At 41.0% G+C, this 144179-nt stretch overlaps 1 protein-coding gene and 1 long non-coding RNA gene across 2 annotated transcripts; one reads left to right on the forward strand and one right to left on the reverse strand.

Annotated features, from left to right (window-relative positions):
* Positions 1 to 53804: 53804 nt before the first annotated feature.
* Positions 53805 to 69625, reverse strand: LOC142161444 (uncharacterized). The gene is made up of 3 exons (XR_012693400.1): positions 69521 to 69625; positions 59040 to 59825; positions 53805 to 57861 (listed from the first exon to the last, which is right to left on the reverse strand). It is a non-coding gene; the product is annotated as an uncharacterized LOC142161444 (long non-coding RNA).
* A 77-nt stretch (positions 69626 to 69702) lies between these two features.
* CHUK (component of inhibitor of nuclear factor kappa B kinase complex) lies at positions 69703 to 112287 on the forward strand. The gene is made up of 21 exons (XM_075217054.1): positions 69703 to 69910; positions 70980 to 71074; positions 78899 to 79013; positions 80410 to 80479; positions 80697 to 80785; positions 82750 to 82839; positions 88122 to 88246; positions 89048 to 89155; positions 96446 to 96581; positions 96688 to 96882; positions 97131 to 97233; positions 97463 to 97586; positions 97697 to 97848; positions 102650 to 102711; positions 103016 to 103125; positions 103904 to 103953; positions 104029 to 104125; positions 104321 to 104468; positions 104868 to 104992; positions 105256 to 105355; positions 111576 to 112287. The coding sequence occupies exons 1-21, from the start codon at positions 69806 to 69808 to the stop codon at positions 111603 to 111605; spliced, it is 2229 nt and encodes a 742-aa protein (XP_075073155.1). The 5' UTR covers positions 69703 to 69805; the 3' UTR covers positions 111606 to 112287.
* The last annotated feature ends 31892 nt before the right edge of the window (positions 112288 to 144179 follow it).

Below are 144179 nucleotides of genomic sequence, written 5' to 3' on the forward strand. Positions count from 1 at the left end.
CGTTTTAAATCTGTTGCCTTGCATAGCGTATGTGTACTTTCTGCATTGCGTATGTGTACTTCCGGTATTGTTGCCACGTGTTTAAACAGTCGTTTTGATAGTCAGTTATATATGTATAGTATAATAACTTGTTAAAGCCTCTGAAAAGTTATTACTATTGTTTGGGAAATTGATTTTCTGTGCAGAAAACAAAGGTATATATTGTGTGGTTTTGTGATTGTAAAGAGAAGAGTTGATTTATTGTCGTAAAGAGACAGAGAGTACAGGCCCGGCGCTCCCATTAGGCAACCTTAGGCAGTTGCCTAGGGCGCCGGGATCTGCAGGGCGCCGCTGACTAGATTTTCTAATCTAGTCAGCGGTTCAGCGGCTCGGGAACGTAGTGCAGCGCCGCTGTTTTTCAATGTCCGCGGCGCATCTGACGTCAGTGATCATGTGATAGTCTGTCCGGCGGCGCCTCTGAAGTATCACACTGTCTGTCACTGTTTTGCCTAGGGCGCCGCGAACCCTAGCACCCGCCCTGAGAGAGTATCAGGTGCTGTTTGACGAAACAGGGTATAGAGATGACCTGAGAGACAAAGGTTGTGTTTGAAAAGAGCACAGTGTTAAGAAATCTTTGTGGCGCTTTGTTCTAAAAGAGAACAGTGAATAAATAGACGCCAGAGTATACATGGCAGGTATACTCGAAGTGAAAACAAGAGGTTTTCGTCACATTCCCACTAGTAATCGCAAAGCTTACTGATAGTTAGTATCTGTAAGTGGTGCGATCGGAACGCATGGTTGATAGTGCAACCGTGATTGTGACTTGGGAGTTGTGGAGGGAAATAAGTTGCAACCGCTGATATTATGATAAATATCGAGTGCTAACAGTTATAAAGTACCCAAACTGGAAAGGCAGGATATTGCGGAGTTGGTACTTTTCTGATCCCAGTTGTTGTTAGGTATTCCTCGGTGAGTACGGTGACAATCGCGTGTTATTGCTCAGGTGTACTTGGTCGATAAGAAGCGTGTGGACGCGGCTTGTGTAATTCGTCCACAGCCAATAAAATCTCGAGTGGTAGTGGTGTGTTATGGAAACGCTAGAGATGGTCAGAGAAGTGCTGCCTATGGATTGGCCAGTTGATTCGGCAAGGTATATTATGCAAAAGAAATATGGTGCGTACACAACGGCGTACTGTGACAAATGGGTCAAGATGACTCAGGACCGTGTGAGACCTTTCCCAAGGATGGTAGTTTAATTCAGAGGCACTAAGTACTGTTGATGATAAAATATGGTGATCGAACCAACGAAAAAGGGAATAAAACACTATGACTGCTTAAAACTGTGGCAACAGGAAGATAACACGTGGGTAATATATGCGTACCTGAAGTAAGCGTTACAAAGCGAAGAAAAATGAGCGCAGGCGTGCCCCCGCCGCAAAATCCGGTTGGGGTGGTAAGGACATCCGATACCAAAAATGTTAAAAATGTAACTAGTAACTTGTATCCTGTAATAAGTCATGCTAAGGGTAACGTTTCAGAAGAAGAAGATGAACCCACCGTCATTTCAGCCATTGCCCATGCTAGTAACATGCAAGAGGCACCACACGGAAAAGGAAAAGGAATGGTCCCACCAGCAGGAGCAGCGGCTGAAATTGGTAAGAATAATGTAGAAATTAATAGGGGGAACATTCATTGTGCTGCAAGAGTAATTCCAGCAAATAGTCCAGAATGTGGTGATTTGGTAGGTTTACATCCTGTCCGCACAATAGCAGTTCTCAATGGGAAAGCGGACAAAGATGGTGTAGTTCCCATAAAATATGTAGTAATGCATTGTCCATGGACTAGGTCTGAGCTGTTTTCAATTATGTCTGATTTCCCTGATCCCAGAAAAGATTTGCCAAGTGTCAGAAATTTATTAGACATTTAGGTAATGCACATGAGCCAACTAATAAAGATTGGCAAGTGGTGTTGAGGGTCTGTTTTCCTCTCGATACTGATATACACATGTTTATTAAGGATTGTATGTTGGAGGAGGATAGATCCTTTATTGGCATACTGCGATGGATGATACCATAGGTGTGCAGCAGGAGGTCTCATAGATAAAGAGTCACCTCAGGAGTTACCTTATATTCAGACAGAACGAGTCTTGAGATGTATATCTTCTTTATATAGTACTAAGTACCAGGATCAGTATAACAACAGCTTTCAGTAATAGCTTCTTAACATAACATATCAGTAACATGAGCTGCTCAGCTCACCTCCTTTTCCCGGAGAGTCTCTTCTAGAACACAGAGAGTTGAGACAGGAAAAATACAAACAAGTACATGCATATACAGCAGACAAACAATACACCTCTGTATGAATACAGCGCCATCTGCTGACCCTCCATGGTAACTACATGCATATAAACAAACCCATAGTCTGTTGTACATATTTCAACATCCCTTCTCAACAGACTGGGTTTCTTCAGTTAGACCCATCTTTGACGTAAGTCTCCAATGTCTCTCTCTGACAAGAGGCTTAGTCAGGATATCAGCTGTCATATCTTCTGTTGGGCAATAGTTCAACTCTGTAAGACCTTGTTCCTGTAGATCCCTCAGGAAGTGATGCTTGACATCAATGTGCTTGGTTCTTGGGTTCACTCTTTTTGTTTGCGCTAATGCAAGGAATCCTTGATTATCCTCATATATCTTGATAGGTTCTTCTTGAGGCATTCCTAGGTCTGATAGTAGTTGCATTAACCATACCACTTCTTGACTGGCGTGAGCTGCCGCGATATATTCAGCCTCTGTAGAAGATAGTGCCACGGAAGACTGCTTCTTGCTTGTCCAGCTGATTAATCCTTCTCTGATAGAGAATAGATATCCACTTGTGGATTTTCTGTCACTTGTGTCTCCAGCCCAATCTGTGTCAACATATCCTGTTAACTTGTGACTTGTGCTTGCTGAGAGCTTAAGCTTCTTGTTAATCGTTCCCTTTAAGTAACGAATTACCCTCTTAACTGCATTCCAATCCATCTTGGTTGGTTTAGAAACTTTTCTGCTTAAAATCCCGACTGCTGTGGAGATATCTGGTCTAGTGACGGTTGCAACATATAGCAATTTTCCTATGGCCTTTCTGTATAGATGGTTATCCTGTAACAGGTTGCTCTGATCATTTGGTTCCTTTACATAACTTGTCTCCATAGGAGTGCTTGCTGTCTTTGCTTCCTGTATACCAAATTCCTCAATGGTTTCCTGAATCTTGTATTTCTGACTTAGTGTGAATGTTCCATCATCTTCTCTTGAGATTTGCATTCCCAAGTAATGTGTTATGTGGCCAAGGTCTTTTGTTTCAAACTGACGGTTTAGTTCTTGTAGCAATTTAATTTCATCCCCTTCTTGTTCGAAACAAACTAGCAAATCGTCCACATAGATCAATACATAGAACCATCTTTCCTCTGCCAACTTTGTATAGAGACATGGGTCTGCTTTACTTCTGACGAATCCCTTCTCTGTCAGAACTCCATTTATCTTTGTATTCCATGCTCTTGCTGCTTGTTTAAGACCATATATACTCTTGTTAAGCTTACATACATGATCTGGGTTTTGAGAATTCACAAAGCCTGGTGGTTGTTCCATGTATATATCTTCCTTTAGTTCACCATGTAGGAAAGCCGTCTTTACATCGAAATGTTTCACTTGCATACCTTTTATGGCTGCTGTTAGGAGTAAGGTTCTAATGGTAGTGTGCTTCACAACTGGAGAAAACGTTTCATCATAATCTTCTCCAAATTTCTGTGAATATCCTTTAGCGACCAGTCTTGCCTTGTATCTTTCTATTTTTCCTTCAGAATCATACTTGACCTTAAAAGTCCATTTACATCCTATGGCCTTTTTGTCTACTGGTAGTCTGGTCAATGTCCATGTCTGGTTGTCTTCCATTGATTCCATTTCTTCCTTTGCGGCTCTTAACCATTTCTGTGCTTCTCTTTCTGAAAAATTGGCAATTTCTTCCCATGATGTAGGTTCTTGTATGTTAATAGCTTTTGCTTTGTAAGATAAACGTGCAGGTGGTTTTCCCTTATTTTCTCTTGAAGAGCATCTCACCCCCTCGGATGTACTCTCCCGAGTGTCGCTGGTATCTGTCTTGTGTTGTACTTCAACTTCTTGAGTGATCTCTACTTCATCTGTTTCTTTGGATTCTGTACTTTCTTCTTCAGTAGAGTCTACTGGAATTATGACATCATTTCGTGTTTCTTCTATGAATATCACACTGTTGCTTATAATTACTTTTCCAGTTTTTGGATTTAAGATTCTGTAGCCTTTTGAATGTTCACTGTAGCCAACTAGAACGCCCTCTACTGCTCGGTTCTGCAACTTGCTTTGTTTTTCAGCGGGAATGTAGGCGAAGGCTCTGCATCCAAAAACTCTAATGTGCTTTAAGCTGGGTTTCTTACCATGCCACAGCTCGTATGGTGTCTTCCTTACTGCCTTGGAAAGTAGTCTATTTTGAAGATAGGTGGCTGTCGCTGCTGCTTCACCCCAATATTTGTCAGGTAGTACTGAATCTGTAAGCATGCACCTTATTATTTCTGTTAGTGATCTGTTTTTCCTCTCAGATACACCATTTTGCTCTGGTGTATATGGTACTGTCTTCTGATGCTCAATACCGAGTCCTCTTAAGTACTGTTCTATTTTCTGGCCTGTGAACTCGCCTCCATTGTCACTGCGAAGAGTTAGCATATTCCTCTTGAACCTGTTTCCGGTCATGGTCACATAGTTTTGCAGCTTTTCTAAGACTTCATTTTTACTTTGTATTAGATAAGTGACTGTGAACCTGGAATAGTCGTTAATGAATGTCAGCATATATCTTTTGTCTCCTACGGTTCGCGTTTTCATAGGTCCACATACATCACTATGTACCAGGTCTAGTGGTCTGGAAGCTCTGTTTTCACTTTTCTTAGGAATTGTCATCCTTGTTGCTTTTGCTTTTATGCAGCATTGGCATTTCATCATTTCCGAACAGTCTGACACTGTGAGATCCCTGGCTAGGTCTCTCCTCTGCATTTCCTTTATGCAATCTGGGTGTCTATGTCCTAATCTTCTATGCCACTTGTGAATACAGTCAGTGTGTTTCTGTGCGCTCAGCTTTGCCTGCTGTTCTGCGATATCCAGACAGTATAAATGTTCTCTTATTCTGGTTGTAGCTAGCGTTTCTCTTCCATTTTGGATAAAACACTTATTATTCTGAAACTTTACAGTAAGTCCTTTTTCTACTAGATTCTTTACTGACAGCAGTGCTCCTTCAAGCTTGGGAACATATAGCACATCTGTTACGGGTATCTCTGCATAGCTGCCATTACCTTTGGAGCATAGGAATTGACCATTCCCTTTCCCTTCTGCAATGATATTTGTTCCATCTGCCAGGTAGATTGTTTCTTTATGGTTCAAATCAAGTTCAGTAAAGAAGTCCTTGTTGTTTGTCATATGACTAGTCGCTCCTGAGTATACATACCACTTTTCCGACAATTGGGTTACTGTCACTTTAAATGTTCCATTCCAATTATGTGCTCCTGTATCTGTAAGTGTGGCTTTGGCTCTTTGTTTGTGTAATCTTTCTGGTGGTTTGTGCTGCCCTGTCTTCCATATGGTGCTATCTTTTTTCAGGTGACCCACTTTCTTGCATCTGAAACATGCTCTCGTTTCCCTGGTGTGTGGCTTAGTGTCCACCATTTTAAGTGCTTTCTCTATGTCACTCTCAGTATTGCACTCTGCAAGCTCCTTTCTGTGTTAATACTCCTCTATAAGCCTGTTCTTCACAAAGTCTAGTGTGATTTCTGCTTCAGGTCTCATTTCTAGTGCATTTATTAGTGCACTGTATGTATCTGGTAAGCTGCACAGGAGGATAGCTACTATGTGGTTGCTTTTGATTTCTTCTCCCATTGACCTGAGCTGTATGGTTATCTCTAGTAGTGCACTGATGTGTTCTTGCATTGTCTTGCCTTTGTTAAATCTCATTTGGTATAGTTTTCTTAATAGGAATAGTTTGCTGTTCAAACTTGATCCTTCATGCACCCTCTGTAATGCAATCCACATGTCTTTAGCTGTACTCTCTTGTCTTATGTGTATAAGCTGATCATCTTCCACCAGTAAACTTATGGTGGCTCTTGCCTGTTTGTCCTTCTTAATCCACTGCTGATCCTCTCCTTCAGGTCTGTCTGCACTTATGACTTCCCATAAATCATCTCTGGTTAATAGCATTTCTACTTTAAACTTCCATGTCTGATAGTTCTCATTAGAAAGCTTGCTAGCAGCTAGTCTGAGATCTGTGTAATTGGCCATAACCCTTCCTTGTATGAATCTCTCTATTCTTCTGTGGTAATAAACTTGTTTTACTCACAGTTTTCTCTCCAAGGTTCTCCTGGGTGTTTCTTGTGTACGTTACACAGTCTGCTGTCTGTGCCTGCTGGGGCTTGCAGTGCAGCTCGTGATCTGGATGCTGCTTAGGATGCACTCCTGATAACTTTATCTTGTATAGACTCCAGTCTGGGCCCATAACCTATTGGCATACTGCGATGGATGATACCATAGGTGTGCAGCAGGAGGTCTCATAGATAGTCACCTCAGGAGTTACCTTATATTCAGACAGAACGAGTCTTGAGATGTATATCTTCTTTGTATAGTACTAAGTATCAGGATCAGTATAACAACAGCTTTCAGTAATAGCTTCTTAACATAACATATCAGTAACATGAGCTGCTCAGCTCACCTCCTTTTCCCGGAGAGTCTCTTCTAGAACACAGAGAGTTGAGACAGGAAAAATACAAACAAGTACATGCATATACAGCAGACAAACAATACACCTCTGTATGAATACAGCGCCATCTGCTGACCCGCCATGGTAACTACATGCATACAAACAATAAGAGTGAAAGCAAGGAAATTTGGACCACCTAAGAGTAACTATTAATCTGAGGCAAGTGTCATTGTTCAGGTTTAGAGAGAAATTAACTTAAATGTATACTTTCTTGATGTTGCTTGTTTGTTTATGTTTTTCTTGTGTTTACTTTCGGTCAGGCGCCGTCCCCGCTGATCCTCTGTCAGACGGGGACGGGCGCCTGACTTCCGCCGAGCGCTCTGTTGCTTAGCAACAGACGTGCTGCGGCTTCCTGTTAGCCTGTCTGTCGGGTGCATGCGCCCTGCCGCCGTCCCCTTGCCTAGCAACGGGACACTACTTTCTCCCCAGCATGCTACCCCCTGGTTCCGCCAATCAGCTGTTGTCTGCCTCTATTTAATCCTGGCTCTGGCACCATTAGGGTGCCAGAGTAACAGGTTCTAGTTCCTAGTATTTGTATCCAGGGTTCTCCCTGCTATTTCCAGCCTCCCTGATCATTCATCCTGTGTTCCTGCTCTCCCGTTGTGACCCGGCTTGGTGACCATTCCTGTTTCTGTGTGACCCATATTGGTCCTGCGACCTTGGCTTTGTTGACTACTCCTCTGGATTCTCCCTGGTACCTTGCATTCCCGATTGGCTTGACCCGGACCGTCGAAACCCTTCTACACTACACCAGCAACTGGCTAGTAGGACCGCGACCTGCATGTCATGTGCAGCGAAGTCCAAACCTCCTTGCGGGGGTACCTGGCGAATACCAGGGGTACGTTAGACTCCGCACCTGCTAGTTCAGTAGCGCTAATACCGGTTAGTGTTTGCTTCTTTGTAGTCCTCAGTAGGCCAACGGCCTGACAGTTTACTCTGGCTCAGGACGCATGCGCCACAGTTCGATTGGCTTCATGCTCAGGTATCCTCCTGTGGTGCTTCTTGTTTCCAGAAATGTCTCTCTAAGGTGCACCCACCTACCTTGTCTTTCTCTTCCCTTACAAATCAAGCTTCCGGAACCGTACTTAGAGTTCCTTGATGTATTCAGCAAGACTGCCGCTGAGAGTCTACCTCCACATTGTGCGTGGGATTGTCCCATCGTACTCATGCCCGGTAAAACTATTCCCAAGGGTAGAGTTTACCCGCTATCTTTACCTGAGACAAAGGCAATGTCGCTGTATGTCTCTGACAATCTTTGGCGAGGATTCATGAGGAAGTCCTCCTCACCCGAAGGGGCTGTATTCTTTTTTGTGAAGAAAGATGGCTCCTTAAGACCCTGTATAGACTACCGTCGTCTGAATGCAATCACTATCAAAAACCGCTACCCTCTTCCCCTTATTACAGAAGTATTCGACCGGATCCGGGGTGCCAAGATCTTCTCCAAATTGGACCTCAGAGGAGCTTACAATCTAATACGCATTCGGAAGGGCGATGAGTGGAAGACGGCATTTAACACCCGCGACGGGCACTACGAGTACCTAGTGATGCCCTTCGGGCTCTGTAATGCTCCGGCTGTTTTTCAGGATTTCGTCAACGAGATCTTCAGGGATCTTCTGTACCAATCCGTAATTGTCTACCTGGACGATATCCTGGTATTCTCACCTGATCTACGCTCCCATCGTCTTCATGTCAAGACGGTTCTCTCTCGTCTCCGAGAACATTCCTTGTATTGCAAACTTGACAAATGCCTCTTTGAATGTCCCCAGGTTCCCTTCCTTAGCTACCTGGTTTCCGATACTGGCCTCCAGATGGACCCGGAGAAAGTCGAGGCAATTCTCAACTGGCCACTTCCTACTGGTCTTAAAGCCACTCAGCGCTTTATCGGGTTTTCCAACTACTATCGACAGTTCATTAGAGACTTCTCATCCATCATCAGTCCCATTACGGCCTTGACTCGCAAGGGAACCTACTGTAAACCATGGCCCCTGGACGCAGTAACGCCTTTCAAGACTCTTAAAGAGGCGTTCATCTCCGCTCCCATTCTTAAACAACCGGACCAAAGGAGACTGTCACCCGCCAAGGTATCGGGCAGCTCACCCGACCCCCGGCAAACCTACCTGCCTCCGTCCCGGGCACCGCCATCTTGGATTCGGATCTGCGCATCTATTCTACTAGTCTGCAAAGCTGACACTCTACTCACGTACCTGCTTCTATACTCGTCTGCAGAGCTGACACTCCGTTCAGGTACCAACCATCTATTCTACTAGTCTGCAAAGCTGACACTCTACTCACGTACCTGCTACTATACTCGTCTGCAAAGCTGACACTCCGTTCAGGTACCAACCATCTATTCTACTAGTCTGCAAAGCTGACACTCTACTCACGTACCTGCTACTATACTCGTCTGCAAAGCTGACACTCCGTTTAGGTACCAACTATCTATTCTACTAGTCTGCAAAGCTGACACTCTACTCACGTACCTGCTACTATACTCATCTGCAAAGCTGACACTCCGTTCAGGTACCAACCATCTATTCTCCTAGACTGCAAAGCTGACACTCTACTCACGTACCTGCTACTATACTCGTCTGCAAAGCTGACACTCCGTTCAGGTACCAACCATCTATTCCACTAGTCTGCAAAGCTGACACTCTACTCTCGTACCTGCTACTACTCGTCTGCAAGGCTGACATTCTATTCTAATACCTGCTATTCTACCTGCTGGGTTCCAAACTTCCCAAGAGGGCCTCGCGCAGTACTCTAGCAGGGGCCGCGACCTGCAAACAAGACGCAGCTAAGACCATACTGCCTTGCGGAAGTTCCTGGCAAACACCGTCTGCTCGTTAGACTCCGCGCCCTGTTGGTGTAGCGCTAAACTGTGCAGACCCTAGGATTCCCATTGTAAAGACCTGCTATCGCTTGAGACCGTGACAGTAGGAACAGGCCAGACTTTTCTTTACCATGACGGATCCCAACGTAGAACCCTCGGCAAAAGATATGTTGCAGCATTTACTTAACCGAGTGGAGCAACAGGATTCGATTCAGCGACAGCTCCTACAAGGATTCCAAAGCCTTGCTGCTCGCCTCGATGCTGTTCAAGGACCTCCAGTTGTCCAAGCGGCAAATCCTCCAGAACCTGTGGCCCCTCTTCCCGTTAATTCTACTTTGCGCCTCCCAACTCCCTCTAAGTTTGACGGGGACCCCAAATTATGCTGGGGTTTCCTGAACCAGTGTTCAATACAGTTTGAACTCCAGCCACAGAACTTTCCCACTCAGCGGTCCAAGGTGGCTTATCTCATATCACTCCTGTCAGGCCAGGCTTTAGCCTGGGCTTCAGCCCTTTGGGAACGTGATGATCCTCTACTGGCGGACAGTGCTGCTTTCACAGCAGCGTTTCGTAGAATATTTGATGAACCCGGAAGAGTCACCTCAGCAGCATCTAGCATCCTCCGCCTTCGTCAAGGTTCCCGCTCAGTGGCTCCGTATGTCATTCAGTTTCAAACATTGTCTTCTGAACTGCGCTGGAACAATGATGCTTTAGTGGCCACCTTCTGGCAGGGTCTATCCGATAAAATCAAAGACGCCTTGGCTTCACAGGAGTTACCCCCCACACTTGAAGCTATGATTTCGCTTTGCAACAGGGTGGACCTTCATTTTCGCGAGAGGTCTTCTGAGAAGGATGCCTCCCGGCGTGTACCGACCAGACCTGCACCTCACTTTTCCTGTCCGGTGTCGGAGGATGAGCCCATGCAAATTGGGCGCTCTCGTCTGACCCCAGAGGAACGTGACAGGAGGCTCAAGAACAAGCTGTGCCTATACTGCGCTGATCCTGGACATCTCTTGAACTCCTGCTCAAAGAGGCCGGGAAATGCCAGACCCTAACCTGCTCCGGAGAGGTCAGATTAGGGCTTTCCAAAACCTCTCCTTCCAGTAAAACTCCCAATATCTGTTCTTTCCCTGTTATCCTCTACGGGCCCTCAGGTCCCATTCATACATCTGCCCTCTTGGATTCAGGAGCAGCTGGGAATTTTATTTCTTTTTCTTTGGTTTCACAGGTTTCCATACCAACAGTGCCATTGGAGATTCCTCTTTCCATCACCGCCATAGACGGCTCCCGAATTGCTAATGGTACTGTGGATCTTCGCACCAAACCTATCGTCTTGCAAGCTGGAGCACTTCATCGTGAAGAAATCACTTTCCATGTGCTTCCCTCTACTACAACTCCCATTATCCTGGGCCTACCCTGGCTTCAGCAACACTCTCCACAGATAAATTGGTCCACCTCTCAACTTCTCTCTTGGGGTTCGGTGTGCTTCCAGAAGTGTCTCACTCGAGTTCGACCTCTCCGAGCCATTTCTACTTCACCTCGATCCACAACTCTACCCGAGCACTATCATTCCTTCCTGGATGTGTTTGATAAAGTTCGCTCCGAACATCTACCACCTCATCGCGCATGGGACTGTCCCATTGAACTCCTGCCCGGGAAGATTCCTCCACGAGGGCGAGTATACCCGTTATCTTTACCTGAGACCCCCTTTATGTCAGAGTATGTTAAGGAGAATCTTCTACGTGGGTTTATCAGACCTTCTTCATCCCCTGCAGGAGCAGGGTTTTTCTTTGTGAAAAAAAAGGACGGCTCGTTGAGACCATGCATTGACTATCGTGGATTGAATGCTATAACAATAAAGAATCGTTATCCCATCCCACTCATCACTGAGCTCTTCGATCGGATCAAGGGGGCTCGTGTCTTCACCAAACTAGACCTAAGAGGCGCTTACAATCTTATTCGGATCAGAGCCGGAGACGAGTGAAAGACGGCATTTAATACACGTGATGGTCATTACGAATATCTAGTAATGCCATTTGGTCTTTGCAACGCACCTGCTGTATTCCAAAGTTTCGTTAATGAAATATTCAGAGATCTGCTCTATGTTTGTGTCGTTGTATACTTAGACGATATTCTAATATTCTCTTCTAACCTCACATCTCATCGTCTCCACGTGTCAGAAGTCCTTTCCAGGCTACGTCAAAACCATTTGTTCTGTAAACTGGAGAAGTGCTCCTTCGAACTCGACCAGATACCATTCTTGGGTTACATTGTATCCGGTTCTAAACTACAAATGGACCCGGACAAGGTGAAGGCAATCTTGGAGTGGCCCCTTCCATTGGGCTTGAAACCTATCCAGCGATTCCTTGGTTTCGCCAATTATTACAGGCGTTTCATCCTGGGCTATTCCTCCATTGTAGCACCCATTGTGGCTCTTACCCGGAAGGGTTCCAACCCTAAATCCTGGCCATCGACCGCGGAAGAAGCTTTCGACTTCCTTAAAAAGTCTTTTACTTCAGCACCTATTCTCAGGCAACCCAACTCCTTGTCTCCATTTTTTCTAGAGGTCGATGCATCTAACGTGGGCATTGGAGCAGTACTCTCGCAAAAATCTCCCCAAGGTCAATTCCACCCTTGTGCCTTCTATTCAAGAAAATTCCTTCCAGCGGAGAAGAATTACGCCATAGGGGATAAGGAGTTGTTGGCAATCAAAGTGGCCCTGACGGAATGGTGGTATCTTCTTGAAGGGGCAAGACACCCGGTTACAATCTTCACCGACCATAAAAATCTTCTATACCTCCAAACTGCACAATGCTTAAACCCCAGACAGGCACGTTGGTTCTTGTTCTTTTCCCGCTTTGAGCTCCGGATTACCTTCAAGCCTGGGAGTAGGAATAAAAGGGCTGACGCTCTCTCCCGTGCGTTTTCTGCACATGTACTTTCTGAAGATACCCATCTCATCCTATCCTGATCCCTAAATGTCTGGTGTCTGCTACGCAGCTCAAATCCTCTGTTCCTCCTGCTGGGAAAACCTTTGTACCTCCTAGACTCCGCCATAAGCTCTTGAAACACTTCCATTCTACCATTTTCTCTGGTCACTCAGGCATCCGCAAGACCACAGAATTAGTGTCCAGGAATTATTGGTGGCCCAGTCTAAACTCTGATATCAAGGACTTCGTCTCTTCCTGTAGTACCTGCACACGAAGCAAATCTTCTCATCAACGTCCTGCCGGTCAACTTTTACCTCTGCCACTTCCTCAGGTACCCTGGACCCATATAAGTATGGACTTCATAACCGATCTTCCATCTAGCAAGAATTGTACAGTCATTTGGGTCGTGGTCGATCGCTTCTCCAAAATGGCCCACTTCATCCCACTTCCTGGTCTGCCCTCCTCACCCATCCTAGTTTCTCACTTTGTCAAGTAGATATTCTGTCTGCACGGCTGCCCTCTCGAAATAGTATCAGACCGAGGTGTTCAGTTTGTTTCCAGATTCTGGAGGTCTCTCTGCAAACTATTGGGACTCAAGTTGAATCTATGGTCAGCTTACCACCCACAATCTAACGGGCAGACTGAACGAGTGAACCAGGATTTAGAGACTTATCTCAGAATGTTCTCCTCTGCTAACCAGGACAACTGGGTAGACCTCTTACCATGGGCGGAATTCTTTCACAACAATGCCTTCCATGAGTCCAACTCCAAGTCTCCCTTTCTGGTGGTTTATGGGCATCACCCTTCTCTCCCTAAATTCACACCTCTCCCACCCACCCAGGTGCCTGCTGCAGACCTACTTTACCGCAACTTTCTCTCTATTTGGACTCAAGTAAGATCTTGTCTCAAAAAGTCCTCTACACGATACAAATTGGCTGCTGATAAGAGACGTCGGGTACTCCCTGTCTTCAAAGTTGGAGATTGGGTGTGGCTCTCCACCAAAAATATACGCCTCAGAGTTCCTTGTATGAAGCTGGCTCCGCGGTTTATTGGTCCATATACCATTTCTCAAGTCATTAATCCAGTTTGCTTCAGATTACGCCTTCCAACTTCTCTCCGTATTGTTAATTCTTTTCATGTCTCTCTGTTGAAACCACTGAAGATCAATCGATTCTCTTCAACGACCTCTTCAATCATCCCTACTGCACATCAGGAGGAGGAGTTCGAACTTAAACAAATTCTAGACTCCAAGTATTGTAAAGGCGGTCTAAAATATCTGGTGGACTGGAAGGGCTTCGGTCCTGAGGAACGCTCCTGGGTTCGTGCCTCCGATGTTCACGCTCCTCGCCTGGTGGACAAATTTCATAAAAAGTTTCCTACTAAACCCTGCAGTAGACGTGCGGTGCCCGTCTTTAAAGGGGGGGGTACTGTCACCCGCCGGGGTATCGGGCAGCTCACCTGACCCCCGGCAAACTTACCTGCCTCCGGCGGTCCGCTCCGTCCCGGGCACCGCCATCTTGGATTCGGGTCTGCGCATGCGCAGACCCGCAAATTATAAAATCTATGCCTGATCCCCTATTGGCCAGGCAATCCTGGCGCCAAATACAAAAGGCACTTCCTCCAAACCCTCAGTGCCTGTTCCTCAGTTGCCTTTTGGGTACCTAAGACTTGGCTAACCTACTACTATACTCGTCTGCAAAGCTGACACTCCGTTCAGGTACCAACTATTTATTCTACTAGTCTGCAAAGCTGACACTCTACTCACGTACCTGCTTCTATACTCGTCTGCAGAGCTGACACTCCGTTCAGGTACCAACCATCTATTCTACTAGTCTGCAAAGCTGACACTATACTCACGTACCTGCTTCTATACTCGTCTGCAGAGCTGACACTCCATTCAGGTACCAACCATCTATTCTACTAGTCTGCAAAGCTGACACTCTACTCACATACCTGCTACTATACTCGTCTGCAAAGCTGACACTCCGTTCAGGTACCAACTATCTATTTTACTAGTCTGCAAAGCTGACACTCTACTCACGTACCTGCTACTATACTCGTCTGCAAAGCTGACACTCCGTTCAGGTACCAACCATCTATTCTACTAGACTGCAAAGCTGACACTCTACTCACGTACCTGCTACTATACTCGTCTGCAAAGCTGACACTCCGTTCAGGTACCAACTATCTATTCTACTAGTCTGCAAAGCTGACACTCTACTCTCGTACCTGCTACTACTCGTCTGCAAGGCTGACATTCTATTCTAATACCTGCTATTCTACCTGCTGGGTTCCAAACTTCCCAAGAGGGCCTCGCGCAGTACTCTAGCAGGGGCCGCGACCTGAGAGCAAGACGCAGTTAAGACCATACTGCCTTGCGGCAGTTCCTGGCGAACACCGTCTGCTCGTTAGACTCCGCGCCCTGTTGGTGTAGCGCTAAACTGTGCAGACCCTAGGATTCGCATTGTAAAGACCTGCTATCGCTTGAGACCGTGACAGAGACCTTTCTTTCTTGAGGTTGATGCCTTCTCTGTAGGAATAGGGGCAGTCTTGTCTCAAAAGTCTTTGTCTGGTTCCTGGGAGACATATGGATTTCTCTCCCAAAAAATTCCGGCTGTGAGTTGAACTATGGGATGGGAGATAAGGAGCTCCTAGCGGTAAAAATGGCATTAGAAGAATGGCGTTACCTCCTTGAGGGAGCATTATACCCCGTGAAAGTAATGACCGACCACAAAAATCTTACTTACCTTCAGGAGGCACAATGTCTTAATCCGCGCCAGGCTCGCTGGTCTCTTTTTTTTTTTTCTCGGTTCCAACTCATCCTCACCTTTCGGCCTGGCTCTAAGAATTGCAAAGCCAGCGCATTATCCAGATCTTTTGATAATGCTGATTCTCTGGTTTCCTTGGACAATAAGATCATTCTTAACCCTATTCAAGTAGTGGCAATTACTAACTCCTCCTCCGTCTCTCCTCCTCCTGGACGCTCCTTCGTAAATCCACATCTCCGTCCGAAATTACTGTGCTGGGCACACAAATCTAAATTTGCATGCCGGCTACAAGAGGACTAAGGAATTCCTTTACAGATACTACTGGTGGCCTTCACTGGGTTCTGATGTTCGCAAGTTCGTGTCAGCATGTTGTATATGTGCACGCCACAAGACTCCTAGACAAAGTCCTTCTGGTCTTTTACTTCCTCTTCCCATTCCCGATTCTCCCTGGATCAGTGTCACAATGAATTTCATCACAGATCTTCCTCTGAGTCACGACTACAATACCATCTGGGTCGTGGTAGATCGCTTCTCCAAGATGTCCCACTTCATCCCATGTAAAGGTCTTCCCTCAGGTCCTGAGCTCGCAAATCTATTTTTAAAGAATATATTCTGTCTTCACGGGTGTCCCCAAGAAATCATCTCTGATCGGGAAATACAGTTTGTGGCTAAGTTCTGGAGAGCCTTCTGCACCAAGATTGGGGTCAAACTTAAATTCTCTTCCGGCTACCACCCTCAGACTAATGGACAGATGGAACGAGTGAATCAGGACCTGGAGTGTTTCTTGGAATGCTTCTCTTCTGAATATCAGGTTTCCTGGAGTGACCTCCTTTACTTGGCCGAATTTGCTCACAATAACCTCGTACACTCGTCCTCAGGCTATTCTCCTTTTATCATTATCTATGGGAGACATCCTACTCCTCCCCTCTATCAGAGGCTCCAGCTTCTCCTGTGCCTGCTGCCGACTCCCTCATCCACGACTTTTCACAAATCTGGACCAAGACTAAAGCAACCTTTTCCACTTCAATACAACGACATAAGATAGCGGCTGACTGTCGTCGAAGAAACCTTCCAGTATTGAAGGTGGGAGACCGTGTGTGGCTGGCGACTCGCAACCTCCGACTCCAGGTTCCGTCTATGAAATTGGCTCCCCGGTTTATCGGTCCTTTCGCTATATCTCAAGTCATTAACCATGTTTCCTACAAGCTCTCATTACCTCCTTCCCTCAGAATCTACGACATCTTCCACATCTCCCTGATGAAACCTCTAGTTCTCAACAAATTTTTCAAAGAACCTATCCCTCCTCCACCCATCAAGACCTCTCTGGGGGACGAATTCAAAGTAGAGAGAATTCTGAAGATCCGCTTTGTTCGAGGCAACCCTCAGTATCTAGTACATTGGAAAGGCTATCGCCCTGAGGAGAGATCCTGGGTACCGGAGGCCGATCTTCATGCTCCTCCTCTCCTTGCTAAATTCCTGGAGAGGACTAATCCTTCTTTAAGAGGGAGGAAGGTAGGGGGACTGTCAGGCGCCGTCCCCGCTGATCTTCTGTCAGACGGGGACGGACGCCTGACTTCCGCCGAACACTCTGTTGCTTAGCAACAGACGCGCTGCGGCTTCCTGTTAGTCTGCCTGTCGGGCGCATGCGCCCTGCCGCAACAGGACGCTACTTTCTCGGCAGCGTGCCGCACCCTGGTTCTGCCAATCAGCTGCTGTCTGCCCCTATTTAAACCTGGCTCTGTCGCCATTAGGGTGCCAGAGTAACGGTTCTAGTTCCTAGTATTTGTATCCTGGTTCTCCCTTCTATTTCCAGCCTCCCTTATCATTCCTCCTGTGTTCCTGCTCTCCCGTTGTGACCCGGCTTGGTGACCATTCCTGTTTCTGTGTGACCCATATTGGTCCTTCGACCTTGGCTTTGTTGACTACTCCTCTGGATTCTCCCTGGTACCTTGCATTCCCGATTGGCTTGACCCAGAGCGTCTGACCCTTTTACACTACACCGGCAACTGGCTAGTAGGACCGCGACCTGCGTGCCCTGTGCAGCGAAGTCCAAACCTCCTTGTGGGAGTCCCTGGCGTATAACAGGGGTACGTTAGACTCCGCACCTACTAGTTCAGTAGCGCTAATACCGGTTAGTGTTTGCTTCTTTGTAGTCCTCAGTAGGCCTACGGCCTGACACTTTCCTGTCGCTGGTCGATGATGAGGAATGAAAATGTTTGTTTTTCTTTATTTGAAACTGACTTTGTTTGCTCCCTTTTTCCGTAGATAAGGACAAACAAAGAAATATATATACTTAGTAATTAAGGGGATTGCTGAAGACGTACAAAAATTTCTCTTGAAAGACAAAATTAACAATGGGTCATTGTAGCATTCTGTCTTCTAGGTGCAGTGGCCTATGATAACCTATTTTGGCTGAGATTTAAAATGAAGTGTGCACATACTTCGCTCTAATATTGTTTTATGTATTTCAGGAGGACACACATGGGAGATATAGAGTATGTGTCACAAAGTGTTAATTTTTCACTTCTCCATTATAGTCATGAAAGTCTATCGCAAAGGTATATAGTTAGTGTGATCAGAAGATACCGAGTTCCATATGAGCCAACGATGGACGACACTGGATTGGATGGGTTACGTAACTCCCAGTTAAACTTGAGAAGAATGGGGAAGGGTCGTAGTTTAGTGAATAGCTAAGGGGATTAGTGGAATAGTAGAACCATTTTCCCATAGTGTCCAATCCAGCTGTCAATTTGTTGTAAAATCTCCTGCACTGCTTTTCTACTTTTCTGTGTGTCTGCAAATCCTTTTTGTTTTATTATTCTTTGCCTTCTCTCATCCTTTACATCTCCGTCAGTATCTCACTCTTTTCTTATAAAGAGATACAAAAACATGTAGACATGGCCTCACTCCTGGGGCTAAGACATTTGTGACATCTGACAAAATCAGTGTTACACAAACTACACTGACATGTCACGGAAGTAGCTAAGGGTTTGTTTTTATGTATATAGAATCTGCTGATTTTTAAACAGAGGTTTTGTTGTGGAAATATGATTTATGTCTAATAGATTGCATGTGGTATCTGTTTTTTTGTCTCCTGTGTAAGGTGTACCTCTATATGCACAAAGGGTGGAGACAGGAGACTCGCTGAAGGTAAATTAGGTAGTCATACAGATATGCATCTCTGTGTAGAACATTTGAGTAAGATTTTTGCCACAAGACTTGATATAAGTGAAACCCTAGAAAATTTAAAATGTTCATATTATATATTTTTCACGGTTAGACAGACATCATCATCATCATTTATTTATATAGCACCAACATATTCTGTAGGGCTTTACAATTGGACATGTACTGGATATTGTTATAATTAACAAAGAATGTTATAGAAATTGACCCTTTTGCCCTCCTCACTTAGCCTAATAGTTGAACGTGTGGGATTGAAAATGGCATGTGAATTGGCAGAGGGTAAGTCAATTGATATCCATTGGTCTTCAGTATTTTTCTAGTATAGGGGGCGACGTTGAGGCGACTGAAGAACTTTTTATGACAATGGCAGTACATAAGTAGAACACTCACATTACATGTATGACTTGTGACAGTGACACAGTTACCAACTGAAGTATCTGTTATTTAAGTTAACACTTACACACAACTGTACATGACTTTCACAACTGGGCGGACATAGCTGTCGAATGGGCAGCAGGGTTTTATGGGACAACTGACAAATCAATGTTTTGTTTTTCTTTGTATTGTTTTAAATTGTACACACATATAAATTAGTTAATATATATGAGATTTGTGTTACCTGAAGAATAAGTAGTCTGGAAGGTGAGGGGATGTGGTCAGGAGTCTGCTGGACCCTGGAAAGATGGACAAGGTACGCCTGTGGCTCCCAGAGTGTATCTTCCAGGCCTAGTTGAAGCAGCACATGGTCTTACTCAGCTGGGTAAAGAAGGTATGTGCAAGCTGGTGAGAGCATATTGGTGTGCATCAGACATTTCTTCTCAAGCTGGTAGAAAGGCAATGTCCTGTCTTACTTGGTTGAGAGAAAATGTCAGGAAGAAAATACCAATAGAGGCATCCCATACCCCTCCTACAGGTGGACTTTCTTCAGGTAAAACAAATCCACTTTATCCAAATACTTGCAGGATCCTCAAGTATGAACTGATGTATCGATGAAATATATTTGGGTAAAGGTTTATTGAAATGTTTCTAATATATTGCTGTGTTATACTCAGGGTTTTTGTTAGTAGATGTGGTATCCCTAGGGTTATAGAAAGTGATAGGGCTATTCATTTTATTGGTAATAACTTTATAATGTATGAGCAGTGATAGTAAGTTACATACTTTTGATCAGCCACAAACCATTGTGTAACGGTACTAGCTAAAACGAATTGAATGGAATGAGGGTTGAAACTTGATTGTAGTGGCTGGTAGATTTGGCCACTAGTCCTCCCCACTATCAAAATCATTCCTAAACTGCCTCTTAACCTGTCATCTTTTTAAATATTTTTGACTTTTCTTGTGATTAGTTTGTGTTCTAGATCTTGAAAAGCAAAGCAAATAGTGAGACAGCAACAAAGAACGTTCGAAACACTGTCTCCTGAGTTGTTATGTTGGACTGGGAGAGTATGTTGTGGAACTGTATTTTCCTACGCTCAGGTTGTTTGACAGACAGGTACCAAGTGTTGACCAGCATCATGTCCTTAGGGGTAGCAGAGAGACACTGGTACCCATTCCATCCACTCCAGAGGAGTCAACACCCGGAGAAGGTTCCCATTACATTCGTGAATCTGTTCTGGGAGGCCCCGATTACAGTTAACAACACCTGAGCCAAGGACTTTGCAAAGGCTGTTGTCCAGCATGAAGTAGTAGTTTTTCCTGTTTTTCCCTGTTCTGTGTTTTTCTCATCTCATTCTCTTTTCAGGACAGTCAATCCTTTCAATTGTGAACAAGTGACAGAGGCTGGTTCAGGTAGTGATATTGAGGAGTTGGGGATGAAGGAGAAGTTGTTAGCACAATCAGTCAAGCCAATTACTGTATTCAATTCAGGGGTAAAGGAAAATTTGCTAAGCTTGGAGACAGTGTGAGGGGCTATTCTCTGAGGAGTATTGCGCCCGTAAGTACTTTGACCCCATAGTTGAAGAAAGGTGCATCCAGCGATGCCAGTCCAGTAATATTCGGACTTAAGCAGGCATCCTTGAGAATGATTATCAATCTTGGGTAAGGTTTTAGATCAAACTGAGTGCTGGGTGTGCTCTCACGTGCCTCAGAGATTATATCAAGTAGGACTAGTTCTCTTTCCACTAAATATCACTGAGGTACCGAATTATGGGGTGGAAGGTCACTAAGGGAAAGGTAACACAGCTAGGTCCTTTAGTTTGGAGTCTCCCAATATTCGGCAGGCCGATCACTGTTTCACGTACAAAGAAACTTGAGTATTGGAAAACTGGGAAGAACGAACAAATAATATCCCGCCACACAAGTGCAGAAGAAAAGAACTGTTATGTCACACGGCGCTCATTCGGCTTCCATAAACAAAGACTAAGACATTCACCTGTGCCTCATTAAGCAGACCTCAAACCCTTAGTCATGATCTGCACATGTGCAGACTGAGTACCTGTCTGCTTCTGGCAAGATTCCTATTGGTTCCTGGTTCTGGCTCTAAACTTGAAAAGGCACTTCCTCCCTTTCCTCTGGGCTTGTTGATCAAGTTACCTGTCTGATTAGGTTCCTACCTATTCCATGAGCTTTCACCTGGATCGTCAGCGCCTCCGCTGTGTTGCTGTTCCACGAGCTATACAGCTCAAGCTGCACCTGTCTCCGCTGTGTTGCTGTTCCACGAGCTATACCGCTCAAGCTGCACCTGTCTCCGCTGTGTTGCTGTTCCACGGGCTATACCGCTCAAGCTGCACCTGTCTTCGCTGTGTTGCTGTTCCATGAGCTATACCGCTCAAGCTGCACCTGTCTCCGCTGTGTTGCTGTTCCACGGGCTATACCACTCAAGCTGCACCTGTCTTAGCTGTGTTGCTGTTCCACGGGCTATACTGCTCAAGCTGCACCTGACTCCATTGTATTGCTGTTTCACGGGCTGGATCACTTAAGCGACATTTGTCTACATTGTGTTGCTGTTACATGGGCCGTGCTGCTCAACTTACATCTGACCGTATCGTGTTACCACATCGGACTGCATTACTCAAGCTTCATGTACTCCGCACTTGCCTGTGTGGTTTAGTGGCATTACAGGTCATATCATCTAAGCTGCTTGCTCTTATCTACTCCTGCTGGCTGAACTGTTCCTATTTCATCTAAGCACATTATGGCATTACAGGGTATCTGTCACTCACCGGACCGTGAGTGCCTCTATCTCCCTAAGACTGTGTTATTACTCCACATATTTGCTGGGAAGTTTACCTCCTTGTTCAGTCGTGAGATACATATGCTAATTGACCTTCTACTATTAGCCTGGATTCCAGTAGTGAATTCGTCTCTGTCAAGCAGTGCCTGCCACACCAACATAGACTTGTGCATATTGTTTGGGATCAAGTTCCTTGTGCTCTCAGTGTCTACATTCTATGTTTCTCACCATAAGCAGTGGTACAACTTGCTATACGCAGACCACTGACTTCCCCGCTACCTACCTGCACCTGGACAAGTCTCTTCACCATAAGCAGTGGTACAACTTGCTGTACGCAGACCACTGACTTCCCTGTTACCTTCCTGCACTTCTTCACGTCCATCAAGATCCTCGTGTTCATATCTACCTAATCATTAACCAGATTACTGCTAGTCATTGACTTTTCTATTTGCATCCTCTCACCATCTGCTGAGTCATATGTTCCGCTAGTCACCCTGCTACCAGAGGACCACTGTGTAACCCACACTACTCTGGTAAGATCATCATCTGGTGATATCCTGGGCAAAGACTCCTAGTGCCCGTGACAGGAAGATCAGGCCATGACAGACCCAGGATCGGAACCAACAGCTAAAGAGATGCTGCAGTATCTGGTCACCCGAATCGAACAACAAGATGTTCGCCAACAACAGTTGTTGCAATTTTGTCAGGCTTTAGCCTCCCAAGGAACCCCTGTGCAAAATGTAGCAGCAACCGTTGAGCTTCCAGTATCTGCATCTCCTTCCCCAGTGCCATCCCAGGTGTCCATCGCTTCCACGCTACACCTGCCTACTCCTTCTAAATATGATGGAGATCCCAAAACCTGTAGGGGCTTTCTTAATCAATGCTCCGTTCATTTTGAACTTCAACCTCATAACTTCTCTACTCATCGTTCCAGAGTGGCCTATCTCATCTCTTTGTTTTCCGGACAGGCTCTCGCATGGGCTTCCCCTCTGTGGGAGAGAAATGACCCTTTGTTGCAAGATAGTGCCAAGTTTATTTCCACATTTCGAAGTGTGTTTGACGAACCTGGTTGTGTTATCTCTGCAGCTTCCAGCATCCTCCAACTACGCCAAGGATCTCGCACCGTAGCTCAGTATGTCATTCAATTTCGGATACTTGCCTCTGAACTTCAGTGGAACACTGAAGCCTTGATTGCCGCCTTCTGGCAGGGGCTTTCTGATAAGATTAAAGACGCACTGACCTCACAAGAACTACCCTCCTCCTTAGATGAGTTGATTTCTCTTTGCCATCGTGTAGACATGAGATTTCGTGAGAGAGATTCCGAGAAAGTAACTTCCTATAAAGCACCTCTTCGCTCAGTACCTCAAGTTCGTCATGCTCCATCTCCAGTAGTACCTATGGAGGTAGGTCGCTCCAAATTAACATCAGAGGAGAAGGAACGAAGAGCAAAAAATAGACTCTGTATCTATTGTGCTGATTCTACTCACATGCTCAACTCATGTTCTAGGAAGTCGGGAAATGCCAGGCCCTAACCAGTTCTGGAGAGGTAAAGTTAGGGTCCTTTGAGTCCTCTCCATGTTCCACGAAAGTGAAAGTTTGTGCTTTTGATGTTACCGTTTCCTTTGCTACCAAATCCTTTCACACTCAAGCACTTATAGATTCTGGAGCTGCAGGAAATTTTATCTCTAGTTCCCTAGTGAATCAATGGTCCCTACCAGTGATTTCTTTAAAGGTACCCATTACCGTTACTGCTATCGATGGATCACGTATAATTAATGGTCTCATTACTCAGAGTACGTCTCCATTGACTCTTCAAATTGGAGCCTTACACCAGGAAAAAATGTAATTTCTAATTCTTCCTGTTACTACCAGTCCTATCGTACTAGGCCTTCCATGCTTCAACTTCATTCCCCTCAGATTGACTGGAACACTCCTCAAGTCACGTCCTGGGGGTCTGAATGTCATCATCGTTGCCTTTCTCAAGTTGTTCCACTCAAGATACAGCAATCCTCCATTTCATCGTGTCCACTGGATCTTCCTCCACAGTATGCTTCCTTTGCCGATGTATTCGATAAGCTTCAGTCTGAACGCCTCCCTCCTCATCGTTCTTGGGACTGTCCGATTGATCTACAACCAGGCAAGACTCCTCCTAGGGGCAGTGTGTATCCACTTTCTTTACCTGAGACTGAAGCTACATCTGAGTACATTAAGGAGAACCTCCAGCGAGGATTTATTCGACCTTCTTCCTCTCCCACAGGAGCGGGACTCTTTTCGTGAAAAAGAAGGATGGGTCATTACGTCCCTGTATAGATTTTCGTGGACTCAATGCCATTACCATCAAAAATTGGTATCCCATTCCGTTAATTACTGAGCTCTTCTATCGTATCAAGGGAGCCCGGATGTTTACCAAGCTGGATCTTCGAGGTGCCTATAATTTAATTCGGATCAGGTCCGGAGACTAATGGAAGACAGCTTTCAACACCAGAGATGGGCATTATGAGTACTTAGTTATGCCCTTCGGGTTGTGTAACGCTCCCGCTGTCTTCCAGGGTTTCGTGAATGAGATCTTCCGGGACCTGTTATATGTTTGTGTCGTCGTCTATCTGGACGACATATTAATTTTTTCTCAGGATCTGCCCTCTCATCATCAACACATGGCAGAGGTCCTTTCCAGACTCCGAAGAAATTCTTTATTTTGCAAATTAGAAAAATGTTCATTCGAGTTGCCCCAGATTCCATTTCTGGGATATATTGTCTCCGGAGTTGGCCTTCAGATGGATCCAGAAATGGTGAATGCTGTTTTACATTGGCCCCAGCCAACTACTCTTCGTGCAATCCAACGTTTTTTAGGTTTTGCTAATTATTACAGACGCTTCATTCAAGATTTTTTGTCTATTGCATCACCTATAGTGGCCCTAACTCACAAGGGGGCCAACACTAAACAATGGTCCTCTGAGGCCCTTCAAGCTTTCCAGTGTCTCAAAGAGTCCTTCTCCTCCACTCCTGTTCTTCGACAGCCTGATGTGACGCTTCCCTTCTTCCTAGAGGTAGACGCCTCTAATGTTGGCTTAGGAGCCATTTTATCCCAAAGATCGGAGCAACAAAAATTCCATCCTTGTGCCTTTTATTCCCGGGGTCTTCTACCCGCGGAGAAGAATTATACCATCGGGGACAAGGAGTTGCTGGCCATAAAAGCAGCATTAGAGGAGTGGAGATATTTGCTGGAGGGAGCTCGTCATCCTGTAACAATTTTTACAGACCATAAAAATTTGTCATATCTACAGTCAGCTCAATGTTTGAATCCTCGTCAAGCAAGATGGTCTCTTTTCTTTTCTCGGTTTGAACTTATTATAACCTTCAAACCAGCTGCAAAAAATAAAAAAGCAGACGCCCTATCCCGGGCATTCGTGACGTCCTCAGACGTTGAAGATGGTCCTAACCATTCTATATTAGATCCCAAATGTGTTTCTCTGGCCGCTTCATCCACCAAGGTGCTACCATTTGGGAGAACTCTCGTGCCTCCATCTCTTAGGAAGAGAATTTTGTCTTGGTTTCATTCTTCACGTTTTTCTGGACATTCTGGTGAACGCAAGACTTTCGAAATCCTTTCTCGAAGCTACTGGTGGCCCTCTATGAGGAGAGATGTCAAAGACTTCGTGGCTGCCTGTGAGTTATGTTCCCAGTTTAAAACCCCCCGCAGAACACCAGCGGGATTACTTCAACCACTACCCATTCCTTCCAAGCCTTGGACCCATATAAGTATGGACTTTGTTACAGATCTTCCTCCTCGTTTTATTGGTCCATATAGGATCACTCAAGTGATAAATCCAGTTTGTTTCAAACTTCTACTACCTTAGAACCTTCGTATTTCCAATGCCTTCCATGTGTCATTACTCAAACCTCTTATCATCAACCGTTTCTCTGTTCCTCCTTCAGCACCTCGGCCAGTTTAAGTTCATCAAGAATAGGAGTTTGAGATCACTCATATATTAGATGCAAAAATTTTGCGAGGGTTTTCTTCGTTTCCTCGTTCATTGGAAGGGCTTTGGTCCCGAAGAACGTTCGTGGATTCGGGCATAAGATCTCAACGCCCCAGCTCTTCTAAGAAAATTTTATTCTAAGTATCCGGGCAAACCCGGCTCCATGTGTTCTGTGCCCACCTTTAAAAGGGGGGGTACTGTCCCTCACCGGACCGTGAGTGCCTCTTCACTGGTGCGTGGCTCTCCAGTATTCCTGCCAGCACCTATCCTGAACTGTGGCCGCCCGCCATCCTGATGGTCTGCGCATGCGCAGTTCCTAAGAACTCTTCTGACCTTTGCTTTTAGTTAATTGGTTGATCAGGCAACGCTCCCTATTTAAAGCACCTGTGTTCATTACCTCGTTGCCTGATCTTGGAGTCTCATTCCCTGTGAGTCTCTGAAGGTGTTCCTGTGTACTTCTCCGTGTCTTCAGCTTCCTGCTGATTCCTGCTCAACTCATTGCCGGTTTCCAGACCGCTTCAAGTCTCCTGTGTTCTACTATGTCTTCAGCTTCCTGCTGATTCCTGCTCAACTCATTGCCGGTTTCCAGACCGCTTCAAGTCTCCTGTGTTCTACTATGTCTTCAGTTCCCTGCTGATTCCTGCCGGTTTCCAGACCGCTACAAGTCTCCCGTGTTCTACTCCTGTTCGCTATCTCCAGTGATTCCTGCATTGCTCGTCGTTATTCTACCCGTGTCAAGTTCTCTGCCTGTGTGCTGACCCGGACCCTGATTACCGCTACCACTCACCTGTGGTTTCTTTACTCGTGCTGGCGTGCAGCCGCTCAGCTGTTCCTGTATCCTCTCGTGGACAGCCTGCTCAACTGAACCGCGGTATGCTTACTTTCTATTGACTGTATTAGTTTACTGCATATCCGCTTGGACTGTTCTCCACTTACCCACGGAATCCTCTATCTCCCTGAGACTGTGTTATTACTCCGCATATCTGCTGGGAAGTTTACCTCCTTGTTCAGTCGTGAGATACATATGCTAATTGACCTTCTACTATTAGCCTGGATTCCATTAGTGAATTCGTCTCTGTCAAGCAGTGCCTGCCACACCAACATAGACTTGTGCATATTGTTTGGGATCAAGTTCTTTGTGCTCTCAGTGTCTACATTCTATGTTTCCACTCATCAACACTTGTACACCTCCTCACCTATTAAGCAGTGGTACAACTTGCTATACGCAGACCACTGACTTCCCCGCTACCTACCTGCACCTGGACAAGTCTTCTCACCATAAGCAGTGATACAACTTGCTATACACAGACCACTGACTTCCCCGCTACCTACCTGCACCTGGACAAGTCCTCTCACCATAAGCAGTGGTACAACTTGCTATACGCAGACCACTGACTTCCCCGCTACCTACCTGCACCTGGACAAGTCCTCTCACCATAAGCAGTGGTACAACTTGCTATACGCAGACCACTGACTTCCCCGCTACCTACCTGCACCTGGACAAGTCTCTTCACCATAAGCAGTGGTACAACTTGCTGTACGCAGACCACTGACTTCCCTGTTACCTTCCTGCACTTCTTCACGTCCATCAAGATCCTCGTGTTCATATCTACCTAATCATAAACCAGATTACTGCTAGTCATTGACTTTTCTATTTGCATCCTCTCACCATCTGCTGAGTCATATGTTCCGCTAGTCACCCTGCTACCAGAGGACCTCTGTGTAACCCACACTACTCTGGTAAGATCATCTGGTGATATCCTGGGCAAAGACTCCTAGTGCCCGTGACAGTATCTCAACCTTGCTGCATCTACTGTGACCACATTGCTGCCTGGACTGTTACTTGTACCTCCGATGTTGTGCTGCCTTATTGTGGTTCCATATACCTGCTGCATTACCATCTTTACTCTGTTGCTGGACTGTTCATGCTATTGCTATATTTGAATATATCGATTATATCTCTATTGTATTCATTCATACTATATTGGCGGTGGCACTGCTCACCCTGTTACTACATTCCTTGAATTGAGACTGTCATGTTGATCATCCAGTCATCATTAAATCGCTGATTGTACTTTTATCCTGCATCTGTTGTCTATCTGCCCTCTGGGTGTAGAACTTACAACATTACCAGTATGCCTACGTTACACCAGTCACTATCACTCCCTTGGGACCCTGCTTAACACCCCTGGTAGGGACCGTGACCGGCGGGCGAACGCCGCTGAGTCTAAGTCACCTTGTGGTGACCGCTGGTGAAAACCATTCACCCATTAGACTCCGCGCCCTGCTAGGGGTAACATCTGTTGAACGGATTCAAGAGTCCAGAATACCAAACCGTTACACTTGTACTTCACTGAGTATAAGACCTGGGGGCATCCGAGTACCTGTGAGCATAACCAGTCTCTACGGGAAGACGGCTGCTATAGGTGAAAACTTCTACCGCTAGTTCTACAAGTTTATAACGCACTGGTTGCCATAACATTATAACCGGCCAGTGAAGATTGGAGGTAAATTCTGTCATGGAGGACAGCGAGACTAACCATTCTCCAGCCCAGATTCTGGCGAATCAGATCCAGACCTTGTCACAGGTAGTACAGAGTTTATCTCATCGCTTTTCATTACAAGAGGAATACTCCAGGAATCCGCAGGGTCAACAGGCCTCTCCTGGCGTTGTTATTGAGCCAAAACTGAACTTGCCCGATCGGTTTTCTGAGAGCAGATCTTCCTTCAGCAACTTCAAGGAAAGTTGCAAACTATATTTTCGACTGAGACCACGCTCCTCTGGCTCTGAGCAGCAGAGAGTTGGCATCGTAATTTCCTCACTCCAGGGCGATCCCCAGTCCTGGGCCTTCACTCTTCTGCCAGCGAGTCCCTCCTTACAATCCGTGGATGCCTTCTTCCAGGCCTTAGGTCTGCTATATGATGGCTCAGACAGAGTGGCCTCAGCTGAGTCTCATCTTTGGGCATTGAGGCAAGGACGTCGCACTGATGAAGAGTATTGTGCAGAATTCAGACGGTGGTCAACCGATAGTGAGTGGAACGATCCGGCGCTTCGGAGTTAGTTCCGCTTAGGCCTTACGGAACAAATCAAGGACTCCTTAGTACAGTATCCTACGCCATCCTCACTTGAAAGTTTGATGCAACTTGTTATCAAAATTGATTGCAGAATCAAGGAGAGGAAAACTGAGAGGGAGACAGCTATACCTCCTTGCTCACCACCAAAGTCTTATTCTACTTTGCTGGACACCCCTGAGCCCATACAGTTGGGCACTTACCATCTGCCTCCTGAAGAACGTTCCAGACGGAGCTCCCTTGGTCTCTGCATGTATTGTGGTCAATCGGGCCACCTAGTTCGTTCCTGCCCTATCAAGTCGGGAAACGCCTAAACCTAAGCGCTGGTGAAGAGGTGCGCTTAGGTCTCCAAATAATCTCTTCAGAAAATTCCTTGTTAGTCCCTGCACGCCTAATCTTCAGAGATCATTCTACAGTTGTGTCAGCCTTCCTCGACAGTGGTGCAGCAGGTAACTTTCTGGATACCCACTTGGCTCAGACACTTGGTATTCCTAATATCAAATTGGGTTCGAGCATTACCGCCTGCGGCTTGGATGGTAACCCCTTGGTTGGGGGTAGAATACTTGCTAAGACTCCATTGGTACGCTTATCTGTAGGAGTCCTCCATATGGAGGAGCTCTCATTCTTCCTGATCGCCTGTCTCTCTGCTCCATTGATTCTGGGGTATCCTTGGCTTCAGAGTCATAATCCCCTCATTGATTGGAAAAAGGGGGAGATCATCCGTTGGAGTCCAGAGTGCTCTTCTACATGCTTGACCCTACCTCTCAGAGTTCTACAGCTTAGTCCGGAATTGTTACCTGTGCCCTACCAGGACTTTGGTGATGTGTTCTGTAAGAACAAATCTGACTCTCTCCCACCTCATCGGGACTATGACTGTGCTATTGATCTTGTATCTAAATTGCCCAAAGGGCGTCTGTATTCTTTATCTATCCCTGAGACCCAAGCAATGGAGCAGTACGTGGAGGTGAACCTAAAAAAGGATTCATCTGTCCTTCCAAATCTCCAGTAGGAGCTGGATGTTTCTTTGTGGCCAAAATAAATGGCAGCCTAAGACCCTGCATAGATTATCGTGGCCTGAATAAAATCACGGTCAAGAATACGTACCCCTTGCCTTTAATTTCCATTCTATTTGACCAGCTTAAATCGGCCACCATTTTCTCAAAGATTAACCTCCGAGATGCCTATAATCTTATACGTATAAGAAAAGGAGACGAGTGGAAGACGGCCTTTAATACTCACTCTGGACATTATGATTATCCGGTGATGCTATCTGTTTGTGCAACGCCCCGGGAGTCTTCCAAGACCTCATCAACGACGTCTTACGTGAATTCCTTGGAAAAACAGTTGTGGTTTATCTGGATGACATTTTAATTTACTCTCAATCCTTGTCTCAGCACCGCCAACAAGTCTGTGAGGTTCTGGAAAAATTACGTCAACATCATCTCTATGCAAAATTGGAAAAGTGTGATTTGTAGGTCTCCAGGGTGGACTTCCTAGGATACATTATCTCGTCATCTGGTTTCTCCATGGACCCCAGTAAAGTTCAGGCAATTCAGGACTGTGTCCTCCCTACTAACTTGAAGGCAATTCAAAGATTCCTTGGCTTTGCCAATTACTATCAAAGGTTTATACGCTCATTCTCTTCCCTGGTGGCTCCTATCACTGCCATCATCCAGAAAGGTGCTAACATGGCTAATTGGTCTCCAGAAGCGTTGGCGAGTTTTTCAGCCCTTAAAGCCACTGTCACTTCTGCACCTGTTCTTAGGCACCCAGACCCGAGACTCCCATTTATTGTAGAAGTGGATGCCTCGGATGTTGGGGGAGATGTCATTCTTCCCTCAGAGTAAAAAATTGCATCCCTGTGCATACCTGTCCAGGAAATTCTCGCCCGCTGAGATCAAATCCCAAAGAGCTTTTAAACAAATTTGTATATCCAAATAGGGGTAGTGAATGTGGTTTTGTGCATTGCCTCCTTTGCCATCTTGATCTGCCATTACTACTATCTGAGGTCCAGATTGGAAATATACTGGTCAGATTTGGAACAGTGGAGAAGCTCGTCCACCCATGCTATGGGATAGGCAAATGATGAAACATTGTACACCTTGCTAAAGACCACGCACAGCTGGTACTTCCCAGCACAATGGGACACCTCAATGACACAGGAGTGGGCATTATGATTACACAACCACTCTTGAGTCTGTTACACATTTTGGAGATTTTTCCAGTTACCTGTCCCACAGAATCCACGAGATGCACATATTCAAAACATATGGTGAAACATTCTCTTCCTTAAAAGTTTACTCCTGCCATTCTTACCTTAAAAGATCAAGAATACCCACCCAAGGCTTCCTACCATGCCTTGAGTATGTCCCAGACAGCAAATGGGGAAAAGGGATGGAATTCATCCTAGTGTTACTCAGCTTCAATTAGTTCTCTCATTACCTTTAATGTATGATTAAACCACTAGACAATCAGTCTGTGAATAGTATACTGATGTTTAACCAAGCAAACATTCAGCAGCCTCGGTACAATTTGTAGTTAACAAGACTTCATTTTCTGCATATCAGCTCTAAAAAAAAAAAGTTCTACTAGTTGGTTGGCCATTGGTCTTGTTGTAGTAGGTAATAGCAGAAACAAGTCTACATATCTGATGGAGCAATCTACCCCCACTGATATGAATTTGTGCCTCCCCTTAGAATAGAGTTGTAGTGAGACCACTAAGTCTACCCCTATTTTTTTCCAAGAGGAACCCCGACTATATGACGTACAATAGTAGGGGCAGGTCCCTGGGTGCTGTCACCTGACAGTCATAACTTGTAGCACAAAAACTAGCTACCTTGGGACAGTGTATCCCTATGAATATTGGAACTGGCAAGTAAGAATATACACCCATCTAATGCCAATTAACCTGTCAATATATTTTTGGACTGTGGAAGAAAAGCAGAACACCACTATTGTAACACATTCTGGAGTGAGATATGCTGTTGGACAAGGGCCTCAGGGGAAGATTTGGAACTTGAAGTGGCCCTGTAAATAATTATGAAAGTGGCCTTGCGTAGGCAGGACCACATCAACTGTAGGTGAGACCAACACAAAAGTAGGTGGGGTTATCCCTAGCCACATTAGTGGTAGGTGAGGCCAGTGGAACACGCAATGTTAGACGGATCTAACACATATGTAGGCTAAGCATTGAACTGGTAGGCATAGAAATCACAAGTAGGCAAAATTAGCACACCAGTGGGTAGCACTGGTTATCCGAATGGTGCAGATCAATCCAGCAACAGTTAGTTCCCAGTGCTATCATTAATGTGATAGTAGTTGATTAAAAACAAATATTCACTACGCTAATCTAAAGTTTATAGTCCTCTGGACTTAGTCCATAAAACTTCCACTGCACCCCTTCCTTTTAACTCTTCCTTACTGAGCAGACTCTGAACAAAAAAAGCAAGGCAGGGGAGGCTGAGCCTGGAAATTCGTTGCATGAAGCCCATTCACTGTAAGACAGATCATTATAACTGGTGTGTCATCCAATGTCAATCTCTGATTGGTTCTAAAGTCTCCCCATTAGTTGGAAAAAAAAATCACAATGATTTTGCCTACCTGTACAAATACTTTTTAGAGTGCCCCAAACATTATGGTGGATATGCCCTCATCCATAATAAGAAATTACATTCTCTCAATGCCCTCTGCACCTCTTATTGGGGGCAGAGGTGGCTTTCATAGATAAAAATCACATTTTCTGTTCAAATTAAATTAAAATACCTTCATGAATGTACATTGCAAAATGTATTGCAAGATAAAGCAGTATTACAGTATTATAATTTGGCCATAATTAGTGATAGATATACAATACAGATAGCCTCCTAGTAACTGATATACAATACAGAGTGCATTTTAGTGACCAATATACAATAAAGCATCCAATTGACCACCATACAATAAAGAGAGCAACCTAGTGACTGCCATAAACATCCTAGGGACCTTCATGTGATACATAGAGCATTCTTATGACCGCTATACAATACAGAGTGTATTCTTATAACCGCTATACAACACAGGGAGCATTCTTCTGACCTTCATAAAATACAGAGAGCAACCTAGTGATCACAATACAATACAGAGAGCACTGTAGTGACTGCCATACAATATACAGAGCATCTTTGTAACCACCATGTACTACAGCATGCAGTTCTGTGACTGCCACACAATATCATCCACCTCATCATTAATTAACCCATCCTCAAATGATAATAATATATTTTTTACTCCCTCCACCCCTGCTCCTGTTTCTCCTTCCACCCACTCACCTGCTGCTGATCCGATTTTTCTCCTTGTTTCTGATACACAGTGCGGCCATGGAGCAGAGCAACTGTGTTTCTGATGCAGCATATTTGAAGGAGGGGCTACCAGAAAGGGGGTAGGGGCTGTGCACTGTAGCAATAGACTGAACGGAGGGATTAAAGCTCAGCTCAGGTTTTGGTTTTGGTTTTTAAATCAGGAATATATTTTCAGGAGGACAGCAGTATGGTTGGGACCGACCCTTTATGTCATGGCTGGCCCTGATAGTTCAGTCAGCCGAGGAGGAACCCCTGCTGCCAGCTGAAAAAAAAAGTTACAAATCTATTGTATAACAAAAAAGTCCTTTGACTCAATACTATTTATGACAGCAACTTTTGTACGGCAGTGGTCAAGTCCGTACTTTTGTGACAGGCATACAGTTCAACAGCAGTTTTATTATACCCAAGTGTATGAACACTAAGCACAGCAACACAAGAACAGAAGTGATGAGGGTGAAGGATAGAAGTTAAAACACTATATACAGGGCCGGTTCTAGACCATGTGGAGCCCAGGGCGAAAATAATTTGTACAAGACAGTGCTTTCAGTGTCCCAGTTATTATGTGTATTATATATTGTAATCCCAAATCTTTATAGTGATATCAAAAAGTGGCTGGGAGCTTGATAAATTGTATTTCTGTTAAAAACAATAGAGATCCTGCTCAAATATATCAGGGCCTATTTATTATGAACAGCCCCTTAGGGACGATATGTGATAAACAGCGATAGAAAATACCATATTGTCACAAAATATCAGCTGCCCCAGCGACAATGGCCTGGAATGGTAAGGGTTGATTTACTGCTTTGCCAGGCCTCTCTGCAGATATGTGCATGCATGAGCCAGCTTAACAGATTTGGGCGTTCGGCTCCACTAATGTGGGGGAAAAAAAGAAAAGTTTAAAAATAGATACACTTGAGCCAAGCTCAAAAATCTGCCCCTGCTCCTGGCCAGGGCCCACCCCAAGTCCCAGAACATTTGCAGAGCAGGTGCATTTAAGAATGAAACATAAAACAAAGAAAGTACATCTGGCTCTGAAGGGATTGCTTTGCTTTATCCATGATGTATTGCTATGCTATCTTCTTTGCTGGCGCCATATTTACACCCTCTGTTTGGAGGCAGTCAGGCCAGTCTCCTTACTGCCCGACAAACAGAGCACAGAAAATAAATTTTGTAAAAAATACATGCAAGTAATGGTGACCACCGCCTAGCCTGAGGAAGGCGCATCGTTAATTCAGAAGTATTTAAAAGTTAACCCCTCCCTCTCATGTGGCAGACTCCCACTCTGCCGCAGTATGTGTAATGTCAGGACCTAAAAAGAAAAAGGAAGTGCAGCGCAGCTCAACTCACCAATACTTAGCATACCACACATCCCATTTTGTTTAAACATATGTATTAATTAATACCCACTCTTGAAATAGTCCACTTAATAGACAATAATAATTAATAATCAATTATTGAGTATTAGTGTTGGGTTCTTCCTTTTCTTTTAATTACTGTATTTATTTATCTAATACGCAATAATTGATTAGATAATTCCGATAATGCACATCCCGGAATTCCATACTCTCATGTAAATATCCATGGAATTCTATAGTATAGTATAGATATAGGCACTTGAAGATGCAGTTATACATAATTCTTAGATTAATCCTCAACACGCCAATAACCTAACTTTAAAGAGGAAGGCACAGATCACTGTCAAATCAGTTGTTGTTTTAGATTATTGAATATTAGTGCTAGGTTGTTCTTTTTCCTTTAGTCACTGTATTTATTTATCTGTCTATTAAATAAAAAGCAAACTTTTTTTTCCAATTGTTTTATCATTAATGCCTTTATTATTAACAGGTGACATTAATTCAATAATTTTTTTTCCTGTGCGGACTTGTATCTCTGCATATGATTGAAAACAACGGCTGACTTGACGGTTGACTGTGCCTTCTGCATTAAATGGAGGTTATTGGCGTGTTGAGGATTGGTCTGAGAATTGTGTATAACTCCATCTTGAAGTGCCTATATCTATACTTATAGAAATCTGTGAATGTTTATATGAGAGTATGGAATTACGGGATGTGCATTATTTGAATTATTTAATCAATTATTGAGTATTAGTGTTGGGTTCTTCCTTTTTTTAAATTATTGTATTCATGTATCTGTCTATTAAGAGGACTATTTTTAAGAGTGGATATTAATTAATAAATAAATATTTTGAAACAAAATGGGATGTGTGGTATAATAAGTTTTGGTGAGTTGAGCTGCGATTCCTTTTTCTTCTTGTTTTTTGGTAATAACTGTTGGTAAATGATCACACAATAATTTTCAGTTCAAACAGCAGCCTCTTCCAAAACATATTTAAATAGATAAACGAGTATTATCAGTATAAGCTTTACTAACATAAGTTACATAATCGTTGTAAGGTGATATTGTGCACTGTGTTATTGTGCCATTATCTTTAGAGGTTAAAATAGTAGTTAGAAATAAGGCTTTAAGTCAGCATCTTATCAATATCCCCTTTTTGGGGGGATATTACACTTATTGTAATTTCAGGATATATATAATAGTCCATTTAAATAGGTCAAGTGTTTTCCCACATATTATATATTCCTATTTAATTTAGACACTTACAAAGAAAATTCCTAGCAGAGTTCCTTAGCTATTTCTCCATCTTCACAAGTTTTACGGTTAACGGTCTGATTTTTCAGCATGTGTCTGGGGATAAGTTTCAGAAAGTGGCCAAAGCCAATTCTCACAGTCCCCCTGAGTGAGGAACAGATGTACTTTTGAGTATTATTGAGGAATAATATGTAGAATGAGAAGAATGAAGTTTGTCAAATAACTTCTCGTTAGAATATTAGACACCTTTTACTGTACTATCAATCAGTTTTCAAAAAAACAAGAAGAGATGAAGACAGTCTTAAAGTCTGGAGCTACACACTACTTGAATTTTCATGGCTATGTTTTAATGCCAAGACAAAAAAGTTAATACATTACCTCTACATTATATTACGAAGGGGTTTAAATATTGAATAAATATGTGTGTAGTTGGCTAAATAACTGTGCTTCTGAAAAGAACTTTGCAATCCTTATGTATGTTTCTTTCAATTAAGTATTAGAATGCCTGATTAATGTGTCCTCTATCTTATTTGCATATGATACATATGGCATAAGGAAGTAATAATAATTAAAGAGGACACAGATAAAATATGTTAAAAAGCAATCTAAAACTAATACTTAACATGGCATACAATTTCTAAAGTACAGTTAGTTAAATTATAAAATGTTAACTGATAGGGCCTGATTCATCAAGGCATCTATCTTGCGATTTTGAGCATATCGTCCGCAAAATCACTCTGCGCGTGCCCAGTACCAGGAGATACATCCGTGAACACAGTCCTGTTTGCTGCATGTTCATACGCAAAGTGACACTTACTAGAGCCTACAATTTCAGGGAGTGAACTGGGTGGGGCAGGGGCGTTTCGCTGTAGTCAATGTACAGTAGGGGCGTGCTAAACTCAAGCACACGCAGCCACATCGAAATCCAGCTCTGAGCGTCTCAAACTTAATTGTTTTTCTGCCGTATGTCTTGCTCCAGCTAATGGGCCAGTCTAAGGGCTAGATTTACTATCAGGCGTGATGCATGGCGGCTTCAAACCGCCATGCATCGCGGCGGTTTTCCGGCGTGTTTGCATTGCAAACAGCCGGATTTACTAATGGGCGCATTTCAGCTTCAATTTGAAGCCGCCGGCGATGTAACGGCGGGATGTAATGCTCAAAGCCGCCGGCGGCTTTGAATAGAACATGGCGCTTTTGCTTTAAATGACGGCGCTTTTGTGTAAAGGCGGTTTTTTTGAAAATTACACCTGTCTCCTGGCCTGTTACTATTGGCTATTTTCAAACTCAGGAGATTTGACATCACAAGCCCTATATAAACCACTGGCCTGACACTTTTTTCTCTGATAGGGTTTAGAGGAGTTTTGTGAGAGGAGTTTGGAGGATAGTGGTTTGCTGAGAGTTGGTGTTTGGTGGATTGGTGGAGCGATATCTGATTGAAGTGTGAGTAGTCCTGTGGTTTTTTCCTGTTTTGTACATTTATTTTCTCATTTATTTTCTGTCTTGTATTTTTTGTATTTGACTTGTCCTCTGTCTGTGTTACTTGTGTGTGACTGTGTGGAGAGTGTGTCTGTAGGTAGTGTAGTTTGTTCTTTGTGTTTGTAAGTCCTTCAGTGTTTTGTGTTTTTCTGTCTTCTGGGTAAAAATGTCCAGAGATAGGAGGGGAGCAGAGGCTGAGGAGAGGGAGATGGAGGTTGAGGGGTCAGAGGAGGGAGAGGGAGAGGTTGAGGAGACAGGACAGAGCAGGAAGACCAAGACAGGGAGGAATGTGCGCTTCTCACATGATGAGAATTGTGTGTTGGTGCACAATATCATTCCCTGCTACGAGGTGATCTTGGGGAACCTGGCAGCCCGGACTCCGCTAAGGCGGCGCCACCAATTGTGGGGGAGAGTGTGCGACGCTGTTAACGCGGTGGGCCCACTAAAGAGGACAGTGGCGCACTGCCGCAAGAGATTTTCGGACATTAAGAGGAGGTTGAAGGAAAAAATGGCCCAGGAAAGGAGGTCCACAAGGCGCACGGGTGGTGGCCCCCCACTTCGTATGGAGTACACCACGTACGAGGAGGAGCTGCGCCAGATAATGCCGGCAGAAATTGTAGAGGGCATAAATGTCCAGGACACCGACTCGCCCTCTTTTGGCCAAGTAGTTGGTGAGTTATTTGTTTTTTTTACCCTAACAGTATTTTAACTGCTTTTCTCTTTTTAAAACTGCTTTTCTCTTTTTAAAACTGCTTTTCTCTTTTTAAAACTGCTTTTCTCTTTTTAAAACTGCTTTTCTCTTTGCAAACGTTTTTTTTTTTATTTTTTGTTTTCTTTTTCAAAGTGTATATTTGCCTCTAATAGTTTGTAAAGGTTTTTTTTTCTCATAGAAAAAAAAAAAATTGTAAACACATTTGTGCAATAAACAGTATATTTTGATTATTTTTTTTTTCTGGAAATACATTGTATGCTTTTTCTAATATATCCAGAATCGCCAGGACCGCAGTTCAGTCCCAGTGCCAGACCTACACCTCCACCTTCAGCGAGAGATTCGGGCACAGACGAGCAAGCAGGTGCGTGATTTCTGTTTAGGAGAGAAATAATGGAGTTACTTGATTTTCTGTGCAAATGTTGCTGTCAATGTTGTTTTTTTTTTTCTTTTTATTGTTTGCAATGAGAAGTTAGGGCTACATTTTACTCAACTGATATGTTGCCTATAGAAACCCATCAGAATATACCTTTACTTTATTTATTGCATTCAACAAAATGACAGCTAAAATCTGATTGGTTGCTATAGGCAACATCTCCACTTTTGATAGCATGCACTTTAGTCAAAATAACCCAGCATGTACTACACAGTCCTAATGATAATGGGTATTAAAAGGATAATAAGTGCATCCGTAAGCAGGTAGCATAGGACTAGAAATCAGGAATGCAAACATTGTGAAAGAATCTGTAGTTGCTAAAGATTATTCTTTCCTATCCAGTGTTCAGAATGCAATATACAAACATATTATATACTATATACTTACCGTCATTTTTCATACACAGGGCCCTCTTCATACCAGCCACCTCAGGCGGAGTCCCTGGAAATGTCCCCTGAGCCAGAGGATCTAACAACCATCACCCTGGTAACAGTGGATGCCCCTGTGTCTGGCCTCCAGGAAGTTTCACCTGGCCCTGCTGAACCATCACACCAGCAACCTGCACCTGCACCTATGGACCCAGCCAGAGAAATGGCGCTGTCTATTGGCGCATTCCAGCAGCAACAGACATTATTCATGGACAGGCAAACTGGGCACATGTCACAAATTGCGGCCCAGTTGAGGCGAATACACCGCTCCACGAGCCAAATCCCTGCTGCAATAAACCGGCTGGCGAGCGCTTTGGAGCAGACAAATGTGCAGCTGGCCCAAATGTCTGGGTCTGTGGACGCCATGCATTCCTCCATTCGCGAGGGGAATGCCAACGTTATCCGGCTGGCAGGCCAACTCCAGCAGGAACTGATTGCCCGCTTGCCGGCCCCTTTTTCATCGGCCTCCACCAGTGCCGCTAGCACGCCTACCACATCTCTACAGAGTACTCCTCCAAGGAGAGGTGCTCGCACCAGGGGTGGGCGAGGGAGGGGAGAGAGTGGCACCAAGCATAGCGATATGCCTGCAAAAAGACATCGCTAGCACAATGTTTGTTATTTATTAATGTTTTGTCAAGTTTCTATAACGATTATACGTTTTTATTTATTGTGTTCTGCAATAAATGCAGTTAAATTTCTATTGTGTCAGTCTTTCTTTTCTGCACATTAAACAAGAGTATTCTGATTTTTTAACAACTATGCACTAATTTCATGTAAACATTGACCTCTGACTGTCACATTCCAGGGATGTTCATATTTACCACATGAGGAGTACACACTATCCTGTTTTTAAAGGTTCCAATGTACAAAAAATTTACAATAAAATACTAAAATTGCACTCACATAAAACACATTTTTGAGCAAAAAATGTTTTACATACTATGTACTTACACGTAAAGTAGTTTGTAATTAGACGGTCTCTAATCTCCCTTCCGCCCTCTGTGCTCTGCACATCACCATGTGACACGTACCCCTTCTTCTTCACTGTCTACTGCAATAATCGGTGGGGTAAGTTGATGTAAAGCCAGGTTATGCAGCAGACAGCAAGCCAGGACAATCTCAGATACCTTTTCAGGTGCATACATAAGCACCCCACCAGATTTATCAAGGCACCTGAACCTGGTTTTCAAGAGTCCAAACGTACGTTCTATGATACCTCTAGTGGTTATGTGTGCCTCATTGTATTGGTGCTGTGCAGGAGTCTGAGGATGCAGCAGAGGAGTCATGAGCCAGGAGCGACACCCATATCCTGAATCTCCTGCAATAAAAGTAAAATGTTAGCTCCCATTTACTTTGAGCATGTTGTACAGCAGTTAGCATATGTGAGTCCATTTGAGCAAGGATAAGGGATATATAAAACATGCAAAGTACATACCCAAAAGCCATCCCTCCGGCATTTCACCACTTTCAAATTTGGCATAAAGGGTAGACTGTCTCAGGATAAAGGCATCATGACATGACCCAGGATAGCCTGCAACAACACTCAATATACGCTGGTTAGCATCGCAGACAACCTGCACATTCAGGGAGTGGTAATGATGGCGATTAACAAAAACCTCTGCCCTGTGGTGAGGTGGTCTCAGGGCAATATGAGTGCAATCTATTGCACCCATTACATTAGGGATACCTGCGACCCTATAGAAAGCTCCCTTGAGCTCATGCCACTGTGACTCCTGGCTGGGGAAGCTGATATAGCTAGGGCACACTCTTTTAAGGGCACCTAAAACCTGTCCAAAATGCCTTGAAAATGTCGGCTGCGTTATGCCAATCACTCTGGAGGACACAGATTGAAAGGAACCTGTTGCCAAAAAGTGAACTGCACACAGTAGTTTGTGTAGTCCTGACACTGCATTAGAGCGGCTGGTTGTAGGCTCCAAATCATCCTTCACTTGCTCATACAGTGCCATGAGGTTAGTACGATTGAGGCGAAACATTTGTACTACCTCCACATCAGCCAAAGACTCCAGATTCAAACGCACTGAAAATGCACGTGGAGTGCGGGGTCTTTGCAGGCTCCGCGGAACAGATGCCAACTGCTGTTCATCCTCCTCCTCCTGGCGCCTTTCTGCCTCCATCAGGTAAAAAGCTGCAAACATACACTGGCAAGAATGCACCACATTACCTGCAAAAGCCATTCTCCAACAAACCCACACCTGCCAAATAATGAGGGGCCCTTTTTGTAAGCATCATGATTAACTGCTGGGCAATAGACGGTGATTGTCTGTGATTGCTTCAGGCAGAAAAAACATTTTTCACATGTGGATTGCATTAGCATTAAAATAAGGGTTAACTATGTAATGCAACAATTCCCATCCTAGTTTCTTTGAGGCAACAGTATTCTAGTGGTTTTTTGGAAAGTACAAAACAACTAGAAAAGGAAAGGTGAAATGAGATTTTACTATGCAATCATACTGGGTGAAAAAATAATGGAAAAAAAAAAAAACAGTAGCCTGAAATTTCATGACACTTTGCCCATTTTCTATACACAGTCCTAATGGAGCAATCATTGGACATGAAATAGGCCTTTCTCTTATGGTCTGATTGCCCAAATATCAGAAACAGCACACTGTTTGAACCATCACGCCGCTCACAAGCAGCGCTTTCATTTTGGTCTTTTGAATGGCGGTTTTCCGGCGGCTTTATAAACCCCCTAATAGTAAATCCGGCTGTTTGTATGTTGAACATTGTTGAAACCGTCATGGCGATGTATACAGAGGCGGGTTTGGAAACATCATTTTTGCCCGTTTGGACGGCGGGTTTAGCCTTAGTAAATCCGGCGATGGCTAAACCGCCGCCAAATCCGCCGAAAGTCGGCGGATTTACAAACACGCCTGATAGTAAATCTAGCCCTAAGTCTGGATCAATATTATTAATAGTCTCATATGCATGCTATAACATGTGTTTGCAATCACAAGCAACTGTAAAAATGTATTTTATGCTCAGTGGACATTAACATCCTAATAAATGTATTTCATGGAAAAAAATGTATAAAAAAACAAACAAACTATTTTTCCAACTGTTTTTATCATTAATGCCTTTGGGCCTGATTCATTAAGGATCTTAACTTGAAAAACTTCTTATTTCAGTCTCCTGGACAAAACCATGGCACAATGCAAGGGGTGCAAATTAGTATTCTGTTTTGCACATAAGTTAAATACTGACTGTTTTCCATTTAGCACATAAATACTTGACAGCTTATTTGTACACTGAAATTTAAAGTTGATATTTGTGTTGTACATGAAACAACAGTCAGTATTTAACTTATGTGCAAAACAGAATGCTAATTTGCACTCCTTGCATTGTAACATGGTTTTGTCCAGGAGACTGAAATAAGAAGTTTCTCAAGTTAAGATCCTTAATGAATCAGGCCCTTTTTTATTAACAGGTGACATTAATTCAATAATTTTTTTACCTGTGCGGACTTGGATCTCTGCATATGATTGAAAACAACGGCTGACTTGACTGTGATCTGTGCCTTCTGCATTAAATGGAGGTTATTGGCATGTTGAGGATTGGTCTGAGAATTGTGTATAACTGCATCTTGAAGTGCCTATATCTATACTTATAGAAATCTGTGGATGTTTATATGAGAGTATGGAATTACGGGATGTGCATTATTTGAATTATTTAATCAATTATTGAGTATTAGTATTGGGTTCTTCCTTTTTTTAATTATTGTATTTATTTATCTGTCTATTAAAAGGACTATTTTTAAGAGTGGATATTAATTAATAAATAAATATTTTGAAACAAAATGGGATGTGTTTTATAATAAGTTTTGGTGAGTTGAGCTGCGATTCCTTTTTCTTCTTGTTTTTTGGTAATAACTGTTGGTAAATTATCACACAATAATTTTCAGTTGAAGCAGCAGCCTCTTCCAAAACATATTTAAATAGATATACGAGTATTATCAGTATAAGCTTTAATAACATAAGTTACATAATCGTTGTAAGGTGATATTGTGCCATTATCTTTAGAGGTTAAAATAGTAGTTAGAAATAAGGCTTTAAGTCAGCACCTTATCAATATCCCCTTTTTGGGGGGGATATTACACTTATTGTAATTTCAGGACATATACAATAGTCCATTTAAATATGTCAAGTGTTTTCCCAAATATTATATATTCCTATTTAATTTAGACACTTACAAAGACAATTCCAAGCAGAGTTCCTTAGCTGTTTCTCCATCTTCACAAGTTTTACGGTTAATCGCCTGATTTTTCAGCATGTGTCTGGGGATAAGTTTCAGAAAGTGGCCAAAACCAATTCTCACAGTCCCCCTGAGTAAAGAACAGATGTACTTTTGAGAAGGGTAGGAATAATACGTACGATGAGAAGAATGAAGTTTGTCTAATAACTTCTCGTTAGAATATTAGACACTTTTTACTGGACTATTAATCAGCTTTAAAAAAAAAACCCAAGAAGAGATGAAGATAATCTTAAAGTCTGGAGCTATATACGACTTGAATTTTCATGGCTATGTTTTAATGACAAGACAAAAAAGTTAATACATTACCTCTACATTATATTACGAAGGGGTTTAAATATTGAATAAATATGTGTGTAGTTGGCTAAATAACTGTGCTTCTGAAAAGAACTTTGCCATTTATTACGTGTTTCTTTCTATTAAGTATTAGATTGCCTGATTAATGTGACCTCTATCTCATTTGTATATGATGCATATCATATACAAATGAGGAAGTAATCACTAAAGGAGGACACAGACAAAGTAGTCTAAAACTAATACTTCACATGGCATACAGTTTTTAAAGTACAGTTAAATTATAAAATGTTAACTCATAAGGCCTGATTCATCGAGGCATGTATCTGCTAATTTTGTAAGTGTTGTCCGAGAAAATCACTCTGCGTGTTTCCTGAATGGGTTGATACATCTGTGAACGTAGCCTTGTCTGCTGCATGTTCATACGTAAAGGACACTTACTAGAGCGTACAATTTCGTGGAGTGAACTGGGTGGGAAAGGGGCGTTTCGCTGTAATCAATGTATAGCAGGGGCATGCCAAACTCAAGCACACACAGCCACCTCTGAATCCAGCTTTCAGCATCTCAAAGTTACTTGTTTTTCTGCTGTATCTCTTGCTCCAGCTAAGGGGTTAGTCTAAGTCCTGATCCATAGTGTTAACAGTCTTGTATGCATGCTATAACATGTGTTTGCAATCACAAGCAACTGCAATAATTTATTTTATGTTCAGTGGACATTAACATCCTAATAAATGTATTCCATGGAAAAATTATAATAAAAAACACTTTTTTTAACTGTTTTATTAGTAATGCCTTTATTATTAACAAGTGACAGTAATGCAATATGTTTTAAAAATTTTCTTTTGTAAATTTATAATCCAGGTATTGGATGTATCCAGTAGTAGATTGGGAACTTAAATTGGCCCCGGAAAAAATTCTTAAAGTAGCCTCATGTGGGTGGGACCAAGTCAACTGGAGGTGGGGCCAACACAAAAGTAGGTGGGATTTAGAACTACTGGAATTTGGTTGTAGTAACATTTAGGAAAACCTGGATGTGGACTTAAGACACATTTGGTCATTTCTAAATCAATGCAGGGAAAAAGCTGCCAATCCTGTGCTATAAAAATCCATAAATCATTTTGGATTATTTGCGACTGGTTTATATCTCTGAGCTTAAACTTGTTGCCTACTAACTCATCCTTCCAAAATTCCTTTCATAGAAACATATCTGACTTTGTTTAATAAGTTTAACTATTACGAAACATGTTGGCACAATGGTATTTAATCAGTCTGCCAGAGCAGCATATGAGCACGTTATCCCATTGTTGCATGTTTCCCTGACATCCTGAGATGCAAACTACAAGTCAAATCTCTCTACATATAATATATGAAATGTTTACTGTGTTTAAAAAAAAGGCATTTAAAATAATCCTTACAATAAATAGCTATCCAGTGCGATCAATCAAGCATCTGTAACAATTGTGTATGAGCCTTAAATGTGATTGTTGGTGGTTTGAATTAACAACAGTGCAGGGAGGGTTGGCAGACAATGGCATAAGTGAAGGGAATAGCTATTCAAAGGGTTTGCTGGTGATATACTAAGTACAAAGGAGGAAAGATTAATAATATTGTCAGTGCAATGGGGGTGGTCATATGTTCTACTAAGTGATCTGAGAATGGGACCAGTGCAAGGTAGAAGGCAGGCAATGGAATCAATGCAAGAACCACTAAAGTATCACCAAAGCTCAAAATAAGGCTCTGGGGGGGCCTGTGGTACTTAAGAGGAGGGGTTATCATTTTAGATATTTTAGTCAAATACACAGGCAAAACTGTGTGCACTACTGTTAGCTGCACGCAGCTCTGCCTTCACGAGCACTACAGTGTGAAGCGGGACATACCTCCCAACTGTCACATGATCAGTCCAGTGTTCAATATGACTGCTCATGCTTACTGTAGGCATCTTTCATATAGGGATCAATTATCCATATTCTATGTGTGAGTTATTTTGCATCCACAATTTGTTTAATGAAGATCAGGTAGAATGTAGCACTAGCGCATGAAAAGTAACAAACAATGTGGATTATTTACTAACAAAGTGCAAATGTGCAGAAGCCAATTGGCAATTAACTTTGGTGATCAAAGTTAGTAATCAATTTGATATTTTTACAAGCCTTAAAACCAGATCCATAAAAAAAGTTTATTTAAATCATGACATTGGACCATATGCCACATCAATCCAAATAAAATAATAATTATATGGAAAGATCAGCCTTTAATAGATCAGGTTTTTTTTCCTCCTGCAACATTCGAAGCTTGTTTGCACTGTCTTAGGCTAGTGTTCATAATGCTCAACTCACTCTGTGATGACATATTGAAGTCAACGTTGAAAGGTTCTCGCATGTCACATGGAAATGATTACGTTCTGACAACGCTAAATGCAAGTTTTTTTGGGTGCTATCAATTTAATGGAAGGGCTTTATGGGGGAAAATAGGCATACTTATTAAATTAGAATGCTATCAATTAGCTTCTGTTGCTGATTGGGTGGAAGGAGGCCTATTTATTAAATAAAACAAAAGTTACTAATTTAATGTCCGGCTGATTGAGGGGAGGGAAGCCTAGATTGTTCACTCACTACTCAACTTTCCAGGAGATGAATAATAACTATCTCTTTTCCAAACAGGACTCCAACATTCCAGGATCTGGCAAAGCAGCAACAAACCTTAAGACACCAAAATTAAAACTACAAGAACAGGTAGGAGAGCGATGCACAGTCTTAGAAAAAAGTCTTGTGCTTTTAGGTGGCTAGGCATATCCCCACCTTAGGATGGCTATGCCTCCCTGGTGGTGCGCCACCACTAACAGGCAGCATCTACGTCCACCAAGATGGAAGAGGGCACCAGTGTTCTCTCTTTCCCAAGGCACTAAAATATCTAGTTACGGCTCTGCTGATACACATATAAACATTAGCTGGTAGAGTATATGGCCTAGGAAATCATGATGACACATGGTTGCTTAGGATGCAGAACAAACCACAGGTCTGCATGGCCCACTAGAGAAATACTTTAAAAGCATTTTTTTTTAGGCTTTACTAGAAATAACATTTTCAGCTCCAGAAATGTGTTAATAAACCATTCCATGGTTGTACCATCATATATAAAATGTTACTTTTCTTATTCCAGTTTGGCCAATACATTACTTTGTTGGCCTGTCATTTCTATGTTATATCTATATATGCACTTGTCATCCTTGCAGGACACACATGTGCTTATTACTATTTTCCATCCAACAATGTACATCAAGTGATCTTGTTCATCCCACTGACAGCTACACATTCGTAAAAATGTAAACATGTGCATATTGCTGACTATCACATTAAGAACTCTCAATCCATTTTTCTGCATGCCTCTTTGTTGCGCAAGGGAAAAAAAGAGTTAAGATTTTTGTAAAAACTCTGACACGATTTGTCTCTGCGATTGTTTTGGAGACGCATCGTATCACCTCACACTGAGTTGAATCTACGCCTTAGTTAATGAGTATCATTGCAGGCGGCTGCAATAATAGAATGGATGGTGTACATCAATATGGACCAAAGCATAAAAAGAATATATATATACAGATATGTTGGTTGTAGTCGTTTATGAACAGCTCTCTTACCTTTGTCAGAACAGCTGTTTATTCAGTAAATGTGTTATTGATAAAAGTATGCTGTCAAATTTCTTAGGCAACCTTTGTTCAGTAAATTCTACATTTTTGCTAGTACAAATATTTTGTACAACAGACTTGTTTTACTGTTTTTATATTTCAAACTTAAAAAGAATAGAACAGCACTGGAGCCACGATTCAGTCCAAGACTTTTTTTCCTTGAAAAAAAGACAATAATAGCAAGGCATTTTATATTTTGTTTATGCTCTCAGCAATGATGTAAGAGTGAACTTTTAGTCATAATTTGTGATTGTACAAAAAAGACCTATTTAACAGTTTGAAATGTAGCAGTAGATATTTTTTCATAGAGTTTGAATATATGTTTTGCTGTTGCTTATTGAAACTAGACTTCACATCCAATCCCCACTGAATATAGCTTGGATAATGCAGTAGGTGGTATAGGGGTTGTTGGTAAGATGTAATCAGATATTCAGTACTATATATGTTTTTTTTTACCAATAACCTAGAAAATATATATATTTATCTGCATTACACTTAGCAAATATAAAAAAATAACATAGGAAGTTCAACTTTTATCTATAGCTGAAATTTTTCAGGTCCTTATTGTTTGCCCGAGGTGTCTTTCATAAAGTTGATATCTTGTGTTTACATATTTATCTTCCATTCCCCCATATACCACTTTGCAGAACATATTGGTATTTTATGGATTAAAAGCAATGATGACAATTAACATTACAGTGAAAAATAAAGATGTAACAAACACTGGGGATTATTTACTAACAAAGTGCAAATGTGCAGAAACCAATCAACAACTAGCCTTAGTGTCAAATTTAGTAAACAATTTGACATTTACTTTCATAGTCCATGAGGTTTTGCAGTTTATTAGTTAAGATCCTTCAATAGCTTGTTTATTTATTAACATCGCATTTAGATGCAACATTTGTGCTGAACCACAGAAGCTAATCGGCAATTGGCTTTAATCTCTCTAGTGCAAGTTAGACAAATAGAAGCCAATTCAATTCCCTCCGTTGTTCTTTAGAACAACGCGGGCCGCGCACTATTACCGCGACTATGGTAAGTTTAACTTGGATTTTTGCTCGCGGCTCATAGAGCTCCCAGCAAAAATCAGTGCTGAATAATACACAGCTATTACCGTAGTCACGGTATTCGTGCGCAGCCCCTTTAGAGTGTCTGGTTACTAACTTGTAGCGCAAATTTGTGAACTAAATGCAATTATAGTAAATGAGCTCTATGATCTCACGTGCAGCTGTTGCCCCAAAAGGTTAAAAAAGCTTAGAGGAAGTTTAGATATACAGTTTCTGGTGAGTTCTAATCACCACTGCTTACTCAACAAGATTTCATATTGTTTTTATCACATCAAGGAACTATTACAAATTCTCACTATGTGGTCTCTGCCCATAATTAATTACTGTAAGCATGATTTGGTCATGTTTGTTCCGTGTGCACTGTTATTACACTGACTCACATTACAAGATGGCATATGGTTGGTAAGTTAACACATACATGTGATGGTAGTCAAACTTACAAGGCTCTTTAGAAGCATTTTAGAAGCATTTAAATCTCCTTAGTGCTGTAGAATTAATCCAAATTATAAAGAAATTTATATAGCTGAACCTGTATTATTATCTGAATTTTTTGTTCAGCAACACAAAATTTGTTGTTTAAATATACATTAAAGGTATAGACTTATGATGCTGCGGATACACTGCAAAATTGCCTAAAACAGAAAAATCCTCAAACATTTAAATTTTTGCACACAGTGTGAAAGCAAATAGGTAAATGGCTTTTTTAAAAACAGAAATTAAATGTCAGCCTGGATGTACTCTTAAAGGCATCAAAGTGCATCTTGATATGATTATTAGGTTCCATTTAGTTTGACATGATCCAAAGGATTTCTATTTTATCAATAATCATAACAAATTGTCAATTTTCAACTATGACCACAATAGCCAATGTGAACCTGGCTTAATTGAATCATACATGTTAGTGAAATTACATTGCAATTAAATGTGGAGTACTTAGTATAAATCTACACAATAAATTAAGCTTAAATTTAACACATTAGAGAGTTCTGAGCAAATAGTTAAAGGGTATATACAGTAGAAATAAAAATTGAGAAAGAAACCCCTCAGCTAGTGGCTACATTTTTGCACCTTTTAAGCATACATATGTGTGCAGACTTGTTGTGCTGCTTTGTGTTTGCCCCTCATAATCTACCATTAAAAACATCATGGTCTGATGTAGTAGGTTAGATCAAAACCTAGTAGATGGGTGGTCTTAGCAATTCTGCTGCCAGAGGTTGCAAATAAGATGATGTCCTTATTGTTCACTACACAAATAAACATAAGCATTTATTTTAGTGTATTACAATACTAGATTTTCCAAAGAATAGAAACCACAAATATATACTTTTGGATCAAGAAAAGTAAACTTTTGCTGTCACCATAAACCACCTGTAAGAGGCAGATGTCCCCAGAAACCAAATGACTTGGTGCCACCAAACCCACCTAATTTTTACAGTATGGGTAATAAACGTATTAACTAAAATTGCACATTTTGGAAGTCTTCTTTTTTTATGTCTTGCACTGTTGAATGTACCCTACTGAGAAACACACAAATATAAAGCAATGAGGCACTTGCAAAACTGACAACAGAAGCACATTTATTGAGACAAGAGACAGACAATAATAGCAGAAACAATTCCACCAAGACAAACAGCTGCACAATAAAAGTTAATTCTTACAACATTTATGGTGTCCCAATAGATGTAGCATGTGTGGTTGAACTGATGCTAAGGTCAAAATCATGTCTCTGCTAAACCCTTACCCTTCAACTGTACTTATGCAATGGGAAGAACGCTGTGCCTTTGTTTGTAGTAGACCTTACTGACAAACAGCAAATAACAAGTATGAAAGCCTTACATTATTGATTGAGCACATTAGTGGGTTTTTGTGTAACATTATTTCAGTTAAAATATGAATTCATGCTCTATGGATAACGCCACATGGAAGCTTTGAGCACCTGCATATTTCCATTTGAATTTATTTTCTTAACATAATTGGCTGTGTAAGCACATAGTTCCTGTCACAGAACCACTTTAAGTACACTACTGAAAATGCTAAATTATGCAGAGACACTAAACGCCCATGTGGCATTAATGTTGTAGTAATATTATAGGAGTGATTGAAAATTACAGTTAAAGTACAGTGATTTAAATATAGCTACAATGTATGCACTGCTCATGTGAGTAGTGCAAAAAATACTATTGAAACATATGATCAAGGCTGAAGAGGAAGCAAAGCCACTATTTGACAGTGCTAAAAAATATACATGAAATAATTGGAGTGTTTATACTTAACACAATCGGCCTGATTCAGAGACCAATGCCTATTTATGCAGCTCATCTTTGTGATTTTTATTTGCCCTGAGCATGCTCAAAATGAATGTATGCAACTGTAGCAATTCAGATCTGCAACTTTTTGTCACTTTCTACTCATTATGCCTAAAAAGGTGTGATAGGAAGGGAATGATTGTTCAAACATAGGCAATGTACAATAACGGCATGTTCAAACAATTGTGTATGGATTCAGGCTGGGACGTAATCACAGATACGGCTGAAAAGGTGGTCTAGAGTAAGTAGCCGATGATAAACACCCGAAGTAGTGAATTGCTTGCAATTAGAGGTTTGCAAATTATTCACTGACGCTCATTGAGACTTTAGTCGTTGCTCAGCCATAGATTAGGATTTGTCTACCGTTTTTTGAGGAAAGATTTTTTTTTTTGTACGCATGTTGCGAAGTTGTTCCTGCTGTATTAGCTAGGTTATTCAAGTTCAAATTATCCTCTCATCCTCTGCTAATCTGAACCTCATCTCATTCATTTTTATTTCTCAGCCATGCAACTATGTGTTTAAAAATATGTAACCAGGAATTTGTTATCTATTGCTTTAACCTATTCTGGCCAAGTGTTCATTGATGCACAATTTATGATGGGTGCCTTCCCTCTTCTAGCCTAATAGTACAAACATTTTTTTTTGTCCCTCTTTCTTCTGATTAGCTGACCAATTAGCACAGATGTAGTTAATTTGTATTCATCCCAACAATATCTTACCATTCAGCCTAAGGGGAAACATGTTTGGGGTGTGACGTGTTGGGCTTTCCTACAGTAAATGGGTTTTCTCAAAAAGTGTTTGGAAATGCAGTTAAACAACACAGGTGAACAAACAATGAACAACATCTGAAGAAATCCAGAAATACTCTACATCTGTTGCAGCCTAAGGCTAGGTACAAGCTACAGGGTTTTTAGCCGATTATCAGTCCAAACACTCAATAAACGACTGATATTGCATTAGTGTGTACACTGCAATGATGAGCGATAATCGTTCCAAAGCTCATTGTATCGTTTCATTTGATTTTTTAAATCGGACTAAAAATGTTGTTCAACGATGGAACAATGATGATCCATTTCTGCAGTGTGTATGCAGTCACGATCAGGGTCTCCACAGAGTTTAGAGAGTCATGATCTTTTCAGCCAATGGTTATGGCAGATTAAGAGCACAGATCTGAAGGTAAATCTTGTAAGACGTGTATAGTGCTATGGTAGTCTCTAATGCAACTACCACAACACCGACAATGGCTTACCCGACTTGACAAGTGTAAAGCTCTGAATGACGAAAGAATGGTTAGCCCGAAGGTTTTAAATGACTACCTGCCACAATCGCAAGGCGCCTCCTGGCATTACTCCCTTAACACCGCTAATAATAGTATAGTCCCAGAAAGTCACGTGACTTTCTGTGTGCAAGCTTCTTAATTCCTCACGATTGTGGCAGGTAGTCATTTCAAACCTTCGAGCTTACCAGTCTTTCGTCATTTAGAGCTTCGCACTTGTCAAGTCGGGAAAGCCGTTGTCTGTGTTGTGGTAGCCAGGGTCACGTACCCAACCTGTATAGTGTGTACACAAAAATCAGCATGCAGATTGGGACTTTATCAATCATTATAGATAACACATCTGGAGAAAAATTCTGTAGTGTGTACCTAGACCAACTCTGCACTACTTTTCTAAAGGCATTGGACATTGCAACTAGGTATTTCTTCAAATTCCCTCACATTTGTTGCCTTTTACTCTTACATCCAAATGTTTCACATATTGCTTTTATTACTCTCTTTTCATGGCATTATTTTTCGGACTATATCATTCGTCACCCTTCCTGTAACACACACACCATTGTCCACCTTGCCCCTCGATTACTCCACTCACCTCTAGTTAACACTCATGAACATTTGTCCTATTTATATTCACTAACTGGAACAGCCTCATTCTGCCACCAGAAAATAAAAGGTCACACTTACTATCATCTTTCCTATATTTCTGACTTTCTGCTTCTATTAGCTGCTGATATATCACCTAATCCAGGTTCCCTCTAAATCCCCCATACACATATATCTGAACACTACCGAAATCCAACAAACCTCAAACACATCACCTGTCTCCCATCTCTTCCAAAGTCCTTTAAATGTGCCCTATGGAATCATCATCATTTATTTATATAGCGCCAGCAAATTCTGTACCGCTTTATACAATTGGGCACAAACAGTAATAAAACAATACTGGGTAATACATACAGACAGAGAGTTAAGAGGGCCCTGCTCGTAAGCTTACAATCTATGGGACAATGGGAGTTTGATACACAAGGAAAAGTGCTATGTCATATTGCATATTGGTCCAACTAGAATGCAAAGGTAAAAAGTATTGAGTGGGCTGTATGATCAGTCACACAGCAATGTTGGTCAGAGGGTGGTTGTCTTGTGTTAGCTGTGTAGAGGGTGGTAATATTGTAACGTAGGGAGGTTGAAATGGTAGTTGAGGGAATATTATAAGCTTGTCTGTAGAGGTGGGTTTTCAGAGAATGCTTGAAGGTTTAAAGAATAGAGAAAAGTCTTGTGGTGCGAGGGAGTGAATTCCATAAAGTAGGTGCAGCCCGAAAAAAGTCCTGTAACCGAGAATGGGAGGAAGTGATGAGAGTGGAAGAGAGACGCAGATCTTGTGCAGAAGGGAGGTGCAGAGTTGGGAGATATTTTGAGACAAGTGAGGAGATGTATGTCAGTTCAATTTGTTGATGACCTTGTGTGTTAGTATTAGAATTTTATATTGGATTTGTTGAAAAACAGGCAACCAATGTAGAAAGTGTCAGAGTGGCTCAGCAGAGGAAGAATGATTTGCAAGGAAAATCAATCTTGCCGCTGCATGCAAAATAGATTGTAGGGGTTTGAGTCTGATTTTAGGAAGACCAGGAAGGAGGGAGTTACAATAGTCAATGCAGGAGATGATGAGTACATGTTTTAAAGTTTTTACAGTGTCTTAAGTGAGATATGTGCGTATTTTGGAAATGTTTTTTAGATGTATGTAACATGATTTAGATATAGAGTCGATGTGGGGAACAAAGGATAGTTGTGAGTCGAATATTACACCTAGGCAGCGAGCTTGCGAGGTGGGATTTATGGTCATGTTATCAACAGAAATAGAAATGTCAATTAGAAAGCTTCTGTTTCTGGGTGGGAATATTATTAATTCTGTTTTTGAAAGGTTGAGTTTGAGTTGGCAAGAGGGCACCCAAGATGAAATGGCAGGAAGATAGTCAGTAACGCGAGACAACACAGATGGTGAGAGATCAGGAGAGGATAAATTTGTGTATCAACCGAATAGAGATGATACTGCAATCCAAAGAAGCTTATTAGTTTTCCAAGAGAAGTGGTGTAGATAGAGAAAACAGAGGACCTAGGACTGAGCCTTGTGGTACTCCAACTGCTAAAGGAAGCGGAGTGGAGGTTGTTCCAGAGAATTAACACTGAAAGAGCAACTAGATAGGTAGGATAGGACAGTGTCTGGAAGACTTAGGAATTGTAGCGTCTGTATGAGAGAGTGCTCAACAGCGTCAAATGCAGCAGAAAGATCCAGGAGAATTAGAAGAGAGTAAATGCATTTAATTTTTGCTGTGACCAAATCATTGACAAATTTGGTCAACCCAGTCTCTGTGGAGTGTTGACAGTGAAAGCCTGACTGAGAAGAATCTAGTAGATGTTTGCTGTAACAAAGTGTGTGAGCCGAGTGTAGGCAATTCTCTCGAGAAGCTTGGAGGGGCATGGGAGCTGAAAGATGGGATGGTAATTTGAGAGAGAGTTTGGGTCAGAATTTTGTTTTTCAGAACTGGAGAAATCACTGCGTACTTGAATAGTGATGGAAAGATACTAGTAGTGTGAGAGAGATTACAGATTTTAGTTAGAAGTGGAATGAGCACAGGAGACAGGGATCTACCAATTTGTGAGGGTATGGAATTAAAGGGACAGGAAGTAGAGTATGAAGATAAGAAGAGAGTAGAGACTTCCTCTTCATTTGTGGGATCAAATGAAGTGAGGGTGCTACAAAGGAATTTAGCTGATTGCTTGTTGAGGGAGATGATACCATTTTATGTTAGATCTTATCAATCTTGTCCTTGAAATAGGAAGCAAGATACTGGGCACTGATGGTAGTTGGAGGGTTTGGGGTGGGAGGGTTTAGAAGAGATTTAAATGTGTTAAAAAGGCGTTTGGGGTTAGAAGCCTGAGCATAGATGAGAGAGTGGAAGTATGTTTGTTTTGCTGTGTCCTGAGCTTTTTGATAGGAGTGGTGGATAGCAGTGTATGTGATAAAATCATTAGCGGTACAAGATTTACGCCTATGATGTTCTGCTTTACGAGAAAGTTTTTGTAGATTCCGTGTTTACTTTGGTGTGCTATGGTTGACAACAAAGTCTATGAGGCGTATGAAGAGTTGCTGGAGCCACTTGATCAAGTGCAGTTACTAGGGTTTGATGAAAATGAGGTACTGCCCTATCAGCGGAGGAGAAAGTAGAAACTGGGGAGCAAAAGTGTTAAAGAGAGAGGGGGAAAACTGTTGAAAATCAATAAAGTTTATATTCCTGTGGATATGAGGAGGCTTGGAAGAGTTTGATAGCAGGAAGGTTAAAAAACTGGGGTGAGCGATTAGCTAATAAGGTGATGACCCATGAGAGGGAAAGGAGTGGTAAAGAAATCAGAAACTGGGCATAGTCTAGAGAAATCAAGATCAAGACAGTGACCATCCCAATGACTAGCGGATTCAATCCACCGGGAAAGGTCAAGTGAGGAGGTTAGAGATTAGTCTTGAAGCAGCATTGGAATGTGGATTAGCAATTGGGATGTTGAAATCACCGATGATGGTGGGGATGTCAGAAGATATAAAGTGAGGGAGCCATGCAGAGATGTGTTCAAGAAATTGTTGGTGTGATCCAGACGGGCGATAGAGCACAGCAACACATATAGAAAATGGGTTAAAAAACAATATGTACTTCAAAAGATATGAACATTTGGGACATATGGGACATTTGGTAGAACTGTGAAAGTGCACTGTGGGGAGAGATGTAGTCCAACCCCACCTCCTTGTCTGCCTCCAGGTCTGGGGGTGTGGGTGAAACAGAGGTCACCATGTTAAAGGGCTGCAGGTGAGGCAGTATCTGATTGAGTGAGCCATGCTTCTCTTATTGCCAGAAGGTTGAGATTGTTTGAGAGGAAGAGGTCATGTAATTTTTTTCTCTCCACTGGTAACTTCCCATCATTATACAAGTACGCAGTGACTACTCCTATTCTGAATCACATCTCTCAACTCTAATGCCCCCCCCCCAAGCTTCTAGAGAGACTTGCCTACACTCGCCTCACATGCTTCCTTTTCGCAAGCAACTTATTGGATCTGCTTCAGTCAGGCTTTTGGTAGCAACACTCCAGAGACTGAATTGACTAATGCTGTCAATGATTTCATCATGGCTAAAAGCAAAGGCCATTACTCTCTTCCAATTCTCTTGGATCTCTCTGCTGCATTTGACACTGTTGTCCAATCTTTTCTCATACAAATGCTACAATCCCTGGATCCACCTCTGCTACACTTCCTTTATCAGTTGGAGTTCCACAAGGCTCAGTACTCGATCATCTATATCATCTCTATCTATACTACTTCTCTAGGAAAACTAATAAGTTTCTTTGGATTTCAGTATCACCTCTATGCAGATAATACACAAATTTATCTATCCTCTTATCTCTCATCATCTGTGTTGTCCTGCGTTACCGATTGTCTTTCTGCCATTTCATTTTGGAAAAACAGAGGTAATAATATTCTCACCCACCAACAGAAGTTGCTTACCTGAAATTTCTATTTCTGTTGACAACAAGACCATAAATCAAACATCGCAAACTCGCTGCCTTGGTGTGATCCTTAACTCAGAACGATTCTGTGTTCTCCACATTAATCATGTTGCATACATTTAAAAAACATTTCCAGAATACGCACATACTGTATCTTACAAAAGACAATGCAAAAAACTTTAATTCATGTACTCATCTTCCGTACTGACTATTGCAATTCTCTCTTTACCGGTCTTCCCCAAAACAGACTCTCACCCCTACAATCTATTTTGCAACCGCTAAATTGATTTGCCTTGCAAATTATTCTTCCTCAGACTCTACATTGGTTGCCTGTTTTTTACTGGATCCAATATAAAATACTTCTACTAACCTACAAGGCCATCAACAAAACTGCACCAACATACATCTCCTCACTTGTCTCAAAATATCTCCCAAATCGACAACTCCGTTCTGCACAAGATCTCAGTCTCTCATCCATATTCATTACGTGCTCCAATTCCTGGTTATAAGACTTTTATTGAGCTGCACCAACTCTGTGGAATTCCTTTCCTTCCACAATAAGACTTTCCGCTGGTCTACAAACCTTCAAGCGCTCTCTGAAAATCCACCTCTTCAGACAAGCTTATAATATTCCTTAACCACCCTCTTAACTTCAACATTTACACAATTCACCCAAGACAACAACACTGACCCCCTGTTCAACTTTGCTGTATGACTGGATCATATAGCATAGAAATCATTTTACCTTTGCAACCTGGTTGAACTGAAATGCAATATGTAGACTTAACCTCATGTATCTAACTCCCATTGCCCCATAGATAGTAAGCTTGAGAGCAGGGCCTTCTTACCTCTTTGCTGTATTACCCAGTATTGTTTGTTACTGTGTTTGTCCCCAATTGTAAAGTACTACGGCAATTGCTGGCGCTGTATAAATAAATGTTGATGATGATGCTACATAGCAATCGTGTTGGTAACAAATAAAAGTTTTTGGTACATGTTTGCAAGTTGGACCTAAGTGTCTGAGGGGTGGGTCTGTTGTCAAGCGGATGCATCTGCTACTCATTCAGACTTAGATGTATCTTAAGCTCTCACTCTAAATAAGGTCCAATATATCTACTGTGCTATCTTTCAGTCATCTACCAGTTTTCCATGTGAGAGGGAAGGTGCTTCTCTAACAGGGACACGGGGTGAGTGACAAGATTGTAGACTTGCTTTGCAGAAATGCACTGTGTGGGATTGGAAAATGTTTAAAAGGCACAGGTCCAGTGATACTAAGGTAGCCCAAAAGACTGCATTCTGAGTTTTTTGACCTTTATAAAATCCAGTTAGAAACACTGTCCTAAAAATGTTAAATGAGTTTCAAATGTTTGTAATGGCATAGTAGGTAATAGTTTATTTAAAGCAGCAATCCCACATAAAAGATACAATTTTCTTCTTTAAATAGCAAGTTAAGTAACCTTTTTAAACATGCATCTGACATTTTTCTCAGCTATCCTCCTACAAATCATTTCTTTTCAAATGATCTCTGACTGGCAAACAAATGGCTGGCGGACACAGACAGTCAGTCTCAGCATGTCATGTGAGGGCAAAGGGGGAGAAGGAGGATGTCACAGTGCAGACAGAGCTCAGAGGGGCGTTCCAAAGCCTCTCTGCTCTCTGCATGATGTGCAATGTAACTATGGTTGTCATGGTAGTCCAAAATCAATTCATTAATACCAGCCTGAAGAAAAAAAACAAGAGAAAATGGTAAATACCAACATTCTTCTTATAGCTTGCCAAAGCGATTTATGTTAAAAAAAGAACCACCTGATTATTTTCATGGGATTGCTGCTTAATCAGAGCTGCAGTTTATAGTCAGGCTAATTATTAACTGAGTACATGGTTCATCTCAGAAAATGAAAATTTTTGTTTTTTTGCAGTCCTTTAAAATCATACAGCAGTGTCTTGTTTCACAATGCTTTACATTATTTATTATTTATTTAATTTTACATAAATAGTAACCCATGATTTCATTATCTCAAAAGAGCACCTTTCAGGTCATGCCTGGCATGAAATTAGGCTATCAAAAAAATTACAATATTTATTATTAAGATCTATTTAAGAGGCATTAAGTGAAACATTTCAACATGATAAATATGTATTTTGATTGATTATATTTAAATAACTTTTATAATCTCAGCTTTTGCAGGCCGAAAGCTGCCATGATAAGCTTCTCAAAGTGAGTAGTATTGTGCTATAAAAATTGAGATCAGAAATGCTGTGCACTGATTGTCAATTTAAATGAAAGAAGATATATAAAAACATGTTTAAAATAAGTCTGATGTAGCAAACATTGCTGATTAGAAAGCAGTTATTCTATTGATTAGCGGTGAGTTATAAACATCTAGAGAAATAAGGCAGCAAATTGTAAGCAAGCATCTTCTGGATGTTTTCTGAATAAACGGTTGTTCTGATACTTACCATTGAAAAACAATGCTAGATAAAAGCACAGACAGAACCTTCTACTTTGCTCTCTCTTTAAACAGAGGATTAGAGTATTAAAGCCTCTGCACACTGCATGCAACATCAAAATTGACATAAAGTAAAAAACAAACACTATTTGCTTACATTCTTTTTTGGACTATTAAGAGTGTTTAATAGGCTTTAAAAATGCTTAATTAATGCTAAAATGAATGCATGTGAGTTTAAAACCTAAAGAAATTTAGGTTGTAGAGTTCAACCTTGCCTTCAAAAGAATCTGTACTTTCACTCTCACTTGCATGCACTGTACGGCAAGGCACTTCTCCTGTTTTGTGACCTGGAATGCTCTGTCAAAATACTAGGGAACAAGCAATCTCTCTGCCATGCAATGTGTTTTTTACTATAATAGTGGTTTACAAGGATAAGTGAGCAACAAACCAGTTGTTGGCATTGATGCGATGCGTGTTTTGCTCCTCTATGTTAGTCTCCACCGCTGGTAGTGTATCCTCAAGGTGGTACAGTTGTATAGATGTCTTTCGTTCTGATTCTGGTTCCATGGGCGTGCTCTCATCCTTGTTCTCATTAGTTTCATCTATGATGCTGGATGTATCACTGCAGTCTGTCCCAACTAAAGTCTTCTTGCTGTATGTGATGACACTGAGTGGGTCCTCAATTGACATAACTAAGGTACACATGACTGCTCTAAGTCCAGCAAGTTTACAGGAGAAATAATCAACTGCTACAGAATAGGCTGAACAAATACCTGTGAAAACTACTAAACAGATTTATGCAGTTATATAATTTATTAATAAAAGTACCGGTAAACCCTAAATGGGAAAGGTCTTTTTACTTGAGGTCAGTAAAGATCTCATCATGAAGCAGTGTCTACAGCGGTAGTGAGAAAACCAAGTGTCCTTGTGTTTAGAGATCAAAGAGTAGAGAAACATGAATAGCTATACCTATTAATAATAAATGTTCACTATAGTAATTTAAATACATAAATTTACTTAGTAGGGTTGATTGCTTCCTGTCTGCTATTACTACATCCCAACTATTATAGAGTAAGACTAAATGGATAATTTATGCTATGTTTACTGTTACAGATTTTTCCTTCCTATGCTATGACATTTGGTTAGGTAAATTGCAGTTCCAGGCATTACGCAGAGATGTCAGAAAATCCACTCTGTGAAGGTCTGAACTTGGATCCAATGAATGTTGTTTTCACTATGAGTAAGAAGAAAAAAAAGTCACAAAAACAAAGGACTCTAGCTGAACAACAACATCTTTCAATATAACTTTTCATTTTATTAAACAGCTTTGCATTATGTACTTGTGATTAAAAATGCAATCAATATTGATTAAACAGGGGGGACATAAGCAACTAGGATAAATTTCCCATAAGAATCTTCACACCACTTCTACTAGCATAGCCATATAGACCTCAGACACAGTAGCCAACACAAATTGTATCTTCTGGTGTTACATGGGGAAAATTAAATGTAATCTACACTCGATGCAGGGGGGGGATCAATTGCAGTTGATTGGACAATGTGGTTCTCTGAAAGAAGAGATGTCTAAAGGCTTTATGTACTTTTTTTTCTTTTTTTTTTATAAAATATTAAGAGACTCTTAGTGGAAAGGCGAGTAGGATGTAAAACCAAGCAATGAGATGCTATGACAGATAATGAAGAACAGCATGAGAGGAGAAGATTGTCCAATGTAAAATCTTTTATTTTCATGGAATTTTAATTTTATACTTGAAAGATGGAAAAAATAGTTCATGGTCCTTACATATTTTGAACATACTTTTACCATGTTGCAAGTCTTATAAAATGTTTAAAAAAAAAAAGAAAAAAGAACAGGAGGTGGCGGTGCACAGCTGTTTATATGAGTGCATGGTGGTGTGGGTGGACAGAAAAGCTGAGCTGCAGGTGGATAAGGGATGTGGTTTAAAAGGGCCTCCTGAATCATAAGCAGCTTCAGCTATCACTCACCAAATGACTGGAAAATATGAACAGTCAGGAAAAGCAAGAATAGCACTTCTACACCATCATTTATTAGCCTCCCATGTACGCAAGGTCAGTTCTGGTTTAAAAACACTGTCAATCTTTAATGCTGGCCACTAACAAAATCTGCTCATTCAAGATTTCTAATTTACAGTCAAGAGTAAATCTAGCTAGAATGTGAAACATGACCTTCGCATAAGCAAGCTGAGCTGCAGGTCAGGGAGTGGGACAAAATTAAAAACACAGATTTAGAGTTGGGAGTGAGGCTAACTCAAATCTAAAGCATGGTGTTAGAGTAAACCTGCCCAGTATTTGTGTGCTATATGTAAAAACAGGCTCTACTTTACCGGCAAGCAAATAAAGATTATACCCTTTGCACTGTAACACGATATAGCCGGGTGCAAATTTGCACGTATTAGCTGGATCAATGAGTAAATAACATGCACAAACAATAAATTACAAAGGACAACCAAAGCACTCTGAATCATTTACAAACATGTTGGTAATTTGTGTAGATCTTCAACAATCAAATCTCTGTGCATATGGTAATCTGTCAATTCTAGGTAAAACATTCTTATCACTTTGCAAACTCCTCTTCATACTAAACAGGAAGGTCTTCACTGCCGCAAAACAAATACAGTATTGCAGTTTATGTATTTTAGGTTATATTGCTGATTCCAAAAAAAATCCCCCACAACTTCAAACTGTTTTTATTATGTGTGAAAACAATTTTGCATTATAACAACAAGGCTTGGAATCGCCGAAAAGCTACTGCACTCTGCATTAGCATTTTTAGTTTGCTATAAACACACACACACATTATATATATATATATATATATATATATATATATATATATATATATATATATATATATATATATGTATATGTATATCCAATTATAATTTAGCATGGATATTGTAAGTCACATCAGAGTTCATTGACCTGTAATTGGCTTGTGTTCTCATGGTCAAGGAAATCCAAGATGATTTGCAATATCCATAATAATTTCTTAATACACCGTCTTGCTACATTGGATGTTCTTTAAATGCATAGGAAAAGTTCCCTTATACTTTTGATGTATTTCAATATCGGTGGGATAAATACGCTGTGACAGGATGGACCGCCTATGCCACCCTGTCTGTTGTTGCTGGGAACCGGCTGGGCTTACTCTGCCACAGTCCTCTTTCGTTATTCCGAATACGCCGCAGTGGGAGGGGCCTGCTGCCACCACTGAGCTCCTTCTATGACACTCAGAACCACGTTCCTTCTGGGTAACTGACGCTGCTAGCGTACCTCGTTGCTGGTGTACCTGGGCTGGTACTCCTGACCTTTTACTATGAATCAGGGTTGCTGTGGATTCATCCCCCCTGACCTATCACATTGACCAGGGCTGCATGGGTAACAGGCAGAGCGGTGGTACTGGAAAAGCTTGGGTCCAACCTCAGATTCAGCCGGAGAACAGATTAGAGGTTGGGTCTAATCTGTAGGTCACAGAATTTTCAGCAGTGAAGATATTTGAAGCAAGCTGTTTATTTGCTCTCACTGGTTAGAGGTACCAATGATCAGGTCAGATGTTGAAATTAGAAGAATACATTACATGCTCAAACAGCTCACCTTTTATATAGTTCTGACATAACTCCTAGCAGGGGTAAGCCAGCCCCTTGGACCTATCTGGCTCCAACCCATCTAGAATATTTCCTCAGATCTCAGGATGTAATCTAATTTTGCATCTAACAATTGAACTTCCATATCAACTTGATTTCCATCAGATCTCAGGATGTAATCTAGTTTTGCATCAAACACAATTTAACTTCCACTTCACCCTGATTTCTTCAGATGTTCTGTCTCCATTGTTTAGAGTTCCTGTCTATCTAACACAAGCTGCATTCAAGGTAACGGCCCTTTGTTGTGCATTCAAGTGTTGGTCACTCACATTGAATAGACGTAATTAGCCTTAATGAGGACATCCTCTAGACTGCACAACAGACTTACAAATGCTTATCAGAAATCAAACATATACCTCAGATATGAATGCATTCCCTCTAGCAAGGTTACAAACAAAAGCAAATCCCTTTTCTGGTCAATACATTTCCTACTAAAAAAAGTGCAATACAATATCAAACATAAGTACATTTGCAATTATATAAATAAGCACCCTGCGCTATCTCCTTTAAACAAATTTATACCATAAGTTATTTATACGTGATCCAGTCACATACGCCCAGTGTTTATTTCTAAAATGACTTCCGTTTCCAAATGGGTTTTGCTTTTACGATATAATGGAATTCAGCTTCCCCTTTATATAACCTGATCTTCAGTCGATCACAGCTTTTTGTAGATGGATGCACATTTCTTTTATAAAGACTAAATCTTGGAAAAGAGTAAGAAGACAAGGACAGTGCTTTATCCTTTATTCTAAAGGACTGAGAAGACAAATTACTGTTAACTTGCACAGAGATAGTAAAAAACAAATCCGTTAACTATGTGGCAAGTCCAATTACCACTTTTTAAAGATGCAGCTCTTTTAAGCAGTCAGCAAAATATGTAATGCGGTACCCATGTTGTACTGCAAATTGAAGCTGGAATAGTGTGTTAAAGAAAGAGGACACCTCTAAAGTCAACGCGTTTCAACCCAGTGCAGGTCTTTTTTCCTTAAATCGTGGCCACTGTAATTAAAAAAGTTTTACATGTGTGCAAGAGATCACACAATATAAAACTAAAGGAAAACAGTATTATTACTTTAAAATCCTATATGTTCAGGGAAATACTAAAAAAAATAACTAATGATCGCTAAATCACAATGAGAAAATAAAATGTTTGTAGTATGAAAAACAATCAATCACATATAAATGATAACAGGTAAAAAACACACTGATAAGAAACCCCGACCAACCGGATGGTATCTTAATGTTTGTCAGCCTTGGAGGTAGTGAGCTAGATAGATAAACCTGGAAAGGTTTATTAGATAAACTGGAAAGGTTTATTATCCAACTCACTACCTCCAAGGCTGACAAACATTAAAATACCATCCGGTCGGAGTTTCTTATCAGTGAGGAACGATTATGCTGTAGTTGAACCACCTACATACGAATTCTCAGTTAGGATAATCCTTATTGAATACCATACATTATATTATTACCAGTTATGGATGGTGATAAGATCTATTCATGAACGGAAATTATTTATAAGAACACTACTTTGGCTGCCTTGATTTAAAGTTAATTATATCACTCAGCATGACAACGATGTAATACATTGAAACAGAGGCATTCATTTCATTATATTTCGAGTAAAATTGACTTGTATTTGAGGGGTTTATAAAAAGTACCAGATGAACTCAAAATAACCAGCATGATATTTAGTAACACTAACATCGGCACAGTCTAGCATTCAGTTGCTAGTTTTAACAGTATATGACTTATTGGTTCAACAATTATTTCATTTTGTGGTTTTTACTATTTCGCTAATTAACTTGATACCTAATAAAGATTTAAGAATATAAATATTTTTATATGCCTTTTGTCCTCAGAGTGCAGTTAGCAAATATGTTTGATGTTGAACTGGGGGCACAACTGTGTGGCATAACATGAACGTTTATTTGTTGGTCCCATTATTATTAATATCATTATTATATTAGCAGTTGTACATGTACATAAACATATATACACAGTGGTCAAAGTGGAAACTTAGAAGTGGCGATATGGAAAGTGTAAGAGAATAGTTTTACAATCAAAGCAGTAAAAGCAGTGGCTGTATGGCATACCCCCTTATACCAGCTCACGTCCACCACTGTAAGTAAATGTCTATATTATATATATTTATTTATTTATATTATATGTATACAACTGGCACACCTGGTCTTGACTAGATTTTAGCCGGCACACTGATAAATAAAAGTTGCTGACCCCTGCTCTAAATGTTATCTATCTGTTAAAATGCCAATGTGGCAGCCAGTATGTTGGTAAAACCATTTGTCCATTAAAAACAAGACTGGATGAGCACATACTCTAAAAAAGGGGTTCACTAAGCACTCCGTTTCTGAAAATTGTAGAACAAAACACGACTGCTCAGTTAACTCTTTAGCATATTTTATGGGTATAGATTAGTGGATAAGAATTGGCGTATTTTTAATACCACTACTGATCTAGCCAAAAAGAAATGGGTTGGACTTCTAAATTAAAAACCTTACAACTAAACGGCTTAAATGCCGACTTTGAATTTAATGTGGTTTATGTAAAATGTATTTCATTAGTGTGCTATGATATCATTGTTATTTAACTTATTGTCTATATTTAATTTGATATTTCAAATATTGTTTTATGACATGTCATCATTTATGTGATCATTTATTTTCCATACTACAAACATTATATTTTTACATTGTGATTAAGTGATCATTAGTTATTTTTTAGTATTTCCCAAAACATATAGGATTTTATAAGCGGTGGTAGTCAGCATATCGATGCCGACTACCACGACAATACTTACCCCGACGTGGTGAACCCGAACAGCTCCTTCCCGACCTGGCTCCAGGACGACTGCTGTGACTGGTGATTGCAAGGGATCGCGACCTATGAAGAATGCGAACAGTCTTGATGACGTCACTGCCGACCGTGATGCTCTTTTCCTTACTGTTAAGGTGGAAATGTAAGTATGCGGGCATACACAATGTACAACGCTAAGCAAAGTACATTGTGTATGCCCACATACTTATGTTTCCACCTTAACAAGCAAGGAAAAGAGCATCACGGTCGGCAGTGACGTCATCAAGACTGTTCGCATTCTTCATAGGTCGCGATCCTTTGCAGTCGCACGTCACAGCAGTCGCCCTGGAGCCAAGTTGTTAAAGAGCAGTTCGGGGTCACCACGTCAGGGCAAGTATTGTCGGAATAATGGCAACCATTATTCCGTACCCCACCCTTTAAAAGTAATAGTACTGTTCCCCTTTAGTTTTTATATTGTGTGATCTCTTGCATACAAGTAGAACATGTTTTAATTAAAGTGAATACGAATTAAGGAAAAAAGACTCACACTAGGTTGAAACGCGTGGTTTTAGAGATGGTCTCCTTTTAACGTACTAATCCAGCTATAATTATCCATTATCAATGTTTTCAACTTGAATTTGCAGTACAGCAAGGGTCCCGCATTGTATCTTTTGCGGACTGCTTAAAGCCAATGCATCTTTAAAAACGGTAATAAGACTTGCAACATTGTTAACAAATTTGTTACTAACTGTCTCTGTGCAGGTTGCCTGTAGTTTGTCTGATCATTTTCCTTTTACGATAAAAGATAAAACACTAGACGAGCTGTCCTTGTCTTCTTTCAGATATGTACTCTTATAGAAGAAGTGCGCATTCATCTACAAAAAGTTCAAATTGACTGAAGATCAGGTTATATAAAGGGGAAGCTGAATTCCATTACATCATACAAGCAGAACTCTTTTGGAAAAAACACTGGGCATATTTATCCCACCGCTATTGAAATACATCACAAATGTAAGTACACTGCATGAGGGGGATGTCATAATCTTGTTGTTTAATTGGAACTTTTTCTATGAATTTAAAAGACATTCAATATAGCAAAATTAACTATTAAGAAAATGATACTTTATTTTTTTTTTCTCAGTCTGTTTTGTTTCATTATATTTTGTTTGTATTGCACTATATGTTAGTTTTAAGGTCTTAGTGCTTGCGCCACTAATTATCCTATTTTTGTCAAGTACTTAAACCTGTATTGTGCTAGTGCGCAATCAAACCCAATCAAATTATACAATCAGATTGTATAACATTCAGATTGGAATTAAATATAAAATTATATTTTGTAATGCAATTAAATTGTTCAGTTCTGTAATTATTCAATTATTCACTTTATGAATGTTTTTCTAAAGTAACAATATTTGCATGTATTGTTTAATATTTTAATTTACTTAGATGCAATACAATTTATTTCTGATTGGACTTGTAAAAAAAATCTGTGCATTTATTACTTCTCATAAATTATGTGCTCAATCTTTAAATATATCATGTGGCTATTAGAGCTTGGATTGTTGCCAGACAGAAACAACTGTACTATGAAGCAATGCAATGGAACTTTATATTTACAATGTGATCTATTCTGTATGTGTAGACCAATGTTTGCCCCCCCTTACTCTTTGCATTTTTTCTGTTTTCTCTTTTAACTAGTAAAATAGTAGTTTTCACCTGAAAAAATATTCCATATAACATGTAGATTATTTTATCATGTTTGGGTGCTGGAGAACCGAATACGTCTGGTCCTCTACAAAAGAGCTTAATGTAACCTTTTTAACCTGATTGGATCACAGTTTTATTTTTGTTCTATACAGTAATGTACTAAATGTATGATCACAGAAAAGAATGAGCAGAATGATTACCTGCAGTTAATTTTTCTGCCATAAGATGGCACTAACTTTTTTTTCACCAAATGTTTTCAACAGGAGAATCAACACACATATTACAACAGCTGTATTTAAAATAAAGCAATGTTTAATGCCTACAGTATGTTTCATGTTTTAAAAATGCACAATGAGTAAATTACACTTTAATATACATACCTGTAGATAAAAAAATAATAATAAAATGTAATCATTACATTAAGCATAGATATGTATACTGTGGAGTGTTTATTGTGTGTTTCCAGTGGGAAGATGGCTAAATATATTTGTTTTAATATTTAATCCTATTTAGTTTTTAAACTGTGAAATATATAATTTTGGTAGTTCTATTCTATATTAACTTAATTTAATATATTTATAATCAATTTAATTTCATATATTCTTTTTTGAGTTTTGTACAATGTTTTTCTTTAAATCATTGTTTATTTTAACTTTATTTATATATCACTTGTATTTTTTATACTATCCCTTACCCCTTTGCTTTTTCTGTATCCACAATTTTCATTTTTATAAAATCAAGAAATAAGTTTAAAAAGAAAAAAAAAGTAAATAAATACAAGTGTACCCAAAAACATATAAGGCGTCTTTTAAAAAATTTTCCCCACAAAAAGTGTAAGACATAATAAAATCAATACTTTATATTCATATACAACATACAAACTGTATATGTTTGAATACTGTATCTTTATAACACAATTGTATAAGATTCACCAAGTTAAGTTATGTTTTGTAGAGTTGCATTTCACTAAGCCATCTTCGCCTCTTGCTGTATCCTCTGGAAATCCATCTGTACTAATCCCTTGAATAATCACTCTTATGCAGACTGTCCAGAGCCACAAAAATATAGACCGCTCCTTCTTTTGGAGCCACGGGTGGGTGATGCATTACACGTTCTCCAGATATATAATTTTTAAATAATCTTTCAATTATTTCACTAATGTATTCATATGTGAGCTCTTCTTGAATATGTTGTAAAAATGGTTTGATAGCCATCTTACTAAATTTAAAGACCTCACAAAATATTTCAAGAACCACTTTGCAATAGCAGTATTAAACCAGGTCCAATTATGTTAAAATAAAAGGAGTGCTCCAATAGTTGGTAAAATATTTTTAAGGATCACACATGGTATTGTGCTTCCAATGAAATAAACTAAGACAATGCTTCTTTCTACCTCAAATAAATATAGGACATGTGAACGGATGGTTGCACATGAATAGAGGGACATAGAGAAAATAAACAGGTCAGAGCCCTAAACACTTGACATGATTAAGAGGTAAATAAAAATAATAATGTAGAGGGATAGAGAATGTCCCAGACAGGGCTTGGTAGATATTCTTTACATCTAGGAGACAACCCAAAAATGTAAGATCCAGAAATATTTTTCAAAATTTTAACAACTATAAACTAAAAAGTCACATGCCGCCAATGAATATGAATGGTGTATATAAAAATGTTATACACAGTATTTTTATTTATAATTGCTTGGGTTCTTCAAATACTGTGTACATATCAATGCTTTGAATGCATTCATCCCATGGGGAAAAAAGGATCTAGTCATGTTCCCAGTGGAAACACAAAAACACTCTACAATGTACTTTCTATGCTTAAAACAAGATCATTCTACGTCAATAAAAAAAAAAGGTATAGCCATCTTCAGACTGGAAACACATATAAACAGTCCCAAGGGTACACATCCATGTTTAAAACATGATCATCCCATGTAATTTTTATGTTATACAATTTACCATAAATAATATATTACCACAGAATAATATTACACCCTAAGGCAGTGGATTCCAAACTTTCTCAGTTCGAGGCACTCTTAGTGTCTCCATAATTTTTTCAAGGCACCCCTAAGCCAAAATATTTACCAAGAAGACCCTGCCTTGCTTACAAACAGCCCTATCCGAGGCACTCCTGTAAGATTGTCGCTGCACCCCAGGGAGCCACGGCACAAAGTTTGGGAACCACTGCCCTAAGGAATGTTATATATACAGGTTCAATATACTCCTTTATTATAATATGCTTCCAACAGACTCGGACTCTCTTTCTCTCTAGGATACTGCATTTCATATTGTTTATAATATTAGAAGTCACTTAGGAGTCTTACTCAGTTTTTTTTAGTTTATTCGTATCTATATTTAAAAGCTATATGTTTGTTGCAGCTTGTAATATCTGAAATTAAGATGAAAAGCTAAGCTACTACCATCAAGTGCTTTGGAGGTGAACTGCAGGCAATCATCCCAAGAATCCCTTTCTGTGATCATCCCTTTTACATAAATACACTACAAATTAGAAACTATTAGAAGAAGGCTCTTCTCAGTAATGATAGAGACATCTCGTATCGGCATAACAACCCACCACCCCCATTTTCAACAGAACCCACTAACCCTAATGTCCTCACACAGCCCCTACCTTCGCCTACACAAAGAGCAGACATGTACATGTACACGTACACAGGAATAACAGCACACAATCTAAACAGCTAACACACCACCTGAATCGCCGTTCTTTTCTTGACAGTGATAACACAACACTTCTAACGTCACTCGCAGCAGTCTTTCCCCATTGGCTGGATTTCTGAAGTAGGAAAAGGAGAAGGAATTCGATTGAAAACGAGACGTGACACGCTGTCACAGGCCACGTGATAAATTATATCCAATAGGGTGTAAAGAAGCTTGGTAGGCCGAGCTCATTGGGTTGAAGCGGAAATAATCGGTGCAGGTGCGGTGCAGGTGACCGGAAGCGACGGCGAGTGGTGGATTGTTAACTTTAGGTCATCATGGAGAAGCCGCCGGTCCAGCAAGGAGTTGTGTGTGGACCATGGGATATGAAAGATCGTCTCGGTACCGGGGGATTTGGAAACGTGTGTCTCTATCATAACCGGGTGTGTGTATATTCTAGAGGGTTGAAATTCATTGGAGTCCCTGGAGGAGGGGTCAGATTTGACCAGCAAGCATTTTTATTTGCAATCACAATCTTAGTCCTTTGCACCTTGTGTCTACCCTAGTGCGATAACCTTAAACCTAATCTAAGGGGTCTATTTATGAACAATCGCAAATTGCTCACATTTATATTCATTATTTTTATTGCAATGGACGTGAAAATAACTGATTAGCTGGGACAGCGGATCTGGTAGGAGCCTGTCCCAGCTAATAATCAATAGTGAAGTGATTGTTAGCACAGTAAGGTTGGGTACACACTACAGAAAAATTCTGCTGATGCAATATTGTAAGGTTTTACCAGCGACTACAAAAAATGTCCCGATCAGTAAGCTGATTTATGTGTACACACTAAATATGTTTTACAAGATTTATCTTCAGATCTGTGCTCTTTATCTGTCATAACCAGAGTTATTGTGATTCTGTACAATCCATAGAGATCTATAGACCCTGCCGGTCCTGAGTGCATACACACTGCAGAATTCTAACAATATTGTTCCATCGTTGAATGAGTTTTTTTAGTTCTGTTTACAAATGGAATCAAAGGATACGATGTGCTTTGGAATGGTCATCTATATTTGTATAGCGCCTACAAATTCTGTAGAACTTTACAATAGGGAACAAACAGTAATAAAATAATACTGGGTAATGCATACAGACATAGAGGTAAGAGGAGGACCCTGCTCCCAAGCTTACAATCTTTGGGATAATCGTTCATTGTTGGAGCGTACACACTAATGTGATGTGGCGTTGCACAGCTGATCATTGTGTGATTGGCCTGATAATCAGCTCAAAACCCTATAGTGTATACCCAGCCTAACTCCTGCTCCCCAACAAGCACAAAGGAATATGCCTGTTTTATTGTATAACACAGTGTAATATGTTGATACGTAAAAACTCTGGAATAACTTCTAGAAGTTAGGGGATGCTTTCCACATTTTCCAATCAGTTGTGTCATACTAGATGACTTTTCATACACTATTATATCTTTGATATTTGAGTTTCTGTTTATAGGAGACTGGAGATTTAATAGCTATCAAGTCATGTCGTCTGGAGCTGAGTGTAAAAAACAAGGATAGATGGTGTCAGGAAATTCAGATAATGAAAAGGTTAGTCACCTGACTTTAGTCTATTGTTGCTCAGTGTTGATTGTTTCCCTGATGTTCCCTTTTTGTGATGGAAATAACATCTGTCTTTGTTGATGATCAACTTCTATATGCTATCCTTGACACTTCTGATAGTGTTGATTTTCCTCTTTGTATTTATTTTTACTTATTCTTCTGTTCTTGAAATTCTGTTTTAACGTGCTATCACTTTCTAATGTCTCACTGTTTATGCTGTACCCACAGGGAGGCTTTTTGTCTCCTGTCTTTCTCATACATGGGGCATTTTGATACTTTATTGATATAATATTACTGTCATATAAGAATATTATTTATTTTCAAACCTGATATCCTGGCTCCACCTAAGGGTTGAAAAAATATTTTAATTTGACACAAATTTCTATCTATTACACGTATTTACTATCTATTGAAATAATATTTCACCACTATGAAATAGGGTCATGTGTAATTACTTGGCATAGTTTTTTTTTGTATAGTTTTTGTTTTTAGTTGAGAATCAATATACAAATTTTAGAAAATTATATTTCTGTTTTGGGACTGGAGTGCCTCCTTATATTGCCCACCTTGCTTGTTGTCTCCTTAATGTCTGTTAGTTTGATAAACACCCTCTCACCTTAATCCATAATGTGGATACTATTATAGGAATGAGATGAGTCCTGACCCTGCGGATCTATTTTTCTTTGTTTTGGGATTCTCAATCTTCCCAAGTCCTCCTTGATCCCAGCACAACAGATGAGTTTTCCCGGCCTCAACTTCAACACTGTGTATCAGAAGGTGTTCTTCGTGGAGGGCAAGTTGTTCACCCTGACCAAGATCACGGCAATTTGTCAGTCCCTCATGTGGTTGTTAAGAACAAATGTTTCAAAGGGTCAGTCTTTCCAAGTTTTGGTGTGGATCTTGGTCACCAGGGAGCTATGATCGTTCTTCAGAACGTTCGTACAGGGTCAGGGTGATCTGTCCGGAAAGTTCAATCAGACAATGCCACAGCGGTAGCCTACCTTTATCATCAGATGGTAACAAACAGTGCCATGGCCATGCAGGAGATCATGCCCTGGCTGGGTGGAACGCAATGTTCCAGTGATATCGGCTACATCCCGGTGGTGGAGCACTTGGGAGGCTGATTACCTCAGCCAGACCAGGCTCTATCCAGGAGTATGGTCCCTTCACATAGAGGTGTTTGCTCAACTGGTTGGAGTTGGTATGAAATATATTTCATGGTGTCACGTCTGAACTTCAAGGTCCCTCACTTCTGACACCAAGGCAAAGTACACGAATGCCATGACAATCCTTTGGAAGTTTCTTCTGTTGTACTACAAATTCCCATGCTTATGCGGGTGAAACTAAAAAGGGAACGGTGACTGCGATTCTGGTGTGTTCGGCTTGGCCACACAAGTCATGGTACTTTGAGATCCTAGAGATGGCGGTAGGTCCACCTTACCAGTTGCCTCTTCTTCGTCCGGATCTTCTGGTCCAAGTTCCTCTTCGGTGCCACTCTTAAATCGTCTGTGTTTGACGGCGTGGTTGCTAAAACTGATCCTTCGGGCCAGAGGTTTTACGCACATGCTTGTGCAGACTATGATTAAGGCAAGAAAACAATCATCGTCTGCAAATTTCTACCAGATATGGAAAGCTTTTGTACAGTGGTGTGAAGGTCACAATTTTTACATTTCTCTGTTTAGTCTTTCATGCTTGCTATCATTTCTACAGGAGAGTTTTGACAAGGAAACACAAATATCAGCGCTGGAACGTTGGATATCATCTAATACATACTGAATCCGTGATATTGAAATATAAAATCATAATATTTATTGTTTATATAAATAAATTAGTATTATTTCTGGTATCAGTGCACTGATATTGAATACCACACAAAAATACAAAAAATAATTAAAAAATATTAATAAAAATCCTCTTGTAATAGATGATTTTGAGAATCAAATCCTTAATAAGGGCAGTAACATATATTTGTGCCAGCAATTAGCGGAAAGAGATTGTTCTTATCATGCAGTACTTGATTGTTGAAAAAGAACGTGTAATTAAGCCAGCAATGCCGTAATAAATGTAGATTAGTAAGATAATAAAAAAAACCTTGGTATCCAAAGTTATTAACATATAGTGCAATCCAGAATAGATGTCCAGTATAATAAATGAACCGAGGAAACTAACGGCATAGATAATACTGTCTCCAGACTCCATGGTATTGAAAATACAAAGTACTGATCTTTTTTGTCACACATACAACTATACACCTTAATGTATCCAGTGGATTAGCAAATAGTTACAAATGCAATGTTTTAAATGAGAAGTTTCCTGGTCCGTTTGTTGAATCCAGGTGGTGTACGTCTGGGAGAAACAATGAGTGGTTTATTTTTCCTCTGTAGTCTTACAACGCTCGGCTTATTCCTCTGAAGCCGTGAAACTTATCAAAGGATCCGATCGTGTTCTAATAGATAGGATAAAGTGTTGAAAACTCAGCAATCATGCTAAGCTGTTGCACAACGTGTGGTAAACTGGTCGTGTCTGATACCTGCAGACGCGTTTTCTTCACACACAGGTGATTTCATCAGAGGACGTGAAAAGTCACATTGGAAGTTGGTCTGCTTTTATAACTAGACATAATACTCCGCTGTTACGCAAAAGGCTAGGAGTCTACACACCATTAGTTTAATTGCATGCTAATTATTTATTCTCCAATAAATTTATAATAGATATCAGATATCCAAAGACACTAACATTATATATAAATTTATGAAAAAAATATGTATATTATCTATTTTATCAATTATGTCATACTAGCAATCAATATATGCTGATTCAGATAAAATACATATGTTAAAATATTTGTATAACTACATATAATACGTGGATTACATCAGTAATTGATATTAATATCCTCCATAATATTTTATTCTATCCTAATAAATTTATCTCCAAAAAGAGCTAAATAATATTTTTTTATTTTTAAACTGAATAAATAATATAAATTAAACCAATACCAAATTCTAAGAACAATTAACCTGTATAAGACAAGTGGTTGTTATTATTTTGAGGAGCTAAAGATTCCCAAACTGAAACCTATAAGAATAAGGGTGTCACTCTTTTCTAAATTATATCTTTAAACGTATATGTGTGTGTGAATAATTATATCCACACACATACATAATAACAATTATGTTTCAAATGAAGCCTATAACAACAATTGTGACCAAACACACTTATGGCCATAATGTACTATGAATTATTTGTAGATTAAAATTATGTCCCTTATAAAAAGACATTTAATTCTACCACTTCATTTACCGGTAATTGTGTTGTGTTCAATGTATTTAACTGTCGAATCCAAAGCACCTCTTGTGTATATAATTTTTTATACCTCTTAGAGTGTTTTAAATATGTTCAACTCCACACACAGACAGATCTTTCGTATCTCCATTATGAACCAGATTACAGTGTCTAGAAACACCGTGGTTCATTTTCTTATTCAGAATATTTCTCCTGTGTTCTAAAAATCCAATATTCAAGGGTCTTGTAGTTCTCCCTACATAAATCATATTGGAACTATATCTCAGTATGCGTAATAGATATATATATATATATATATATATATATATATATATATATATATATATATATATATATATATATATATATATATATATATATATATATATATAAATGCTATATCTAATATATAAATGCTTAGTGGCGTCTGTCTGTCTGTGTGTGTGTGTGAAAAAAAAAAAAACACCAAGTTGCAGCGCCACCTGCTGGGCAGAGTTATACACTGACCTACTAAATTCTTAGTGTGTGTGGGAAAAAGAATTCAAAAAGGGCTGAAATTTGGTAGGGCTCAAACTCATTTTCGTGAGGTAATTTTACCTCATGAACACACATGTGTAGAGGCGTGCGTTAGTGTGTGTGTGGAAAAAACTATTTTCTCAGAAAGGGCTCATCCAATTGACCTGAAATTTGGTATACTGACATTATTTGACAAAAAAATTAGAATAGTCAAGTCAGTTAACTTCCATCATTCCCCCTGTGGGAGGGGTAGTAAAGGCTAAATTTACGAGTTGAGGGGTCAAACTCATTTTCGTGAGGTAATTTTACCTCATGAACACACATTAAAAAGGCCGCTTACGTCGGGAACTAACGCTCTTCCCCTGGGGAGGCCTGGGCTAGGTCCAAATGCATGACAAGAACCTTTTTAAGACCTTAAGTATCTTTTGTCCATATATACAAACTCTGTCAATCTATTGGCCAAATGTGTGCATGTAGTACATCTATTTTTTCCACATTTGTAGCAAATTTCTGTTTTCTTGGGAATTGGTCATCAACAAGGTATGTTTAGGGGTTTCTGATGAACCATTTCTTAGATGAGGGACTAAAATATTCTTTATGTTGATATTTCTTTTAAATATCACCCTTGGATTATCGGGTAGTATTTTCCTTAGCATATTATCCTGTCGTAATTTTGAATAGTTCTTTTTAATTATATTACTTATCACCATAGATTTTTGTTATACTTTGAAATGAAAGCAATTGAAGATGGGGCTTCTTTATAATCTTTTTCTATAGATTTTTGTACCAAAGATGTTTTCCCTTTCATCATGGTATCTCTATCCATATCATTAACCTCCTTCAGAGAATTCATAAGTAAATCCTCAGGGTAACCTCTCCCTGAAATCATCCAACATATCCATCATTTGTATATCAAAACAGTCTTTGAAGTGCAGTTCCTTTTTAGGTGCATTAATTGCCATCTGGGTATATTGTTCTTCCACCTATTATAATGTGCAATTTTATAATGGAGGTTGTTGGCCACGTCCACCCTCTTCCTGAAGGTGGAGGTTTCCAACCTGCCCTCTCGAACCACAAACATTAGACAAGGGTATCCGTTTTTATTGCGCTCTATTGTCTTTCAACGCAAGTTCTTTTTAATGAAGGGTGTGCAGACATTTCTACAGGGGGTTCTACATCTTCAGCCCCCTTTTGTACATCTTGTAGAGCCTTGGCACATTAATTTTGTGCTCTGGGCTCTTACTAGAGAGCCTGTTGAGCCTTTCAATTGATCTGTAGGTAGGGTCTTTACTCGCTGTCTCTATAGCTCAACATGTGTCTGAGTTGGGGGCATTGTGCTATAAACCCCCCTTTTCTGGATTTTCATTCTGACAGGCCAGTGCTTCGCACAAAGCCCTCTTTTGTGGCAAAGGGGTCATTAGTTATTTGAACCAGGAGATTGTCCTTCCAGCATTTTGTCCTTCGACTTCTGATATCAAGTGTAATGTGGACCATACTGCTTCAGTTTGTAAGTCTAACTACTTCATTCAGTATGATGCATACAAACGTATTTGTCAGGCATCTAGCAATCTCTTGCTTGTTGGTTAATGTGTACTATTCGAAAAGCTTACATTGAGACGGCTAGACCGGTGCTGGTTGGTTTGAGGACTCATATGACCAGGGCAGTTGGTGCTTCCTGGGAGGCACGTTATGGTGCTTTGGCTGAACAGATGTGCTGGGCAGCTACATGGTCGTCTGTCCACACATTTGTAAAATTATATAAGTTGCAGGGCTTTGCATCTTGGGATAACCCCGTAAAACCTTGCACCCCAACTTTGTGCACAAGTTTTATATGCAGCTGTTTTAGAGCAAACTCACCCTTAGGGGGTAGGTTTGGGATATCCCCATAGAGATAGAAACACACACTCAAGTGAGCTAATATAAATGATGGTTAATTAATTAAATATAATCAAGTGTGTCGCAACCTATGTTAGGGGGTGCCAATCCCCAAAAAACATGGGTAATGGTGAGCAATAGAAAGGTGCGCCAACAGAAAAACTAACAAAATATCATGGATTTCCTGCTTTGCTGCATAGATCTCATGAGAGGGGAGTTTCTCCATAACAGCCACCACGCTCCCTCGGGTGAGATTGCACCTGTTTCATACCTCCAGAGCCCATGCATCATTGCACCATCTGGACTGTTGCTATCAACTGAGGCTGTGTAAACATCCAACAGCCACCACATTCTACTGGAGGAAATTGAATTATACTACTTTAATGTAATGAGGTAACTCCACATCTGAAAACTGCTTTTTAAACTCTCCTATATTGAATACAAATTTAAATTTTTTTTTTATGCTACGCAGCACTTTGTGACTCTGGATTATTGAGTAGGCTGACCACCCATTCTAAGTTTAATTTACATCACAATGTATGATTATCCAGGAGATATATTGCATATTTGGAATTTTATTCATTATGACTTTTCAGCCATTCTTAAATCTAGTTTTTATTTCATAGCATCCGTTTGGATACTATTTCTGCTTAACCCAGTCTAGGCACTTTTTGATTGTTATACATCTCCGAATATTTGAATTTTTTTTTTTTTTTTTTTTTTTACATTTCTGCATTGTATCTAATGCTTTTAAATAAGTACTCTTGTATCCATACATGCTCTCCGCCATATATTTTGCAACTGTTTGGCTAGTTTTTCTGTTGGCGTACCTTTCTATTTCTCGCCATTATTGGGATATCCCCATGGTCACAGTGTCTCCCAGTGGTCGTAAAGAGAAAAGAGGAATTTTTTTTTTTTTTTTCATTCGCCGTAAATCAATTTCTCTGCTTTCATTGGACACTGCACTCCCTCCCTTTGCTCTGACTGTTTGGTTAAGTTCTAGGTATTTCTTTTATGCCCAGTTAGGCCCTCTTTTGGTCTTTGTTATAAAACCGAGGTTAGCTCCAGATGGGACAGGCCTAGTAGGGGAGGAGCTATCCACTGAGCAGTTGAAGAATTAAAGTGCCCTAGCTCCAAGTCGACTATACCCCATGGTTGCAGTTTCCAGACTTGTTTTACGGTGAGTACTAATCTCCTCACAGATGTGACTGAAGTGTGAGTATATGACTCCGTACAGGTACTGTAAAGCCCATACATAGAAACACAGCACTGGGGTTATGAGTTTGATTCCCGACCATGGCCTTAACTGTGTGGAGTTTGTATGTTCTCCCCGTGTGTGCGTGGGTTTCCTCCGTGTGCTACAGTTTCCTCCCACACTCCAAAAACATACTAGTAGGTTAATTGGTTGCTATTAAATTGCCCTTAGTCTGTCTGTGTGTGTGTGTATGTGTGTGTTAGGGGATTTAGATTGTAAGCTCCAATGGGGCAGGGACTGATGTGAATGAGTTCCCTGTACAGTGCTGTGGCGCTATATAAATTAATAGATGATGACGGTGAGTAAAAAAAAAACCTCATAATTTTATTGCTGATTATAGTGATAAGGAAATTAAAGTTTTGAATCACTGTAAGTCTCTCTGCGACATCCCACTGCTTCCACCAAAATGATAAGGAAATTAAATGTCCAGATATCAATTGCAGCATAGTTAATTTATTGCAATAGAGCCAGCCATCATTATAGATAGCACAGCTCACGAGACAGAGGTAGAAGACAGATATACCATGTGTTCATGTGCCATATAAGGAACAAACAATTCACTAACCAATGTTCACACAGTTGAAGAAAGAGTTTTGCAATGCTAAAAACAGATGTCTCTCTTAGAGTTACGTTGCATAAAGGCAGCAGAATAGTAGATTCCACAACTACTGCATACTTATTAAGCCAGTTAACCCTTAATCTGCCTCCTCAGTAGATTTTTCTATCGCTGACTTACTCTCATGGTGACTAATTGGCATATGGCTATAATGTTTATTTCTACCCTGTCAAATGACATGGAAGTCAGTCATAACTGGGAATTGAGGCATTTGCCTTCTTAGTTATATAGCTTTTCAGAACAATTTGCACTCTGTTGTATGCAGGTTAAATCATCCTAATGTTGTGAAGGCATATCAGGTGCCACCTGAAATGGATTTTATGGTGAATGCTGTTCCACACTTGGCAATGGAGTATTGTTCTGGAGGAGACCTACGTAAGGTGAGTCACACATTCTAGATATTTCAAAATCGTTATCTTTATTAATGTTTAAGACACTGAAAAATATGTCTGGTTAATTCTGGAGACATTTGTATAATAATTTGGGGAAGTGGATGACTGCAAGATATAATACCAGTTGATGTACTAGAGAGAGTCTTAAGTCCTAAAATGTTATTTAGCTTATGTATAATATGTAGTGTATGAAGCCCCACTGGAATTATCCTCAATAAGTGTCCAAGGAAAATGTCAAACAGTAGTGTGGTTAAAAAAATAAATAAAAAAAATTAATACTTAATATGAAACAAACATTTTATATGTTTTGCAAAACCAGAAAAACAGTGCAGCTTGGTTAATAAACTTTTTCTCCACCAATCTTTTTTTTTCTACTTATTAGTGTGGCTTTCCTGGTTTTGTGTTTTGGTTTATTTGTGTAGTTTTTTTTGTTTTTTTTGTCTTGTCTTTATTTATTTTTTTTATGCAACTTTTTTAAACTTGTAGACAATGCATGAAAAAGTTAATTATAGCACAAATGCTCATTTACATATATAGTTTTCATTATCTAAGAGTTATGCTTAAATCTATGCCTCTTTTTTGTTACACTTTTTAAACTGCAGTGTTAGGTGAGCATTTTATCCACCATACATTATATAAGTATTTATTTGTATTTATAATTGGTACTACAACAATTTAAAACTGGTACCATAAAGCTTGGTTAGCTCTAAGTTAAGTGTGTAAAAATATTTTATACATTTTTAACAATCATCAATCCGTCTACAACACCTTCTGAAAACACCTGTTGCTTGTCAACATACAATCTGTTTAAGAACAAAATATAGAAGTTCCCATATGGAGAAATATGTATCAATAGTGTTTTCACTGTTTACTAAACACAACTGGCACTGGTGACCATGAACCTTATTTTGAAAGCCGATGAGGGGGCTATAATCCCCACAAACATTTGAAAGATGTACGGTTTTGAATTTAACGTTTTATGTGCATGGTTTTTCATTTATGTATGGTGGATCAAAATGTTTTAATGTTATAACACTATTGCTATTCTCAATTTTTTTTTCCTTTCCTAATGCACTCCATTTGCCTATGTTGAACCTATATTGTACATCTTTTGAAACCCACAATGCGCATGGATATTTCACCATGTGTGTACCTCTATATTTTGCTAATATACAAGTAGTATAGTTCTTTTAAATGGTTTCACATCTGATGGAATGGTGAAGGAAAAGCAAATCAAAAGCATTCTACCCTGCTGGTGAATATTAATCCTGTATGGCTTTGCTAAAACCAATCCATACCTTTTGAATTACAATTGATTGCTATTAAAGTTGAGATGTTTCTGTTTGAAATCATATCTGAACTTTTTATTTCTGTTTCATTTCAGCTTTTGAACAAGCCAGAAAACTGCTGTGGGTTGAAGGAAAGTCAAGTGCTGAATATTATAAGTGATATAGGTATTCATTATTGCTCAGTTATTACCATCTAGCAGCTGGTTAGATTACATTCATGATTATTTGTATATACTATATCTCCATTTCAATAAAGTCATGCTTTAATAGTGCCTGCTTTTAATGTTTTTTTTATAGGCGTTTTAGTACTGGAAAGTATTGTATTTTTAGCTTCAACATTGTCATGCAGATTGCCCTGATTCTTGATATTTCTGCTATTTAGGTTCTGGAATTCAGTATCTCCATGAGAATCGAATTATACACAGAGACTTGAAGCCTGAAAATATTGTGCTGCAGGACTGTAATGGCAAGGTGAATAGACTTTTATTTACTGATCAGAAAATGTATCCCTGTTTATTGAACTAGAGAACACAAAGCATCCATCTTATATTTTTTATTTTTTAAAAAAAACGATTTTATTTCTCCTTTAATTAACAAATAACTAAATCTGATGTTGTGTTACATACATTCCAGTGTACTACAGACAAACAATGGCATAGTCCTGAACCTATATAGTCTGATATGCTTAGGTAGTTCATTGTCCTATATTACTGATTTGTTTGTATTTAGTAACCCTCTAGTCCGGCGGTTCCCAAACTGTGCGCCGCGGCTCCCAGGGGTGCCGCGGGCCAAGCATTGAAAAAAAGAAATAACACAGAAACTTACCAATCTGTCGTGCGCCGGGACCCAGCAGACTCCTCTCTCCCGCTGTCACTGAATATCGACGTCAGTAACAAGCTGCTGCGGGAGAGAGGAGACTGCTGGGCCCCGGCGCCCGACAGATTGGTAAGTTTCTGTGTTCTTTCTTTTTATTCTATGGCTGGCGCGCGGCAGAGGAGTGAGAGAGAGGGTGACAGCTGGGGCAGAGAGGGTGACAGCTGGGGCAGAGAGGGTGACAGCTGGGGCAGAGAGGGTGACAGCTGGGGCAGAGAGGGTGACAGCTGGGGCACAGCAGGACAGAGGAGGGTGACAGCGGGGCACAGCGGGGCAGAGGAGGGTGACAGCGGGGCACAGCAGTGGCAGAGAGGGTGACAGCGGGGCACAGCAGGACAGAGGAGGGTGACAGCGGGGCACAACAGGACAGAGGAGTGTAACAGGGGACAGAAGAGGGTGACAGCGGGGCACAACAGGACAGAGGAGTGTAACAGGGGACAGAAGAGGGTGACAGCGGGGCACAACAGGGCAGAGGAGTGTAACAGGGGACAGAGGAGTGTAACGGCCAGAGGAGGGTGACAGGTGGGGCAGAGAGGGTGACAGCGGGGCACAACAGGACAGAGGAGTGTAACGGGCAGAGGAGGGTGACAGCGGGGCACAACAGGGCAGAGGAGTGCGACAGCGGGGCAGAGGAGTGCGACAGCGGGGCAGAGGAGTGCGACAGCTGGGCAGAGGAGTGCGACAGCGGGGCAGAGGATCGGCTCAGCGGGGCAGAGGATCGGCTCAGCGGGGCAGAGGATCGGCTCAGCGGGGCAGAGGATCGGCTCAGCGGGGCAGAGGAGGGGCACAGCGTGAGAGGGACAGTGGAGGGGCACAGCGTGAGAGGGACAGTGGAGGGGGACACAGCGTGAGAGGGACAGTGGAGGGGGACACAGCGTGAGAGGGGACAGCGTGAGAGAGGGCAGAGGAGGAGGACAGTGAGAGAGGGCAGAGGAGGGGGACAGCGTGACAGAGGGCAAAGGAGGTTGACAGAGGGCAGAGGAGGGGGGGCATCGTGAGAGAGGGCAGAGGAGGGTGGACATCGTGAGAAAGGGCAGAGGAGGGGGGGCATCGTGAGAGAGGGCAGAGGAGGGGGACAGCGTGACAGAGGGCAGAGGGGGCAGTGTGAGAGAGGGCAGTGTGTCTGGATGCAGAGGGGGTAGAGTGTCTGGATGCAGAGGGGGCATTTTTGCATACAACTAAATAAGTATTTCTGTCCTGACCTAAATACTTATTACAATTTTTTGACCCAACTACTTCTAAAACAGGACTGCTCAATAATTATTTTGAAAGGGTTCCTTGAAAAAATTTGGAGACTCTAAGGGTGCCGCGAACTGCAAAAGTTTGGGAACCACTGCTCTAGTCTATGATATTTAGTACAACAATGACAACCGGCTACTTCACAACTACTGCATTTGGGCCATGTTGTTCCTTTTCCCTAATATTACAGAATATCATGGGACATTTCCTTTGTTCATATACCATCCTTGCAATTCTACTAATCCAGGATCCTGTTATAATTAACGGAAATATGAAAGTATTTTTGAAAATTGTCATCTGATGGGTTTTTGTTTTCTTTGTAGACTGTACACAAAATTATAGACTTGGGATATGCCAAAGACCTTGATCAGGGAAGCCTTTGTACATCATTTGTAGGAACCCTGCAATATCTGGTTTGTATAATGATTTGCTGTTACGTTATATTATTCAGCTATGCTTGTTTTCAAATTGCTTTTAAAAACAAAGCTGAGATTAGTATTCTGAACAGTATTTATTTTCCAAATGTAGAAACAATGTCTGCTGAAAATAAACACATTCCGAAAACCCTCCATCTACAAAATTAATTATATGAATATTGTTTTTGTGACTAAAGTGGTTCAAAAAAATTTTAAAGGAGAAAAGTTTTTAAGATGGAAATAATAAAGGTAAAAGGTTTAACTTACAGGTAGGATATCCTTTTCAGCAGTAGTGACACATTTGGGTTATGTTTCATCAGATAGGAAGTAGGACCCTGAAAAACAAGAATGGCCATCGCTTCTCTTTCACTCAACAATAATTTGCATCTTGATTGGGTGGCAAAAGCATTCTTCCCTTGGACAGAACCACTCCTATGGTACAGGGCCAAGCTGATGCAGCTTGATAATATCTGGCTCTTAATTCTGCCGGAATAACAGCCATATCTCTGATAATTCGGTGATGGCATGTAGAATACGGCCTTGGACCATGTCTCGTAAGCCCTAAGTTTACTCCACAGAGGCAGCCCAAACCTAAAAGAAGCCCTCCTATACTTCTAAATCTGAAAAATCCAATGTTGGAGAATGCAGAAATCCCACCTTACAATCCAGGAGTATAGACATTTTGGGACTTATCCCCTCCAGCCCCAGAGTAGTTGGTCATCCGTCTGGGATAACCTTTTTCATAACTCCTTCCAATCTGTTCATCTTTCGGGTTACCAAAGCTCTGAAGCTTTTCAGTGGACCATTCAATAGCTACTGAATGATTCCCTGTCCTGGATCATTGGAGAAGTTGATTTTTTTTTTTTTCTTGGGGTGCAAGTCTCTGACTTGTGGTAGCTATAAAAGTCCTTGTCAGATTTCTTCCATGAGAGCAATCCAAGATGATTCATTTTAGTCTGTGGCTCAGATTGTTAAAAGAGAAAATCTCAGTTTCACATAAACTGAGGTTTGGCTGTACAGTCATAAAATATTGACACCGATAAGGAATGATAACAAAATACAGTGGTATAATGATTAAGAGTAAGAGTTTTTACTTGGCTTCTTGGATCGTCAAACTGGTAGTCAAGAACCAGTGCTGGAAATCCAGGACTAATGTACATTTCAAGGACTTTTACACTAAAGAGCAACAGGTCACTGATGGCCAGTCCACTGGAGAAATTTTAAAAGTACTTCCGTTGAGATAATTTTCATCAGACCCAAATAAGATTACACTACTCAAGAACAATATATGATCATTACATACAGCAGTAGATGGCAGCAGCATTACCTGCTATAGGCTATACTAATGTTTGCATCCTTCAAATGCACAGGCAGTTTCAAAATTAATTTTGCTCCAATCATATACTATGCATTATCATATTGTGTCTTGACATGCACCCCCACCCTATGAGACTGAAAAGAGGCATTGATTTGTTTTATTTTTCTAACCATGTTTTTTTCCCCAACCTAACAAACTTCATGAATATTATTTTTTTTTCTACAATTTACCTTTTGGGTCAGTCTTCATGAATTTATGTTGTGTAAAAGAACATGGTTAGGGAAGGGGTGGGAGGTTAATACCTGTGTCTAAGCTTAAGCGAAAGGGGACTTGGCCTAACCCGTCTCATATAAATCGGGTAGTAAGACAGAAAGCATGTAAATTTCCAGTCCACTCCCAAGAATCCATGTCAAAATAGAGTTTAAGCACTATTTGTTTAATGACTTTGCTGAACTTGTTACCTCTAATGCCCTGTGTCTTTTATCTGACAATTGGATCAAACGGCCTCATACCGAAATGCCTTCTGCAGTGCTAGCCATCTGACCCAAGAGTCTTAGAAATATTCTGCACTGAGATGTCATTCATATTAAAGTTCGAGGCCTGGTGGAAATCAAGAGTTCGCCACAAAAGACGACAGAGCGAACACCAACAAAGAGATGCTTTTCTGGTCTCTGAGATTCTTCAGATATATTAGAGGGGGTGGAATTGTAGGGTGAGTAATTTAATGGCAGATTGGGATGGTGCCATCCTTGCTGCTATTTGCAAAGCGTTCTCCTCTATTGCAATCCAATGTTTGGATTCTACACTCCTGGTCCTCTGAAGTGTTCTATTTAGCATGTGTAATGAGGTTGGTATTTACACAACACTTCATTCCAGGATAGCTGAATAAAGTGTCCAATTTTATTGTCCGGATTGTAAGGACTGCAGTTTGTTCAGCATATGATACCTGTAGCCATTCAAAATCCCTACACCCTCTCTGTCTAGATATACCTCTTCTGCCTAATCACTTGGCTGTGAATGCACCCCTCACAACAAAGTCTTTTATGCTGCTCCCAAGCACTAAATAATCAGTAAACAAAATAGGAAAAACTGGAGACCTCTTAGATGTATACATCCACATTGTACTTTTAGTTTCAAACGGGGACTCCTAGCACCCCAAATTAAGTCTTTTTTATTTTCTTAATGTCCATGAACCACCTGTTAGGAATGTGTATAGGCTAAAAAAGGTATAAGATTTAAGGTAGGGAGTTCACTTTAAGGATGCTAATCCTTGCCATCCAGGTTAAGTTTAGATTTGTAACTAGTAAATACTGAGCGCAGTTTAATCTGTAATTATTTGAAAATTTGGGGAAGGTCTTTTGTGCTATAAACTCCCAAATATGAGATGAGTTGGGCCAAATCAAAGAAAAAGCACCCTTAACTGCACGAGGAGTCGTTGTGAGGTTTAAGACTATTGATTCTGAATTGTTTACTTTTGAAGTTGGATAACTTGCAGAATTCACACAACTCTGCTATAAGATTTGAGGCTGAAACAATTGGGTTTGTAAGTTGTTTGCAAAAAGCACAAGTTTTCTATTCTTTGTCTCTCACATTGAACCCTGAAATGGAAAAAAACAGAACCCTATGTATGCATGTCTGATACAATACCATGTGTCTCAGCAACCCTGACATAAATCTCCAAATCACCCTGTCGAATGCTTTTTCAGTGTCTGTTGACAGGAGGAAGCTCTGGAAATAGATCTTAAGATATGATTAATGAGGAATAATACTTTTGACGTGTTTTCTTAAGCCTCACAACCTGGGACCAAATCCTCATTTATCATGTACTTTTGCAATAAAATGTGCAACCTATTTGCTACTAGTTTGGCAAATAACTTCACATCAATATTCAGCAGGTATTCAGAAATAGGCCAGTAGCTGGGTCAAAGGGAAGGGGTCCTTCGCCTGTTTAGAAATAATAGGGATATGCACCCTATTAGTTTTGTTTGGAAAGCACTCTTGATCTGAAACAGAAGGGCAAGTATTTATTTTAAGGTTTTGTAGTAACTCCTGGTGAAACCATCCTAACCTGGGTGGAGTGTGTTGCTGTGGGTATCTAGTGGTGACAGCTAACATGAGAGAGAAGAATCTATAAATGGTTTCAAAACTGTGAAATAAGACATGCATATTTAAGTCTGAAAACTTGTGACTGATAACTCTTCTAGTTTGTGGTACATGTAATACTTTTAACTGTAAACTAGGATACAGTTGGCATTGAATGTTCGGGTCTGAGGCCAGTATTACTAGCAGAACAGACAGTGTAAACTAGTGTCTGGGGATGGCCAGGGACAGAATAAACAACGGTTATAATCAAAAGAAGTTTTTACAATTTAAATTAGTCTAATGTTAAACAGCATGGAAATAGTCACACTTTTTGAGGAGACAAGGGAGAACTGGAGGGCGTAGTCAAGTGTTATCTAAGCCTGAACTCTTAGGCTCTTGGCACTCTGATCTTTGCGTAAATACTTCTGGTGAGGAAAAAGAGGGGGCTCCAGATAAGTTGATTACTAGTAAGGGAGAGCAAATATGATGGAGATCCCAAAATTCTGAAAAGGTGGCCAAATTAGCGGCCCTCTGAGGAGATGCTTGTGTACTGTTTAGCAGCAATTGGAGGGGAAGCTCCAACGTTACTTGATGTCTCTTTTTGCGCAACCCATCTAACAATGGCTTAAACATTGCTACAATTTGGCCACAAGAAGTCCTGGAATATATGGCTTTTATTTCCATCAAAGTCAATTCCATTTAAGCATCAGACTTCATATCACCTCCTTTTGTGTATAATACTGTAGGTGACAAATAATGTCCCTAGGCTTCTTGAAGACCCCTCAGGCAGAGAGCATTGCGTGCTCTATCAAAGATAATTTTGTAATTGGGGTCTTTGAGCATACATCATGTATTAGTAAATCTAGCTATATGTGATCTGTATGGTATTGTTGACAGGCAGACATGAACACTTTCAATGTGAGGAGTAGATTGGTGGAGTTGTGAACCTCCCCTGTATGGTGTACGCTGTTGGCAGGAAACAGTGTTTTGGACACCTCAATGGACTTACAGTGCTTTAAGGTTTTATGGCCCAGAGGGTACAGTGACTCACTCCCCTATGAAGTTAGAGATCGTTCCTGGAAGCTCTATCATTAAGTGTTTGTGATGCTGGATTCTTCATTTGATGAGATACAGGTCTCCAGTCGAGGTTTGCAGTAAGAGTGTCTTTGGCTGGATTGCCAGCAACTCACCACAAGGGTTGGCAGCAAGTAAAAGTAGCACAGTGTGCCATCAGGAGCAACCTAATTGCAGTTGGGGGGATAAGTATTCCACTAGAGGTATAGAGATGGACTTAGCCCAGTAGGTGCAGGTTAATAAAGTCGTCAATTAGCTTGCATTATAGGCTTAACGGCCAATATGGACCCATCTGGAAACTTGGATTCCACGTTAGGCTAGAATCTCCAGATGTTAAAGGATATGGGACCCCAAGTTTCGAGCAACGGGCGTCCTTCACCTATAGGGCACCCTGGTTTGGGTGAATGAACACCAGGGATTGTAAACAGACGTTGAGTCTCTTTTAACTTAATGAGAACCAGGTATAGCAAGCAATCTTGGGTCCAGACAGTTGTATTCGATGGAGCACACTTGTGTACGTTTGAGGCTTGATCCTCTGGGGGGGAAAGAGGTAGTCCACAGATATGAAGCAGCCTAACTCATATTCTCTCTTCAGGCTAGAGACTCTACAGTTACCAAACTTTGGCTCCAAAATACGAGTGTAAGTGGTACGTCTGATGTTTTGTAGCCCTCGGGTACTCTGAGCAAAAGTAATTAAGAATTAACAGTCCATAGGCAGGGCATGTGGTAATTCTTTGTAATCAATTGTTTAATTTGAAATCGTTTCAATTATTTTGTATGTTTTATGTTTCTGGTTCAACTAAAGGCTCCAGAGCTATTCGAAAACAAGCCGTACACTGCTACTGTGGATTACTGGAGTTTTGGTACCATGGTTTTCGAGTGCATAGCTGGTTTCAGACCATTCCTACATAACATGCAGCCTTTCACCTGGTAAGAAATCTGCCATATTCTGATGTAGATGTGTCTATAGTTCAAAAGTATTTGAGAGCTCACACTTTCTAAGTGTGAGCTCTACTGGCCTTAAATATGTTGCTGCCTCTGGCGGAAGCTAAAGGTATGCCACTCATTTCTTGCAAAGGCCAACATATTTCTTTTAGTACATCAACAGATATGTATTTATTTTTGAAAGGTCTTATAGGGAGAATCCACTTAACACAATGGCATTAAGATACAAAGTTATTGGATAAATGAAATGGCACATTTTATATCCCTAAACATAGTCGGGGATAAAAGAAATGATGAAAGAAATAGTAAACATTAGAATCAATACATTTTGGCATCATTTTTATCTGCGAGGTAAATTTTATGTCTTCTAACCCACCTGATATTTGTACAGTAAAGCTGTTTAACCTATTATTGAATTTGATCAATGTTTCCTTTAATATTACTTTTGGTGGACCCCTACCATGTGTGTACTTTTCAGAGTCCTGGCACGGATCCATGATCAGGACTTTGGCTAATCACCTTTAACGCTGCTCTTTTCAGCAGGAAAGATCTAAATCAGTGGTGTTTGCTACCGATGAATGCCTTTCTTTGGGGCAACCCAAGCAGTATTTAAGGTGATTAGCAGAGGTCTTGGCTATAGGTCAGTGCTGGAAACCATTAAATAGTGGGCATTACAGTAGAGACATCCCCACCAATATACTCTTCTAGGGAAGGTGGGTTGGTTAGATATGGTATAATGTAAGACCCCTTTAATCTTGTTGATTTTTTTCTTCTCTCCTATAATAGGCATGAGAAAATTAAAAAGAAGGATGCTAAGCACATATATGCTTATGAAGAGATGTCAGGGGAAATAAGATTCAGCATGCATTTGCCACAGCCCAATAATTTGTGCAGGTTTGTTACAGCTAAATACAGATATTTCTTTAGTGTAAATGTGCCAGTTAGGAAGTGCTCACCTGAACACTTATTCTTTTTAGTAAGATTCCATCTTGGCTGTTACATTAGGATTTGGCTAATCCATTTTTAATTTTGATTTTATTATACAGTATAACAGATATAATTACTAGTATTTCTCTTTCATCCAGTCTGGGGGACACTGCATACCATGGGTTGTGGAGGGAGCTTGGGGGAGTTGGCACCTAACTAGTTAACTTTAGTATTGCCGACAGACCCCTCCCCTCTACAATCCCCCTGCCCCCTCTTGTTCAGTTTTTTTTTTAGGTGCCCGCGGAGTTGCGCAGTGTTTTTTAGTGCTTAGTATAAATTTAAACTTTTATTTCTTTTATTTAATCTTTAGAAACTTTTTTTGCAGGTGACAGCGCTGGAGTGTGTTCTACTATAGAGCACACTCTCACAGCAGTAGCAGCGCTGGCACTCCCCTGTCAGATGGGAGCCAGCGGCTCTCACTGACAGGGACAGGAAGAATGGGTGCCTGAATTAGGAGTGACAAGCGCTCTCACGGACCGCTGTCACTCCTGGAGCCTCCCCGATAACCGGCGCTGCCACTGCAGGCATAGAGCGCCGGTTATCAGATGTTTAATATGGCGGCGGCCATCTTGGATTTTCAGAAGGGCACAGAAAAAGGGGCTATACCTGGATCCCCCCTCATGCATAGCAGGGGGCATCGGGTATCTTCCGCTGCGGAGACCTCCCACGGAGGTCTCCACTACTCTGCCACAGAATTATTTTTATTTTTATTTTTGGCCACAGAGTCGCTGCAGAGGCAGCATTACTAAAGGGGGGGGAGCTAAGAAATAGAGCTCCCCCTCCTTCCACAGAGAGAGATGGTCTGGTCCAGTATTCTGGCGCCAAGGAGAAGCCCGGGAAGAGAGAACAGAGCTGAGGGAGCAGACACCAGGATACTGCTGCTGGACTTCTCCCCTGTTTGGCCTATGGGCTAAGTATTTGATTTATTTAAACACACATTCTGTACTGCTGTGTACAAGTGGGCTAGTAGGGGTTATTTTATAGTTCTCCTACTTGCTTAGGTATTATTATGTGTTTAAATTTTTACAAGTACAACTTTATATCTAGATTAGTTGATTACTTGTAGCTTACACCTCTCTCTCCACACATTTATATCTCTCTCTCTCTCTACTCAGCTAAATTTTTCAATTTTAGTCTGTGTTTGGTGTGCCTTCCTTTATTAAGAAATGTCAGATAAGGGAAAGGGCCCTATTGCAAAATATTTTACATGTTCTAAATGTCATGTTAAATTACATAATGGCCAGAAGGACCCGTTGGCGCTATGCTCTGTCTGCGAAGCAGAGGTCCCACCTGCGCAAACCCAGCAAATGTCAGCCCCACCGACGGAGGAACCGGCCTGGGTGGCCCCCCTATCACAGTCTGTTTCCTCTTTAGCTCAGATGGTTTGCCAATCCAATCAGTTGTGGTCTAGTGTTGTAACCTCGGTGGCTAATAATCCTAGTACACAGCTGGGCCTCCCTACTGCCACAGGTTCTATTGGAACCTCTATGCCAGGGTCTTCCTCTTTACAGACGGACCAGGCCCCTGTTCCCACAGAACCGCCATGGTCCACAGCATTTATAAAGGGCTTGGATAAGCTAAACCAGTTACTTGAATCCCCTAACATCCCGCCTTCTAAAAGAAAGCATCCTAGGTCTGATAATACCCTTACGGTCCTTTCAGACTCTGAGGAGTTTTCAGAGGAAGAAGGGGAAATTAATTCTGATCCTGACCAGGTTCAACCTTTGAGTCAGGAAGAAAGTTCTAAAAGCCAATTTATTAATGATTTGGTTTTAGCAGGAAGACAAGCTTTGGACCTACCAGAACCGGAGGATCCTACTCCTAGAGACAGAAGTCTCTTTAAGAAGGCCAAAAGAAAGGCTAGCCGTTTTCCACCTTCAGTAGAGCTTAAGGATATTGCTGAACGAGCCTGGAAACAGCCTGATAAAAGGTTCTCTGTACTCAAAAGATTCTCCTCCCTGTATCCGTTACAGGAGGAAGATGTGGCCTGCTGGGAGACTATTCCGAAGGTCGATATTCCAATAGCCCGATTGGCCAAACACACTTTACTCCCAACCCCGGGTTCAGCATCTCTGCAGGATGTCAATGATCGTAGGGTAGAATCTCAGCTGAAATCTATATTTGCAGCTGCGGGTTCTTCCTTTAGACCCACTTTTGCTTCAGCTTGGGTGGCTAAAGCCATGGAAACATGGGCAGACCAGTTAGCAGAGGCACTACAGGGCTCTGACTTGCTTCCCCTGGCTTTGCATTTAAAGGAGGCATCGGGGTACCTTTATGAGGCGGCCCAGAACACAGCAGCCATTTCATCTTCTATTCAGGCTGCATCTATTTCTGCAAGAAGGACGTTATGGCTGAAATCCTGGGAAGGAGATGCGGAATCAAAAAAGTCTGTGGAAACCATTCCTTTTTTGCAGCATGTTTGTTAGGCCCGGAATTGGATACCCTGATCTCACAGGCAACGGGGGGCAAAAGCACTTCCTTGCCGGTATTCCCTAGTAGGAGCCGTAACCCTCGGGTCAGCTCCTTTCGCCAGCCGTTTCGGGGGGCTTCCTTGCCTAGGGGGTCAGTCCTTTAGAGGCAGGCAGCCCAATTCTCGAGGCTCCTCTGCCAGGGGGAGATCCTCGTTTGCAGGTAGCCGTCATACCTTCAAGACCCAGGAGAAGCCTACATCCTGACGACCACCCTGTTCTTTTGGAGGGGGCCCCAGTGGGGGGACGTCTGTCTTTGTTTCAAGTACAATGGGCAGCGTCCTCTCAAGATCCTTGGATTCAGGGCATTCTATCAGAGGGGTACAGGATAGACCTGCTGGGCACGGCTCCACATCGTTTCTTCTTAACTCCGTTACCTCGAGATCCATCAAGACGCCAGGCAATACAAGATTGTGTCGCCTCTCTTCTTTCTCAAAGAGTTATCTGCAGGGTCCCAAACTACCAGAAAGGACAGGGCTTCTATTCAAACCTGTTTCTAGTCAAGAAGCCGGACGGCTCCTTCCGGCCCATCTTAAACTTAAAGGGCCTCAATGTGCACTTAAGGGTGGACAAGTTTCGGATGGAATCCCTGAGGTCAGTGATAAACAGCTTAGAGAAGGATCAATTTTTGGCGTCGATAGATATAAAGGACGCTTACCTCCATGTTCCCATTTGGATCCACCATCAATCTCTCCTAAGATTCAAGATGGGATCCTCACACTATCAGTTTCGGGCCCTCCCATTCGGCCTCTCCACAGCGCCGAGGGTTTTTACAAAGATCATGTCATTTATGGCAGCATGTCTTCACCTACAGGGAGTTCAGGTAGTACCTTATTTGGACGACTTGCTCATCAAATCTTCCTCGGAGACTGGCTTACGTCATCACTTACCCCTCTCCTTGGCAGTTCTCGAGGGCCATGGATGGCTAATAAACCTAAAGAAATCTCAGATGGTCCCGTGTCAATGCATGGTTTTCCTAGGGCTCATTATGGACACCAGTCAGCAAAAGGTATTCCTGCCCGTCGAGAAGATCAGTTCTATTCAGAGTGTAACAACTCGGGTCTTGACTTCTCCCAGCCCCTCAATGCACTTGTGCATGCGGCTGCTGGGAAAGATGGTGTCCTCCTTCGAGACCCTTCCATTCAGTCGAGCTCATTCCCGATGTTTTCAGTGGGATCTATTGAAGAAATGGTCAGGATCCCACCTACGCTTGGATCTCCAGAAAATATCTCTATCTCCAAGGACGATAGAATCGCTAGTCCTGGATCACTTGAGGGTGGGCAGGTCCTTCGCTCCATGCTCATGGATCATAGCCACGACGAACGCCAGCCTAAAAGGTTGGGGGCGGTAATCCTGCACCTCCGACTCCAGGGACTTTGGTCCGTTTAGGAAGCAGCCTTATCTATAAATGTGCTGTAGTTGAAGGCTATTCTTTTAGCCCTCCGGGGGGCCCAGTCCCTCCTCCAAAACCATCCTATCAGAGTCCAGTCCGACAATGCTACAGCCGTGGCATATGTCAACAGGCAGGGAGGAACCAGGAGTGTAGCTGCAATGAAGATTGCTGCTCAAATTTTGGTTTGGGCAGAAAAATATGTCCCTGCAATCTCCGCAGTTTACATTCCAGGAATAAGAAATTGGGAGGCCGACTACTTAAGTCGAAACCAAATGATGCCGGGGGAGTGGTCACTCCATCCGGAAGTTTTCCAGTCTCTGATTCAGAGGTGGGGTCTTCCGGACATAGATCTCATGGCCTCCAGATACAACAGAAGGGTTCACAGGTTCTGCACAAGGACAAGAGACCCCTTAGCGGTGGCAGTGGACGTCCTGACGATGTCATGGGAATTCAGGTTGGGATACCTATTTCCTCCGATTCCCATGCTTTCTCACGTACTCAGACGAGTAAGGCAGGGGGGTCTGCCAGTAATTCTGATAGCTCCCTCATGGCCGCGCCGAGTCTGGTACGCGGACATAATCTCTATGGCGGAAGGACAGGGAATTCCTCTTCCGTCACGAGACGACCTGCTTCTGCAAGGCCCCTTCCGTCACCGGAATTTACCTCAGCTCAGTTTAACAGCATGGCTGTTGAAGCCAGCCTCTGGAGGGCTAGAGGTTTTTCCCCCAGAGTAGTAGACACCTTAATGCGAGCCAGAAAGCCAGTTTCAGCTCGCATATATCACCAGATTTGGAGAGCCTACATCAAATGGTGCGAAAATAGGACATGTCCCTCGTCCTCCTTTTGTCTCCCTCGCTTGTTGGCTTTCCTTCAGGATGGCCTGGAGGCAGGGCTTCGGTTAGGTTCCCTAAAAGTTCAGGTATCGGCTCTTTCAGTGTTTTTTCATCTGAAAATAGCGGATTTACCAGATATTAGGACTTTCCTTCAGGGAGGCTTGCATATTCAACCTCCCTATGTTCCGCCTACAGCACCATGGGATCTCAACCTGCTGCTGGATATGCTTAAAGGGCCTCCCTTTGAGCCATTACTTGGTGCAAATTTAAAGTGGTTGACCTGGAAGGTCCTCTTTCTTTTGGCTATCGCATCTGCGCGTAGGGTTTCGGAAATAGGAGCTCTGTCTTGTCGGGAACCATATTTGGTTTTCCACGAGGACAGAGCAGTGTTAAGAACCCTTCCTTCCTTCGTTCCAAAGGTAGTTTTGGCTTTTCATCTGAACCAAGAAATTGTAGTTCCGGTCTTTTCATCTACTTCCCATTCTGATCAACAGTCTATGGAAAAGTTATATGTGGTTAGGGCTCTCCGCATTTATGTCAAAAGAACTTCTCAGATTAGACGTACCGATTCTCTATTTGTTCTTTATGATGCCAATAAGAGAGGCTGGCCAGCCTCAAAACAGTCCGTTGCAAGATGGATTACGGCAACCATTAAACAGGCTTACATAAAGGCTAACCGTCCTGTGCCGGAGAGACTTACCGCCCATTCCACCAGATCGGTAGGGGCGTTGTGGGCAGCAAGAAATGGGGCTTCTGCAGACCAGCTTTGCAGGGCAGCCACCTGGTCTTCTGTCCATACATTTACAAAATTTTACCAGTTTAATGTATTTGCATCCACTGATGCAAATTTCACTCGTAGTGCTTTACGAGCGGGATTTTCAGAGTAGTCCCACCCTTAGGGGACTGCTTTAGAACGTCCCCATGGTAAGCAGTGTCCCCCAGACTGGATGAAAGAGAAAAGAGGATTTATGTACTTACGTTAAATCCGTTTCTCTGATTCCATCTGGGGGACACTGCGATCCCTCCCTTCTGCTTTTCTTCTGTGTGCTCTTGTTTGACTGGCCTTTCCTCCTTGGGCTTTTTAATTAACTGAACAAGAGGGGGCAAGGGGATTGTAGAGGGGAGGGGTCTGTCGGCAGTACTAAAGTTAACTAGTTAGGTGCCAACTCCCCCAAGCTCCCTCCATAACCCATGGTAAGCAGTGTCCCCCAGACGGAATCAGAGAAACGGATTTAACGTAAGTACATAAATCCTCTTTTTTTTTTTTTTTTTAATGTGCTGCCCTCGTTCTTAAATGTAATATGCATGTTAGGGTTTGGTTAGCTATTCTGTAGAATATTTTGTAACCAACTAGATTTGGTCATATAAAATGTGAATTTAGTGATTTCTTGGCTAAAACATTGTTTTTATGTAATGTGTTGTGTATGCTACATCATGCAACAAACTTATATTGTCAACCAGTGTTGACTTATAGTATAGAGCATGCATACAGGATATGAGTTAGATTTTATTTATTTTTTGTTCAGATTTTAATGTCCCTTATCTGCTCAGTTCGAGGACCTGCTTAGCATATGTGGGCAGCACCTGACTGTAGGTTTCGGGTCTCTTGCAGATTGCAATCCCTTTACTCTCTCCCTAGCAAAGATATAGGAAAGGTGGATGATCCCATAGATCACTTTTCTAAAAGGACCACTTTTCAGATTCCTAAAGACTTCCTTTCTTTTAATGCTCCTAGACACGATGGCCCTAGGTTTATGCTCCTTTTGTCTCTGTGAAGGCATGAGCTCAGTTCTCCACTCCCTGGGGAGGGATGCAGAGAGATAAACAGGTGTTGACGACAAGACGTTCAGTGTTCGCTTGTAGGCAAGTGTCTGTTCACCTGTACATTGAAGTTTATACCTTCGAGGCAGTGCAGACTGCACAGTTTCATTTGAGGGCGTTCCAACAAGGGTCGTCGGTTTAATATCTGGAGACATTGGTGACTGCTAATGCCAGTCTCTGAGGATGGGAGCAGTTGTGCTTCAGCACAGGTTCCATGGTCTTTGGACTTGGGAAGAGCCCATGCTCCTGATCATTGTGCATTTTCAACGCTCTACCCGGGCACTCCTATGACATCACCACCACTCTGTGCGTATTCACAACCCATCAGTAACGGCTGCATGATGTGTGATAATTGAGGACATCCCTTCTGCACGTTACCTGCATGTATGGTTAGAAGGGATGAGGGTAAGAAGAATGCTTTTAGGGAAGTGGGAGAATGAATTGAATGAGAGCTCTGTGGAGGAGAAATAGCTGTGTTCCTGACACCAGCAGAAATGTACTATAACACAAGTATATGTATATAGAGAAATAAATAGTGCTAAATATGAAATGTACATTCTGGAAGAAAAAAATTGTTTGGTAGGCAAGAAATTTAACCTGCTTGATATCACTGGTAGTCCAACCGGGAAAAAAAACATTTTTTTACCATCAGTCTGTGTTTTTAATCTTTTTGTTTACTTAGCATCATGGTAGATCAGTTGGAGACATGGTTACAGTTGGTGTTGAACTGGGATCCTCAGCAGCGTGGTGGAGGGGTAGATCACCACACTGGTCGTCCACGGTGTTTTGTGTTGATGGATCACGTTCTGAACCTAAAGGTAATAATGTCTGCTTACCTTTCCCAATGGCTTCTCCTTATATATTTTACACATGCCTGACTAATGAGATAGCTTTTTCATCAGAGTATTGTATCCAATACTACAGATTGTGCACATTCTGAACATGACTTCTGCTAAGATCCTGTCCTTCCTCCTACAACCTGAGGAAAGCTTACATTCCCTGCAATCTCGTGTTGAAAGAGATACTGGAATCAGTACCTGCAACCAAGAACTGCTGCTTGAAATGGGGGTTTCTCTTGATCCCAGAAAGCCTGCTTCCCAATGTGTAATCGATGGAGTGGTGAGATTAGAATTTCTGATCTATATTGTATTAAATATTCTCTGGCAGACAAAATGCAGACAATACTCTAGGCCTCATTTGACCACACATGTTTATGATTTTAATGTCTGTATTTACATAAATGTACATTTTGTGTACCTGTTTAAAGGCAGGGGACATTTGTATGTCTGTCATTTACTTGAACAAGCAGAAAACTCACAATTTAATGAAATAATAAATGCCTTTCCCTGTTTTTTGTGCTTGCACAGAGAGGTTGGGACAGCTACATGGTATATTTGTTTGATAAAAGCAAAACTGCATATGAAGGACCCTTTCAACCAAGAAACCTTTCAGAATGTGTAAATTACATTGGTAAGTCAGTTAATATTTGGTTTATAGCAATCTTTTTGAAGATTCCTTCAGTGTCTCATTTTGCAAAGCATAAAACTATAGGAAGTTTAATATTTCTTTTATAGATGTTGGGGTTTGTGTGTGTGTGTTTGTTTGTTTTTTGTTCCTGTGTCCTGCTTCTAATACATGAGAAATGTAAATAGGGAGAACACAAACTCTTTTTTTTTTGTTTTTGTTTTAACCAATATAGTGCAGGATAGCAAAGCCCAGCTTCCCATACTACAGCTTCGTAAGGTGTGGGCAGAAGCTGTACATTATGTCTCTGGCCTGAAGGAGGACTACAGCCGCCTTTTCCAGGGCCAAAGAGCAGCTATGTAAGTATGCTGCATGAGTGCGCAGCATCAATTCTGTTAAAATATATATATATAAAATATGACATATTCTTCATTAGTTGACACTACTGCTGTTTAAAACTATTTTTTAGGCTTAGTCTACTACGTTACAATACCAATCTCACGAAGATGAAAAATACAATGGTATCTGCCTCTCAGCAACTTGAAGCAAAGCTGCAATTCTTCAAAAAAAGCATCGAGATCGACCTGGAACGATACAGTGACCAAATGGCCTATGGAATCTGTGAGTGCAAACAGAAACTTTTTTTTTTTTTTTTTTGAATTCTAAGTTGCATGACACAATATCACTAAAAGTAAGAGGGAAAACATCTTCAAACATTTAAATTATGTCAATATACAAATAGCCACCTTCTCCACATCACATTTTACAATTCTAAGATATTATCTAAACAGTAGAGCCAGTTGACATCATAGATCTTGATTTTCTAATCATAATGAGTCATATTTACAGTAACTTATAAATACTACAAGATATTCATAATAGTTTCAATTACACCTAGATGTAAACTGAAAGGCAGATTAAATTGTCTTATTTGTGGAGACAATGTATGAATATAAGGTGTCCACATCTCAAAAAAAACGTTTCTGCCAAATTTTTTTTTTATTTTTTTTTAGAAATAGTTTTCACCCAGTCCATATGAAAAATTCTGACAGACTCGACAAACCCTAAAAAAAAGTCCTTGAAAGTCCATCTGCAGGTGGACACATTCAAAATGGAGTCGTCTGAGATCTAGAATCGGCAGTATGGAGTAGGGGGAGTGCATGGTGACCATAGACATGAAGGACTCCTACATGCACATACCTATCTTGGAGGGACACCAGTGTCTACACTGTTTTGCTGCACAGTCTCAGAACTTCCAGTTCAGGGCCTTGCCTTTCAGATTGTCTACAGCCCCAAGGGTCTTTACCAAGGTCATGGCCTTTGTGGTGGCCTTGCTGTGAACCAGGTGGATAACTTTGATCCCATACCTGGTTAACCTTATGATAAAGACAAATTTCCTGGCATTATTTCTCAGCCATGTAACAGAGCAGGGCAGGACTCTGGAGTAACATGAGTGGATGTTGAACTTTAAAAAAGGTACCATCACAAAGGATAGTGGTGATACTCTTAGTCCACCGCCCCCTCAACCCCACCTTCCTTCAACAAGTGTTTCTTCCGGAGTGCAAGATAGTCTCCCTTCCCGATATGGTGAAGTCCTTCTTGATCAAGAAGCCTGTCCAATTTTGCATGAGTCCTATGCAAAATGGTCTCTTTCAAGGCAGTTAAGTTCACCACATTTTACTCGAGGGAGATGCAAGATGATCTCATCTCAAAGTGGAACAGGTTCCACTTAAAGCTGACGTCTCAATGCATTGTTCTGTGTACCAGAGTGTGCCAGTGCCTGTTGTGGTGGCTAAACAGAGGCAACCTTAGCAATTCATCATCTGAAATTGGATCCTTCTCCCTATGAATGCCTGTTTGCGAGGTTAGGAAGCAGTTGTTTCCAGGGTCGGTAGACATTGGAGGAATTCCACCTCCTGCTCAATGTACTGGAGTTGGGGCTGTACTGAAGGCACTGGCCAGGGCCCGACCAATTCTTCTTGGAAGAGCTTTAAGGGTGGAATTGGACGGCTGTGGCATATTTTAATCAACAGAGGCACCTGGAGCCCCCAGGCTATGAGGGAGACAACTTGCATCATGCGATTGGCCGAAAGACATCTTAAGACCATCCTGTCTGTGTTCATTCCCAGGGTGGACAACTGGTGGACTTACCTCCACCATCAGGTTGTTCATCCAAGGGAGTGGTGACTCCACCCAGACGTTTTCCACCAACCAATGAATCGGTGAGTACAGCTGGATGTCGACCTGATGATGTTGCAGCTTAACCACAAGGTGAAGGACAACGTGCCAGGTCCAGAGACTCGGGGGCGTTCATAGACGCAATGATTGCTTTTTGGGACTTGACGCTAGTCTACCTTTTCCCTCCCATGGCCGTGCTGCTTAAAGAAAATCAAAAGCGCACTCTGCAATACTCATGGCCCCCGAACTGGCCCAGGAATTCTTGTTACTCCAATCTCATCTGCGCATGCTCCTTCATGGAAACTTCCATTGCAACCAGACCACTTCTCTCAAGGTCCTTTCCGGCATCAACATTTAGTACGGCTAACTATATTAATGCAGCCATTATCCTACAAGCTACAGATCTCTCAGAAAGCATTGTGCAGACAATGCTATGGGCCTGTAAACCAGTTTTCACTAAGAGCTACCCGAATCTGAAAGGCTTGCATTTTCTGGTGCTGCGTGTACAGCTTCCCTACATCCATTGGTGTTGGTTCCTTGGACTTCAACCTGGTGCTCAGGGCATTACCAAAGCCAACCTTTGAGCCCCAACTATCTGTGTATTTAAAACATTTATCCTTAAAGACTGCTTTCATCCTGGTGATCTCTACAGCTCGCAGCGTATCAGAATTGGGGCCCTTGTCTTGAAGATCTCCCTTTATGGTGTTTCACGAGGATAGGGTGGTTCTGAAACCTTTTGTGCAAACTGACATTTCTGAGTTCCATCTAAACCAGAAATTTGTGGTTCCTGCTTTTCGTCAGTATAACTCTGAGGCTGGGGATACCTCATCAGATAAGTATTTGCAAGGACCCAGTACGCTCCTTACAGATTTGCATTCCAAGAAGAAAAGAGAGATGCTGTACTGTCTTGTTGGTGTTTTTATTAGTAAAAATTTGTGGTACACAGCTGCACAGATGTAGACCTTCCTGGGAGAAACCAAACAGTACTGCGCCCATTCGGAGTGCAGTGGGAGCCTCTCATTCATAGAACTGTTCCTGGTGGTTTTGGTGCCCCTAGTGGCATCAGCCCTATTGAAGGGGTGCCACCTGGCCAAATTATCCTGGTAATTATGCCAGGGAAATTAGATTTCAAATGACCTTCCCTGCAGTGCAGATGGCGGTAGCCATGTTTAAAACAAGTGCTATTCAGCTAGACAGGGTTCTCAGTGAGTGCTGAAACACACTGAATTAAGAAATCCCTCCATAGGAGGGCAATTTTCAAGCTCGGGGGACTGAGGTCAGAGATCAGTAGCTGATTGACACTACCTCTACATTATTGTCAAGTTAGCTCCCACTTGGAAATGAAAAGAATGAACTAATGCTTTGATAACAGCATCATTCATTCTGCGCAGCAGACAGGCGTGAAACACTCCTGTCAAACCTAAGGGAATAAAACCTTAATGAAGAAAGAATAAGTTCTCACAGGCTACCTGCAGCAAAGCTGCTTTTAAGCGCGGGACTGCTTCTTAACAGTGTGTAGTTGTGACCAAAAGAGGCATCTCTAGATGCAAAAGTGTCAAACCTATAGAATTTGATAAGTGTGCACTGATGACTGTGTGCCAGCCGTGGATCCAGACTTCTGCGCCGGTGGTGGCAGTGGGTGACACACCTAACATGGTAGAACCAGCTTGGGCAAGAACCCCAATTCAGTCCATTGCTGAGCGGACTTAACTGTCTGCACCTTCTGGAGAGGTCAGTATTGCTTTGCCTCTTTCTGTGGCTCCGCTTGGAGCAGACACACTCCCACAAGAAACGGTCTTTCAGGCAGTAATTGATTATGTGGCTATGAGCCAGGCTGAACCAGCATGGATCAAGATGCTGGAAAAGTGTATGTTATGGGGTTAGGAAGCGTGCCTTTAGAGAGACTCCTAAGTCTCAGACTCCAAAACATTTTCTCAGGTTCTCTTGGGTAAGCATTTGGATTCTGAATTCTCTGGGTTCTCACAGCCAGCCTCTCTATGCCTCTCCTAAAGCATCATGGGATTTTAACCTGGTTCTTTCGTCTCTTCAGCTTCCTCCGTTGGAACCTTTGGAGACTATTGACTTGAAATACTTGACTTGGAAAATTACTTCCCTTGTAACAATTTCTTAAGCTAGACTGGTTTCTGAATTTGGGGTCCTGTCTTGCTTGTACCCCTGCTCGTTTTGTTTTTTTTCATGATATCAGGGCAGTTTTACTCACATCTCCAATTCAATCTAAGATGGTGTCGTGTTTTCACTTTAATCAGTTGATCTTCTGTGAACAAGAACAGCTGATGCTCCTGGATGTAGTCAGAGCGCTTAAGATTTGCTTCAGAGGCTCAAAATATATATATATAATATATATATTTTGTACCTACCTCCCCTCTGTAAGCTTTATTTGGGTTTGAGCTATCATGATGATGTCTAGCAAAGTATAATTCTACAGATTGTTAATACATAACTATATGTCGAAGTACTGAAACTAACTGCATGACAATATATTAGCCATTTTTTTTACCCTAAGGCTTGAAAATAAATTGGCCTTAAAATACCGTAGTGTGTGTATGTATATATGTATATGTATATATATATATATATATATATATATATATATATATATATATATATATATATATATATCTATCTATCTCTATCTAATATAAATGTCTAGTGGCGTGTGTTAGTGTGTGTGGAAAAAATAAAACCAAGCTGCAGCGCCACCTGCTGGGCGGAGTTATACACTGACCTACTAAATTCTTAGTGTGTGTGGGGAAAAAAAATTCAGAAAGGGCTGAAATTTGGTATACTAAGATGTTTTTAATTTGTTAATTGTTAAGTGTTTATAAAGATTTGAAAAATATATATATATTTCTTGAAGGAGAAGTGACAGTTGAGGATGACAGTGGGGAGTGGTTGGTGGTTGAGGCCTGGGCTATCGGCCAAATGCATGACAAGAAACTTTTTAACACCTTAAGTAGCTTGATTTGACTAGAATGCATGAGTATCATGCATGGGTTAACATGTATGTGTATGTGTATATGTATGTGTGTATATATATATATATATAATCTCTGTATATATAATTTTTTGCTAGTGTGTATGTGGGAGATATTCTGTTTTCAGTTTTTACAGATCCATCAAATACTGTAATCTGACATTATATAATTAGTTTAGTCACCTTATCCCACAGGCTGTTATGTCAGAATCTGTTTAGTTTCACAATAATGTTTTCTTTGCCTTTTAGCTTCGGAGAAGATGCTGAGAGCCTGGAAAGAGAAGGAGGATCGAGCAGTAGGCTGTGCCAAGGTATCATAAATAAGCTTAGTGAGTTTTTTGTTTTTTTTTTTGTTTAGTGATTACATTGTTTTAATGATTCTACATTGACACCACAACTTCTTCAAAACAATTTTGTCTAAGAGTATGTGGGTATTTTCAGTATCAAAATTCTTAATTTAAAACAAGCACATCTATCTCACTATGTTTCTCTCCCTCTTTGTACTTGTGTGATTTAATCTTTTCACAATAGCCTGCATGCATATGTTGCATACATTTGGAAGCTTAATTTTTTTTGCCAGCTAACTTACTGTTATGCATTTCCCTGTTTTCTTAGGCTGGGGAAATTTCCTTTCTGGATGACCAGATTATGGGACTACACAGTGAAATAGTTGAACTGCAGAGGAGTCCATTTGCTCGTAGACAAGGAGATGTCATGGAGCACCTGTAAGCTGATTCAGCTTTGAAATGATTTTTTTGTTTTGGTTGAATTTTTTTTTTTCCCCTAAGGGCAAGTTTTAATTAGTCGCAATGGTCAACATGGCCGCACATTATTACCCTTACTATAATCCTTTTTCCACTGGTTTTTGCTTGCAGCTCTATTAGCTGCGAGAAAACATCAGCGAAGATTTTCTGTCAGAATCCGCGGCCTTGTTGTTCTGAAGAACAACGCGGCTATTTGAATCTGCACCTTAATGTTTATCAAACCATTTCTGCAGAAAATAACTTCCTGGATGCCCATCTTTTAGTTCTCCTAATGAAGTGTTGGCTAATCTGTGACACTCCAGGTGTTGTGAAACTACTAGTCCCAGCATACCTTTCCAGCAATAAGCTGCTATATATTGTAAAACTACAAGCCCCAGCATGCTTTGCCAACACCTGGAGTGTCGCAGGTTAGCCAACACTGTCACACGTCTCAATGTTTTACTTGAGACAAAATATGCTACACCTCTAGATCTTTGCTTGGGAAACTTATTTTATTATTATTCTGCAACTATAGTTTTATTTTGATTTGTTTACCTATGCTGTTGGTAGTTTGGCTTATTTTAACTCTCCCAACAGCATATTTTGGTTTTCTATATTAACATTAATGTTGTGTCTCATATGTTGGAGATCTGCTGGTTTGACTGCTTTTATTACAGCAATGCCTAACCTGTCTATAGCTATTGTGCCCAACATTGTGTAAATGTTTGTTTGGTTTGTTTTTTTTGTTTATGTTCATTAGGGAACAGAAGGCCATAGAACTATACAAGCAGTTGAAGCCACGCACTCCAGGTATCTATATTTTTTTGGCTATGGAGACCACTTCTATTTTTCAGGGAGAAAAACTAATCAGCAATTTTGTTGCAGATAATGCTTACAGTGATAGTACCGAGATGGTGAAAACAATTGTACTGACTGTGCAGGGGCAGGATAAAGTTCTTAGGGAGCTGTTTGGACACTTGAGGTATTCATATTGATAAAATTTAATTTTAAGATGCTTATATTGAAGTTTAATCCTTTTATATTCCATTACTGTGGATAGAGAAGGCTGTGCGCTGTATATGATGTTGAAAAGCATTCATTATTAGTGACTCTTAACTGTTTTTCTTTTTGTTTGTTTTCCATTGCTTTTAATAATATACATATGTTGATCCTACAGTCGGCTCCTGGGCTGTAAGCAGAAAATTATTGATCTACTGCCCCAAATTGAGATGACTGTGAATAATATAAAGGAAGCAGACAACACACTAATGCAGATGCAGGCCAAACGGCAGAGAGAAATCTGGCACCTTCTGAAAATTGCATGTGTAAGTGTTTTGTATATGTCCACTGATATTTTTTGACTTGGCCAACAAAGATTATGATAAAATTATACCCTATTAGGGGCACCCTTGTTTCCAAGAAAGGATTCCCTTATTTTAAATGATGTGCTCACTTAATAGTTATATTGTAATATTTGAAATTAGAGGTCCGGTGATTGAGGAGGATATAGATCTCCCCTCATCCTGGCTTCAAAACAAAAAATCAGGGGTACCCTTATTTGAAAGAGGGTGTCCCCCTAGTTTTCCAGCTTACTGTTTGTTGGAACTTAGGTGTGATATAGATATCTGTGAATGTCTCCATACCAGTTATGTAGTATTGTGTTTTTGGTTTAAGAAATGACGTATTGTATTTTGTCTAGCACTTTCTTTCCTGTTCAATTGCAGAGCTCTGCACGCTCATTAGGACCTGCCAATTTAGAAAACCCAAATAGTCCTCATTTGCCAGGCTGGTCAGATCCAAATTCTCCACAGGCTCTCTCCTCCATGCTGATACCAAAAGACAAGAGCAGGTATGATGCATTATGTACTCCATGACATGCAGTAACTTGTGTTGCCCAGCATATGCTCTACAATTGAAAGTCCTTTTATATTCATCTGACATTGTAGTCAATTACATAATTATATGGTATGTTTTCAGAAGAGGATAAGACATACATCCGTATTTTTCACACAATCTTTTACATGAAGTGTGAAATTTAAAAATGCATGGCAGATATTTTAATACAATAAAAATTGCAACAAATTAAAATGTGTGTTTTTTTTTTTAAACCAGGGAGACATTTAAGCTTACTATAGAAGAGAACCTGTTTTATCAAAAGCAGCTCAGTACTGTGATTATGGAGAGCACAATGGAACAAGAACGAAGTATAGTGGTGAGTATGTATATGATTTTTACATGTGTTTGACGTTTCATTCCTTAGTAGATTGGAGGGTTTTTTCTGTCTACGGTTTTCTGCAGTAAACTATATAAATCTTATATTTTAAGAGGTTTACATCTGCAGTTAGAGCAAGGTTCTTTAAGTCAAAATTCACAATTTTCTTAAACAAAGGCTATAAGGTTGCATCACTAGGTTAAATACTTTCTGAGACCTTCTGCCTTTCTGCATAATGTTCTTCTGGAAATCACACTTTCTTGAAAACGGAAGATGGCACCGTGTTTCAAGAGGGGAAATTACAGTGAGGTGATCTCTGGAAGTAAAATGGGTGTGAGCTCTGGGAAGAAGAGCGCAGATCACAGCCTAGTGTTGAAAAAGGTCCCAAAAGCAAGGTTGAAACCGTTCCGTGCACCCAGGAAAAGGGATTTCTGGGAGGAAGGACTGTGGCAGTGTCTGCAGGATGGGGATATAGATGTGTTGCACCACCCCATCACAATGCAGCACATTTTGGATTATTGGGATGAGGAGTACCCAAAGATGATTATATGGAAAAGAGCCAGCCTAGAGGAGAAATTGGAGAACTTATTGGATGTGTTCCTAATGTTGAAAGATGAAGCAAGTGCCTGGAATTTTCGGGATGCACCAGAATGGGATGAGTTTACAAATGAAGTTATTTGTACTATGCAGAATTTGGCCAAGGGAAAATCCAGTAACAAAAATAATTAACCGTACCCGTGTGAAATGTTGTTCATAACCAAGATAGAGGAAAGCAGAGAGAAAAAAGGACTGTTGCAGCACAGAGACATGCCTGATGAATACCCTGCTGATGTACAAATAGGATCTGCCTCATTAGCATATTCTACAGATCCACAAGAGACAATGAGTATGGAGGAGTTGATAGTGGAATGCCAGGTTTAGGGTGTACCGTACCTGTACTGCATGCCCAGGGATATCCTCAAACGTCTTAAAAGATCAGGAGAATCCCATCAATGCCTTTAGTGACTAGAGGAAATGGATGCTCACTTTAGGTTCCCACATACCTCTCTGGAAGCAAATGCAATGTCTGCAACAGAATTTTGTAGAAGCAGAGGGCGAGGTATGGCCACAAGGACTAAAATGTGGCAGGATCAGTGTTATCGAATGAATACTGAAAAATGTCAATTATAATATCTTTTGTCACATTGTAAAAAGGGCTGCTCAGTCTGTTAATTAAGGGGATGTCCATTCCAGTGGATTATACACAGCTGCCCAAGCTATCTTGGGGGAAGCTGGAGAAGAACTACTTGGTGAGGTGGTTGTTGTACCTCTGACTACTCAGAAAGGATTAGGAGAAATTCTCCCATTTGGTGACTTGGATGGAAAAGAGCTGCCATGTAGCAGCATCTTCTGATCATTTTATATAACACAGGTTAAGCGCTCATTGGCTAGTGAGAAGACTTACCAATATAATAAATGATTCTAAAGGTCTCTAAATGTTTGTTAATACACTAAACTAAAACCATATGACCTGATATAAACATGGAGGACCTCTAAAAGAAAACTGATTTAAATGAATACATGCTAATCAAGCATGTATGGCCGAGTTTGAGACTGAGAGGGGGGCACCAGCACAGCAAGATTCATCAGCCCCACAAGCTTTGGAGCACCACAATCCAGCTCCAAATCTGGCGACCCAGCACCTCTTACCAGAAGCCTGCACTGGACCATCCACTCTGGTTTGTTGCCAGGAGGACAAGTCTGGGTCCAATGAGGATTCTCACTACCCCGATGTGCCAGAGGCGTGGGAAGTAGTGCAACAGTTGGATGTTGTAGCAAGGGAGGGCAGATGCACTCCAACATACATACAGGGGCACCCACAAGTGTTTTGGGAGGGGACAGAGGATTCCCTAGCAGTAAAGAATGAATGGAGCCCCCACGTTTGCCTGCCACTGGGCAGTTGTTCCTTGAGTGTTTGAGGGAGAGAGATTGGGTCTTTGGAAGAAAGAACCGGACAAGTAGCCCCAAAATTTTCCTGCCCTGGGCAGTTTTCACTCAAGTATGTGAGGCAGGGGAAAACACTGGAAATTTGACCCCAGTTATAAGGAGCCACTCCAGGAGGGGAGATGTGGTTAATTCTGGGAATTGGTGGCTGGAAGCTGCAGGGTGACTGGAAGCTGCAGGGTGACTGGTGGCTCTACCAGTGAAATACATTGGCAGATCGATGGGTCGTCAAGTCTGACTGGTGACTGTAGCTCCTTAAGCTAGTGGGTTAAGGGACAGATGATGCGGTAAACCTGACTGACATTTATTTACGGTGTTTACAAATTCTAGAGATTGTTTTTGTTACAATAAATGTACTGTTGTGCTCTTCTAACTGCATTTGCCTGAGTGACTAATACGAACCTTAGAAGGTACTGGGTAGGCTTCCCAGGCTTAGGAAGTCACCCATGGGTGGCCAGCCAGAGTGAAGTCAGAAAACCCGGTTTCTTCACAGTAGCACTTGCCCAGAGTGGATTCTCACGTTGGCAGGTTAGCCTGGTATAATACCTTGCAGGGGCGAAGCTCGGCAGTCCTTTAGGACCCGATGGACCTCTAGATAGAGGGGTTTCTTAAGAATATGTTTCTTGCGGCTGGTACATCTTTTATACCCTTGTTCAGAGCTATGGAGTCTTGGGCCTACCAATTGGCAGCTATGCTGCAGGATTCCAAGCTCCTTCCTTTGGCTCTTTACCATAAGGAGACTTCGGGTTACATTTATGAGGTGGCTCAGAATGCAGCTTCCGTTTCCTCTTCTGTATTCACGTCTGCAGTGACGGCTAGGAGAACGCTTTGGCTTCACTCGTGGGTTGCTGAAGGGGAATCCAAGAAATCTTTAGAGGCCTTACCTTTTTTCGGCTCGGTAATTTTTGGGCCTGAATTGGATAATATGATCAGTCAGTCGACTGGAGGCAAGAGTACCTTTCTGCCAGTGCACTCTCCTAAACCTGGGATTCCTAGGTTCAGTTCCTTTCTGCAGTCCTTTCGTGAAAGCACGGGCCCAAGGGGTCAGTCTTCTGTTAAAGCTAGAACATTTGCAGCTAGAGGGCAGTCTCAGAGAGGCAGAGGTTCCTTCTCCAAGAGGCATCCCAGCGCCAAGGTCTCGGACAAGTCTCCTGCATGATGGGACTCCCGCTCTCCTCGCGACTGCTGGGGTGGGGGGTCGCCTATAGTTGTTCAAGGATTAGTGGGCGGCGTTCACCAGGGATATTTGGATTTTGGTTATAATATACAGAGGCTACATTATAGACATCATGAGACCCACTCCTCAGAGATTCTTCCAGGCTCCATTGCCTTGCGATTTGATCAAGAGGCAATGCAATGCTCTAATCGTTTACTTCTCTTATGGCCGCTGGGGTCATTTGCTGGGTCCCGGTTGCTCAAAAACACAAGGGTTTTTATTTAAGTCTGTTCTTGGTGCCCAAGCAGGACGGATCGTTTAAACTTATCTTAAACCTCGGGAGCCTCAATTTATATCTTCAGGTGGACAGGTTTCAGATGGAATCAGTTCTCTCTGTGATCCAGGAATTGGAATCCCAGGAGTTCCTCGCATCCATAGGTATCTGGAACGCTTACATTCATATTCCCATTTGAGACTGACATCAAGCCCATCTCCGATTTACTGGAGGCAGCCCCCACTTTGTATTGGGTGCTTCCTTTGGGTCTTTCCACTGCTCCCAGAGTTTTCACGAAGATTATGGCAGTAATGGCAGCAGGTCTGTGTGCCCAGGGGGTGAACATAGTTCCATAGTTCCATACATGGATGATCTTTTTGGGTCTCCACTTAAACACCTGCCTATAGAGGTTGTTCTTACCACTGGACAAGATTCAGGCCTTGCCAAAGATTTTTAGATCTCTATTGGCTGTCGGACAAACTTGGGTACACTTCTGCATGAAGGTTCTAGGCAAGATGTATCGACTTTCTAGGCAGTCCAATTTGATCAGTTTCATGCAAGGGAGTTTCAGCTGGAACTCTTCTTGAAGTGGAATAGATTTCACTTGAACCTTTCCAGTCAGGTGTTTTTCTTTTTCCCCATGGTTGCGTCAGTCACTTCTTTGGAGGCTGCAGAAGGACAATCTCTGCATGGGTTACCCATTCTTAATCTGGGATTGGACCTTGGTGACGACAGATGCCAGTCTTCGGGGTTGGGAAGCAGTATGTCCTCACTCCCTCTTTCAGAGTCTTTGATTGTAAGCTTGGATTCCTCCAGGGTTCAATGTGTTGGAACTGCAAGCAGTTTTCCACGCACTGCTCAGTGCTGACCATTTGCTGCAGGGTAGGGCAGTGAAGATACTCTGACAGATGCCAGGGCTGTGACATTGTCCATCACCAGCCATGCGAGAGGTGAGCAGGGTATTTTAAGGGGCTGAAAAACACATTTTTGCCCTCATGGTGGTTGTTCTCTAATGGGAGGAGAATTGGGAGGCTGATTTTCTGAGCAGGCAGACTCTAAGCAGGCTCTTAGTTCTCAAAGTTCAGTTGTTGAATCTTTTGGTTTCTTTCAAAGAAGACTGTCTCCAATGCCTGACATACAGACGTTCTTGCAGGGTGTACTTCATGTACAGTCTCCGTATGTTCGTCAAGTGGCTCCTTGAGGTCTTAACATAGTGCTGAATGCTTTGCAGCATTCTCCTTTTGAACCCTTGGACTTGATTTAAAATTCTTTACATGGAAAACTGCGTTACCTTTGGCCATTTCTACAGTTAGGAGTGTTTCAGAGCTAGCAACCTTGTACTCTTCTAGTTTTTCATGAGGATAGGTTGGTTCTTTGGCCCAAAACTTACTTCCAACCTAAGGTGTCCAGATTCCACATTAATCAGGACATTGTCATTCTGGCTCTAACCAAGATTGGGTTTTCAGAGGACAAAGGTTCTCTTCATTCTCTGGATGTGGTCAGAGTTTTGTGAACTTATGTGCGTAGAACTCAAGATGTGTGCAGGACTGAGGATCTTTTGGTCTTCTAAGGTCAGTATTGTTAGATTGATCAGTAAGGCTTATATTGAAGCTGGGCAGCATTTAGGCTCACACCACCAGGTCGGTGAGTGCTTCTTCGGGAACATGGAGCCTCGACTGAACAGCTGTGTCGGGTGTCTACCTGGTCCTTTGTTTACTCTTTTACACAATCCTAAGTTCAGTGTTTGCCAGTTTTGAGAAAGAGGTGGTTTGTGTGGCTAGTTCTGCCAGTTCCCATCTGTGATGTTTGCTTTGGGAAGTTCCCAGTGTACCTGGTGTCCCCAATGGATGCTGGAGAAAATTTAGATTTTTATACTTGCATTAAATCCATTTATCTTAGTCCATTGAGGAACACTGGGAGCCCACCTTTTTAAGGCTCTGGGTTCCCCTTTTTGTGTGACATGTTTGATTTGGTGAGGTTTAGTTCAGAAGCATGTTATTGTTCCATACTTTTCTGTAAGTTTCTCAATTTTTTTCCCTTTTTTGTGGGGTATGATAAACATAAACGTATGGCTTAACACGAGAGGGGTATGGAGGAGCTATGGACAACTGTTAATCTTAAAGTGCCTGCTTGCCTGGATCCTATATTATACCTCAATGTACCCTATGTCCCCCCCATTGGACTAAGAAATAGATGCAAATCTGATTTTCCTTCTCAGGTTGATGGTACCATAGCTCGTCTGTCCAATTAAACCACCATCCTATTCCCTAATGTTGCTGCCCTTAAGGATAGCACGGATAAGAAGCTTGAGGTTTCCCTGAAATTAATCTTCATAGTCACAAGGGCCTCCCTCAGATCAAACTCATACTTTTCTATGAATTCATAGGGGATACTGGGGTATAGAATGCGGTGAATTTTAGCTTGGGCACTTTAAATAAACTGGCAAAAGCTTAAGCTTGTTACCCTCTTTTCCCCCATAGGCTGTTAGTAAAATAAAAACAATAAAAAAATGAGGTACTAACACAGCCCTAAAGGAGTAGAGCACAAGGTGTGGAGAAGTCAGCACAAAGACACAAAGAACTGTTTTCTGTTTTGTTTTAACTACAATAAAATGAACAGTAAATCCAGAACATGAGCAGATAGGGACAGTGTTCAGTGTTACCCATGGATTCAGAAGAAAGTATTTAACTTCAGTACAAATAAAACATTTTTATTGGCCCCAATATTTTCATTACTGATTTCTATATGCCATACTGCTTTTGTATTTGTATTAATTCGCTAATCTGTATTTTCATTTATCCTTTTAGAGCATGGACTGGGGCTGGCTCCAACAGTGAATGAAAATCAAGCCATAGGTTCTCTACTGTTCCACTTTATGCTAGAGCATATACCTTTTTCTAAAGCAAGCAATAGTATATGATATTACTTTTTTGAAGTACTGACCACAAAACACTCAGTTTTGCCTTTGCACATAAGTGGTTTCATGGAAGTGTTAACCTTGCCTATATAACATCTAACTTCACCCATCAGGCTTTTCTCTACCCACTTCACATGTAAGTGTAAGCTGAAAAAGGTGCGATTCTTTGCAGATCATACAATGCTCTATGCATACACAATTAAAATGGATTAATGTTGTAAATAGCCACCTAAACAAAGACAATTCTGTAATACTGTAAAATTTTTAATGGGGAAAAAAATATCAACAATCTTTAGTCCCACAATTTTTTTCTAGTGTGCAATACTATTTGCAAGGTTTAACTCAAGTATTAGTGGTTCAATTTTATGAAAGATTGTTCTTAAAAGTGCAATACTCGTATTTCCTCTAAGAGGAAACAAGTCTACAAACATAATTTTTTTTTTTTTTTTTTTTTTAATCATTCTCACTATGCCTGTAAATATCTGCCTTCCTCACTTTATGTATGTTTAGCGTTTTTCTTTAAAGTATTTTCACTTCTATTTAAAAAGGGAAAAAAAAAGTTGTTTATATTATTAAAAAGATTCATGTAATTTTAACTTGTGGCTGTTAAACTCCAGGATAAATTAAATAACTATCAATCAAATGTGATCTTTATTTTCTTTTTATTTCATTTAACAAAAAGGCAAAAGTGACAAAAAGGAAGGAACTGTCTCATGTATGCATGGCCAATGCAAGTTAACTGGCACTTCTTATCGGTTAAACACTGAAGAAAGTGCCAACTGAATATGCAGTCATTTAGAGAAAGTACTGGACATAACGTGGACAAAAGACAATATGTTGCATCCATATTTGTCCTGTGTTGAGTCAGTGCTCATGTATACTGCTTTTCGTTCATGGGGTTCAGTGAACCCTGAGCTTTGTTCATCAAGAGCTGAGGAGAGTGTGTAATGAATCCTCCCTGCACACTGACATTATTAGAACCTGTGTTTATATTTAGATGCTTATTGTATGCAAGGTGCTATTAGATCCAGGTAACATTAGATGTACTCTTAGTGGCAGGGGGATCCAGTCTGGACTCCCATCCACACTGCTCTTCTGGCCTCCCAACACTCAGATGACAGCACTAGGTATTCCCTAATTAAGCAGAGTTTGAATTGGGCTTTTCTGAGCATTACAGTTTTGACGAACCTACAGTATATTTCTGAAGACTTACGTTATGTGCTGATCAGACAATAGGTGCAAATTGCATTGTTTGGTTTTAAATGTATCTCTTTTCAATTTCTCTTTCCTACCATTGGGGCGGCACTATGGCAATGGGGTATAGTAGGTGGAATTGGAGCCAGACACTTTAAATCTTAATGGATAGCTCCTACCCTACTGTGACCAGATAGACTTTCTTTGCCACCCGGTCTGTAGGGCAGAATAAGGAAAAGGATGAAGGGATGTTCTTCCTGCCCAATTCATCTTTGTTTCTTTGTCACCATCAGTAACTGACTGTTATTGACCACTCCTACTGATATCATCTTGCCACCAGACATTCGCCAACTGTGAATGCCCACTGTGCAGTAGTTGTAGGATAACCTTGCTGCCACTGCTAGGCTACTTTGCAAGTAATCAAGAACCTCTTACTTCTGGGGTAACAGGTATAGCTGCTACAGCGCCTCTTTTCTGTTTGTTGGCTGGTACCTCCTGACCGCTAACTATGGATCAGGACTGCTGGTTGACGGGAGAACATTGGCACAGAGACGTTGGATTCAACACTGGACAGCGAAGGATAGGATTAGCAAGCAAGCTGTTGGTCACAGGATACATCGGGTAATAGGCCTAGGCAGAATCTTCAAGCAGTGGTGTTTTTTTGCTCAAAAAGTCCTTTTAAAGGACATTTACATGTTCGTTTTATGTACTAGCAATTATCCACATTCTCAAATGTATAATACACAACATGGTGAAAAAGGTCGTTTTTTTTTTTTGTTTTTTTTTTTACAGTTTTGAACACATAACCTGGCAGGATGTAACTCAGCCGCCTTCCTAGCTAGCACCACAAGTCTGAGATATTACTTCAGATGTTTACCCTAAGGATATAATATCCTCTAGACTTGGGATAACACAGTGTTATTAAACTTTAACAAAATTTACATCAATCTGTGAGTTCCCAAGTAACTTGCTGTTTACATTTTTTACATACATTCTAAGATACAGGATAAAAAACAACATATGTAACGACTTTCTGCTGTGCATTCAGACTAAAACGATATGTTGGTCACTTTTTAGATGTAAAGACTTTTAAATTTAATGGCATACAGCCTCAGTAATCATTACATTTCCAATATCAAAAATAAATACATTTTCAATAATATACAGTGGTGAACTGTACACCTAATTAAAATAAATATCTACAATAAGTTATTTCTATGTGATCCAGCCACGACAACTGGAGCGCTCTTCAATTTTAAAGTGTCTCTGGAGTAATGCATCTTTATTTTTGGGCTCTATGCCCTGGGTATGACACAGCAGCATTCATTGTATATGTATAAAAGAAAGAAAAGCCTTTAAGGGGATTTAAACCCGAGTTGCAGCCGTTACTGATTTTCAAAGAGCTTGGCTATTACTCCAGTGAGCCAAAGATTTTTTGACTTGCCTCACATCCCCTATATGGACAAAAGTATTCGGATGCTTGACCATTACACCAACAGGGACTGTAATGACATTGTATTCAAATACATATTCTTTAATATGGAGTTGTTGCCCCTTTTGCAGTGATTACCGCTTCCACTCTTCTTGAAGGCTTTCCACAAGATGTTAGTCTTTCTGTGGGAATTTGTGCCTATTCATTCTGTAGAGCATTTTATGAGGTCAGGCTGTGATGTTGGACGAGAAGGCCTGGCTCACAATCTCCAGTGCAGTTCATCCCAAAAGAGTTCGATGGGTTTGAATTTAGGGCTCTGTGCTGGCCAGTCAAGTGTTTCCACAACAAACTCCTCAAACCATGTCTTTATAACCCCTTGCTTTGTGAACTAAGGCAAAGTCATGTTGGAATAGAAAAGAGCATTCCCCAAAGTATTGCCTCAAAGTTGGAAGCATAGCATTGTCCAAAATGACTTGGTATGCTGAAGCATTAAGATTGCCCTTCACTGTAGATAAGGGGCTTAGTCCAAACCTTGAAAAAACCGCCCAATACCATTATCCCTCCTCCCCAAAACTTTACTGTTTGCATAATGGAGTCAGACAGGTAACATTCTCCAGGAAACTGCCAAACCCACACTCCCCCCATCTGACTCCCAAACAGAGAAGCGTGATTCGTCACTCTACCGAACACGTTTCCACTGCTCCAGAGTCCAGTGTCTGTGTGCTTTACACCACTCCTTCCAGTGCTTGGCATTGGTCTTGGTGATGTGAGGCTTGCATGCAGCTGCTTGGCCATGGAAACCCATTGCACGAAGCTGCCCCCCCCCCCCCACACACAGTTTTTGTGCTTAATGCCAGAGGAAGTTCGGAACTCTTCAGCTATGGAGTCAGCAGAGAGTTGGTGACTTTTATGCACCATGCGCCTTAGCAGTCGTTGACCCTGCTCTGTGATTTTACGTGGTCTTCTGCTTCATGACTGGGTTGCTGTTCCTAAACTCTTCCACGTTCTAATATCACAGTTAACCATGGAATATGCAGCAGGGATGAACTTTCACAAACCATCTTATTGCAAAGGTGGCATCCTATCACATTACCACACTTGGAAGTCACTGAGTTCTTCAGAATAACCCATTTTGTATTACAAATGTTTGCAAATGGAGACTGCATGGCTAAGTGCTTGATTTTATACACCTTTGACCTCGGGTCTGATTGAAGCACCTTAATTTAATAAACAGGTGTGGTGTCAAAGATATTTTATTTTGGATGAAGACAATTTATTAATATGAAAATATTTATATTGTTCTGTCTTATTTTGGTATATCATTGATAATTGATGTGGTGTTGTTGTCGGTTGGAGCCTTACGTGTGAGCTGGAGAGAAGGAACGGGAGTGAAGGAGTTACTCAAGGGACAGATGTTTCTAATCACAGATGTTGGAACAAAGAGTTGCAAGAATTTCTTCAGACTTTCCAGGGAAGCCTGGATCAGGATACGCCTATATACTTTCTCAGCCAATTGTAATATGATATTTGTAAATTGTAGTACAACCTATTCTTTAGTTTGAACAAACCTACGTGTCTGGTCTGTGGGAGATCAGAGAGTTTTCAATTCTGAAAATGAGAGTGATAATGTTATCACAGCGCTTGCTTATTCATTTGTAAATAAACAATGATATAATTTTATTCTTAAAGTTTCTTTGGCTGTAGGAATTATTTTATTACTTTATTAATTGGACGCACTGCTGAGATTTTTTTCAATATGATTCGATTTGGACAAGGGACATTTGGATTTCTAATTTTGAAATGCATGGTCGACGATTTTCTCTTTTATAAGGGAAGGTAAGTTATTGCCGATCCTTTTGAAATAGAGAGAGATGTATACCATGGATTGCAAACTGGTTATCTTGTGTTTTTTTCCAATGAGATTTGTGTTGCAAAATAAGAACTTTTATTATTTTTATGTTTATCGTAGCTGTAATAGAATTTAAAAGTAGGAGTTTAAAGTGTTACATTTTTCTGTCTGCTACTTTGCTAAACAGTACATCATATGTATTTCTGTTATTGGAATGTAGGCAATATAAAACTTTGCCTGAAGTACAGGGGAGGCTGCTTTGTGAACTGCTTATCTGAGTATGAGTGTGTTGAGTGTTGAGAAGTTAAGAGATAAAATAAAGAGTTAATAAATCTACGTAGTCACTGAATACAGTGTTGAGATTGAGGGGAATCTGGCTCTCAGACGTGAGGCCTAATGGACTTTCTGGATAGTGGGACTGCGGGACCACTATCGATTGCGCACTGCGGGACGCATTTTAACTTGAGAAATTTGGACTTATGTACTGCAGAGTCCAGTTTTTAAAATAAAATAAAAATAAAATAAAGATGAATATAAAATATAATGAGCGATTTATGTACTGCGGGGGATAAATCCTCAGTTAAATAGGAGAAAGATTGTCCAAAGGTTTAGATAGAAAAATAAGTTTAATTTTGTAAAACTGCGGGGTTACAAACGTGTGTTTTTTTTGAGTGATTTGTGTAAGGCTGTATGAAAATGACTAATTATTGTGATAAGCAGTTTACAAATGCAGGGTCCTTTGATAAAAAAAAACATTTTGGATAATGTGCAAACAGAAATTGAGAAATCAGAAAACGAAATTATTAATGAATTACTGTTTGGTTTTGTGGAAAGCGGAAGCGGAACGTTGAAAGCCATTAGAAACTTTAAGCAGTGTTTTACAGTCGCCTGAATCTGATCTAGGTGACTCTGAAACAGTTATGTCTGAAAAGATAGAGGATAATAATAATAATTATTCCAATAAAAGTAATTTAATAGGGAGTGGCTGCACTACCAGAAGTAACCAATAGATGGCACAGGGGCTGCATCAGAAATAGTTAACTGTAACTTTAAAAAATAAATAAAAGAAAAAAAAATACAAAGCCATATTTGTTAGATCGTCAGAAATTTATTATGGCTTTTCGAAATTTCATTGCCTGTGAGAGACATTGTTCAATTTTGTGATAATTCTAAATGCTGTGCATGAATGAAATTATTTTTTTTTATCTTACTAAAATTACTAATATTTAATATCATTGTGTTGCTAATTATGTATTTTCTCCTGTGAGTTGATTAATATAAACTTTTCATGATTAAGCTAAAGAATAGTAAATCTTTTAAGGATTATTATGCATAAGATGTGGCTAAAATGTCACATTAGATGGGTATATGTGTTTATATATATTTATATGTGGACATAGCAGAGCATAGATAAATGGCTGTTAAAATTTGGAGCTGAAGTTTTAGCAGAAACTTTGAGAAGCATTCTTCAAATTGCAACCCTAGAGTATAGGAGTAAGAGTTGATCATTAATTGTGATATATTATTAGTAAGAAACAGGAAGATTTGAAATATAGATTATTGACTGTTCAATTAAAATATTTTAGACACAGAATTAATAGCCCAAATAATTTAAAAATATTCAATGTGATTGTGAACCACACCTAAAAATGTCTGGTAACGATTTTATGTGCTGACAAGAATTATTTCTATCAATGTTTTTTTTTGTTCGGATGGAGAACCAGACCCACCCCCCCCCCACACCTTTTACTGCTAGTGGAAGAATGTCTTTGTGCTCAGCAGAAGAGAGGGGGGGCCATGGGTTTTGAAGAAAAAAAATACATGTGTAGATTTCTGGAAAAAAAAAAAAAAAAAAAGGGCAGAGATTTTTTTTTTTTTGTTGTTGATCATCATTTATTTATATAGCACCAACATATTCCGTAGCGCTTTACAATTGGGGACAAACATAGTGAACTAATAAACAAACTGGGTAAAACAGACAAAGAGGTGAGAAGGCCCTGCTCGCAAGCTTACAATTTTATTGTTTGATTTTCCTGAGACTTTTATATCACACTGTGATTTTGTATTTATCTTATGTGTTAATAACTTACTTTTGTTTTGTTTTTACAGTCTTTGTAGACACTATTCTTAGCTGTTAATATTCCTATATCAACATGGCTACATGGTTTCCAGAAATAAACTGCAATTTTGCCAGTTCAGGTTAAGTATTTGGGTTCTTGCTTGACCCAAGGACTGATACATCTTTCCTCAGAAAGACTGCGAGTTATTCTGCATATGCACTAGTCGCTAAATAAAATCATTAGTGCACATCTTTCTAGGGATGTGTAGTTGGAATTTAAATGGGAACTATCAAAGACCTATTGTTTATTATAGTGACGAATTTAAATATAGATGCTCATAAATTGTCAATCTGTTTAAAAATAGTTGCAACTTTAGCATTATTCAGAGAAAATATCTAGTAGTCAGAATTTTTTTTATTTTTTTTTCCATTCCATATCCTGTTTTTGTTTTTGATGAATTTTGCACAAACATGACAAGTCTTCGCTGCCAGATTTGTAAATTGTAAATGAGATCTTTTGGCTTTTCTTTATCTAATTATTTGTTGGTGTAATATATTTAATACTGTTATGTTCTTAATTAGTGTGCATAGGAATGCACAGAGTGTGGATGAAAGTACTGATAAGTATATGAGATTTTTGATAAAATAATGCTTATTTATGACTGTATGGAACTTGGAACTTTTGGACTAGAACCTTTACTGCTAGATCTGACATTGAGGATACACACTTACTGGGAGAAGGTATAATTTTTTTATATATACAGATGGTAGTTATCATAGATAAAATGAGATTGAAAAGTTATGTATAAGATATAATATAAGTAGCACTCACAACAGTGTGTGAGTTAGTGCAAGGCAAAAGTATTAAACATCTACACAGATAGTAGATATGTATTCAGTGCATTGTGGTGGTTTAGAGATTGTCTAACTGTTGTAGATACTTCAATAGCATATTTTCAACATGTGAAGAAGATGCTAGATGCTATTCAGATGTCATTGCAGGTAGTGATTAAGTGTTAAGATCACACAGGTAATACTGATCAATTGCATTAGGTAATAAATAGGACAGATGAAGTTACAATAGGTGTAGTAAGAAGTCCATTACTAATTAACATTTCTTCACAGGACTTGAATTTGTTGTTGTTTCAGTTCATTACTGATCAGAAATTAATCAGAATATAAAAGTTTTGTTATTCACAGGAATTGGCACTCTGGAAGTTGAAGGGATGTGTACAAGATACTAATGGTACATGGAAAGATGGTAAAGATAGATCAGTGGCCCCAAAGGCTTACCTACCAGCACTGGCAGAAGCAGCCTATGGTCTGACTCATTTAGATAAGTATGGTATGTGTGGACTTGAGGCCTACTGGTGTCCCCCTGGCTTCTCTTCTCATGCAGGTAAAAAGGCTGGTTCATGCTTTATTTGCCTGAGGGAAGAATCCAGGTAAAGCCATATCTGTAGAACCATCACATATCCCCCCTACAGAGATTTATTACAGGTAATATAAATTGGCTTCATCCAAATAAAAAATGTTGTAATCTACTGTATGTACTAATGTTTGTAGATATGTTTTCTAAGTGGGATAGAAGTGCAATTTCACTGCAAGTTGCACTGCAGTATTTACAGCAAAGAAATTGGTATATGAATTTGTGTATAGATATGGTATATCACCGATGATTGAGAATGACAGAGGTACACATTTCAATGTGTAAGTTTGTTTTTTTAATGTATTTTACTAAAGAATAAAAAATAAGTTACTGAAACGATTTAATGGTATATAAAATACACTGAGTAAAGGGATGAAGAATACAGGGATGATTTGATTAGAGGTTTTATCTCTAATATTTTATAGTATCAGAACCACTCCCAGACTTCCATTCAATTTTTTTCACCATATGAGAGTTTGTTCAGAAGACAACCCAATATTATTATCAGTGCGCAAGAGACTTTTCAAATGCATTGAAGTTGTAACTGTTAAGTACCTGAATGAGATGAGTAAGCAGTTACAAAAGCAACAAGAGACTTTGAAACTGATTGTACTACAGATGCCTATTGAGAACTGTCAGTATATAACTAGGAAAATGTTATGGTCAGAAATTTTTAATGTTCTAGTTATTTGACAGATTGATGGGAATAACCACAGCATTGAAAGTTGCTGAAACAAGATACTTGGATTCACATATCCCACTGCAAGAAGGTAGTCGATCCGACAGTGACCTGAAGAGACGCAGAGACTAATAAAGTTTTGGAACCATATATAACAATTTTGTTTCAGGACTTGGACAAAGATGTGATTCAGGAAGAAGAATCTGACCCAGAAGTCAAAGGATAATATCCTTATTACTATTGCCATCGCTATAGGCATGATCTGTTTTCTGATTCTTATACCTTATATTATTTTATTTTATGGACATTTGGTTATGAGGACCTGATGGTAAGAACCGGTAGTGGTTTTGAGGAAATGGGGGCATATAGTCGTAAAAATAAAGAATCAGAACTGTCTTCATCATTCATTCTACTCATAACTAATAACACATACAATAATGACACATATAAGATAGAATTAAAAGATAAGTAATTGGAGATGAACCTAAAGATTGTAATGAGAGACTGTCAACCGAAATATGTATATGTCAATATTGTAATAAGCTCCTGAAAATGTGTACAATGGTATGATAGGATGAGCAATTAAACTAATTGTTGAATATGTACACATATACTACATGGACACCAATATGTTGAATTGTTGCCAATACCTTTAAATCTTACAGAGTTGCTTAATTTGCCAGAGGAAGGACCAGTTGTTGGGAAATATAATGAAACATGACCTCTTTATTTAAAATTGTTGCCACATGTATTGACTGAAAGTGTTATATGTATAAATTTTACTAATAGACCTATAGATGAGAAAAAGGAACATCTAGGTAAAAATTGGGAAAAGTCCTGCATTTAAAAATAAATCTAAAATTTAGATATGTTGAATCAAAGAGATCTTTGGGAACAGTAGCATGAAAATAAAATATTATAATGTTGCAAGATGGTGTTTGTAAAGAGCTGTTAAAGGAAAACAAACACGGAAAGTTTATAGATATTGTATACATAGATATATTGCATGTAGCAATACCATGTATTTTATTAGATGATATATTACAAATGTGGAAGTAAGGCATATAAGTGTAAACCATTGAATTAAGGTAGAATATGTTATCTAGGTTAGGTAATTCCAGTTGTTACTGTATTTACACAAAATGATTTAAAGGATATTGTATTTAAAAAGTATTTAATAGATGTTTGACTATAAAAAGAAAGGAAAGTAGTGATGAAAAGAGTGAACAACAACCAGTATCACAATTTATTAGTGAATCTACTGGTGTACAAGTATGGATTATATTAAAAATTATAGAACTGTATGAACCAATTAAACCTTGTAATCATAATATTGTGTGATAGTTTAGAGAACTATCAAATGTGGGACTGTCAAAGATATTTTATTTTGGATGAAGACAATTTATTAATATGAAAATATTTATATTGTTCTGTCTTATTTTGGTATATCATTGATAATTGATGTGGTGTTGTTGTCGGTTGGAGCCTTACGTGTGAGCTGGAGAGAAGGAATGGGAGTGAAGGAGTTACTCAAGGGACAGATGTTTCTAATCACAGATGTTGGAACAAAGAGTTGCAAGAATTTCTTCAGACTTTCCAGGGAAGCCTGGATCAGGATACGCCTATATACTTTCTCAGCCAATTGTAATATGATATTTGTAAATTGTAGTACAACCTATTCTTTAGTTTGAACAAACCTACGTGTCTGGTCTGTGGGAGATCAGAGAGTTTTCAATTCTGAAAATGAGAGTGATAATGTTATCACAGCGCTTGCTTATTCATTTGTAAATAAACAATGATATAATTTTATTCTTAAAGTTTCTTTGGCTGTAGGAATTATTTTATTACTTTATTAGTGGCCAAATACTTTTGTCCATATTGTGTACTTTTTTTCTATGTATTTCATCAATTTCCTGAATATTTTCCAATAGATAGGCTAGCAAAATAGGGGCATTTTAGACCCTTTCACACACATTGGTATAAATCTAAGTCCATGTTTGCTTAAACCCTTCCACCTTTCAAGTCAACCAATCAGGACAGTTTGAGGGTATGTCACATCAAAAATGAAGCTATATAAAAACAAAACCGCATGTATGGGGATTTGAACCTGAGTCACAGCTATGAATAACTAGCATAGCACCAGGTTATTAATCCACTGAGCCACGCAGTACTGTGGCTTAACTCATTAATCTTTTGCTATGTTTTTCTCTGTCCTACATATTTCCTATTATGTAAGTTTGCCAAATAGGGGCATATAAGACACACGCACACGCACGCGGACTGGCAAGTTTCAGTCAGGGGAGCACAGGCCACATGACAGGCGATGCAGCCGTCGGTAATTTTCAGCCAATATTTCATCTACCGGGGGGGACGGCCGGCCCGAAAAGCCGTTAGACTGAGCGGCCCGGGGGCGATGCCCCCCTGCCCCCCGTCCCAGTTTGCCCCTGGGTATAAATATAAATCAAGGGTTGCTAGCATAGCACTAGGATATTAATTTACTGAGCCCCTCACTACTTTAGGTTAAAACTTCAACCTTAATCATCCTGCATATTTACAGCTTGCAAAAATAGGGACCTATAAGACCCACCCACACTTTGGTATAAATCGAAATCCATTGTAGCTTGAGCACTCCCCCTTTCATGTCAACCAATCACGACAGTTTGGTAGTATGTCACAGCAAAAATCAATGCATATAAAAAAGAATATGTCGTGATTTAAAATTGAGCTGCATCCATGAATGACTAACATAGCAGCAGAATATTAGCCCACTGAGCCACACAGTACTTTGGCTTAACTCATCAACCTTTTGCTTTCTTTCTCTGTCCTCCTGCATTATTGTTATTACATAAGTTTGCAAAATATGTGCATTTATGACCTACCCACACACTAGTATAAATCTATATCTATGGTTGCATAAGCTCCACCCCTTTCAGGTCAACCAATCAGGAAAGTTTGATGGCATGTCACAGCAAAAAATCAAGGAATATAAATATGGCTTGTGTGGGGATTTGAACCTGTCACAGGCATGAATGATACTACTACTACTACTTACTACTTACTACCTACCAACTACTTACTACTTACTACCTACCAACTACTTACTACTTACTACCTATTTACTACCTACCAACTACTTACTACCTACTTACTACCTACCAACTACTTACTACTACTACCTACCAACTACTTACTACTACCCCTTTTCATGTCAACCAATCAGGACAGTTTGGTGGTAAGTCACTGTAACATTAAGGCTTATAATAAAGCATTGGCACTGGAATGCTGGTTCTCAACCTCAAAAGCTGATAAATGATTAGATTTGGTCTAATCTGGAGGTCACGGAATTACAGCAGGGTAAGTAGTCCTCAGAGCTGGTTCTTGAAGCAGTGATGTGTCCCAATAAGGACAGTTACATATGCCAGTTTGAGGTACTAATGTTGTTTCGGGAACTACAGCTGGTGTGTCTATGGTTCAATAAATATTTCTAAGTGTGAGCTCTACTGCCCTTAAATATTTTGCTGCCTCTGGCGGAAGCTAAAGGTTTGCCACTCATTTCTTGCAAAGGCCAACATATTTAGTACATTATCAAATATGTATTTATTTTTGAAAGGTCTTATTGGGACAATCCACTTAACACAATGGCAGTACGATAAAAAGTTATTGGATAAATAAAATAGCACATTTTATATCCCTAACATAGTCAGGAATAAAAGAAATGATGAAAGAAATAGTAAACATTTGAATCAATACATTTTGCCATCCTATTTATCTGCGAGGTAAATTTTATGTCTTCTAACCCACCCGATATTTGTACAGTAAAGCTGTTTGTTTAACCTATTTATTTTGAGATTTTCCTGTAAAGAATGATGACTCATTACATAAATTATTAAATCGGTACATTTAAAATATAATTAGAAAATTTTAACCAACTATTATTATTCTTTGAATACTTAAATTATTACAAATCACATATATGCATCAATTTTGGTAATGGAAGTCCATCTGACATTAAGAAGGCTTCAAATATTGAATTTGATCAATATCTTTCCATTTCCTGTAATATTACTTTTGGTGGACCCCTACCATGTGTGTGCTTTTCAGAGTCCTGGTACAGATCTATGATCAGGACTTTGGCTAATCACCTTTAACCTGCTCTGTTCTTTTCAGCAGGAAAGATGTAAATCAGTGGTGTTAATAAAAGTATGCTACTGAGGAATGCCTCTCTCTTTGGGGGAACCCAAGCAGTGTTAAAGGTGATTAGCAGAGGTCCTGGCTATAGGTCAGTGCAGGAATCCATTAAATAGTGGGCATTACAGTCAGGCCCAGCGCTCCCATTAGGCAAGGTTAGGCACTTGCCTAGGGCGCCGGGCTCTGGAGGGCGCCACAGAATTCTAAAATACTTTAAAACTGTGCGGCGACCGCTGACCATACCTGTCACGGCCGCCGCACAGCATTCAGATGGACGGGGAGGGGGGGGGGAAGAGGCTATTTTGTCACCACCGCCACCTCTCTGCTCCGTCTCCTCCCCTCCACTTACTAGTGTCAGTGAGTGGAGGGGAGGAGACGGAGCAGAGAGGCGGCGGTGGTGAGACACGGTAAGAAGAGGAGGGAGGAGGGCGGCGATTTTTGTGGGGGGGGGGGGGGGCGCCGCTTTTTTTAAAAATGCCTAGGGCGCTGTGGACCCTAGCACCGGCCCTGATTACAGTGGAGACATCCCCACCAATGTACTCTTATAGGGAAGGAGGTTTTGTCAGATTTGGTAAAAAAGTGTAAGACACCTTTAATCTTGTTGATTTTTTTTCTCTTACAATAGGCATGAGAAAATTAAAAAGACGGATGCTAAGCACATATATCCTTATGAAGAATTGTCAGACGAAATAAGATTCAGCATGCATTTGCCCCACCCAATAATCTATGCAGGTTTGTTACGGCTAAAATAAAGACATTTCTTTAGTGTAAATGTGCCACTTAGGAAGTGTAAAGTAGAATTAGGAATGCATTCAATACAAGATTTTGTTCAGATTCACCCTAACACTTTTATTCTTTTTAGTAAGATTCCATCTTGGCTGTTACATTAGGATTTGGATAATCAATTCTTAATTTTGTTTTGATTTTATTATACAGTCTAACAGATATAATTACTACAGTCATGGCCAAAAGTTTTGAGAATGACACAAATATTGGTTTTCATAAAGTTTTCTGCTTCACTGTTTCTAGACCTTTATATCAGATGTTGCTATAGTATACTGGAGGAAAATTACAAGCATTTCATAAGTGTCAAAGGCTTTTGTTGACAATTACATTAAGTTTATGCAAAGAGTCAATATTTGCAGTGTTGACCCTTCTTTCTCTGACATCCTTGGGGACACCGGGACCTTGGGGTATAGGGTAGAGCAGGCGATTGCTGGCACTTTAACTTTTAGTTAACTAAAACTCTGGCTCCACCCCCTCTATACCCCACCTCCTGCTAGAGGCCAGTCTAGTTCAAGTGCCCGGCGAAGCGGGCTGTGCACAGGGCTGCTTAGCAGCCAGTTTTCCTTTATTTTATTATTTTATTATTTTTATGACAGCGGAGACTGTGTCTCCGAATTCTGACAGCTGGCGGCTCGCTGAGCTGAGTAGTCGGCTGTCAGTCAGACTCCTGGCTGCATATTTATTTCTTCACCTCTCCCGCGGCTGCGGCCGGCGAGGAGAGTGTGAGGCAGCGATGGGGGAGGTCTGTGGAGCGCACAGCACGGACGGCTGTGCGCTGGCTGCGGGGGGGGGGGGGGGGGAGCGGAGGTGCCGTGTGGGTTCTCCTTGCTGCCTGCTCCCCTTTGCCGATTATCTATCCCTCCATTGGAGCCAGACACAGTCGGTGGTGGCTGGGGTCTGTCCTCCAGGTACAGAAAGCATGCTGTCTACACATACTGCGTCTGGAGGGTTGGCAGCAGGTAAGTAAACTCTCTCTCAGCATAGTGCTATGAGAGACATATTATAAATCGCAGTTGGTTCCCTGAGCTGGCTGTTTTTTTTACTAAAATCAGTCTGGTTAATTGGTAGAGATAAGAGTTCTAATTTTAGCTCAGGGAACAGGGTCAGGCAAGGGTCACTGTCTCAGTGAGCCCTGCTAGGCTGTGGATTGGTTGAGTTGTTTGTCTGTCTTAGATGTTATCCAGTCCAGAGCTGGGCCCTGGGGGAGGGGGGGGGAGGGGTGTGTTTTACTCCTCGGCACTTCCCCTGTGGTAGTCCTTCACTCCTCATGTGTGGATATCTGAATAGGCAGCCATATCTAAAGCTCCTGCTTCTCCTCTTTTCTATCCTGTATACTGTAAGGTAAAGGGTTGGGGGTGGTGTGTTTAGCCTTTTGTACCTTTACACAGTTAGGAGCTTTTGGCTGTATTGCAGGCTCACTTTCTCTTGTAGTTTGTGTGCTGCTTGTTATCTGTATTGTGTGCATTTTACTGTACTGTTTTGTCCCATCTTTTAACATGTTTGAGAGGGAAAAATCTACACGTGGCAGGGCTGGTGCTACTATGTTAAATTTCACCTGTGCTGTATGTCATGTTAAGTTACCGTCTGGGCAGTCAGGAACACAGGCTCTGTGTGTGTCCTGTCGGCCCACGGAGACTACTCCTGGTGAAACAGTGGCTGTCTGTTCAAACCTGGAGGAGCCTGCTTGGGCTCGGTCTCTATTTAATACAGTGGAACTGCTTGCTCAGAAGGTACAGTCTCAGGCAGCTCAATCTTCTGATTCTGCTTCCTTATTTAAAGCTTTGCCTGTTGCTGCTCCAGTGCAGTCGGGAGAACCAGCCTGGGTGCAGGGTCTTGCATCCTCAGTACAGGGTTTGGTAGCGGTCTCTTCCTCCTTGGAGAGGATGATGCAGTCGGTCACTCCGCCTTCCTCAAGTAAGCGGAGGCGGGTGGCCGCCTCTTTTCCGGAACATGAATCTGTTTCTAATTGTGGTTCCAAGGAAGAGGGTGAGTTACCGCTGGGTTCTGACATAGATGCTGCTTCGTTGGTGGAGGTCCCAGCAGATCGTCAGAGTCTGGAAGAGTTGATTCAGGCGGTGCATCAGGTACTTGAGATTCCTGAGGACCAAGTGCCTGAAGTTTCTGCATCCTCTCTTTTTGAAAGACGCAAAAAGAAGGAGGTGGTTTTTCCGGCTTCTCCCGAATTGGAGCAGTTGCTATTGAAATCTTGGTCTTCTCCAGACAAAAAGTTTCAGGTGACTAAGCGACTACAGTCATGTTATCCATTTCCCCCTGAGGTTCTTGCTAAATGGGAGACGCTTCCTCAGGTGGATGCAGCTGTGGCGAGGTTGGCAAAGGTAACTACTATTCCTCTGCCTTACCAGGCCACTCTTAAGGATGGTGCAGACTGGAAGGTTGAGACCGTTCTTAAGTCCTTTTTTTTTGGCAGCGGGTGCTTCTTTGAGGCCTGCTTTAGCATCAGCTTGGGTTAGCAAAGCTGTTGATCGCTGGTCGGAACAATTGTCTGAGGGTTTGTTGGCCGGCAGGCCATCCTCTGAATTGATTATTTTAGTGGAACACATTCAGAGGGCTACGGATTATTTAGGTGAAGCTGCTATGGAAGCAGGGACGATGGCAGCGCGCATTTCTGCTTCGGCAGTGGCAGCGCATCGGACTCTCTGGTTAAAGTCCTGGGAGGCGGACGTAGAGTCCAAAAAGGCTCTGGAGTCCATTCCCTTTTCAGGAGGTGTTCTGTTTGGTCCTCAGCTCGATTCCTTTATCAGTCAGGCATCAGGAGGTAAGAGCACTTTCCTCCCGGTTAGTGTTCCCAAGCAGAGGATCTCTAGATTTCGGGCCTTTCGGTCCTCAGGTAGGTCTAGAGGACAGTATTCCTCAGGACAATCCTCCAGAGGTCAGACATCCAACCCTAGAGGTGCTTTGCAGCGGGAACGTCAGGCCTGGTCGGCGCGTCGTCCAGCTGCTAGGCCAGCAGACAAACAGTCTGCATGATGGGGATTTTTCTCCTCCATTGTCGTCAGTGGTGGGAGCCCGTCTTCTGCGGTTCAGGGTCATTCCACCACCGATGTCTGGATTCGGGGTGTGGTGAGTCAGGGTTACAGGATCGATCTGCTCGGTCTCCCTCCCAGACGGTTTTTCACCACAGGGCTTCCATCGTGTCCAAGGAAATGGTTGGCTTTAACAGAATCGATTCAATCCCATCTGTCGGCCGGAGTGGTTATTCTGGTTCCTCATTCTCAAAAAGGTTTGGGGTTTTATTCCAATCTTTTTCTTGTGACAAAACCCGACGGCTCCTTCAGACCGATTCTCAATCTGAAGGCTTTGAACACTTACATAAGAGTGCCCAGCTTCAAGATGGAATCTTTACGCTCGGTAATTCTCGGCATGGAACAGGGAGAATTTATGGTGGCCCTAGACATCAAGGATGCATATCTCCATGTGCCCATTTGGAGGGGTCATCAGTCCCTGCTGAGGTTTGTGGTTCAGTCAGAGCACTTCCAGTTTCAGGCTCTTCCATTCGGTCTTGCCACGGCTCCACGAATCTTTACCAAGATCATGGCGGTGATGGCTGCTTTGCTAAGAGCCAAGGGGATTACAATCATCCCCTACCTGGACGATCTGCTTCTAAAGGCAGACTCTTCGCAGAAGCTTTTGTTACACATTCAGATAGCAATCCAAACCCCGGAGTTGCACGGTTGGATTATCAACTTCAAGAAATCCAAGTTGATCCCATCACAGCAGATGGTATTTCTGAGTCTTCTATTCGATACCCGTCAGAGACGGGTATTTTTTCCTCAGGACAAGGTTTTAGCCTTACAGGGGATGGTGAAATCCCTGTTGATGGCAAGGAGACCCTCCATTCATTTTGCGATGAGGCTTCTGGGCAAGATGGTATCGTCATTCGAGGCGATCCAGTTTGCTCAGTTTCATGCACGGCAGTTTCAGTTGGACCTTCTGTCGCAATGGAACAAATCTCATCGAAATCTGGTGAGTCAGGTGTTTCGCCTATCTCCACAGACGCGCCAGTCGCTGATCTCGTGGTTACACAGGCAGAATCTCTCCAGGGGTCGCTTGTTCTCCATTTGGGATTGGATTCTAATTACAACAGCCGCCAGCCTTCGGGGTTGGGGGGCTGTATGTCTTCAGGCTCAGTTTCAGGGGCTTTGGACTCAGAAGGAGTTGCTAGTTTTTCATGAGGATAGGGCAGTTCTTCGAACTAAGCCATCTTTCCTTCCGAAGGTTGTTTCTAAGTTTCATCTGAATCAGGATATTGTCATCCCGGCTCTAACTGATTCCTCGGCTTCTGATCAAGATGACTCTATTCGTTATCTTGATGTGGTTTGTGCCTTGAGAATTTATGTCAAAAGATTGCAGAAGTTTCGTAAAACTGAGGATCTTTTTATTCTTTACGATGCTCACAAAAGAGGCTGGCCAGCTTCTAAGGTGACCATTGCTCGCTAGATTACGGCTGTTATCCGCCAGGCTTACAACGGGGCTGGGGAGCCTGTCCCTGCTAATCTGCGGGCGCATTCTACAAGATCTGTGAGTGCTTCGTGGGCGGCACGCCATGGTGCCTCCAGTGAACAGTTGTGTAAAGCGGCCACGTGGTCTTCTGTACACACTTTCACAAAGTTTTACAGATTTAATGTGTTTGCCTCTAGGGATGCAAGTTTCGGGAGAAAGGTGCTTCGAGCCGTTTCTTCTGAGCGTTCCCTCCCGTGATACAGCTTTGGGATGTCCCCAAGGTCCCGGTGTCCCCCAAGGATGTCAGAGAAAATGGGATTTTTATACTTACGTAAAATCTGTTTCTCTTAATCCGTTGGGAGACACCGGGTGCCCACCCATAACGCTCTGGTTTTTCCTTCTGTTTGACATGTTGTTTGATTGTTAAGAGAATGTTATGTGTTAAGTTTATTTTATTTTCTTTGGTTCTCTCTATCTCCCTTTCTGCGGGCTTGGTTAAACATAGCCTGGCCTCTAGCAGGAGGTGGGGTATAGAGGGGGTGGAGCCAGAGTTTTAGTTAACTAAAAGTTAAAGTGCCAGCATTCGCCTGCTCTACCCTATACCCCAAGGACCCGGTGTCCCCCAACGGATTAAGAGAAACGGATTTTACGTAAGTATAAAAATCCCATTTTTTGAAGACCTCTGCAATGCGCCCTGGAATGCTGTCAATCAACTTCTGGGCCACATACTGACTGATGGCCACCCATTCTTGCCTAATCAATGCATGGAGTTTGACAGAATTTGTGGGATTTTGTTTGTCCACCCGCCTCTTGAAGATTGGCCACAAGTTCTCAATGGGATTAAGGTCTGGGGAGTTTCCTGGTCATGGACCCAAAATTACAATATATTGATCCCTGACCCACTTAGTTATCACTTTTGCCTTATGGCAAGATGCTCCATCATGCTGGAAAAGGCATTGTTTGTCACCAAAATGTTCTTGGATGGTTGGAGAAGTTGCTCTTGGAGGCTGTTTGGTATCATTCTTTATTCATGGCTGTGTACTTAGGCAAAATTGTGAGTGAATTACTATGTAATTCAGATAACAAAAGTTCATCCATTGGGCAAGTCCATGTGTCAGTAGTGTTTTTTTTAAATTTTGAAGCCACTCAATTATCTATTTGTGGAAATGCGTGTTTCACAATGTAACCTAACATTATCTGCCTATGTCTATATAAATGTGAAATAGGGATAACATTTTGAAATAAGATAATCTTTCATATTTATTCAAACAGAACGTCAGAGCCTTTTCCGCAGCAGGGCTCTGGAGCGGCAAGGAGGTGCTGCTACCAGGGAGGAGGCCATGGAGGAGGAGGAGGAGGCGGCAATGAAGGAATCCGGAGAGGAATACAGGGAGGAGGAGTTGGAGGAGGCACCAAAGGAGAAGAGGGAGGAATCCCAAGAGGAGGCCCCGGAGGAGGAGCGGGAGGAGGAGGAGGCTGTTGAAGAATGTAGGTATCTTGAGCTTAAGGTTAAGGACATATTTGTGGGGTTGGGGGGCCAGTGTAGTAATCAGAAAGCCTTGATTTCACACATGGAATTTTTCCTAGACCATGTTCGCCAATCCACAGGTTTCAGACATGGGTGTAAATCAACCCCCCCCCCCCCCCCAGCCATCCCAGATATAGGTAGATTTATAGATATACTACTAAAAAGTATTAGTCCTCTGGCCCAAAAAGATGCAACTACCAAGTGGGAAAACAATTGATGTACAATTGATCCTTTACATCAATTGTTTTCCCACTTCGTAGTTACATCTTATTCGGACATCGTACATTGTGATCTACATGCTGCGGGACGTTTATTCATGTCACAATACCATACAGTGACTGTTTATTATTTCTATCATTTCCATTGAAAATTTTTCACTTTTCATGCTGCAACGTGTTTATATGAGCTCTATATCCATCTATGTTATGTATCCACTGGCCAGTGATTGCTTAATGTTTTGAATTGTTTTTATTAATACATTTTTTATTATATCACTTCACGGATCAAGTAATGGATGGTGTGTATTTCAGCAGTCAGCGCTGTTAGGTGTGTTGTTAGATTGTTTTCTTTTTGAGATCTCATTGATCTATACAGCTGCAGAAACTGTTTTCACTCTCATCCTGAATTTAAATATCACATCTCCGTGCGCCAGGTTTGTTGTTGCCTTTTTTCTCATGGAAAATCTTGCTGCAGAAAAGGAAGTCACAGCTGCCATTGCTGAAGCAGAGTTCTTGGAAACTGCAGATTGGCCTGATATTAAAGGAATCCTCAATGTACTTGACTCAGAGCTTGGATCCCAAGATCCACTACAACACACATCAAAATACGTCCATTAAGTCTCCAAAATGCAACCCTCCAGAAGTGCAAGGTGTACAACCAGACTTTATCATTGAAACAAGTAAAACACGCTGTGCAGTGCAACCACAAGTCAACAACAAACCACAAATTTACAAGCAAGAGAACCCAACACAAGGTGGATCCATGAGAGACATCCCTCCCCCACACCATGAGTCTGAGTGTGCAAACTACAACAAAGGTAGCGCCTCCCACAGAAAAGTGGTACAACAGAAGCCGGGTGGAAACGGACAATCCTAGCAGGCATGACCACACAGCACTTACTGATTATGTTCATACACCAACAGCATATCCTAGAGCCAACCAGGACAGACTAGACTTTGCTAAGTTTCTTGCGAGAGACGAGAGCTAGTAACACAAGGATTTTCATAGCTTGGCGATTCTCCTTCCAAAATGCAATCAGAGGCTTAGACCTTTCATATAGTGAGGAGATAGACCTCTTAAAGAAAAAGGCTTGGAAATGAGTCTGTTGAACACGCTAAAAGGATCAAAGCAATCAATATAAACTACCCAGAGTCTGGCCTTAAAATGATCTGGGATAAACTTGACAAATGTTATTGCTCCTCAGAAGCAATAGAAAGTGCACTATTTAAAAGAATTGATGATTTTCCTAGATTTCCAAACAAAGGTAATCAGAGACTTAGAGAACTGAGTGACTTATTAATGGAGCTTCAAGTAGCCAAGTCTGAACAAGACTTACCGGGACTTGCCTTCCTTGACACAGCCAGAGCCATTAACCACATAGTGCAAAGGCTACCTTACAATCTACAAGAACAGTGGGTCACCCATGGCTCCAAATACAAACAGCGGAACAATGTGCCAGCTAGCTAAGACCAGGAAACATCCTAGTTTTGCCTTTACCCTATCAGGTGCTACCCCGATGTTACCTAGCCCACACAAAATGTCAGTCGCAGTTCACAAGACTAATGTGTATCCTTCAGATTCCTTCCACAGGTCTTCCAGATATATCAGTCAAGAGACTAGAGACAAGGATCTTAGTGAACAGTGTCCTCTGCATCGGAGACCACATCCTTTCCTGAAATGCAGAACCTTCAGAGAGAAGTCCCTTGAGAATTGCAAAGCCTTCCTACGAGAAAATCATCTGCTACAAGTGCTGCTCTTCAACATCCCACTTCACCAAGGACTGTAGGGTCAGTGCAACTGCACAGAATGCAACAGCACATATCACAACACAGCTTTGCACCCTGGGCCTCCCCCATGGACTTTACTACACAGTCACAGTGATAAATAGCATGGCCGGGAGCACAGTGGAGAGGGAAGAAACAATACTGCAGTCACAGAAGAGATTACTTCACAATGTACCAAAGTCTGCAAAGAAGCCATAAGCTGTTTAGTCAGAGTCTACACAAAAGGCCAGCCAGACAAAGCTTTCAAACTTTATGCAATCCTAGACGATCAAAGTAACAAGTCTCTAGCCAGATCAACCTTTTTTGAGATCTTTAGTATCAAAGGTCCAAACAGTCCTTACTCCTTAAAGACTTGGGCAGGGAGTTTTGATACAACTGGGAGGAGAGCTACTGGCTATCAAGTCGAGTCCATAGACAGAAGGACTTGTCTTCCCTTACCAACTATCACTGAATGCAACCAGATAACAGGTCTGAAATTCCTACTCCAGACGCAGCTATTCATCATACACATTTAAAACTTATAGCGCATCTGATACCATAACTGGACCCTCAAACACAGATAATGGTACTCATAGGGAGAGATATCTTAAGGGTTCACAAAGTCAGAAGCCAAATCAATGGTCCATACAATGCACCTTACGCTCAACGGCTAGATCTAGGATGGGTCATAATAGGAGATGTATGTCTAGGAGATGTACAAAGACCATCTTCTATTAACAGCATACTTACCCATACTTTGGAAAATAAACGTCTGTCTCTTTTCCAACCATTTCACAATCGCTTTCTCATAAAGGAATTGCCACACCATCCTGTCATAGACTTCTCTAGTGACAACCATGTCTGTGATGACCACCAAGATCATCTAGAGTGCACAGTCTTGCAAAGAACAAAGAGGGATGATAAGGTGGCATTGTCCAATGAGGACAAACTATACTTAGAAACAATGCAGTATGCACTATTCAAAGATGAGGCAAACAGCTGGGTTGCACCTCTACCCTTTAGAACTTACAGACCTTGCATACCTAACAACAGAGAACAAGTTCTTAAACACTTCTCTTCACTTAAACGTAACTTTCACGGGAAACCAGAGATGAGAGATCACTTCTTCTCTTTCATGAGCAAAATATTTGAAAAAGGTCATGTCGAAATAGCTACCATCTTCAAAGATACAGAGGAATGCTGGTACCTACCTATGTTTGGAGTATATCACCCAAAGAAACCAGGTCAGATCAGAGTAGTATTTGATTCCAGTGCCAAGTTTGAATGTATCTCCTTAAATGATGTTCTGTTGACAGGACCAAATCTTAACAACAAATTTCTTGGAGTACTCATCCGCTTCAGGTAGGACACTATCGTGTTCACTGCTGATATTTGAGAAATGTTCCATTGCTTACACATAAGGGAAAAAGACAGGAATTTATTTGGTTCAGAGACAATGACCCCTCTAAAGACTTTACAGAATACCACATAAGGGGACACATCTATGGTAACAGCCCTTCTACTGCAGTTGCCATCTATGAACTAAGACATTCGGCTCAAGAGGGTGAGCAAGAGTATGGCTTAGATGTTAGACAACTCATAGAAAAATGTGGATGACTATTTAAAATCTTTACCAACAGACGAGACTGCAATCATCCTTCCAGGGGCGGATTGGGAACTTAAAGTGGCCCTGGAAAAATCTTGAAGTGGCCTCATGTGGTCGGGACCAAAACAATGGTAGGTGTGGCCCACATAAAAGTAGGCGGGATTTAGAACTACTGGAATTTGGTTGTAGTCACATTTGGGAAAACCTAAATGTGATGACTTTAGACACAGTGGGTCATCTCTAAAGCAATGCAGGGCAAAAGCTGACAGTCCTGTGTTATAAAATTACATTACACTTTTGTATTATCTGTGACTGGTTTATGCCTCTGTGCTCAAACTTGTTTAGTTGCCTACTAATATTTCCTTCATAGAAACATATCTTTCTTTGGTTAATAAATTTAACTATTACGAAACATGTTGGCACAATTGTATCTGATCAGTCTGCCAGAGCAGCATATGAGCACCTCATGCACTGTTACATCTTCCCCTGACGTCATAAGATGCAAACTAACAGTCAAATCTCTCTCTATGTATAATATATAAATGTGTACTGTGTGTTTAAAAAAATGCTTTATAAATAATCCTTATAACTAATGGCTATGCACTGCAATCACCACAAAAGTTAAATGCTTCAAGCATCTGCAAGAAAACACTTATTTTGTAACAATTGTGCATTAGCCCTAAATGTGCCCAGTGATTGGGGGATTGGTTTGACTTAATAACAGTGCAGGGAGGGTTGGCAGACAATGGCATAATGGAAGGGGAGAGCTATTCAAAGAGTTTGCTGTTGATATAGTAAGTGCAAAGGAGGCAGGATTAATGATATTGTCAGTGTAATTAGGGCTGGCCATATGATCAACAAAGTGATCTGAGAATGGGACCATTGCAAGGTAGGAGGCAGGCAATGGAATCAATGCAATAACCAATAAAGTATCACCAGAGCTGGAATAAGGGTCTGAGGGGCCCGGGACACTTAAGACAGAGGGGAGGGTTATTATTTTAGATGCATTTTAGACAAATACACAGGCAAAACTGTGTGCACTACTGTTAGATGCACGCAGCTCTGCTGTCACGAGCAGTACACGGCTAAGCAGGACTTAACTCCCAACTGTCCTTGCAGTCGAACTAAAGCAAGAGAGTCACAAAATTCGGGATAAGCTTTTCTGTGACATACCACTTCATATACCCACAGGCTTTTCACTCTTGTGCCATCCCATATGACAAGCAACATTTCACTCATATGTCACAGCTGCCCACCAGCTTTTCTTTCACATGCCACCCCACATGTCAACCAGTTTTTCTCTCACATTTCACCCTTTATGCCCACCAGCTTTCTCACATGCCACCTCTTATGCATACTAGCTTTAGCCTCATATAATCCCCTACTCATCGGATTCACACATGCTCACCAGCTTTCTAACATGCCATACCATATGCCTATCAACATTACTCACATATGCCACCAAATAAGCCCACCAGCTTTTCAGTCATGTGCCGCACCATATGTGCACCAGGTTTTCACTCACATACTACCATGTATGCCCACAACATTATCTAATATGTCACACTGTATGCCCATCATCTATTCTCTCACATGCCACTTTATAGTGTAACTGTGTGCATATGGATTCCTGTACAGTGTCACTGTGAGAATAGACCCTTGTATAATGTCGCTGTATGTATACAGAATCCAGAACAGTGTCATTGGGTATATGGACCACTGTACAGTGTCACTATGTGCATAAGGATTCCTATATATTGCTAGTGTGTGCATATGTATCCATGTAGCACAGGCAGCACGGTGGCTAGCACTTATGCCTTACAGCACTGGGGTCATGAGTTCAATTCTGTGAGGAGTTTGTATGTTCTCCCTGCCTTTGCGTGGGTTTCCTCCCACACTCCAAAAACATACTGGTAGATTAACTGGCTGCTAACAAAATTGACCCTAGTGTGTGTTGTCTGTGTGTGTTAGGGAATTTAGACTGTAGGCCCCAATGGGGCAGGGACTGATGTGAGAGAGTTCTCTGTATAGCGCTGCTGACTTAGTGGCGCCATATAAATAAATGGAGATGATTATGTATAGTGCCACTGAGGGTATAGACCCCTGTACAGTGTCACTGTGTGTATACTGACCCTTGTATATTGTCACTGTGTGTATATAGACCTTTGTACAGCATCACTGGGTGTATATGGACCCCTGTATAGTGTCATTGTGTGTTTATGGATCCCTGTATAATGTCAATGTGTGTATATGGACCCCTGTACAGTGTCATTGTGTTTATATAGACCCCTGTATAAAATCACTGTGTATATATAGACCCCTCTATAGTGTAACTGTGTGCATAAAGACCAATGTGTAGTGTCACTGTCTGTGTACACAGACCCCTGTATAGTGTCACTGTGTGTATATGGATCCATGTATAGTGTCACATTCTTCATCCCGAAAGCCATCACTAGAGAGAGAGGCGGGATCAAGGGACGGTTTCTTGAGTATGGGGGAGACAAGAGCATGTTTAAAAGAGGAGGGGAAGATTCCAGAGGAGAGGGAGAGGTTGAGGAGGTGTGTAAGGTGGGAGCAGGCTTCAAGAGAGAGGGAGCGGAGGAGGTGGGAGGGGATTGGGTCCTCTGTGCAAGTGGAGGGGGGCGAGGAAGAGAGAAGGGCATGGACTTTATCTGCAGATACCAGAGTGAAGGAAGAGAAGGAGGGTGAGCTAGCGGGAGAGAAAGGAGATAGCAGCAGCAGCAGAGGGTGAGAAGGGGGACAGAATGGGCATGGAGGGGGGAGAGGGTGGGGTAAGAAGGGACTGCTGGGAGATGTCATGATGTATAGACTCAATCTTGGAGGTGAAGTGGGTAGCAAAGTCGACAGCAGAGAGCGTGGTGGGGGGTAGTGGAAGAGGGGGAGGGGAGAGGAGGGAGTTGAAGGTGACAATAAGCCGACGGGGGTTGGAGGATTGGGAAGAAATTAGAGCTTTAAAGAAAGATTGTTTAGAGAGGGATAGGGCCGAACTGTAAGAAGCAAGCATGAACTTGAAGTGGAGGAAGTCAGCATGAGTGCGTGACTTTCTCCAAAGCCGTTCTGCACTGAGGGAGCATTTTTGAAGATAGCGGGTAAATTTAGTGTGCCACGGTTGCAGCGTGGACCGACAAAGCTTGACGGTGACAGCCGGGGCAACAGAGTCAAGTGCAGTGGTAAGAGTGCGATTGTAAAAGGAGACAGCCTTATCAGGGCAAGAAATAGTGGTGATGGGGGAGAGGAGCGAGCCCAGGGAGAGGAGAAACTGGTAGGATCATCTGTGTCAAGATTACGCCTGGTGAGAGTAACCTCGGGGGACGGGGACGATGAGAGGGGTGGAGAGATGCTAAAAGAGAGGGGATGGTTGTCCGAGAGAGGAAAAGGTGAATTAATGAGGTCAGAGACAGTACCGAGATGTGAAAAAAACAGATCATGGGAGTGGCCACTGCGGTGTGAGGGAGAGGAGGTCCATTGAGAGAGACCAAGGGAGGAGGAGAGGGAGAGAAATTTTGAGGCAGCAGGGTCTGAGGGATTGTCTATAGGGATATTAAAGTCCCCCAAGATGAGGGAGGGAAGGTCAGAGGAGAGAAAGTGAGGGAGTCAGGTGGCAAAGTGATCAAGAAATTGGGATGCAGGACCGGGAGTACGGTATATAACCGCAACACGGAGGTGGACTGGGTGGAATAGGCGGATAGAGTGTACCTCAAAGGAGGAAAAAAAGAGGGAGGGTTCAGGGGGAAGAACCCGAAAAGAACAGCAGGAGGAGAGAAGTATGCCGACGCCACCACCTTACCATTCCCCAGATATGGGTGTGTGGGAGAAGAACAAGCCCCCGAAAGAGAGAGCAGCTGGAGAGGTAGTGTCCTCAGGGGATAGCCAGGTTTCAGTGATGGCAAGCAGGTTGAAGGATTCTCTGTACAGAGAATATTTGTCATTCACATCAGTCCCTGCCCCATTAGAGCTTACAATCTAAATTCCCTAACACACACTAGTGCTCTGATGACTACCCAGTTCTGACCTTGCTGTTCCTGACTATTCTTTGTTATATCTGAGTTTTGCTATTTTCGACTATACGACTCAGGACTCAGACTTCTGCAGTTTCTGACTACTCCTTGGTTCCTGATTGGCTCTAGTTTGGCCTTACGGTATCGCCCAGACTTGTTTGACTATTCTGTTCTCCCACTGCTTCACCAATGATGGACATCGAGGACTGCGACCTGCATGTCCTACACAGCCAAGCACAATCTTCCTTGCGGGGGTCCCTGGTGAACATAATGATACCAGGAATACACCAGATTAATGGTGATACCAGGAAAATACTAGACAGATGATAATACCAAGAATACAATGGAACAGGAGCCAAACAGTCTCATACAGGTAGCGTAGACTTGAAGCTCTGGCACTATATTGCAGACTCAGCTACTTTAAATAGTCTATGAACAATGAGGGGACAGAGAGGCAGAAATTAATGAGAGAGAGAACCATAATCAGGCTACATCGGCAGCACTTGGGAATGAGATGCCCCGAGGCATTAGGGACATCTCCATGTCAGGTCTGCCTCTATTTCAAATTGCATTGGTTGAGTTATACTTTGGAGGTAATAGGCAAAGCTTGTGCAGTGAAAAATCTCAGTAGCGAGGACATGGGCCAAGTATCTCATTGTTGGAGAGCATCGGTTTACCACCTCATATCCTCCACCGCCTCGCATTCATCCAGTGCCAGAGATCAGTGTCTCTTTTCCAGTGTGCTCCACTCCAGCTAGAAGTCCTCGGATTTCTCTTTGGCAGGTAAGTAATGCATTAGTTCATGCTCCAGTGAGGATTGGCTGCAAACCCATTATGCTGTATTGTTTTCATTATGGTGCACTATTTAGTAAATGCCATGATACAGGGCAGAGAGAGAGTAATGTGACAGTCTACTACAGAAATAGAGTTGTGGATGTATACATTCCACTATGCTTTTGTTAGGGTAATTCTGCTTTTGTTATGGTAATTTACCTCTTCTTTATCAAGTCCCTTCAGCTATCAGTGAGATAAGATGCTGGTTAACCAGGAGATCAGTAATCAAGACACAGACATGCCAATGTCAAGATGGAACTGAGCTGTGCTCATTTATTAGTGGGTCACATTTATACATGATAAAGCGTTTGATCTGGTTATAGGATAGAAACACATGATTGATATTTTCCTGAGTAAATATAAATCTTCTGACAAAGCTAGATAGTTCTCTTCATGTCACTTTTAAAGTTTCTTCTTATCAACTTTCGCTGGCGCCAGTACTCCCAATGTCATCATCCATTATCCCCTGTCCTAAGGGTCTTTGAGATAGTTCAAGGCTGGAGCTGGTGATTATGCTGAATGTATTTTTAAGTCAAATACCAACATTTTTAACTCCTTCACATATCATTATCACCATTATTGCTGAGGACCCTAGAGGTCCTTTCACACTTTTGTACACCAGAAGTTAGCAGGGCATGATAGCAGGTCTCTCAGCCTACCACCCTCCATGCAAGGCTCTCACACACTTAATTCCTTTTTGATAATTAATGAAAACAAATTATGCATTTGTTATTAGTGAAACGGCCCTTAGTTGGTTTCATTTCAGTCAGTTCAGCTGTCAGTCACACCCCTTCTTCAGCAACAAACTATCCCAAACCCCTTTAGTCTATGGGAGAAACTGCAACAGTTACCGAAGTGAAATAATAGTGAGTGGAAGAATAGGGCTGTCTGAGGTGACGTAAAGAGACCCTGTACTTCTGGGTACAGGGCTATAGATATTTGAGACACAGAGTTATCACTCCTGAATATCTTACTCACTGATGTATCGGTGAGGGGCCCACCAAGAGACAGATGAAATCACACAATGACATTCACCAAATACTCTCTGTCTCCTCTAGCTGGTCATCTGCGATTCCCATGATTGGCGCCTCAGAAAAGGGCAACACACAACAGCCCACCCACAGGGTTATCTACAGGCTAAGTTGTAACACCCAATCTAAGTTATAACAACAATATAACAGCAGCACCCTGGTCCTAACAACATTCTAAGTGGCTGGTATGTTGTGCAACTTTAACTCCTAGTGCTAGGTGTAGTGTATTACCCTAACTACAATCTCTACAGTTCCAAGACACCAATATACAGAACAAAGACAACAGGTACAATAACAGATACCACAAGCATTTACTTATATAGCATGAGCATATTCCATAGCACTTTAAGACTGGGAACAACACAGTGATAAAACAAGACTGAGAGGTAAATATATTAAGCAGCAGTATATTACTATACATAGCCAAAACATTTTCAGCCACCTAACATAGGAAATGCCTTCATATCATTCATTGTTGACTGTAGGGCGTAACCGCACTAAGTAAATAATTAGATTTCCATATCATACATCCCCAAATTTACTGGATATGCAGTTTATACCAGTAATTTATAAATATATAATTTTTCTTCTGGTGGGTGCACCCTCTTACTTTATTTAATGTGTAGAAAAACAATGGAAGAGAGAAAAGTATATATAGAGGCACTCCAGGATGTATAATAAATCTAAAATATAATGAATTTTATTGGTATATATTAAAAGCTGTTCATACATGAGCAAAGAATAAAAATATTGTATAAAAAATCTGTGCAATGTGAAATAAAATTGCAGTCACAACTGCAAACGCTGAGCTATCTCACTATATAAATGGTAAATCACCTAGATATATAATGGGCTAGAACCTCTATTGATAATGTATTATAAAATTAGCTTATCCATGAGTATTGTCAAGGATCCTATATGTGTCTAGGAATTCCTAGCAATTTACTACCCTAAAACATAAAGGGTCTAGTTTAATTGTTATTTGGCAATTATATGCCTATTGGATCCTGTAAGAACAGACAGCCGTGTGCACGCTATGTATCACAATAAGTGCTGGGTATTTATTGTAACACGAGGTATTGAATTACCAAATACAAAAACAAACGCCAGATATGTATAATGTGAGAATATATACCAATAAAATTCATTATATTTTAGATTTATTACACATCCTGGAGTGCCTCTATATATACTTTTCTCTCTTCCATTGTTTTTCTACACATATCCTCCATTGTGTCTGACGGAATCCATTTCAATACTATAATGTTTATAGCTAGAACACATCGGTCAGCATGACGTGTTACTAATAACAATTGCATTAAGGCAGTTATTTAAAGATAGGTTGCAACTTACTACTTAATGCAAGAATATTATGCCATTTATTGATATTATCTGTACATTAGACTACATATCCTATATAAATTTAAATATTTAAACACATAAATACCCTAATCACGGGTATTAGTCACATCAGTGGTGCCCCAGGTCCTGGTGCCCAAGGCAGCTGCCTAATGGAAGCGCCAGACCCTCATGCTATGACTTGTAGTTCCACAATATAATGAGATCCACAGGTTGCCTACTACTATAATGTAAAACAGAGGACATGTAATGTTTATAATACAGCAGATGAATTTACTGCTGTATTATATACATTACACTGTCTGCACTATATTTCATACTTTATTACTTCTATACTGTATTACATTCATAACCTGTCTTTGTTCTTTATCATGTATTTAATCAAATGTACATTAATGTATATAATTCTGCAAATTAATTACCTCCTCTAGAATAGACAACACTCAATATGTGTTGTATTATATAGATTATTCCTGCTATGCTGTATTACATACATGACATGTTCTGTTCTGTCTCATGTATTGTCTCACTGACCACAGTATAGTGACTCTGCTTACAATGCTAACCATGCTAAACATGCTAAAATTCTGACAGAGACCCATATTTCGCTATACTTCTGCTTCATCGTATCTCATCTCCTATAAGACAAAAAAATATGTGAAAAACTGAATCGAATCATCTGATTGCAATAGAAAATAAAACAATATATTAAAAATAATATGTTAAATCTCCAAATGACCTGTTGTTTGTCATTCCCATACAAATCTTACCTTGCTTGCCTGAATGTATTTATACAACATCTTTTGCCATGGTAAAAATTTGTATTGATTTTTATTACCACATTGCACTAAAGTGGCTGTAGTGTTCAAACAAGGTAACTAAATATTTGTAAAGTGTTTTATTATATGTAGATATATTATCTGACTAGTCCACCTTTTATAAACGGCTTTTTGGAGATCCCATATGTTTTGCAAAGCCATTAAAAATTGCAGCGATACTCTGCCAAGCCTGCTACTGCTACTATTGACGGACTCTTACTGTCAGTGACAGCCTGAGGGTACAGTTTTGGGGCAAGGAACCATTCTGTTTAGTCACATTCAAACTTAATGCTGTGCATGATATTTACATATTAGAAAGGGAAATCACATTGTGACATCTCTAGTCCATTACCTTAGTGACAGACAGCCTAGGGAAAGGTAGGCCTCTTCTACCAACCTGTACTAAGAGAGCCAGGCAAATTGCTGGATTTAATAGTAGAAGGCTTGGCATTCACTATTAGATTCAATTTACCTTGGATCTATTAGTGCTTGCAATAGGGAACAATTTCTGAATTCACCTTATAACATTGTTAGCAAAAATTAAAAATGGTTCCCAGAAAACCTTTGCTGCTAAAATTGCATTGCATTTTAGCAGGTCTTGGAGCACTACTATTCACATCATGTCAAGTTTTCTGAGTTTCATTATAACATGCTTTTTGCATTGTAAATACTACTCTTTAAATATCACTTAAAGTCCAGATGATAATTAGATAGATGGTAAGAAATTCATCAAAGATGCAGAAAAAAAGAGTTGCACTGAGCAGTTGTTCAATTGTGTAAAATAGGGAAATTCCAGGCCCAACATTTTCCAGAAACAAATCTTTACAAACTGGAATTGTGTGCAACTACGCTATAACTGTATCATACCATCTATAAAAGTACATATATTTATTATCACCCAGTAAAATTAGCAACAATTCAGAAAGAATTGCGGGCTTAATCTTTCCATGGAAATAACCTGTGTTTTGAAAAAGTGTTTCCCCCCATTTTGGTTGCTCCCCTGTATCTGGCAGATGGGCAAATACAAGATTTCTTGAGGGGTTTGTTAAATGCTTGAATTCTGAACAAAGCAACTAAAAAAATTCTGCAATAAGTCCCACACATTGATTCTCATCATTTATATCAAACCCTTGAGTCAAATTAGCTTTCCACATCTTGAGATAATCCCCCCAGGTTTGGACAAGAAATCCCCGGTGGGCCCCACTCCTAAGGGTGGCAGGGCTCACACCACGCACACCTG

The sequence above is a fragment of the Mixophyes fleayi genome, chromosome 6 (genome assembly GCF_038048845.1).
Source record: "Mixophyes fleayi isolate aMixFle1 chromosome 6, aMixFle1.hap1, whole genome shotgun sequence".
Lineage (NCBI taxonomy): Eukaryota > Metazoa > Chordata > Amphibia > Anura > Limnodynastidae > Mixophyes > Mixophyes fleayi.

What these genes read in the sequence shown, in the direction of transcription:
- CHUK (XM_075217054.1), top strand. Translation starts at nt 69,806, where the DNA reads ATGGAGAAGCCGCCGGTCCAGCAAGGAGTTGTGTGTGGACCATGGGAT. An exon ending in CTGGAGGAGACCTACGTAAG is followed by an intron (nt 79,014 to 80,409) that starts GTGAGTCACACA and finishes GTTTCATTTCAG; the next exon opens with CTTTTGAACAAGCCAGAAAA. An exon ending in GTTGAAGCCACGCACTCCAG is followed by an intron (nt 103,954 to 104,028) that starts GTATCTATATTT and finishes ATTTTGTTGCAG; the next exon opens with ATAATGCTTACAGTGATAGT.